Source organism: Heterodontus francisci, chromosome 1 (assembly GCF_036365525.1).
Source record: "Heterodontus francisci isolate sHetFra1 chromosome 1, sHetFra1.hap1, whole genome shotgun sequence".
Taxonomy (NCBI): domain Eukaryota; kingdom Metazoa; phylum Chordata; class Chondrichthyes; order Heterodontiformes; family Heterodontidae; genus Heterodontus; species Heterodontus francisci.
The window spans coordinates 137744670-137888848 of record NC_090371.1 but is presented as its reverse complement, the minus strand read 5'-3'; the positions used below and the strand labels follow the sequence as shown (position 1 = coordinate 137888848).

Below are 144179 nucleotides of genomic sequence, written 5' to 3'. Positions count from 1 at the left end.
TATAGTGAATACACAGCAAGGGGTCTGATCGGAAGGATTGGGGTCAGAGGGAAGTGAAGGGGAAGAAAGGCGTGAGGATGAACCCTGTCATATACATCACCCAGCAGCTCATTGCTCTTACACAAGTCCAGCAAGCATTTTTTTAGCTTATTTTCGAGCAAGGCTATCCAGTCATATTGAGTGGCAGGTCCAATGGATATGAATTTAGACCCGTCACTAACAATGGCATGCATTTTGTTATATGTAATGTATCCCAAAAATTTGAGCAACAGGTGAAGCTCGCTGTTTTAGGCTGCTACTATGCAATAGCAACACATGTGGCACTATCGGGAAGTGGGAGGGCTGAGAGCCACCTTACCCTTGCTGCAGACCCCAGTACACCCCCTCCCCTGCAACCCCCACCCCACAAAACCCCTCCCATTGAGGCTTACCTCTGGCCTGGGTCCAGGCTTTCAGATGCGTGCTCCACCAGCAGCAGCCGTCGCCTCTGTGGTGGCCCTGCTCAGTTAAAGAGTTGCCAGTCGGCAGGACTTCTGTCGTCGGGGTCCTTGATCCCTAGGAAGGCCCGCCACTGTCCACTTAAGTGCCTAATTGGCACTTGATCTGGTGGGCTTTCCCCAGAGGAGGCAAAGCAGAGTTCTCGCCAGTGCTTTTGCTGGTGCTCGAAACCCCCATCGCCAAGTCAAAATCCCTCCCATGGTCTTAAATAAATTGTATCCTTAAAATGCAGTTGTTCACGAGACATTGAAATAACGACCATATTATAGTGAAGTGCTGCAAGGACAAATAGAGAAGAGTACGGTGCATGGACAGATCTATAGGAAGTTACAGAAGCTCTGTAAAACCTGGGTAAAACCACATGGAGTTTTGGCCATCATACTTCTGAAAAAACACAAGCAGTGGAAAGGATTCAGAAAGAGCAACAAAGATATTCCCAGGTATTAGATTATTGAAATATAAAAAGATTAATAAATTTAAAAATATTTCTCATTTGAGAAAGTAAATCTTAATCTTCTATTTATCTCTGCACCGTAGCAAATAATGGAAATATGTCCCACTCTGCAGAAGTGGCATCCTTCCTTCTGATAGGCATAAATATTGTCCATCAGAAAAATACAGGAGCTGGTTGTTGAGAGAGCATACAATGTTGTTTGGCATTGTGAATATAGCATATGTGAAATAAACTCAGTTTCCCCAGCCAGTCAGTGTTGTTGTGCAACAATAATTTTCCAATAGAGATACAAATTTCTGTTGTCTGCCAATAAATTTCCAGTGTCTGACTGGCTCAGGTAGCAAAGCATCAGAATTTTAATTTGAAATTCAATTGCTTGGTTATAATAATTTGTACATTTTACAGTACTTAAATTCAAATTGTTTTGTTTGTCTAGTGATCAAATACTTTTAAATAATGGATCTCTTATTTTTTTCAAAGTCATATTTATACTGCAGTTTGTGTAAAATCTACCTTGTAATATTACTTCTACTTTGTTCCTTCATTTAAAGCATCTACTTATGCTGGGAGGCAATGTTCCCTCTCAGCTGCGCAAGCAGACTGGAATGTACTGTGCAGTGCAATAAACAGGTAGCCGGCAATGAAGGGAAATTTGAGGAAATATTGGTGGCAGGCATAGTTGGGTATGTGCTGTATATATGCCCATTTTAAAGTTATAAAAACAAGCATACTCTCATTTCTGTGGAGCTAGAAACATTGGCAAACTATTGTTCGTGCCTTAAAGAAATGCTGGTAGTGGTCGGGGGTAACAGAATGTCAGGTTTGACTTGGCAGGGAAAACGGTCTCAGAATGAACTGGAGTACAAACAGCCACCATGGAAATGGTTGGAAACAAACGTCAGCATAGTTGGGGAAGACTAAAGAATACCAACATGGATTGTGGTGGGACGGGAACAGGGACTGGCAGTAGGGGAAATGGAAAATCAGGTTGGATTGGGGAAAGAATATTGTGCTGACATTGACACGAGAGGGAAGAAAGCCCGCAAAGATTCTTGGGGAGAGACAGAGGGCAAGATTTTCCTTCCGAGGGCAGGAAACGGAAGTCAGGACTGCTTCCGTTGTTGCGGGGTGGGTAACAGTCACCGGCATCGATTTTCATGGGCACGCCCCCTCAATTGACCTGGAGACAGGTTTGAAGGCCAATTAGTGGCCATGGGGGCGGGAACACAGTTGGGGTTTTTCAACTGCGGGCCCGATTTAAAAATACCTTGCAATTGGAAGATCATAGAATGTCGCAGGAGAGGCAAAGGCCTGAAACCCAGGGCAGGGCAGCCCCTCGATTTGCAGATGAGGACCTGGAGGTCCTCTTCAAGGCTGTAAGGGAGAGGAGGGAGGTCCTCTTCCTGGAGGGCAGCAGGAAGATGCCACCCACCCAGACTCGAGTCATAGGGTCATGGAGTTATGACCTGGCGGCACTCGCAGCTACCACCAAGGTCTTCGGCCGCGCTCTCCCCGCTTCCCCCACCCCCACTCTCTGTACGTGTTACTCGATAACGTAATCTGCGCATGCGCCAACCAGCCCTGGCAATGTGGAACGCAGCGCATGCGCAGAGAGTCGGAGCCAACCTGCGCATGTGCGCAGATTGGTGCAGTCTGATGACGTCAGCTGCTGGCTGCGTTGTCGATAATCATTTTGTAGAGTTATTCAGTACAGAAACAGGCCCTTCGGCCCATCGTGTCTGTGGCGGCCATCAAGCACCTAACTATTCTAATCCCATTTTCCAGCACTTGGCCCATAGCCTTGTATGCTATGGCGTTTCAAGTGCTCATCTAAATACTTCTTAAATGTTGTGAGTGTTCCTGCCTTTACCACCTCTTCAGGCAGTGAGTTCCAGATTCCAACCACCCTCTGAGTGAAAAAAAATTTCTTCAAATCCCCTCTAAACCTCCTGCCCCTTACCTTAAATCAATGCCCCCTGGTTAGTGACCCCTCCGCTAAGGGAAAAAGTTTCTTCCTATCTAACCTATCAATGCCCCTCATAATCTTGTATACCTCAATCATGACTCCCCTCAGCCTTCTCTGCTCTAAGGAAAACAACCCTAGCCTTTTCAGTCTCTCTTCATAGCTGAAATGCTCCAGCCCAGGCAACATCCTGGTGAATCTCCTCTGTACCCTCTCCAGGGCAATCACATCCTTCCTATAGTGTGGTGCCCAGAACTGTACACAGTACTCCAGCTGTGGCCTAACTAGCGTTTTATACAGCTCCATCATAACCTCCCTGCTCTTATATTCTATGCCTCGGCTAATAAAGGCAAGTATCCCATATGCCTTCCTAACCACCTTTTCTACCTGTGCTGCTGCCTTCAGTGATCTATGGACAAGTACACCAAGGTCCCTCTGACCCTCTGTACTTCCAAGGGTCCTACAATCCATTGTATATTCCCTTGCCTTGTTAGTCCTCCCAAAATGCATCACCTCACACTTCTCAGGATTAAATTCCATTTGCCACTGCTCCGCCCATCTTCCCAGCCCATCTATATCGTCCTGTAAACTAAGGCTTTCCTCCTCACTATTTACGACACCACCAATTTTCGTGTAATCTGCGAATTTACTGATCATACCTCCGATATTCACGTCTAAATCATTAATGTACACTACAAACAGCAAGGATTCCAGCACCGATCCCTGTGGTACACCACTGGTCACAGGCTTCCAACTGCAAAAACAACCCTCTACCATCACCCTCTACCTCCTGCCACTAAGCCAATTTTGAATCCAATTTGCCAAATTGCCCTGGATCCCATGGGCTCTTACCTTCTTAACCAATCTCCCATGCGGGACCTTATCAAAAGCCTTACTGAAGTCCATGTAGATTACATCAACACATCTAGTCACTGCCTCAAATCATTCAATCAAGTTAGTTAGACACGATCTCCCCCTGACAAAGCCATGCTGACTATCCCTGATTAATCCCTGCCTTTCCAAGTGGAGATTAATCCTGTCCCTCAGAATTTTTTCCAATAATTTCCCCTACCACTGATGTTAGACTCACCGGCCTGTAATTACCTGGTTTATCCCTGCTACCCTTCTTGAATAATGGTACCACATTCGCTGTCCTCTAATCCTCTGGTACCTCTCCTGTGGCCAGAGAGGATTTGAAAATTTGTGTCAGAACCCCTGCTATCTCCTCCCTTGCCTCACATAACAGCCTGGGATACATCTCATCTGGGCCTGGAGATTTATCCACTTTTAAGCCTGCTCAAAAAGCTAATACTTCCTCCCTTTCAATGCTAATATGTTCAAGTATATCACAATCCTCCTCCCTGATCTCTACACTTACATCATCCTTCTCCATAGTGAACACAGATGAAAAGTAATCATTTAGAGCCTCACTTATGTCCTCCAGCTCCACACAAAGATTGCCACTGTGGTCCCTAATGGGCCCTGCTCTTTCCCTGGTTATTCTCTTGCCCTTAATATACTTATAAAGTGCCTTAGGATTGTCCTTTATCTTGCCTGCCAGTGTTTTTTCATGTCTCTTCTTCGCTCTCCTTATTGCTTTTTAAAGTACCCCCTACACTTTCTATATTCCTCTAGTGCCTCCGCTGTATTCAGCACTCTGAATTTGCCATAAGCCTCCTTTTTTTTCCTGATCCAATCCTCTATATCCCTTGACATCCAGGGTTCCCGGGACTGGTTGGGCCTACCCTTCACCTTAACATGTTGGCTCTGAACTCTCACTATTTCCTCTTTGAATGCCTCCCGTTGGTCTGGTGTAGACTTTCCTACAAGTAGCTGCTCCCAGTCCACTTTGGCCAGATCCTGTTTTATCATATTGAAATCGGCCTTCCCCCAATTCAGTAGCTTTATTTCTGGTCCCTCTTTGTCCTTTTCCATAACTACCTTAAATCTTACAGAGTTATGGTCACTATCTCCGAAATGCGCCCCCACTTACACTTCTACGACTTGTCCGGCTTCATTCCCTAGGATTAGGTCCAGTACTGCCTCTTCTCTTGTAGGACTTTCTATGTACTGGCTCAAAAAGCTCTCCTGTATGCATTTTAAGAATTCCGCCCCCTTTAAGCCTTTTGCACTAGGACTATCCCAGTTGATATTGGGGAAGTTGAAATCCCCTACTATTATTACCTTATTATGTTTACACCTCTCTGAGATTTGCCTACATATCTGCTCCTCTATCTCTCCCTGACTGTTTGGAGGCCTGCAGTACACTCCCAGCCAAGTGATTGCCCCCTTTTAGTTTTTAAGTTCCACCCATATGGCCTCATTTGGTGAACCTTCTGAGATATCATCCCTCCTTACTGCAGTAATTGACTCCTTGATCAACAGTGCAATGCCACCTCCTCTTTTACACCCTCCCCTGTCTTGCCTGTAGATTCTATACCCTGGAATATTGAGCTGCCAGTCCTGCCCCTCCCTCAACCATGTCTCTGTGATAGCAATAATATCATAATCCCATGTGCTAATCATCGCCCTCAATTCATCTGCCTTACTAGTAAGACTCCTTGCATTAAAATAGATGCAATCCAGCCTTGCATTTTTCACTTGTGCCTTAACAGGTGCCTCAACTAAGCATGCCTGAATGGAGATAATTGACACAAAGAACAAAGAACAGTACAGCACAGGAACAGGCCATTCGGCCCTCCAAGCCTGCGTCGATCTTGATGCCTGCCTAAACTAAAACCTTCTGCACTTCCTGGGACCGTATCCATCTATTCCCATCCTATTCATGTATTTGTCAAGATGCCTCTTAAACGTCGCTATCGTACCTGCTTCCACCACCTCCCCCGACAGCAAGTTCCAGGCACTCACCACCCTCTGTGTAAAGAACTTGCCTCGCACATCCCCTCTAAACTTTGCCCCTCGCACCTTAAACCTGTGCCCCCGAGTAATTGACTCTTCCACCCTGGGAAAAAGCTTCTGACTATCCACTCTGTCCATGCTGCTCATAACTTTGTAAACCTCTATCATGTTTTATAAAATTCTCATCCTTGTGTTTACATCCCTTCATGGCCTCATCCCTCTCTATTTCTGTAACCTCCTCCAGCACTACAACCCTCCGAGAACTCTGTGTTCCTCCTATTATGGCATCTTGCACATCCCTGATTTTAATCGCTCTACTAGTGGCGGCTGTGCCTTCAGCTGCCTAGTCCATAAGCTTTGTCAGCAGAAGGAGTACGGTGTGCAGAAACTGCATCCAGTGTAGGAAGAGGTTTACTGATCTGATATGCCCTGGCGAGTTGTGCAACCCCCAGCCCTCAGCACAGGCCTTTGGGTATTCACCCTTCAGCAGACACACCAACAGAGGGGACTGAGGCCATATGCTCCTCCTGAATGACTCCTCAGAACGACTCAGAGCCGTAGTGCTGCTGAGGACCTGTCAGCACAGTAACGTGCAGCTTCTAATGAATAGGAGAAGCTTGCATTGGACATATAGGCCAGCAATGTCTTATTTCGCTCTCTTTTGTCCTTGCAGGAGAAACAAGCTCATAATCCCACTCCTGGGGAGGACCCAGCTGGAAGGAGGGGCTCCCTACCTTCGTGTTATCACCGGCATGGAGGAGGGAGCCATGGACATCGTTAGGGTTGCAGAACATAGGAAGATAGGAACAGGAGTAGGCCATTCAGCCCTTCGAGCCTGTCCTGCCATTCAATGAGATCATGGCTGATCCGCAGCCTAACTCCATATACCTGCCTTTGGCTCATATCCCTTAATATCTTTGCTTAACAAAAATCTATTTATCTCAGATTTAAAATTAACAACTGTTCTAGCTTCAACTGCTGTTTGTGGGAGAGAGTTCCAAACCTCTACCACCCTTTGCGTGAAGAAGTGCTTCCTAACATCTGTCCTGAACGGTCTGGTCCTCATTTTTAGACTATGCCCCCTAGTTTTAGAATCTACAACCAGTAGAAATAGTTTATCTTTATCTAGCCTGTCTTTTACAGGAGGTTGGGTGAGCCGAAATGGGCATCCGTGGTAGAGATGGTGATTAGAGAGTGCAGTGCTTTCACAAAAGGGGTGCATTGCACTCCACCCATTCCGACAGCATATCAAAGACTGAAGAGCACAGGGAAGCCTCAGCATTGCAGAGGTTTCTGTTCTCCAATATAATAAAAGCAAAATATTGCGGATGCTGGAAATCTGAAATAAAAACAAGAAATGCTGGAACCACTCAGCAGGTCTGGCAGCATCTGTGGAAAGAGAAGCAGAGTTAACGTTTTGGGTCAGTGACCCTTCTTCGGAACTAGCAAATATTAGAAATGTCAAAGGTTATAAGCAAGTGAGGCGGGGCTGGGGCAAGAGATAACAGAGGAGAAGGTGTAGATTGGACAAGGCCACATAGCTGACCATAAGGTCATGGAGCAAAGGCAAACAATATGTTAATGGTGTGTTGAAAGACAAAGCATTAGTACAGTTTCTGTTCTCCAAGGCTTGTTCTCACAAGCTCTTTTTGTGTCTCCCACAGGTGCAGATGTCAGGGCAATGAGACCAATTCTCTCACCATCGCTGTGCCATGCACAGCAACATCAGCTCTGAAGAGGCACGCTCACACCTTACAAGTGCACCCTCTACCAGTGCAGATACTGTCACCTTGATGGGTCCTCATGCATGGTTAGATAGGTTGGCATGGGGTGATGAGCACGGCACTGGTGTGCAGGAGGAAATGCCAGAGGCAGAGGTAGCTGTGGGCAGTCTCCCTCAGTGGGTAGAGGACAGATACAGCCCTGCTCAGCTGGGCACAGATGCAGGACTTCAGCAGTCACAGGAAAGAAGGCTGTACCTAGACCTACAGCAACAGATGTGCTCCCACATTTTGGAGTTCCCTGAGGCCGTGTGCGGTCATGGGCTGAGAATGGAGGAGTCCATCCAGCTCATGTGCACTACCATGGCTCAGGGCTTTGAGTGCATGAGCTCCTCCATTGAGAGAATGTCCAACATCATGGAGAGCCATATGCAGCTGGAATGCATGCAGGAACTGTGCACTGATTTTCACAGGTTGCATTCCATACTATGCAGCCTTGACCAGTTAATGGCGCTGATGCTGTAGGAATGTCCGGAGGGAATGCCAGTTGCACCCCAGCTGGCACTCCCCACTGCCATCTGGCTGAGGCACTCACCAAGGAGGATGAGGCTGCCCCCCCCCCCGTTATAGGGCACCACCATCATCACCGGCCTCCTTGGGAGGGAGCATCTGTGCAGCAGGGCCCAGTGATGGAGGCTGACCCTGCAATGATGCAGGAGCAGCAGCCTCTGGAGGTGCCCCAAAAAATGGCCAAGCGCGGAGGCTACTAGGTCAGGCAGAGCATTGAGTGGGTCACTGGGGTGTCTTCCCCTGTGACTGTGCACTGTTTTCCTTTATGAATGCCATGTCAATATTGACACATGAAGTCAGATGTGTGAGCCTCCTTTATCTAATGGTGGGACAAGAAAAGCGGTATGAAGTGGTGAAGGTGAGCAAGGGTCCATCTGTGGTGATGGTGAAACCTCTGGGCAGATCTGCCTTTCTCATTGGCAGTAAGAGTTTACATGTTCCAGGCTGCGTCTTCAATGGAACTGTTAGCACAGGCATCTCAGTGTGAGTTCCAGACCTTGCAGTCCCTCCTGGGTCAGAGGGGCTGTCAAAATGAACCTGTATCAGATGATCCTTGATGTTAATGGTGTCCTAACAAGACCCTTGAGCTCTACGCCAGGCCTGGCCCTCCTTGTGCAGCCAGGGCCTCTCAGTGTTCAGCATCTTCCCCTTCCGCCTCCTCTTCCTCCTCCTCTTCCATGTCCAGCTCCTCTTCCTCTGAGGAGCTGTGTCCTTCCAGGGCCTCATCCTCTTCAATGTCCACACCTCTCCAGAGGGCCTTGTTATGGAGAGCGCAGAAGATCACAACAATGAGCAAGATCCTTGCAGAAGTGTATTGAAAGGCACCACCCGACCAGTCCAGGCACAAACCACATCTTCAGAAGCCTGATAGCCTGCTCAATGGTTTGGTTGCATTGCCTCTGTGCCTCTGCCTCAGGCTCTCGTAGAGGATTGACTAGCCATCTCTTCAAGGCATAATCCTTATCCCCTAGAATCTAGAATCCATCCACAGAGTTTGGGGGGGTGGATTGAAAAGCTGTGGCAGCCTGGACTGGTGGACGATGAAGAAGTCAAGGCAGCTGCCAGGAAATCGAGCACACACATGAAGGAAACTTGTGGTTGCAGACCAACTGAACATTGAAGGAGTGGAAGCCCTTCCATAGAGTCATTTATGGCACAGAAGGAGGCCATTCGGCCCATTAATTCCATGCCAATTCTCCACGGAGCTATCCAGTAAGTTCCACTCCCCTGCTCGATCCCCCTAGCCCTGCAAGTCTACTTCCCTTAAGTGGCCATCCAACTTCCTCTTGAAGTCATTGATTGTCTCCACTTCCACCATCCTCGTGGGCAGCAAGTACCAGATCATTACCGCCCGCTGCATAAAAAAGTTCTTCCTCGTATTTTCCCTGCTTCTCTTGCCCAAAACCTTCGAAATGTGTCCCCTAGTCTTTGTACCATTAGTTAATGGGAACAGTTTTTCCATGTCTAACTTATCTAAGCCTGTCATAATCTTGTACACTTGTAATAAATCTCCCATCAATCTCCTTTGTTCTAAGGAGAACAAACCCAGCTTTTCCAACCTAACCTTGTAACTAAAATCCCCCATCCCTGGAACCATTCTGGTAAATCTCCTCTGCACCCTCTCAAGGACACACACATCCTTGTTGAAGTGGCATGAGCAGAAGTGGATGCAATACTCTAGTTGGGACATAACCAGAGCTTTATAAACATTCAGCATAACTTCCCTCTTTTGTACTCAATGCTTTTTTAAAATGAAACCCAAGTTCCTATATGCCTTACTAACCATTCTCTCAATATGTCCTGCCACCTTCAAAGATCGATGCATATGCACCCCTCTGTTCCTGCACACTCTTTAGAACTGTGCCATTAAGTATATATTGTCTCTCGCTATTCCTTCTGCCAAAATGCATCATCTGTTCCTGTTGATGAATCTGACTGGCCGGTCACTGGATGCCTTGATGGCCACATGGGTGCAATCGATGATGCCCTGCACCTGGGTGAATCAGTGATGGAGGTGAAATCCACCGCCCTCTGAGCCTGTGAGGCGTTGTCTGGAATTAAATATACTGTCCGGCTTTGGCAAATAGGGCATGAGTGACCTGTCAGACGCAAAGGTGCGCAGCCATGTGCAAGATGCCACCAAGGTCCCCAGCTGATCCTTGGAAGGAGTCAGAAGGAAAGAAGTTCAAGACTGCAGTGACTTTGATGGCTACTGGCAGGGCCTGACAAGCAGTGCTGTGAGGTGTTAGGTCTTCAGCACCGAGGGCACAGATGTCTATGACCAAGTTGCCCTCTGCACCATTTGCCTTTACATGGGGCGAGCCTAATTCCCCGGGGGACCGTGACTGGCTTCTGTAGTATAAGGGTATGGAAGGGTTAATGTTGAAAAAGTGTAAACCCTGCCAGCAACTGTGGCGCCAAAAAAATGCACAGGCACGAACAGTGTCCTGCAAGCAAAGCAGAATGCTTCCACTGTAAGAAAATAGAGCCTTTTGGGAAAATTTGCCAAAGTAAAATCTCTACTCCCACAAGTTCAAAGGAAAAAGTCTTTAAGCATAGAATTATTAACGAAGTTGAACAATCTCCATCAGGAGGGAAATCAAAAAACTTCTTTGGTGAGATCAATGATTCTAATCAGGCATTTTGGTCTGCAGATATATATGTCAATGGACATATCACTAATTTTAAACTTGACACTGGAGCAAGTGTAGCAGTCTTATCAGACAAAAACATGGTTATCAATGCATAACTTGCAATCAACAGAAACTCAGTTACATGGCCTAGGAGGGGTTGAACTGAAAGTCAAGGGAAAGTAGATATTGGAAACACTGAAACAAAAACAAGAAATGCTGGATTCACTCAGCAGGTCTGGCAGCATCTGTGGAAAGAGAAGCAGAGTTAACGTTTCGGGTCAGTGACCCTTCTTCGGAACTGACAAATATTAGAAAAGTCACAGATTATAAACAAGTGAGGTGGGGGTTGGGCAAGAGATAACAAAGGAGAAGGTGCAGATTGGACCAGGCCACATAGCTGACCAAAAGGTCACGGAGCAAAGGCAAACAATATGTTAATGGTGTTTTGAAAGACACAAAGCATTAGTACAGATTAGGTGTGAATATACTGAATATAGAACATCAGCAAGTGCAAACCTGAAGAAAAACAACCTGAAAAAAACAGTGGGTAAGCAAACTGAACAAACTAAGATGAAATGAAATAAATGCAAAAAAAGATTGTAAAAAATGTAAAAAGGAATGCAAAAAAAGGAAGAAAAAATAACTAAAAATGACTAAAAATGAAAGTAAAGTGGGGGGCTGTCATGCTCTGAAATTATTGAACTCAATGTTCAGTCCGGCAGGCTGTAGTGTGCCTAATCGGTAGATGAGATGCTGTTCCTCGAGCTTGCGTTGATGTTCACTGGAACACTGCAGCAATCCCAGGACAGAGATGTGAGCATGAGAGCAGGGGGGAGTGTTGAAATGGCAAGCAACCGGAAGCTCAGGGTCCTGCTTGCGGACTGAGCGGAGATGTTCCGCAAAGCGGTCACCCAGTCTGCGCTTGGTCTCCCCAATGTAGAGGAGACCACACTGTGAGCAGCGAATACAGTATACTACATTGAAAGAAGTACAAGTAAATCGCTGCTTCACCTGAAAGGAGTGTTTGGGGCCTGGGATAGTGAGGAGAGAGGAGGTAAATGGGCAGGTATTACACCTCCTGCGATTGCAAGGGAAGGTGCCCTGGGACGGGGACGAGGTGGTGGGGGTAATGGAGGAGTGGACCAGGGTGTCGCGGAGGGAACGATCCCTTCGGAATGCTGACAGGGGAAGGGAGGGGAAGATGCGACTGGTAGTGGCATCACGCTGGAGGTGGCGAAAATGGCGGAGGATGATCCTTTGGATATGGAGGCTGGTGGGATGAAAAGTGAGGACAAGGGGAACCCTGTCACGGTTCTGGGAGGGAGGGGAAGGGGTGAGGGTAGAGGTGCGGGGAATGGGTCGGACACGGTTGAGGGCCCTGTCAACCACAGTGGGGGGAAATCCTCGGTTGAGGAAAAAGGAGGTCATATCAGAAGCACCGTCATGGAAGGTAGCATCATCAGAGCAGATGCGTCGGAGACGGAGAAACTGGGAGAATGGAATGGAGTCCTTACAGGAGGTAGGGTGTGAAGAAGTGTAGTCGAGGTAGCTGTGGGAGTCAGTGGGCTTATAATGGATATTGGTAGACAACCTATCCCCAGAGATGGAGACAGAGAAGTCGAGGAAGGGAAGGGAAGTGTCAGAGATGGACCATGTAAAGGTGAGAGAAGGGTGGAAATTGGAAGCAAAGTTGATAAAGTTTTCTAGTTCGGGGCGGGAGCAGGAAACGGCACCGATACAGTCATCAATGTACCGGAAAAAGAGTTGGGGGAGGGGACCTGAGTAGGACTGGAACAAAGAATGCTCGACATATCCCACAAAAAGACAGGCATAACTAGGACCCATGCGGGTACCCATAGCGACACCTTTTACTTGAAGGAAGTGCGTGGAGTTGAAGGAGAAGTTGTTCAATGTGAGAACAAGTTCAGCCAGGCGGAGGAGGGTGGTGGTGGATGGGGACTGGTTGGGCCTCTGTTCCAGGAAGAAGCGGAGAGCCCTCAAACCATCCTGGTGGGGGATGGAGGTGTAGAGCGATTGGACGTCCATAGTGAAGAGGAGGCGGTTGGGACCAGGAAACTGGAAATTGTCAAAATGACGTAGGGCGTCAGAAGAGTCACGGATGTAGGTGGGAAGAGACTGCACCAGCGGAGAAAAGATAGAGTCTAGATAGGAAGAAATAAGTTCAGTTGGGCAGGAGCAGGCTGACACAATGGGTCTGCCGGGACAGTCCCGTTTGTGGATTTTTGGGAAGGAGGTAGAAGCGGGCTGTCCGGGGTTGCGGGACTATGAGGTTGGAAGCTGTAGAGGGAAGATCTCCAGAGGAGATGAGGTCAGTGACAGTCCTTTGGACGGTGGCTTGATGTTCGGTGGTGGGGTCATGGTCCAGAGGGAGGTAGGAAGAGGTGTCTGTGAGTTGGCGTTGAGTTTCTGCAAGGTAGAGGTCGGTACGCCATACAACAACAGCACCACCCTTGTCTGCAGGTTTGATGACCATGTCGGGGTTAGACCTGAGAGAACGGAGTGCCTCAAGTTCAGAGGGGGACAGGTTAGAGTGAGTGAGGGGGGCAGAGAAATTGAGACGACCAATGTCTCGCCGACAGTTTTCAATCCCAGGCCCCAAACACTCCTTTCAGGTGAAGCAGCGATTTACTTGTACTTCTTTCAATGTAGTATACTGTATTCGCTGCTCACAGTGTGGTCTCCTCTACATTGGGGAGACCAAGCGCAGAATGGGTGACCGCTTTGCGGAACATCTCCGCTCAGTCCGCAAGCAGGACCCTGAGCTTCCGGTTGCTTGCCATTTCAACACTCCCCCCTGCTCTCATGCTCACATCTCTGTCCTGGGATTGCTGCAGTGTTTCAGTGAACATCAACGCAAGCTCGAGGAACAGCATCTCATCTACCGATTAGGCACACTACAGCCTGCCGGACTGAACATTGAGTTCAATAATTTCAGAGCATGACAGCCCCCCACTTTACTTTCATTTTTAGTCATTTTTAGTTATTTTTTCTTCCTTTTTTTTGCATTCCTTTTTACATTTTTTACAATCTTTTTTTGCATTTATTTCATTTCATCTTAGTTTGTTCAGTTTGCTTACCCACTGTTTTTTTCAGGTTGTTTTTCTTCAGGTTTGCACTTGCTGATGTTCTATATTCAGTATATTCACACCTAATCTGTACTAATGCTTTGTGTCTTTCAAAACACCATTAACATATTGTTTGCCTTTGCTCCGTGACCTTTTGGTCAGCTATGTGGCCTGGTCCAATCTGCACCTTCTCCTTTGTTATCTCTTGCCCAACCCCCACCTCACTTGTTTATAATCTGTGACTTTTCTAATATTTGTCAGTTCCGAAGAAGGGTCACTGACCCGAAACGTTAACTCTGCTTCTCTTTCCACAGATGCTGCCAGACCTGCTGAGTGAATCCAGCATTTCTTGTTTTTGTTTCAGATTTCCAGCATCCGCAGTATTTTGCTTTTATATTGGAAACACTGTATGTGCTAAGGAATTGGGAATTCTCTCTCTTAAGTGGAAGAGCTTGTATTATAAGAAAAGTGGAAGAAGTTAAGTAACGTGTTAGTGTCTAATTAGTTCTGTTAATGTATGTTAAATACCTAGTAGTTGAAGGTAACAGTTGTTGGGTGTTTATTAGTTAATTGTACTCAGATGTACATATAAAGAAGAGCCAGCCAGCACTGGCTGGGTGGTATTAGGAGTGGAGAAGTAAGCTCTATGGCAAGCAATAAACAGTCTCCATCAAAGCATCCTAGTCTCAGTGTCTTCTTCACAAACAGGCTTAGAAATTTCTCTAACATTGGTAGCAGAGAATGTTTGCCTGAAAGTGAAGATTGGAGATCAAGATTTGTTTTCAAACAGGAGATTAGAATTGGAGTTTTTTTTTTGAGAAGGCTTTAGTTGGAGTTGTTTTTGAAGAAAGATGACTGAAACCAGGTGTAAGGTATCGGGATATGATTTTCCATCGCTGTCTTGTGAAGCCGAACCTTATGATCAATGGAAGAATGAAGTTGATCTATGGACACGGGTTACGTCCGTACCAAAAAGGAAGCAAGAAATAAGAAGTTTCTCTAACAAGAATCCAGAAGTCACTTCCAGAAAGACTTCCCAAAATTATTTACTGGTCTATGAAGACTGAAGACCAAATATAGTATTATTTTGTGATAAGATGCTAAACCAGGATGTCTTTTCACACCTAGGAAGATACCACACCCACTAAAGAAGTAAGTCCAACATCAGTTAGAAGAGATGTCCAGGATGGGAGTCATTTCTCCTGTCACTGAACCTACAGAGTGGTGTTTGGGAATGGTTCCAGTTCCTAAACCTAACAGTAATCTTAGCATTTGTGTAGACTTAACTCAACTTAATAAAGCTGTGGCAAGAGAAGTTCATCTGATGTCCTCAGTGGATGAAAGCTTGGCAAAGTTATCCAAAAATACCGTCTTCACGAAGCTTGACGAGAATAGTGGCTTTTGACAAGTTCCATTGGATAAGAAGACAAGGTTATTAACAACCTTCGTTACTCTGGAAGATTTTGTTTTAATTGTCTACCATTCGGTATAACATCAGCACCAGAAATATTCCAAAGAACTATGTCGAACATTCTACAGGGCCTTAAAGAAATCATATGCCATATGGATGACATCTTAGTCCACAGTGAATCCAATGAAGAACAAGACCTTAGGGTTAGAGCAGTTTTGAATCGTCTACAAGACAAAGGTCTAACACTTAATAAGAAGTGTAAGTTTTTGAAAATGTCTATTCATTTTAAGGACACATTATCAGTAGCAACGGCATAATGGCAGGCCCACAAAAGATGAGAGTCACTAGTCAATTCCCACTTCATACTTCTGTCTAAGATCTTCAACAATTCCTTGGCATGGTCAATCAGTTGGCAAAATATTTATCCAATCTAGTCATAGTCATAAAGTCATAGAGTTATACAGCACAGAAACAGGCCCTTCGGCCCATCGTATTCGTGCCAGCCATCAAGCACAAATTTATTCTAATCCCATTTTCCAGCACTTGGCCCGTAGCCTTGTATGCTATGGTGTTTCAAGTGCTCATCTTAATACTTCTTAAAATTGTGAGGGTTCCTGCCACTACCACCCCTTCAGGCAGTGTGTTCCAGATTCCAACCACCCTCTGGGTGAAAAGATTTTTCCTCAAATCACCTCTAAACCTCCTGCCCCTAACCTTAAATCTATGCTCCATGGTTATTGACACCTCCGCTAAGGGAAAAAGTTTCTTCCTATCTACCCTATCTATGTCCCTCATAATTTTGTACATCTCAATCAGGTCCCCCCTCAGGTTTATTATGCAGCATGAGCATTGTATGACACTGAGAAGCAGTACACCACCATAGAGAAAGAAGCTCTCCCAATCACATGGGCTTATGAGAAGTTCTCATTACATTATCGGCTTAAAGGATGTCACAAAGACAAACAACAAACCTCTAGTTTCCTTACTTGATGAAAAGGAACTCGCTAGGATGCCTCCGTGAATCCAGAGATTCTGGTTGAGGCTAATGAAATTCACATACAAAACGGTATATGTATAGGGCAAGCAACATTATAGCAGATGCATTGTCCAGAGCTACTGTTGACCATCCTACATAACAGGATGTTAACTTTATTAATGAAATTGAGTCCTATTCTCAGTTCGCTGCATCACAATGGTGGGCAGGTTCAAAAAAGCTCCAAGAAATTCGTCAGGCTCAGATGCAAAATGAAGATTGCATCTATATCCGCCAATATTGCAAGCAAGGTTGGCTGCAGTAGCATCCCAGTGGTAAGAGGATGAAAATCTTCTTTGAACACAGAAGACACATTACTATTGTGGATGATTTGCTGGTATATGACGAGAGACTGGTGATTCCAGACTCACTCTGGGTAGACATCTTGGAGAAAACACACCAGGGTCATATGGGTATAACGAAATGTAGAGCATGAGCTCAGGTCTGTGTTGTATCCGGGAATATCGAAAGATATAGAAGAAATTATTTCAAATTGCCAGGTGTGCACAGTGCACAGACAGGATCAGAGGGAACCTTTTATCTCAACCCAATTCGCAACCAGACTGTGGGAACATCTGGTGATGGATCTTTTCATATTTAATGGAAAATCCTACCTGATTGTCATTGATTACTTTTCATGGTGGATCAAGGTCAAACATTTGTACACAACAGCAACTGAGACAGTCATTCGAAGGTTACATGAAATCTTTGCAACACATGGTATACCTGACCAGATACTGTCCAATAATGGACCACAATTTGCAAACGACTACTTCATGCACGTCGCAGAAAACTGTGGATTTTCCATCTTACAAGTTCCGCTCGATATCCACAATGTAACAGAGAAGCTGAGAGAGGAGTTAAAACTATCAAAGCACTGTTAAACAAAAATCAAGATTTTCAAACGGCACTCCTGAACTACAGAACTACTCCATTGCTGTGCAGATTAGCACCATCAGAACTGTTGATGGGAAAGAAGCTTAGAACACAACTTCCAATCCTACCCAAAAAGTTACTTCCAGAGTTACAAGAACAGGATTATCAGAGAGTTCAAGATAGAGAAAAGTCTTACTGAAAACAACAAGCCGATCATTATAATAGGAAATACCATACCAGGAACCTACCTAAGTTGACTGAAGGACAAAAGGTATGGGTACGAGACCAAAGCAGAGAAGGAGTAATCATCCAGAGAGTTGAGGATCAACAGCGATCTTATTTAGTGCATATTTTTTTTTTAGATTAGATTAGAGATACAGCACTGAAACAGGCCCTTCGGCCCACCGAGTCTGTGCCGAACATCAACCACCCATTTATACTAATCCTACACTAATCCCATATTCCTACCAAACATCCCCACCTGTCCCTATATTTCCCTACCACCCACCTATACTAGTGACAATTTATCATGGCCAATTTACCTATCAACCTGCAAGTCTTTTGGCTTGTGGGAGGAAACCGGAGCACCCGGAGAAAACCCACGCAGACACAGGGAGAACTTGCAAACTCCACACAGGCAGTACCCGGAATCGAACCCGGGTCCCTGGAGCTGTGAGGCTGCGGTGCTAACCACTGCGCCACTGTGCCGCCCTAATTTCAGAAGGTATTATGAGAACAAACAGAAGGAATCTTATCAAAGACGTCAATCAGTCATACATTTGGACAAACCAGATGTTGAACCAGAAATTCAGAAAGCCATCTGACAACCACACAATCAAGGAGAGTTGTGAAGACTCCTGACAGATTGAATCTGTGATGTCAGATACTTGGGGGGAGATGGGGTAGTATAAATAAATATAAGTGAATGAATAAATATAAATATGGATAAAGACTTGAGGGGAGATATAGTGTAAAGGTCTGAAAGGGTTAATATTGAGAAAGTGTAAAGAATACCTCCCACCATGATGATGTAAGAGATCACATGTGAGAGAGACTTGGAGGGAGATGCAATGTGGCTTCAGAGGAGTCACACAGACTGGTGTGAAGCTGTACATAGTTAAAATGTAATAAAGAGTTAATGTTCAAAGTACTGAGAACTCAGGAATCTCTCTCAGCTAGACTAAGTATATTAAGGTGGCAGCTGTTATGAAAGTGCTTCCATTTTTTGTTGAATTTTTTTGAGGCCTTATATTTAAATTGTGGAAATAATTCTTTTTTTGGAAGGTTGAAGATTTCATAGTTGCTGGACTCTTTTTTTAACTTCACTGAGGGGACACTTGCAATGTTGTGATTAAAACAACCTTTAAGGGAAGTTACATGTCTAAAGATAAATAAACAACAGAAAACTTGGTGACTTGGGGGAGATGTTTACAGAGAAGTGATAAGGCAAGATTTATGAGAGTCAGAAGTTGTTTTTCGCTTCTGAGATGTCTTGGAGTTGGGGTGTGAACTGTTTTGAAGACAGTTGAAGAACAACTTGCCAAGGAAAAAACACCCAGCCCATCTCTTTCTCTACCTCTTTGAAAGAAACCCTGCATATTCAGTGTGACAGCCGAAACCCCTGGTGCCACATTTTTCCTGGAAAGCCTACCAGATTAATTCTCGACATCTCCAGAATGAATTGCTCCAGAAAAGATCCCAGTGACCCGTCACCGTATACCTGGATGCCAGACCAAAAAGGGACAGCTGATATCCTTGCATATCCTTTTTTTGTTCAAGAATTAGCAAGTTTTTGGCCAAAGTATTACTTTTTTGTTGTTTTTTGTAACAGAGCACTACAGAGAAAATGTCTTTATTTTTCGGTTAATGTGTGTGTGTGTGTGTGTGTGTGTGTGTGTGTGAGCGTATGTGCAGCGTGCGTGTGTGTATGTGTGACAGAGAGAGAGGCTAAGGTTAAAAGGGAACTTTCATATTTCAATCTGTGTGTTAATGCTTTTCTTCATTGCTGGATAAGTCGTATTTTATAATAAACAAATAATTTTGTTGTTTATTAAAGAAACCTGGTTGGTATACTTTATCCTGGGATAAAGAATAGAGTATATGATTGACCATATCGGTAACTGGGTAAACATTTAAATATATGCTGTTACCTGTGAAGAAGTGGAACTAGAAAAGACAGTGCACTCCTTTCACCTCTGTCGTAATATATAATTGGGAGCACTGTGCGGGATAAACCAAAAGCTGACGACATACAATTGTAGGAACATAGGAGCAGGAGTAGGCCATTCAGCCCATCGAGCCTGCCCCACCATTCAATATGATCATGGCTGATCATCCACTTCAATGCTTTTTTCCCACACTATCCTCATATACCCTTATGTCATTTGTACTTAGAAATCTGTCAATCTCTGCTTTAAACATATGCAATGACTGAGCTTCCACAGCCCTCTGGGGTAGAGAATTCCAAAGATTCACAACCCTCTGAGTAAAGAAATTTCTCCTCATCTCTGTCCTAAGTGTCTTCCCCCTTATTTTGAAATTGTGTCCCCTGGTTCTAGACTTCCCAACCAGGGGAAACATCTTAGCTGCATCTACCCTGCCTATCCCTTTAAGTATTTTGTAGGTTTCAATGAGATTACCTCTCATTCTGCAAAACTCTAGAGAATACAGGCACAGTTCCCCCAATCTCTCTTCATAGGACAGTCCCGCCATCCCAGGAATAAGTCTGGTGAACCTTCGTTGCACCCCCTCTATGGCAATAATATCCTTCCTAAGGTAAGGGGACCAAAACTGCACAGAGTACTCCAAATACGGTCTTAGCAAGGTTCTGTACAATTGAAGCAAGACTTCACTACTCCCGTACTCAAATCCACTTGCAATAAATACCATTAGCCTTCCTAATTGCTTGCTGCACCTGCATGTTAGCTTTCAGTTACTTACTGATGAGGACACCCAGGTCCCTTTGTACAACTACACTTTCTAATCTCTTACCATTTAAGAAATACTCTGCACATTCTACCAAAGTGGATAACCTCACATTTTTCCACATTATATTCCATCTGCAACGTTCTTGCCCACTCACTAAGTCTGTCCAAATCCCCTTGAAACCACTTTGCATCTTCCTCACAACACACATTCCCACCTAGTTTTGTGTCATCCGCGAACTTGGAAATATTACATTTGGTCCTCACATCCAAATCATTGATATATATTGTGAACAGCTGGGGCCCAAGCACTGATCCCTGCAGTACCCCACTCATCACAGCCTGCCAACGCGAGAATGACCCGTTTATTCCTACTCTCTGCTTTCTGCCTGTTAACCAATCCTTAATCCATGACAGTATATTACCTCCTATCCCATTTTCTTTAATTTTGCTAACCAACCTCCTGTGGAGGACTTTATAAAAAGCCGTTTGAAAATCTAAGTATACCACGTCCCCTTTATCAATTCTGTTAGTAACATCCTCAAAAAACTCCAACAGGTTTGTAAAACATGATTTCCCATTCATAAATCCATGTTGATTATGCCCAATCAGATCATTATTATCCAAGTGTCCGTTTATCACATCCTTTAGAATAGATTCTAGCATTTTCCCAATGACTGATGTAAGGCTAACAGGTCTGTAATTCCCTGTTTTCTCTCTCCCTCCCTTCTTAAATAGTGAGGTAACATTTGTGACCCTCCAATCTGCAGGAACCACTCCAGAATCTATAGAATTTTGGAAAATGACCAATGCATCCACTATCTCCATAGCTACCTCTTTCAACACTCTGGGATGTAGACTATCAAGTCCTGGGGACTTATCAACCTTCAGCCCCATTAATTTCTTCAATACAGCCTTCTTACTAATACTAATTTCCTTCAATTCCTCATTCTCCCTAGTCCCTTGGATCTCGAATTCTGGGAGATTTCTTGTATCTTCCTCAGTAAAGACATTCACAAAGTAATCATTTAGCTTTTCTGCCATTTCTTTATTCCCCATTATAAATTCTCCTGACTCTGCCTCTAATGGACCCACATTTGTCTTAGCCAAACATTTCCTTTTTACGTACCTATAGAAGCTTTTACAGTCCGTTTTTATATTTTGTGCTAGCTTACATTCCTATTCGATTCTCCCTTTATCAGTTTCTTCGTCCTCCTTTGCTGTATTCTAAAATCCTCCCAATCCTCAGGTTTACTACTATTTCTGGCAACTTTCTAGGCATTTTCTTTTAATGTTATACAATCCTTAACTTCATTTGTTATCCATGGTTGACTGCCTTTACTTTTGGGGTTTTTGTGCCTTGAAGGAATGTATAGTAACTGTAAACTATGTAATAATTCTTTAAAGACTATCCATTGCCTATGTACTGTCATACCTTTTAATGTATTTTCCCAGTCCACCTCAGCCAATTTGCACCTTATACCTTCATAATTTCCTTCATTCAAATTTAACACCCTGGCTTCAGATTGAACTACCTCACTTTCAAACATAATGTAAAATTCTATCATATTATGGTCACTCATCCCTAAAGGTTCTTTTACAACAAGATTATTAATTAGCCCTTTCTCATTACATAATACTAGATGTAAAATAGCCTGTTCTCTAGTCGGTTTCTCAACATACTGCTCTAGAAAACCATCCCGAACACAATCCAGAAACTCGTCCTCATTAGTGCTCATTAGGTTTACCCAGTCTATATACAGATTTAAATCACCCATGATTACTGAATTACCCATGCCACATGCTTCTCTAATCTCCTGATTAATATCATGCCCCACACTACCATTACTGTTTGGTGGCCTATAAACAACTCCTACCAATGTTTGCTGACCCTTACTATTTCTTAGCTCCACCCAAACAGATTACACATTTTGATCTTCCGATCTAAATGCTGCCTTACTAATGTACTGATCCCATCCCTTATTATCAGTCTAACACCACCTCCTTTTCCTTTTTTGCTGTCCTTCCTAAATGTTGAATATCCTTGAATATTCAGTTCCCAGTCTTGGTCACCCTGTAGCCACGTTTCCATTATGGCAATTAGATCATACCCATTTACCTCTGTCCCTTTAGATCATCTACCTTGTTGTGAATGCTACATACATTCAGGTAGAGTGCCCTTAACCTTATCTTCTTGACATTCTGCATTCTAAGCCTAGTTGATGCTCACCTTTGTTTCGCCTGCCTTCTAATGTCACTTGCCACTTTTTTACCTCTTGTTACCAGCTCTACCTTCCAATTTGAGCCCACCATCAGGTTCCCATCCTCCTGACAAGCTAGTTTAAACCCTCCCCGATAGCACTAGCAATTCGCCCTGCGAGGATATTAGTTCTGGTCCTGTTAAGGTGTAGCCCATCCATCTTGTACAGGTCCCACCTGCCCCAGAATTGGTCCCAATGTCTCAAACATCTGATGCCCTCCCTCCTATACCAATTATCCAGCCATGTGTTCAATCGATCAATCCTCCACTTCCTATGTTCACGAGCACGTTGCACTGGGAGTAATCCTGAAGGTTAGATTAGATTAGATTAGCTTAGAGATACAGCACTGAAACAGGCCCTTCGGCCCACCAAGTCTGTGCCGACCATCAACCACCCATTTATACTAATCCTACACTAATCCCATATTCCTACCAAACATCCCCACCTGTTCCTATATTTCCCTACCACCTACCTATACTAGTGACAATTTATAATGGCCAATTTACCTATCAACCTGCAAGTCTTTTGGCTTGTGGGAGGAAACCGGAGCACCCGGAGAAAACCCACGCAGACACAGGGAGAACTTGCAAACTCCACACAGGCAGTGCCAGGAATCGAACCCGGGTCCCTGGAGCTGTGAGGCTGCGGTGCTAACCACTGCGCCACTGTGCGGCCCTGCTTTTTAATTTCCTTAACTCCCTAAAAGCTGCCTTCAGCACCTCATCCTTCTTCCTACCTATGTCATTGGTGCCAACGTGTAAGTGGGATAATAATAATTGAAAAGAGTAAAAGTAAATAAAAAGGTTTCTTGTGCAATAAAGTCTACACTACTGGAATATCTTTGTCAGTTGCTATGACCTTTCTGGGGAAGGAGGATATATCCTTGAGTGATTTGAGAAACTTAACTAAGGTTAAGCTAATAGCATTGGAAGCAAAACTGGGGTTAGAGTTAAAACCAGGGCTAAGAAAGCAGGCATAATTGAAGCAAAAGCACAACATTTGAAATTAGAAGAAGGAAAATGCAATCCAGATGATAATTCAGTTGAATTAGCTAAAATTCAGTTGCAGAAGAGGCAACTTGAACTTGACAAAGAAAAGGAAATGGAAATGAAATAACTTGAACTTGAGCAGGGAAAAGAATTGGAAAAACTTAAGCTTGAACAGGAAAGAGAATTGATAATGATAAACTTGAACTTGACAGAGAGAAAAGTGCAAAAGAGAGAGCATTTCAAAGAGAAAAAGAAGAAAGGGAATTCCAAGTTTAAAAGCTGGAACTAATTCAAAAGAGTGGCCTTGCCTCCAAGGAAAATTCTGGTGAGGAAAGATCTGACTCCAGCCCAGGACCCAGTGGAGAGCTGTTTAAATTTGTGCAAGCCCTCCCGCAGTTTGAGGAAAGGGATGTAGAGGCATTTTTCTTTTTTTTGAAAAGATAGCCAAACAGATGAAGTGGCCGAAGGAAAGCTGGACACTGTTTATGCAAAGCAGTTTGATGGGCAGAGCTCATGAAGTTTATGCCATGTTTTATGGGGAGGCTGCTGCAAATTATGAGGTGGCAAAAAAGGCTATTCTTGCTACTTATGAGTTGGTTCCTAAAACTTACCGGCAAAAATTCCGGAAACTCCGGAGACAGTCTGGGCAGACTTATATAGAATTTGAGAGGGTAAAGCAAATTAATTTTGATCGTTGGATGCAGGCACTGAGGGTAGAGGCCATGTATGAGGCCCTTTGGGAATTAATTGTCCTGGAAGAATTTAAAAATTTACCCCCTCCGTTAGTAAGAACACATGTAGAGAACCAGAAGGTTTTTACAGCCAGACAGGAAGCTGAAATCGCTGATGATTACAAGCTTGTTTACAAGCCCTTTGTCTTTCACCTCCACAAACCCAAGAAGGATAGAAGGTGGGCGGGGTGACAGGAAGACAAATAGCCGGGGACAAGAAGGGACAGTGGGGAATGCCCCGGGATCTCCTCCTCAGGCCAGAAAGGAAGATGCTGAGGGTGAAAGTGAGGTCCACAGGCCTAAGTGTTACCATTGCCACAAGGTGGGACACCTTCATGCAGAATGCTGGAAGTTGCAAGGTAAACCCACGGGACATATTGGGGTACGCAAGTCCAATGCAGAGAAAGGGGCCCTGACCAAGACTATGACAGATCAGGTTGTAGCTCTGACTGCAGCTGTAAGGCCAAGTACAAAAACCACTGTGAGTGCAGGGGACGTGAACAAGATACCTGAAGAGTTATAAAGAATTCTCGTCAAAAGGAAAAGTAACTCCTTATCTCTCAAGTGAGGCAGGTAAACCTATAGTTACACTTAGGGATATAGGAGCCACCCAAACTCTTATGCTGGGGAAAGGCATGACTTTTCCACCAGAGAGTGCAGTGAATGTCAAGGTTTTAGTGAATGATATTGACGTTTGTATCGGGTGCACCTAGAGTATGACCTAATGTCTGGAATAGTAACTGCAGGAGGTGTCCATAGTTTTCCTGTAGACGGAGTTGACCTACTCCTGGGGAATGACTTGGCCAGAGTGAAGGTAGTAACTTCTCAAGTAGTCACAGAAAAGACAAGTAAAGTTAGGTGTGGTGACCCGAGCAATGGCTAAACAAGTTCCATTGTCAGAGGTAAAATTGGCACACAGACAGATAGCTGAATATCTGAAACTTTCTTTGGGGATATGGATAATCCGAAGGAAATATTCAGTAAGTCTTCTCTGATCAAGGCTCAGCAAGCCGATCCAGAGTTAAATAAAGTGGCACAACCGGCTCTAGCTGAAGCTGAGGCAAAAGGAGTTCCGGAAGGCTATTATATTCAAAATGGGATTCTGATAAGGAAGTGGAGACCTCCTCATAGACCTGCAGCTGGTCGTTCACTAGATAGTGGTACGGGACATTTGGGGATCTGGAAGACCCAATCACGTATAAGTGGACATTTTTACTGGCCAGGTCTTTCCAAGATGTGGTGCAATTTTGTAAAACATGCCATACGTGCCAGATTGTGGGAAAACTGCAACCTGCCATAAAATCGGCACCTCTAATTCGCATACCTGTTTTTGTGGAACTATTTAGTAGGGTATTGGTAAACTGTATGGGACCTTTACCGAAAACAAAAGCGAGACACCAATATTTCCCGGCGGAGCAGCAGGAGAAGGTAGCGACTCTTCGGTGGGTGAGTGAAGGCATCAGGAGCTGTGTTTTAAAAGTAAGTACTTACTGTTTTACTTACTGTTTTCCTTGTCTTTGAGTTTCTTTTGGCGCCGGAGGAACCGGAAGCTGGTCGGCAGCGAGGACTCCTGGGTAGGTATTTTCCTTAAAGGTGCGGAGCTCCGTGGACTCGGCCTCATTTCCCGGCGGAGCAGCAGGAGAAGGTAGCGACTCTTCGGTGGGTGAGTGAAGGCATCAGGAGCTGTGTTTTAAAAGTAAGTACTTACTGTTTTACTTACTGTTTTCCTTGTCTTTGAGTTTCTTTTGGCGCCGGAGGAACCGGAAGCTGGTCGGCAGCGAGGACTCCTGGGTAGGTATTTTCCTTAAAGGTGCGGAGCTCCGTGGACTCGGCCTCATTTCCCGGCGGAGCAGCAGGAGAAGGTAGCGACTCTTCGGTGGGTGAGTGAAGGCATCAGGAGCTGTGTTTTAAAAGTAAGTACTTACTGTTTTACTTACTGTTTTCCTTGTCTTTGAGTTTCTTTTGGCGCCGGAGGAACCGGAAGCTGGTCGGCAGCGAGGACTCCTGGGTAGGTATTTTCCTTAAAGGTGCGGAGCTCCGTGGACTCGGCCTCATTTCCCGGCGGAGCAGCAGGAGAAGGTAGCGACTCTTCGGTGGGTGAGTGAAGGCATCAGGAGCTGTGTTTTAAAAGTAAGTACTTACTGTTTTACTTACTGTTTTCCTTGTCTTTGAGTTTCTTTTGGCGCCGGAGGAACCGGAAGCTGGTCGGCAGCGAGGACTCCTGGGTAGGTATTTTCCTTAAAGGTGCGGAGCTGAGTAAACCCGAGCCACTACACATGTAGTGTCTCCCACCCATCCTCCTCCTCTAACCTAATAATAAGACCCTTTTTACCCTCCTCCTCTAACCAAAAAGGACTGAGCAGGTAGGCTATTTACTGTTTTTGTTAATATCTATAGTTGTACTTAACTAAGGGGTAATTGAATAAAAGAAATGGCAGCCAGTGTAGTGTATTGCTCCTCCTGCAGAATGTTCGAGGTGAGGGAAACCTCCGGTGGCCCTGCCGACTTCACCTGCTGGAAGTGCATCCGTCTCCAGCTCCTATCAGACCGTGTTAGGGAATTGGAGCTGGAGCTGGATGAACTGAGGATCATTCGGGAAGCTGAGGGGTTGATAGATAGAAGCTACACGGAGGTCACTACTCCACAAATCAAAGGCAGCTGGGTAACAGTTAGAGGTGGGAAGAGGTCAGTGCAGGGATCTCCTGTGGTCGTTCCCCTCAACAACAAGTATACAGTTTTAGATACTGTTGGGGGGGACGGCCTATCGGGGGCAGGCTGCAGTGACCGGGCCTCTGGCACGGGGTCCTGCACTGTGGCTCAGAAGGGAAGGAGGGAGAATGGGAGAGCACTAGTCATCGGGGACTCGATGGTGAGGAGTACGGACAGGCGGTTCTGTGGGCGCAGGCGAGACGCACGGATGGTTTGTTGCCTCCCTGGTGCCAGGGTCCGTGATGTTTGTGATCGCGTCTTCAGGATCCTTAAAGGGGAGGGGGAGCAGCCAGAGGTCGTGGTGCACATTGGCACCAACGACGTAGGAAGGAAGGGTGGCACAGATGTTAGAAGTGAGTTTAGGGAGTTAGGCTGGAAGCTGAAAGCTCGGACGGACAGAGTTGTTATCTCTGGTTTGTTGCCGGCGCCACGTGATAGTGAGGCTAGGAATAGGGAGAGAGCACAGCTGAACACGTGGCTGCAGGAATGGTGTAGGAGGGAGGGCTTCCAGTTCTTGGATAATTGGACTGCATTCTGGGGAAGATGGGACCTGTTCAAACAGGACGGGCTGCATCTGAACCAGAGGGGCACCAATATCCTGGGAGGGAGGTTTGCTAGTACTGTTCGGGAGGGTTTAAACTAGTTTGGGAGGGGGATGGGAACCGGACTTGTAATCCAGGGACCAGTGGGTCCACTCAGAAAGACAAAGAGTGTAGTGAGGTATTGGGGAAGGTAGCACTGTCGCAGAGGACAGATGGGCACGGAGAAGGGTTAAAGTGCGTATACTTCAACGCAAGAAGCATCAGGAATAAGGTGAGTGAATTGAAGGCGTGGATGGGCACTTGGGACTACGATGTTGTGGCCATCACTGAAACGTGGATAGGTGAGGGGGAGGAATGGTTTTTGGAGGTACCTGGTTATAGATGTTTTCATAAGATTAGGAATGGTGGTAAAAGAGGTGGGGGGGTGGCATTGTTAGTTAGAAATAGTGTAACAACTGCTGAAAGAATTTTCGAGGAGGATCTGCCGACTGAGGCACTGTGGGTTGAGGTCAGGAACAGGAAAGGAGCAGTCACCTTGATGGGAGTTTTCTATAGGCCCCCCAATAGCAGCAGGGAGGTGGAAGAGCAGATTGGGAAACAGATTTTGGAAAGGAGCAGAAGTCACAGGGTAGTAATTATGGGGGATTTCAACTTCCCAAATATTGATTGGCAACTCTTTAGATCGAATAGTTTGGATGGGGTAGTGTTTGTGCAGTATGTCCAGGAAGCTTTTCTGACTCAGTATGTAGACTGCCCGACCAGAGGGGAGGCAATATTGGATTTGGTACTAGGTAATGAACCAGGGCAAGTGATAGAGCTGTTGGTGGGCGAGCACTTTGGAGATAGTGATCACAATTCTGTAGCATTCACTGTGGTAATGGAGAGGGATAGGTATGTGCAACAGGGCAAGGTTTACAATTGGGGGAAGGGTAGATATGATGCTGTCAGGCAGGAACTGAGGAGCATAAGTTGGGAGCATATGCTGGCAGGGAAGGGCACGGTCGAAATGTGGAACTTTTTCAAGGAGCAGATAGTAGGGGCCATTGATAAGCATGTCCCTGTCAGACAGGGAAGGGATGGTCATGTGAGGGAACCGTGGTTGACAAGAGAGGTTGAGAGTCTTGTTAGGAAGAAGAAGGATGCGTATATAAAGTTGAGGAAAAAGGGCACAGGCATAGCTCTGGAGGGATACAAGATGGCCAGGAAGGATCTGAAGAAAGGGATTAGGAGAGCTAAGAGAGGGCATGAAAAATGCTTGGCGGGTAGGATAAAAGAAAACCCCAAGGCCTTTTACGCGTATGTCAGAAATATGAGGATGACTAGGGGGACCGTAGGTCCGGTCAAGGACAATAGCGGGAGACTGTGTGTTGAGCCGGAAGAGATAAGTGAGGTTTTGAATGAGTACTTCTCTTCGGTATTTACGAATGAGAAGGGGTGTATTACTGAAGAGGACGGTGGGAAGCAGACTGGTAAGCTCGAGGAAGTGCTCGTTAGGAGGGAAGATGTGTTGGGGTTTTTGAATAACTTGAAGATAGACAAGTCTCCCGGGCCTGACGGGGTATATCCAAGGATGTTATGGGAAGCAAGGGATGAAATTGCAGAGCCGCTGGCAATGATCTTTTCATCTTCTCTGCTGACGGGGGTGGTACCAGGTGATTGGAGGGTGGCAAATGTTGTGCCCCTGTTCAAGAAAGGGAATAGGAACAACCCTGGGAATTACAGGCCAGTTAGTCTTACTTCGGTGGTAGGCAAGTTGATGGAAAAGGTGCTGAGGGATAGGATTTCTGAGCATCTGGAAAGACACTGCTTGATTCGGGACAGTCAGCACGGTTTTGTGAGGGGTAGGTCTTGCCTCACAAGCCTGATTGAATTCTTTGAGCAGGTGACCAAGCAAGTGGATGAGGGTAAACCAGTGGATGTGGTGTACATGGATTTTAGTAAGGCATTTGATAAGGTCCCCCATGGTAGACTTGTGGAGAAAGTCAGGAGGCATGGGATAGTGGGGAATGTGGCCAGTTGGATTAAGAATTGGCTAACTGATAGAAGGCAGAGAGTGGTCTTAGATGGTAAATACTCAGCCTGGAGCCCAGTTACCAGTGGCGTGCCGCAGGGATCAGTTCTGGGTCCTCTCCTGTTTGTGATTTTTATTAACGACTTGGATGAGGAAGTCGAAGGGTGGGTCAGTAAATTTGCAGATGATACAAAGGTTGGTGGAGTTGTGGATACCGAGGAGGGCTATTGTCGTCTGCAAAGGGACTTGGATAGGTTGCAGTGCTGGGCTGAAAAGTGGCAGATGGAGTTTAACCCTGAAAAGTGTGAGGTCGTCCATTTTGGAAGGACAAACACGAATGCAAAATACTGGGTTAACGGTAGGGTTCTTGGGCATGTGGAGGAGCAGAGAGACCTTGGGGTCTATGTGCATAGATCGTTGAAAGTTGCAACTCAAGTGGATAGGGCTGTGAAGAAGGCATATGGGGTGTTAGCGTTCATTAGCAGAGGGATTGAATTTAAGAGCCGTGAGGTGATGATGCAGCTGTACAGGACCTTGGTAAGGCCTCATTTGGAGTACTGTGTGCAGTTCTGGTCGCCTCATTTTAGGAAGGATGTGGAAGCCTTGGAGAGGGTGCAGAGGAGATTTACCAGGATGTTGCCTGGAATGGAGAATAAGTCTTACGAGGAAAGGCTGAACATTCTAGGCCTCTTCTCATTAGAACGGAGAAGGATAAGGGGTGACATGATAGAGGTTTATAAGATGATCAGGGGAATAGATAGGGTAGACAGTCAGAAACTTTTTCCCCGGGTGGAGCAAAGCGTTACAAGGGGTCATAAATTTAAGGTGAAGGGTGGGAGATATAAGGGGGATGTCAGGGGAAGGTTCTTTACCCAGAGAGTGGTCGAGGCATGGAATGCCTTGCCCGGGGAAGTTGTTGAGTCAGAAACTTTAGGGACTTTCAAAAGGCTTTTGGATAGGTATATGGATAAAGGAGAATGATGGGGTATAGATTAAATTGTCCTTGACAGAGGACAAAGGATCGGCACAACATTGTGGGCCGAAGGGCCTGTTCTGTGCTGTATGTTCTATGTTCTATGTTCTATGTTCTATATACTCACTGTTATGGATATAGCTACTTGGTTCCCAGAGACCATTCCCTTAAGAACAATTACTGCTAAGGTAGTGGTAGAGAAGTTAACCCAGTTCTTCACTAGATATGGATTACCGATTGAGATTCAGTCGGATCAAGGTTCCAATTTTATGTCTAAAATTTTCCAGGAAGTTATGAATAATTTGGGTATAACAGAGTTAAAGTCTTCAGCATACCACCCACAGACACAAGGGGCTTTAGAAAGGTATCAGACCCTCAAAACAATGATCAGGGCATACTGTCATGAATATCCCCATGATTGGGATAAAGGGCTAGAATTTCTTTTGTTTGCCACTCGGGATTCACCTAATGAGTCTACTGGTTTTACTCCTTTTGAATTAGTTTATGGACATGAGATGAGAGGTCCTCTAAAACTAATGGAAGAAAAGTTTTTAGAACAGAGGGATGAATCTTCTGCGCTAGAGTATGTATCTGTGTTCTGGGAGCGGCTCACAAGAGCCTGCAAAGTGGCTCAGGAACACCCGAAAGATTCCCAAACAACCATGAAGAAGTGAGCAGACAAGCATGCTAAGACCCAAATATTTCAACCAGGAGATGAGGTGTTAGTATTACTGCCTTTACAGAGTGAACCTCTGAAAGCATGTTTCAGTGGTCCATATAAAGTGGTCAACAGAACTGGTAAAGTAAATTATTTGATTGACACCCCAGATCACCGGAAAAAGAATCGGCTGTGTCATATCAATATGTTGAAACAATATCATCACCGGAAGGAGGATAAGCAAGCACAGGTCTGTCAGGTAATAGGGACAGTGAAGGATGAAAGTGATAGTGAGGATGAGGCAGAAGGAGGCCTGGACAATTTTCAAATTGAACCTCCTCCTATCCGATTAGCTAATATTGAATTGTTAGGGAGATTGAACACTATGCTTTCATATTTAGATGCAGAACAACAAGAAGACCTAACAAGGCTACTCACAGCATTTAAGAGTCTGTAGGGATAAGCCAGGATGTACAACCTTGGCCACACATGATGTGGATATAGGGGAATTCTTTCCTATAAAACAACATCCTTATCGCTTAAGTGCAGAGAAACAGGCCCAAGTAAAAGCAGAAGTCCAATACATGTTGGAAAACCAGCTAATTGAACCCAATCAAAGCAGCTGGAGTTCCCAGTGGTGTAAATGCCTAAACCTGACAGTTCAACTAGATTCTGCATAGACTACAGAAAGGTTAATGCAGTAACAAAGGCGGACTCTTGCCCAATTTCTCACTTGGAAGACCGTATTGAGAGAGTGGGCAGTGCAACATTTCTTACAAAAATAGATTTGTTAGAGGGATACTGGCAGGTTCCTTTCACACCCCAAGCTAAAAAAATATTGTTTTTTGTCACATCAGACAGTCTTTCCCAATGCCGAGTGATGCCATTTGGGCTGGAAAATGCCCCTGCCACTTTTCAGAGAGAAATGAACCAAGTGGTAGCCATGTTCCTAACTGTGTGGTTTACCTTGATGATGTGCTGGTATACAGTAATACTTGGAAAGATCACTTGGAACAACTAGAAGCTCTGTTTAGAAAATTACAATCAGCTGATTTAGTGATACACCTTGCCAAAAGTAAATTTGCAAAAGCGAGAGTAACCTGCCTTGGGCATATAGTCGGGCAAGGACAAGTATTGCCAGGAACAGCAAAAGTACAAGCATTGGTGGAGTTCCCTACCCCTAAGGCGAGAACCAATGAGGTTTTTGGGGATGTGTGGTTTCCACTGCAAGTTTGTCCCAAATTTTAGTACTACAGCTGCTCCACTGATGGAATTGCTTCAAAAAAAGAAAACCAAAGCAGTGTGGTCAGGGGAGTGCCAAACATTTTTTGAGAGCCTGAAAGCCATTTTGATTAATGATTAAAATTGGCTGCTCCGAATTTCACTAAGCCCTTCAAGGTAGCAATTGTTGCTCAGGACCTGGGAGTCAGTGCGGTCCTGTTACAAGATGATGAATCGAGCATAGAAAGGCCAGTGGGATACTTTTCCAAAAAGTTAAATCGACACCAAAAAAGATATTCAACAATGGAAAAAGAAACCCTGGGCTTATTACTAGCTCTTAAGCATTTTGAAGTCTATGTTTGCCATGACTACAGAAAAACACTGATATATACTGATCATAACCCCCGAGCATTTGTGGAAAAATTCAAAAACCAAATGCCAGACTATTTCGCTGGAGTTTACTATTGCAACCTTATTACTTAACGATTATCCACATTGCGGGCTAAAATAATGTAATTGCAGATGCTTTGTCTAGGATTTAACTTTGCTTTGAGTTCTCTGACTGCAAAGTTGGAACAAAGCAGAACTGTATTAGCTGTGCATAAATCATGAATGAGGATGAATGTGTAAATCTGTTTTAATATTTTTCATCTTTTTTTTCCATACTTTGTAATGAAATGCATGTAAAATGGTGTTTCATTCCTCCAAGGATGGAGGGGTTATGAAAGTGCTTCCATTTTTTGTTGAATATTTTTTGAGGACTTATATTTAAATTGTGGAATTTTTGGAAGGCTGAATATTTCATAGCTGCTGGACTCTGTTTTTTAAATGTTCACTGAGGGGACATTTGAGATGTTGCGATGAAAACAACCTTTACTGGAAGTCACATGTCATAAGATAAATAAACAACAGAAACCTTCGTAACTTGGGGGAGATGTCTACAGAGAAGTGACAAGGCAAGATTTATGAGAGTCAGAAGTTGTTTTTCGCTTCTGAGATGTTGTCTTAGAGTTGGGGTGTGAACTGTTTTGAAGACTGTTGAAGAACAACTTGCCAAGGAAAAAACACCCAGCCCATCTCTTTCTCTACCTCTTTGAAAGAAACCCTGCATATTCAGTGTGACAGCCGAAACCCCTGGTGCCACATTTCTCCTGGAAAGCCTACCAGATTAATTCTCGACATCTCCAGAATGATTTGCTCCAGAATAGATCCCAGTGACCTGTCTGTGTATGCCCGGATGCCAGACCAAAAAGGGACAGCTGATATCCTTGCATATCTTTTTTTTTCTTCAAGAATTAACAAATATTTGGCCAAAGTATTGTTTTTGTCCTTTTTTGTAACAGAGCTCTGAAGAGAAAATCTCTATTTTTCAGTTAACCGGTGTGTGTGTGTGTGTGTGTCTAAGGTTAAACGGGAACTTTCACAATTCAATCCGTGTATTCATGCTTTGCTTTGTTACTGGATAAGTCTTGTTTTATAATAAACTGATAATTTTGTTGTTCATCAAAGAAACCTGGTTGCTATATTTTATTCTGGGATAAAGAGTAGAGTATATGATTGACCGTATTGGTAACTGCGTAAACATTTAAATATATGTTGTGACCTGTGGAGAAGTGGAACTAGAAAAGACCACCTTGGTCGTCACACAGCGTACAAACCAAACATACAAGAGCTTCCGCTGTGTGCTCACTTCCATTCACCTGGTCTGCCCCAGACAGTGCGTGCAACCACGGCACCCCCATCAAAAACTGAACACTCTTTAATGAGCTCTCAATGAGCTCTTTAATAATGTTAATTGTTGCTGTTAATGGATTGGGCAGGATCTCAGGGTTGCCCTCCCTCTACTTAACTTAAGCAAGGAGTCAGGAGGGCTAAAAGGGGTCATGAAAAGTCATTGGCAAACAGGATTAAGGATAATCCCAAGGCTTTTTATACATATATAAAGAGCAAGAGGGTAACTAGGGAAAGGGTTGGCCCGCTCAAGGACAGAGAAGGGAATCTATGCGTGGAGCCAGAGGAAATGGGCGAGGTACTAAATGAGTAGTTTGCATCAGTATTCACCAAAGAGAAGGACTTGGTGGATGATGAGCCTAGGGAAGGGAGTGTAGATAGTCTCAGTCATCTCATTATCAAAAAGGAGGAGATGTTGGGTGTCTTGCAAAGCATTAAGGTAGATAAGTCCCCAGGGCCTGATGGGATCTACCCCAGAATACTAAGGGAGGCAAGGGAAGAAATTGCTGGGGCCTTGACAGAAATCTTTGCATCCTCATTGGCTACAGGTGAGGTCCCAAAGGACTGGAGAATAGCCAATGTTGTTCCTTTGTTTAAGAAGGGTAGCAAGGATAAACCAGGAAATTATAGGCCGGTGAGCCTTATGTCAGTGGTAGGGAAACTATTAGAGAGGATTCTTCGGGACAGGATTTACTCCCATTTGGAAACAAACAAACTTATTAGCGAGAGGCAGCATGGTTTTGTGAAGGGGAGGTCGTGTCTCACTAATTTGATTGAGTTTTTTGAGGAAGTGACAAAGATGATTGATGAAGGAAGGGCAGTGGATGTTATCTATATGGACTTCAGTAAAGCCTTTGACAAGGTCCCTCATGGCAGACTGGTACAAAAGGTGAAGTCACACGGGATCAGAGGTGAGCTGGCAAGATGGATACAGAACTGGCTCTGTCATAGAAGACAGAGGGTAGCAGTGGAAGGGTGCTTTTCTGAATGGAGGGATGTGACTAGTGGTGTTCCGCAGGGATCAGTGCTGGGACCTTTGCTCTTTGTAGTATATATAAATGATTTGGAGGAAAATGTAGCTGGTCTGATTAGTAAGTTTGTGGACGCCACAAAGGTTGGTGGAGTTGCGGATAGTGATGAGGATTGTCAGAGGATACAGCAGGATATAGATCGGTTGAAGACTTGGGCGGAGAAATGGCAGATGGAGTTTAATCCGGACAAATGTGAGGTAATGCATTTTGGAAGATCTAATGCAGGTGGGAAGTATACAGTAAATGGCAGAACCCTTAGGAGTATTGACAGGCAGAGATATCTGGGCGTACAGGTCCACAGGTCACTGAAAGTGGCAACGCAGGTGGATAAGGTAGTCAAGAAGGCATACGGCATGCTTGCCTTCATCGGTTGGGGCATAGAGTATAAAAATTGGTACGTCATGCTGCAGCTGTACAGAACTTTAGTTAGGCCACACTTAGAATATTGCGTGCAATTCTGGTCGCCACACTACCAGAAGGACATGGAGGCTTTGGAGAGGGTACAGAAGAGGTTTACCAGGATGTTGCCTGGTCTGGAGGGCATTAGCTATGAGGAGAGGTTGGATAAACTCGGATTGTTTTCACTGGAACGATGGAGGTGGAGAGGCGACATGATAGAGGTTTACAAAGTTATGAGCGGCATGGACAGAGTGGATAGTCAGAAGCTTTTTCCCAGGGTGGAAGAGTCAGTTACTAGGGGACATAGGTTTAAGGTGAGAGGGGCAAAGTTTAGAGGGGATGTGCGAGACACGTTCTTTACACAGAGGGTGGTGAGTGCCTGGAACTTGCTACAGGAGGAGGTGGTGGAAGCAGGTACGATAATGACGTTTAAGAGGCATCTTGACAATTACATGAATAGGATGGGAATAGAGGGATACGGTCCCCGGAAGTACAGAAGGTTTCAGTTTAGGCAGGCATCAAGATCGGCGCAGGCTTGGAGGGCCGAATGGCCTGTTCCTGTGCTGTACTGTTCTTTGTTCTTTGTACCCTGGTGAAATTACCTGCACTGAGTACGGCGTCGGGAATCCAGCATGCTGCCCGGCGCTGGTTATTTTCATCGCCTGCCTGCCTCTGTTCCTGCCCCTGGCAGAACCTGAAAATTCATCCCAGAGGCAGGAGCACCAGCGATGGCTAATAAATCAGAGTGGGTTAAGAGTGGCCCTAATTGGAGGCAGAAATAGCGGCGGTGGCTGATAAATCAGAATAGGGGAAGAGTGTTCCTTCCATGATGTTTTCCAAAAAATAAGCAAGGAGTGTGTCAGAAGACAGCAGGTAGGTGATTAGTTGGTGATTTTTAAGTTTTTTTCTCTCCCTAAGCTAGGGCAGTGGTTTAAACTAGAACCGGGAATCTGTTGAGTACTATATTAAATTTACAGCTTAGCTTAATAAAGTTTCAATTGGGGTAAGTACAACAGCAAGTGAATTAATAAGAGTATTAGCACAGAACAGATCTAGAGGCAAGAAATAAAATCAATAGTTCATGCAAGGTAATAACTAGATTTGGGGACTGGGTAGCTTTGATGGCTAGCATGTGGTTCGGAACAACGTCAACAGCGCGGGTTCAATTCCCATTCCGGTCTGAGGAAGGCAATGGGAAACCACCTCATACATTCTCTTCCTTAGTATGCTTGTCTCTCCTGGGTGGAGAAAAAGAGCAAAGGACCTGCCCTTGGACAGACCACCACCATGGCACTAACTAGGTTATAAAGGAGAGAATAGAGATTTTTTTTCTTTGATCATGGACGGGCAGCTAAGACCTGTTGTTTGCAATTCCTGGGCCATATGGGAACTTCTTGAGCTCGAGCTCAGGATTTCCGAGCTTGAGGGGCAGCTGGAGTCACTGTGGAGCATCAGGGATGCTGAGAGTTCCCTGTATCATACGCTCCAGGAGGTGGTCATGCCACAGGCAGTGAGTTCAGGACAGTAGATGGTGGGCACCTGGAAGATTGGAAGAGGCAGAAGGTGCAGGAGTCTTCAGTGTGTGTGCTACTCTCAAACCAGTACACAACTTAGGAGATTGCTGGAGTGATGACACCTTGAAGGAGTGCAGTCCAGACCATGGCACCACTGGGCAACAGACTGTATTGAAGGGAACAGCAAAGAGTAGAAATGCAGTTGTTACAGGAGATTCCATAGTTAGGGGGATAAACAGGACTTTCTGTAACCATCATTGTGAGTCCCTTATGGTGTGTTGCCTCCTAGGTGCCTGGATAATGGATATCATGTATGGTGTGTTGCCTCCTAGGTGCCTGGATAATGGACGTCATGGAGAGGGTGCAGAACATTTTTGAAGGGAAAGGGGAAGCCAGAAGTTGTGGTGCACATCGGTGCAAACAACATAGAGAGAGCAGGTATTGAGGTCCTACAGTCAAATTTTCAGGAGCTAGGGAGCAAGTTAAAAAGGACATGGAGGGTAATAAACTCTGGATTACTCCCAGTGTGACATGCTAGTGAGAATAGAAATAGAAAGATAGGGAAGATCGATGTGTGGCTTGAGACATGGTGCAGGAGGGAAGGTTTCAGATTCCTGGGACATTGGGACCAGTTCTGGGGCAGGAGGCACCTATACTAAAGGGATTGGTTGCACTTCAACAGGACTGGGAACAACGTGCTTGCATGGAGGATTACTAGTGTGATTGGGGAGAGTTTAAACTAAATTGGCAGGGGGATGGAGGTAGAAAAGAGGAATAAGGTGCATAAAGGAGTGAGAGTGTTGGATTGTACTAGAGAAGAAAATAGTGCTATATGAGATAGGAGCAGACTAAGAATGACTATGAGGAATACAAAGACAGGTTTACAATGCATGTATGTAAATACACAAGGTGTGGTGAATAAGTCTGGTGAGGTCCAAGCTGTGGAAATATGATGTAGTGGCAATAACAGAAACGTGGCTTAAAAATGGTGAGGACTGGGCACTTAATATTCAAAGGTACAAAGTATTCAGAAAAGATAGAGAAGGAACAAAAGGAAGTCAGGTGGCAGTACTGATTAGGGAAGATGTTGTAGTGTTGGAAAAGGAGGATGTCATTGAGGAGGAAAAGACAAAATCCATTTGGTTAGAATGGAGAAGCAAAAAGGGAAAATTATGCTACTCGGGGTATTCTATAGGCCTCCAAGTAGTGAGAGAGAGAGAGATGGAGGAGCAAATCTGCAGCAAAATCACAGAGATGTGCGAGAACAATAGAGTGATGATAATGGGGGAACTTTAATTACCCAAATATTGATTGGGGTAATGTTAGAATAAAAGGTAAGGAGGGGGAGGAATTTCTGAAATGTGTTCAGGAGAACTTCCTTGACCAGTATGTTCTCGGTCCAACTAAGAAGGAAGCATTGCTAGATCTGGTGCTGAGGAATGAGTGGGCCAAGTAGACCAAATGTCCCTGGGAGCAGCACTTGGGAAAGAGTAATTATTGTTTCATAGGTTTAGATTAGCAATGGAGAAGAGCAAGGAACAATCTAAAGTAGAACTTCTAAATTGGAAGAAGGCTAACTTCAATGGGATGAGAGGGGATCTAGCCAGAGTAAAATGGAACCAAAGATTGACAGGAATAATGCTAATGGAACAATGGGTGGTCTTTAAGGAGGGGATGTTTCAGGTACAAGCTAGGTACATTCCAACAAGGCCAAAAGCTATGGGAACCAAAGCCAGGGCTTCTTGGATGACAAAGGAGATAGAGAATATGATGAAACAAAAAAAAAATATTATGCATGTCAGGTATATTCTTCAAGCGAGAACCGAACCACAGTGGCAGCAGTGTGTACCATGTACAAGATGTACTGCAGCACCTCACCAAGGCTCCTTTGACAGCACCTTCTAAATCTGCGGCCTCTACCACCTAGAAGGACAACAAGGGCAGCAGATGCATGGGAACACCACCACGTGCAAGTTCCCCTCCAAGCCACACATCATCCTGACTTGGAACTATATCGCCGTTCATTGTCGTTGAATCAAAATCCTGGAACTCCCTTCCTAACAGCATTGTTGCTGTACCTACATCCCAAGGACTGCAGCAGTTCAAGAAGGCAGCTCACCACCACCTTCTCAAGGGCAATTAGAGATGGCCAATAAATGCTGGTCTAGCCAGTGACACCCATATCCCACGAACAAATAAAAAAAGTAGAATAAGTTGAAAGGGAAAGTGAAAAGAAAAATAAGACTGGCAAAGAGAGAATATGAGAATAGAATGGCTGTTAACATAAAAGGGAACCCAAAAATCTTTCAGCGGCATATTAAATAGTAGGTGGGTAGAAAGAGGTGGGGTGGGGCCTATTAGGGACAAAGACGGTAATATATACTTAGAGCCGCAGGGCAAGGCTAGAATACTTAATGAATACTTTTTATCCGTGTTAATAAAGGAAGAGGATGCTAACAAATTATCGGTAGAAGCGGAGATGGTAGAGGTAATGGATGGGGTGAAAATTGATAGGAAGGATGTACCGGAAAGGTTGGCTATGCTTAGAGTGGATAAGTCACCTAGACCGGATGATTTGCAACCCAGGTTGCTAAAACAATTGTGAGTGGAGATAGTGGAAGGGCTTGCCATAATCTTCCAACCTTCCCTAGATATGGGGGAGGTACCAGAGGATTGGAGAACCGCAAATGTAGAGCCCTTACTCAAGAAAGGGTATAAGGACATTCCTAGTAACTGCAGGCTGGCCAGTTTAACATCAGTGGTGGGTCAGGTTTTAGAAACAATAATCAGGAATAAAAACCAACAGCACTTGGAGAGGATTGAGTTAATTAAGAATAGCCAGCACGGATTGTTAAAGGCAGATTACGCTTGATTAATCCAATTGAAATTTTTGATGAAGTTACAGAGATAGTTGATGAAGGGAAAGGAATGGATGTTGTCCATATTTTAAGAAAGCAATTGACAAAGTACCACTTAATATAGACTAAATGGCATAGTTCTTAAGAGTGTACAGGGATAGAGGGACCTGAGAGTTCATGTGCAGAGTTCTTTGAATGTGGCAGGAGAGTAGTTAGCATAGCATATGAGATTTTGGGCTTCATAAATAGAGGTGTTGAGAACAAAAGCAGAGAGGTTATGCTGAACCTGTATAAAGCACTGATTAGGCCCCAACTAGAGTATTGCATCCAGTTCTGTCACCATACTTTTGGAAGGATGTGTGGGTCCTTGAGAGGGTGCAGAGGAATGGTTCCAGGGTGAGGGTGTGTAGCTACAAAGTTAGGCTGGAGAAGTTAGGGTTGTTCTTGTTGGGCTTAGTTGTATTTGTAATAGTAGCGTTGTAGGGCATTCTAGAGAAAGTCTTCGGCTCTGGTAAAGGTTAACTAACAACTCTTTATTATTTACAGTTACTATATACACTCTCCCCAAGACTCCTAAGCTAGCATCCTTCATGCTGCTGTGCTTTCTTCTTCTCCAGCCTATCTCATGTGACTGTTACATCATCGCTTGTAAAGTGGGAGGGAGTCTCTCACTGTCTTCGGTATTAACCCTTTACATCCTTATACTACATCTCCCCTCAAGTCTTTACCCATCATTTTTCTAAACATATATACATTTATGACTTCTCTATTACTCTCTGTCTCTCCAAGTCTCTGACTTTACAGATTCAGTCTCATCGGAGGTTTGAAAATTCTCCCCAATCTGGTTGCAATCTGTCTGGGAAGATCAGTAGTCTTTGTAGGAAGTCTAGGTTGCTGACTTGGATTTTTGTTTCTACAGGTTGTAGTATTCTGTTCAGTTTGGGTTTGTTCCTCTTCATCTGGATCTTGCAGATGGATTACTAGCTGTTGTTTTTGCCTAATAGGAATGATATTCCTCCGATTCCCTTGTATGTTCACATCATTCGTTTGTATAACGTATGATTGCTGATAGTCCTCGTGTTTATGGATTACTGTACCTTCTCGTTCCTGGTCACGTATCCAACTTTTTGACCATTGTTTAATTTGGGTAAGCTTAGTGCTTGAAATCTCCTATTGTAATTCCAGGTTTGTTTCCGTCTGTAGGAGGCTTTTCTTTCTCGAACTGTCTCATAGTCTTGAGTCTTCAATCCAGGCATTAATTGTTGAGGCAATACTGGAAACTGTATTCTTAACTTCATTCCCATTAGTAATTCTGCTGGTGATAATCTGCACAGCAGTGGCATTGAACGATAAACTAGGGGTGAGATAGGAAGATCTTCATTTTTCTTGAGGAAAGATTTTATGGTTCTCACACCTCGTTCTGCCTTGACATTGGACTATGGATATTTCAGTGAGCTCATCTGATGCTGAAAGCCCATCTTCATGGCAAACTGGGTAAAACATTCATTTGCAAACTGTGGCCTGTTATCTGATAATGTTTCATATGGAATCCCATGTGTCACGAAGATGTCCGTAAGGATTCTGCTAACTACCTCCACCTGGAAAAGTAGTTGATAATGATGATATATGACTTCCCACCAAACATGAAAAATCCATGCCGAGCATTTGCCAAGGTTTAGTTGAAAATTGGGTAGTCAACAGTGGTTTGCGCTGTTCTGGCCTCTGTAACATGCATGTCTGACAGTTGTTGATCATGGTCTCGATATCCTTACATATCCCACGCCACCATACTGAAGATTATGCCCTCGCTCTGCACTTGGTTATACCCAAATGGCCTTGTTGTAATCAATCTAAGATAGTGAATCTCATTGAAGTAGGAATAACAATTCTGTCATTGTAAACTAATAAGTCATCAGTTATGGTAAAGTATTTCCTATACTCATGGAATGTATTCATTGTTTTCCTTCCTGGGCTTTCTTGTGGCCACCCATGTGTACAATATTGTCTAATGCGAATGCACTCTTAGTTATTCTTCCCGGCTTGTCGTATTTCTCGCAACTTCTGTGTGCTTGCTGGCTAACTTTGTGCTGTGTATTGCGAGTATGACTCTGTCACATACAAAATTCACGTCTACCTGTGATGGATGATCTATGGTTACCCTCAATAGCACATGGGCTGACGATTGGAAGGAATTGTTTACCTTTGTTTGCTTGACTTTGGCTACCTTTTCAATCAACTGCAGTTCCAAGCATGCATTCCTGCTCAGTAAAGTAAATGCTTGATTGTGTAACACATATAGGGCTGAATCATCTGTGCTCGCAGCCAAGGTTGGTGGTGGGTGATAAAAACGGCGGCCCGCCTGCATCGGCCACATATCAGGGAGCCACTGCAATGTTCCATCCTCACCCCCCACTCCCCGATTATGTGGAGGGGCGGGCTCTCTGTCCCCAGCAATGGCATCGGCTGCCATTGAAAGGCTGTCAGCCTTACTGGCAGATTTAAATATTTAAAGTTAAAGCAAATTTAAAAAAAATTAAAATACATTTATTTAGCCCCTCTCCCACCCTGAATAACCATATAATTATTAAATGTTCCTTCCCCCCCAATATACCTTTACAATCTGATCTTCCCCAAACTGCATAAACGTTAACCTCCAACCCTTCCCACCATCCCCTACATTAATGATGTTAATTTGACCCCTTCCCCACCCCCCCCCCCCCCACAACTGCACTGATAAACTTACCTCCTACCCCCTCCCCACCAGTGTGGCACCTCGTTTCCCCAGACGGGAAAGGGAGCGGGAACTCAGGCAGCGATGTAAGTATGATTAATTCATTAATTTTAATTTATTTAAATATACAAATGGGGGTCCCATCGCCGATAGGCGGGGGCCCACCATGAGGCCTCACCGCTGCCGGCAATATTGGGCTGGGCCCTCCTGGCATATTTAGGCCTGCCTCGTCACGGACCCCAACGCCTAAGGGAGAACTAAATCCAGCCCATAAGGTCTCTACCAGTTGTCTTCCTTTATGCTAAAGAGTTGCTTGGAGTTTGCCTTTTACTCGCAGTTGTGTCCCGCCTGGGCCATGCAACTGTACATCTATCAGTTGCAGGTAATGTCTCTTAAGCCATGGCTCTTGGTCAGACAATACCATGATGCTAGCCCCTGTGTCAAGCTTAAAATTTGTGAGGTGTCCGTTCATGTAGATGTCTGCTGTCCAGAAATCTTGGACTGGATTACTGATTTCTCCCAAGAACTTTCCTGGTTCTTTCGCTTGTGGGTATTGCTGTACTTGATTCACTGCTTTGTACCTTTAAATGAAGAAAGTTTGCTGTGGCACACGTTCCCATACTATCGAGTTTTTCCACAATTAAAACATTCAGCTTTACTTGCTGGGCACTGTTCTTGTCTGTGCGTCTTTTTGGCTCCATAATGTTGGCAAGATTTTCCTATGTCATGTGCCTTCTCACCTGTATGTTCTTTTAGTTCCTCAAAGTGTTTGCCTGGCTTTGGCTTAACCAGTTGGATGGGCATTGGACTCCTTCTCATCCACGGCTTGTATTCAGCTCGTAGGATGTCCCTATTCTGTTTCCAAACTTCAGCCTGTCTTACAATTTGAATGGCCTTTTCCAGTGTAAGGTCTTGCTTGGATTGCAACAGGTCTGACAAGAATTCATCAGCTATGCCGGTGACTATCCTGCCTCTGATTAGTTCTGTCTTTAATTTGCCGTATTTGCAACCTTCTGCCAATCTATACAGGTCATTAATATAGGAGTCAAAGATTCGTCAATCATCTGCGCCCACCTATTAAAATTGGCTCTTTCCAAGATTTTATTGGTATATATATTAAAATATTTATCAAAGGCTTGGAGTACCTCTTTGAATTTATAGGTAGCCTCGTTGATTCCTTGTCAGACAATTACGTTGTCCGCAACCGCACTCAATATAAGAGGATGTTCATTTGTTCCACTTCAGATTTTATATGGAGTTGCAAAGTGATTCTAAACTTTAGGAACTGTTTTCTCCATTATAGCCTGTTTTGAATCTGATTGGGTCACTCTTGATTCTGGAAACTCTCAGCAATTCCCAATTTTTAGATTTTTTGGGCGTTCCCTTTCTTTAAGAAATTCTGCTTGTATTTCTTAGGCTTGGTTGCTTGAATGGAGGTGTCCCTGGTGTTTTCGAGAGTTCCCCGCTGTTTTAATAGGCTTTTTAGCGTTTTTCCCCTTTCTTTAATAAATTCACTTTGTTTTTTCAAGCTTGCTTGCCACTTGAGCCAGCTGTGTTTTTATGATAATCCGGCAGCTTTCATGGTTATTTCTTCTGGTCACATATTGGATGCAATTTTACAACTTGCCATGATTGGATTTGAACTCTCAACCTCTGAGTTATTAGTCTTCTGACATAACCAATACTGTACAGTACCCGATCTATAAGATTTCAAAATATTGGAAAATTCACCAAATAAAGTGGCAAAAATCAATTTCTTTGGAATGGGGTATCATGCCCCTAAGGGGAAATTTTCACCCATGATGTACAATAGACACACTTTTAAAATTAGTACTGCATTATAGGTTCTGTTCTTACGAAATATAAAATGACTGTGGTTAAAGCTATGCAAATTCCATGTTTTATATTACAACAACTTGTGTTATATAGTGTCTTTAACACAGTAAAATGACCCAAGGTGCTTCACAGCAGTGATATCAATTAAAATTTGAAACTGAGTCTCGTAAGGACAGATGACCAAATGCTTGATCAAAGAGGTAAATTTTAAGGAGCATCTAAAAGGAAGAGAGGTAATGGAGTGGAGAGGTTTAAGGAGGCAATTCCAGAGTTTAGGAACTAGGCAGCTGAAGTTTCAGTTGCCAATGGTGAAACAATGAAAATCAGTGGAGGCCAAAATTAGAGGAGCACAGAGATCTTGGAGGGTTGTAGGGCTGGAGGTGGTGACAGAGATAAGGAGAGGCGAGGCTATGCTGGGATTTGAACACAAGGATGAGAATTTTAAAACTGAGTCATAGTGAGCGCAAAGGTGAACATAACATGATGCCAGTTAGGATCAGGCCAACAGAGTTTTGGATGAGCTTACGTTTATGGGAAGGTATTGGAATAGTTGAGTCTAGAGGTAACAATGGCATGGCTGAGGGTTTCAGCAGCAGATGAGGTGAGGCAGGGGCAGAGATGTGTGATGTTATGAAAGTGGAAGTAGGCGATCTTGGTGTGATGGAAGGATATGGAGTTGGTAGCTCATCTCAAGGTCAAATAGGATGCCATGTTTGAAACATATTAAATATGTATGTTTTGCTTTCTTTTTTATGTACAAAAAGTAAATTCTTGTTTGTATCCAGTTTTGCAATGGTTTCTGTGCTTCTGGTATTTATTTTCTGGCTCATGCTACACCTCGATTTTAAAACTCACATCCTTGTTTTCAAATCCCCCCATGGCTTCATCCTTCCCAATCTCTGTAATCCTCTCCAGCCTCACCACTCTCCAAGATATCTGTGCCCATCTAATTCTGGCCTCTTGTATTGCCTGATTTTAATTGCTCCACCATTGGTGACTATGCCTTCAGCAGTCTAGGCCCAAAGCTCTGGAATTCCCTCCCCAAAGCCCTCCGACTCTCTACTTCTCTTTCTTCCTTTAAGACACTCTACTTTCACCAAGCTTTTGACTATTTGCTCCAATATCACCTTACGTGTCTAATTTTGCTTTATAATGGTTCTGTAAAGCACCTTGGGTCGTTTTATTACTTTAAAGGAACTATATTAATGTAAGTTGTTGGATCCATCTTGAGTATGTCTCAGAGGGGCAGCTGACTAGATAATATTAACTTCCCACCAAGGGCATACTCTGCCAGTTATGCCAAAGAGAAATGCAGCAATAAAAATGTGTCCTGTTGTCCTGACTATTTTGTGAGGATTGCAAAACAAAACATTCTTATTACTGTTTCAAAAGCAATATTACGATTAACAACAAGGTGACATCAATTGCTCCATAAAAATGTTCAGTTTATTTTTCAAGTTTAAATAAAATATTTCTTTTTGACTCAATTTTTCAAATGCCGTAACATCAATACACATTCCCATAATTACAAACTAGGGGCAGGAAAGTGGCATGTACTGTCATATTTCCTGCTACTTTTGAAATGACCATCAAGGTCCATTTTAAAATCAAAAAAAGAAAAGTTCAGATGTCAAGTGGATATTCAGGCTGATCGGTCAGGAGCATGGCCAAGATAGAAAAAGGTCAGTTTTACTGATCCAGCTCCACACAGTATACGTAATGGTTGCAAATACAATCCTACCGGAATGTATAGGTTGACATTTTACTCTCGATTTTAGGATCGATAAACACATAATTCTACACTTGGAGAATTTCTTCCACCAATTAAGTTGAGTGAACAATTCAGAACTAGCGACGAGGGGAGGTGGATCGATATCACTTTGAGCAGAGCGTCGTGATTAACAAATTAGATTCTTTTCATTGACACCCTTGAGACAGGAGCGAGGGTTGGGGTGCAAAGATGAACACAAGCAATGGCTACCGCCAGATGCACATGGCCTTCACGATACGTAACATATCTTCCTCACTGAGCCGCAATAAACTTGTCGGATATGAACAACATCAACAGGTCGTGGGAATAAGTGGGTGAGTATTATGACAGGTGGACTTGCAAGAGATGTCATTTGACACGGGTGAGGGGTGAAGCTTTGGCCCTGTCCAGGTGTACACCGGGCCTCAGTCTACTGGATGAAGATTAGAGCAGGCTTGCTCTGCTACTGCAGCATTTGCCAGTCAGCCAGTGAGTCGCGAGCCCGGCCCGAGCCGTCGCTCGCGCTTCTTGCGGGACCGATTTGCCTGACACAGAGCTGGAGTGCGCCTGCGCGGAAGCGCCGCCATTTTGGCCGTGCTGATAGTCTGATGTTGTAAGGAAGGCTGAGCCGAGGCCGAGCAGCGCGTCGCGAAATGGCCAATATCGCAGTGCAGCGAATTAAACGAGAGTTTAAGGAGGTCTTGAAGAGCGAAGAGGTGAGACCCGCTCCAACCCTCTCTTCCCTAATGCGCTTATGCCTTCCTTTCGTTGAGCGGCCGCCAAAGGGGAGACAGTAGGGAGTTCATGGTGATGGACACGGGACCGGGTGATGGACAGGCGCCAGAGGCGGTTTGGGAAAGTCCGGGGAGCGGTTGCGCGGCTCACTACAGGTCATTTAAAAAAAATATGCTTGAAACGTCAAATCTGCCGTTCAGCAGCGTCGTGGGGATGATTTATTTGGTGAAGCGGTTGAAATACCGGATTTCAGGACGTCCAAGCATTCGGGTTGTTGCTAGGGTTGTAGGCGTGTTATCTTCCACCACAGTACTGGGCATGGGGCTCTTAGGAGACACCTCCACATTGATTTCGTAAATGAGTATGTTTTGTGTGGTTGAGCTCGTGTTGAGTGGGATTGGGATATTTAATTCAGTTTTATTTATATCTTTCTGCTAATGTTCATGCTTGCACTTTCCTTTGTTTAGAATTGTAATAGTATCAGATGACATCGTCTGGTTGGGTGATATCGGGTTTCTATATTGACATTTGGTTATTTTGCTATGTTAACATGTTTTTGATTTCAGACTGTTACATTTCCCGCATCATATCTAGCTTCATTTTTAATAAAAATAAAGCACAGTAATGTAATTCAATGACAACATTAACCAAAACTGCAATATAAAGTTTTATGATAGTTATGAATTTGAATCTTTGCAGTAGATGTACTGAATTAGGGTAAAAACTTAGTTGCCTCTATATATTTAGGCTCCAACTAATTTATTTCTGAAAATAGTACTTCCTCATTTTAAGTAGTTGATAAAACATTGGCGTCTTTTGGAATACTAATACTAACAATATGCTGCATAGAGCCTTTTACATTTCTGATTTATACTCAACTTGTATTACCACTTTGTATTGCACATCACTACAAAAGTCTTCAAAAGAAAAAGATGAACTTCATTTATTTGCACTGTTACAACTTCAGGCTATCCCAAAGTGTTTCACAGCATAATTACTTTTGAAATGTGATTGTCAGTTGTGCTGAACAAGGTCCCACAAACAACACATGAAATGAATGGGTAGATGGTTGATCTGTGTTTTAATGACATTGAGTGAGGTAGCGATGTTGGGAGAACTACCTGATCTTCTATGAATGATACCTTTTATGTCCATCTGAACAGCCAGACAGGACTTCAGTTTAACATTTCATTTGAAAGATAACACCTGACAATGCAGCATCCCTCAGAACTGTGCTGAGTTTCAGTGCAGACTGTGTACCCATGCTGTGGGTGGTCCTGATACACTCAACTTTCAGAATCAAGAGTGATTAACCAAACTTATAGGCCTTCCCTCCAAAGAGTCTCAAATTTGAGTTTTGGGCAATGTGCACTTCAAGGATGCACAGTGCTGTCTGTGAAAATGTTCTGGGAGTACCCTTAATATAGGTGCACAGCGATGGCATTGCCTACATAAAAGCAAGCACTGCACTTAACAAAAGTCATTTATGGTATATCAAGTGCTTTGAGAAATTTCTCTAGGGGTGTGATGTGGAGGTTTTTCATTTGATCTGAATGGTAATTTGCACACTTAAATCAGATTATATGTATTATTGATAAAAGTAAACAAGTATCTACATCCATGTTTATTTTAAAAAAATGACAGTTATACTGCACAATGGGTTTTAGTCTCTTGTCATTTTTTTCTAAATACATTCCTTATGATATGATTGGGTCAGCTCTCATTTTCCAATAGGAAATCATTGCCAAAATTTTCGATTGTTTGAAAGTCAATAGAAAAGAAGGAAATGCTGTTTGAAAGTACTCCCTGGTATCTGTATTTTATTTAAAGTCTTAGTTTTCTTTCCAGAAATGTTTATCTACTCTTTATTATGGGTATGATGTATTTGCTGCTCAGGATTTAAGATGTTTAGCAGGAAAATGATTCACAAGTTCAATTTCACATTGCAAACTTATTTCTAACCTGTAACGTACTGACTTTTTAGCAGCTTTTTGGAAGTGACTATGATTGGATTTTTTTTCTAGCGTACTCTGCTTCCAACCCCCTTAAACATCAGTTCACCCAGAATTATTTTTTATTTATTATTATTCATTCATGGGATGTGGGCATCGCTGGCCAGGCCAGTATTTATTGCGCATCCCTAATTGCCCTTGAGAAGGTGGTGGTGAGCTGCCTTCTTGAACCACTGCAGTCCATGTGGGGTAGGTACACCCACAGTGCTGTTAGGAAGGGAGTTCCAGGATTTTGACAACAACAGTGAAGGAACAGCGATATAGTTCCAAGTCAGGATGGTGTGTGACTTGGAGGGGAACTTGCAGGTGGTGGTGTTCCCGTGCATTTGCTGCCCTTGTCCTTCTAGTTGGTAGAGGTTGTGGGTTTGGAAGGTGCTGTCTAAGGAGCCTTGGTGCGTTGCTGCAGTGCATCTTATAGATGGTACACACTGCTGCTACTGTGTCGGTGGTGGAGGGAGTGAATGTTTGTAGATGGGGTGCCAATCAAGCGGGTTGCCTTGTCCTGGATGGTGTCGAGCTTGAGTGTTGTTGGAGTTGCACCCATCCAGGCAAGTAGAGAGTATTCCATCACACTCCTGACTTGTGCCTTATAGATGGTGGACAGGCTTTGGGGAGTCAGGAGGTGAGTTACTCGCTGCAGGATTCCTAGCCTTTGACCTGCTCTTGTAGCCACGGTATTGATATGGCTACTCCAGTTCAGTTTCTGGTCAATGGTAGCCCCTAGGATGTTGATAGTGGGGGATTCAGCGATAGTAATGCCATTGAATGTCAAGGGGAGATGGTTAGATTCTCTCTTGTTGGAGATGGTCATTGCCCGGCACTTGTGTGGCACGAATGTTACTTGCCACTTATCAACCCAAGCCCGGATATTGTCCCAAGTCTTGCTGCATTTATACATGGACTGCTTCAGTATCTGAGGAGTCACGAAAGGTGCTGAACATTGTGCAATCATCAGTGAACATCCCCACTTCTGACCTTATGATTGAAGGAAGGTCATTGATGAAGCAGCTGAAGATGGTTGGGCCTAGGACACTACCCTGAGGAACTCCTGCAGTGATGTCCTGGAGCTGAGATGATTGACCTTTGCGCTAGGTATGACTCCAGCCAGCGGAGGGTTTTCTCCTGATTCCCATTGACTTTTTGCTTTTTGATAAGGGCAGTCACTCTCACCTCACCTCTTGAGTTCAACTCTTTTGTCCATGTTTGAACCAAGGCCATAATGAGGTCAGGAGCTGAGTGGTCCTGGCGGAACCCAAACTGAGCGTCAGTGAGCAGGTTATTGCTAAGCAAGTGCCGCTTGATGGTACTGTTGATGACACCTTCCATCACTTTACTGATTGAGAGTAAGCTGATGGGGCGGGAGTTGGCTGGGTTGGACTTGTGCTGCTTTTTGTGTACAGTACATACCTGGGCAATTTTCCACATTGCCGGGTAGATGCCAGTGTTGTAGCTGTACTGAAACAGCTTGGCTCGGGGTGCGGCAAGTTATGGAGCACAGGTCTTCAGTACTATTGTCAGGGCCCATAGCCTTTGCAGTATCCAGTGCCTTCAGTCATTTCTTGATATCACGCGGAGTGAATCAAATTGGCTGAAGTCTGGCATCTGTGATGCTGGGGACTTCAGGAGGAGGCCGAGACGGATCATCAACTCGGCACTTCTGGCTGAAGATTGTTGTAAATGCTTCAGCCTTATCTTTCGCACTGATGTGCTGGGCTCCCCCATCATTGAGGATGGGGATATTTGTGGAGCCACCTCCTCCAGTTAGTTGTTTAATTGTCCACCACCATTCACGGCTGGATGTGACAGGACTGCAGAGCTCAGATCTGATCCGTTGGTTATGGGATCGCTTAGCTCTGTCTATCGCATGCTGCTTATGCAGTTTGGCATGCAGATAGTCCTGTGTTGTAGCTTCACCAGGTTAACACCTCATTTTGAGGTATGCCTGGTGCTGCGCCTGGCATGCCCTCCTGCACTCTTCATTGAACCAGGGTTGGATTCCTGGCTTCGTGGTAATGGTAGAGTGGGGGATATGCCGGGCCATGAGGTTACAGATTGTGGTTAAGTACAATTCTGCTGCTGGCTTACATCACGTCATGGATGCCCAGTTTTGCATTGCTAGATCTGTTCGAAATCTATCCCGTTTAGCATGGTGATAGTGCCACACAACACGAAGGAGGGTATCCTCAGTGTGAAGGCGGAACTTTGTCTGCACAATGACTGTGCGGTGGTGACTCCTACCAATACTCTCATGGACAGATGCATCTGCGGCAGGCAGATTGGTGAGGGCGAGGTCAAGTATGGTTCCCTCACCACCTGCTGCAAATCCAGTCTAGCAGATATGTCCTTTAGGACTCGGCCAGCTCGGTCAGTAGTGGTGCTACCGAGCCACTCTTGGTGATGGACATTGAAGTCCCCCATCCAGAGTACATTCTGTGCCCTTGCCACCCTCAGTGCTTCCTCCAAGTGGTGTTCAACATGGAGGAGTACTGACTCATCAGCTGAGGGAGGGCAGTAGGTGGTAATCAGCAGGAGGTTTCTTTGTCCATGTTTGACCTGATGCCATGAGACTTCATGGGGTCCATAGTTGATGTTGAGAACTCTCAGGGCAACACCCTTCCTACTGTATACCACCGTGCCGCCACCTCTGCTGGTCTGTCCTGCCGGTGGGACAGGACATACCCGGGGATGGTGATGGCAGTGTCTGGGACATTGTTTGTCAGGTATGATTCCGTGAGTATGACCATATCAGGCTGTTGCTTGACTAGTCTGTTGGACAGCTCTCCTAACTTTGGCACAAGTCCCCAGATGTTAGTAAGGAGGTCTTTGCAGGGTCGACAGGGCTGGGTTTGCCGTTATCTTTTCTGGTGCCTAGATCGATGCCGGGTGGTCCGTCTGGTTTCATTCCTTTTTATTGACTTTGTAGCGGTTAGATACAACTGAGTGGCTTGCTAGGCCATTTCAGAGGGCATGCAAGAGTCAACCACATTGCTGTGGGTCTGGAGTCACATGTAGGCCAGACCAGGTAAGGACAGCAGATTTCCTTCCCTAAAGGGCATTAATGATCCAGATGGGTTTTTTCATGGTGATCATTAGACTAGCTTTTTCATTCCAGCTTTATTAATTGAATTCAAATTCCACCTTCTGCTGTGGTGGGATTTGAACCCATGTCCCCAGAGCAATAATATAAAAGCAAAATACTGCGGATGCTGGAAATCTGAAATAAAAACAAGAAATGCTGGAACCACTCAGCAGGTAGCATCTGTGGAAAGCTCAGTTCCGAAGAAGGGTCACTGACCTGAAACGTTAACTCTGCTTCTCTTTCCACAGATGCTGCCAGACCTGCTGAGTGGTTCCAGCATTTCTTGTTTTTATCCCCAGAGCAATACCCTGGGTCTCTGGGTTACTAGTCCAGTGACAATACCACCACGCCACCACCTCCCCTGTAGAATACTACAGACCATATTTTTGTTCATTTTCCCCATCCTTGCCAAGTGCTACTGGGTTGTCATGCCCCAGAGATGAATTCAAGAGTCTCATCCCTACCTTTAAAGCTTGCCTATCTTGTTTCTGTAATTTTCCCCCAGTTGTATGCACTATCCACTGCTTCAACGCCAGCTGACTCGTCCCTTAGCTCTTTGCCACCACCCTCTGGAACTCCTTCCTTCAGCATACAAACATGTGAACATACGAATTAGGAGCAGGAGTAGGCCATTCGGCCCTTAGAGCCTGTTTTGCCATTTGATAAGATGGTGGCTGATCTGATTGCGGCCTGAACTCTACTTTCCTGTCTACCTGCTATAACTTTTGACTTCCTTGTCAATCAAGAATCTAACTAACTCAGTCTTAAAAATATTCAATGACCCTGCCTCCACTGCTCTCTGGGGAAGAGAATCTCTCAGACTAACGACCCTCTGAGAGAAAAAAATTCTCATCTCCATTTTAAATAGGTGATACTTAATTTTTAAACTGTCCCCTAGTTCTAGTCTCTCCCATAAGGGGAAACATCCTCTCAGCATTCATCCTGTCAAGTCCCTTCAGGATTTAATATGTTTCAATGAGATCACCTCTCATTTTTCCAAGCTCCAATGGATACAGGCCCAACCTGTCCAACCATTCCTCATAAGATAACCCCTTTATCCCAGGAGTTAGTTAAGCGAACCTTCTCAACTACTAATGCAATTTATATCCTTTAAAGAAAGCAAAATTGTACACCGTACTCCAGATGTGGTCTCACCAACACCCTGTACAACTGTAGCAAAACTTCTACTTTTATATTTCATTCCCCTTGCAATAAAGGACAACATTCCATCTGTCGTCTTCATCACTTGCTGTACCTGCATACTAACTTTTTGTGAATGATATACCAGGACACCCAGATCCTTCTGTACCCCAGAGTTCTGCGATCTCTCTCCATTTAAATAATATACTGCTTTTCTATTCCTGCCAAAGTAAACAAATTCACATCATCACCTTCCCATCCCCCTCCATACTCTTTAAAGGGTGTTAAAGACCCTCCTCTTCAACTCTGATTTTGCCCCTCCTAACCCTTCTTTCCCTATCTCACTTCGAATCAGGGTCCACTATCATGTAAAGCACTGAGACCTTTTTGTGAGAAGAGCTATGCAAGTGTAAGTTTTGTGATGCATAAACTGTTTGAAGATAAAATTCGTAAAGGAAATTTATGTTGCAGTCTAATTTTTAGTTCTGAACTTAGAACTATTTAGTCATTTGGTAAATATTTTTGTATGGTAATTAAACTGTAGCTATTATATTGAATGCTAATTTTCTGTTCATATTGCTACCATGATTCTGAATTTGATACAGTTGGTGTTTTCAAATCTAGCCTCCTGCACAGAATTCTGATTAGTGTAATTTTGAAGTCCCAATTATTTTCAGGGTCTCAATTTATTTTTTCTCTTTTGAAGTTATTCTTACAAAAACTTGTTTTATTTTGGGTAGATTTCATTCAGAAATTGTTGCTGGTACTTAAGTATTTCTAGAATTCACGAGAAAAAAGAAAAACTCATCCCTTGCAAACTGAATTGATTTCTTTTTCAGCTTAGCTAAACTGAAAGCTCGCATTCAGTTTAAGGACAGAGTTTATCTATTTTTGTACAGTAATCAATATATAACTGCTTAAATATTTTTAAATCCTAACTATAGACACATAGAAAATAGGAGCAGGAGTAGGCCCTTCGAGCCTGCTCCGCCATTCCTTATGATCATGGCTGATCAACCAACTCAGTAACCCGTTCCCGCTTTCGCCCCATATACTTTGATCCCTTTAGACCCAAGAGCTATATCTAACTCCTTCTTGAAAACATACAATGTTTTGGCCTAAATTGCTTTCTGTGGTAGCGAATTCCACAGACTCACCACTCCAGGTGAAAAAATTTCTCCTCATCAGTCCTGAAAGGTTTACCCCGTATCCTTCGACTATAACCCCTGGTTGTGGACTCCCCCACCATCGGGAACATCCTTCCTGCATCTACCCTGTCAAGTCGTGTTAGAATTTTATAGGTTTCTATGAGATACCCCCTCACTCTTCTGAACTCCAGCGAATATAATCCTAACCGACTCAATCTCTCCTTATATGTCAGTCCCGCCATCCCAAGAATCAGTCTGGTAAACCTTCGCTGCAATCCCTCTATAGCAAGAATATCTTTTGTCAGATAAGGAGACCAAAACTGCACACAATATTCCAGGTGTGGCCTTACCAAGGCCCTATATAATTGCTGCAAGACCTCCCTGCTCCTGTACTCTAATCCTGTCGCTATGAAGGCCAACATACCATTTGCCTTTTTTACAGGCTGTTGGACCTGCCTGCTTGCCTTCAGTGACTGGTGTACGAGAACACCCAGGTCTCGCTGCATGTTCCCCTCTCTGTTTATAGTCGTTGAGCTAATCTGCCTTCCTGTTTTTGCTACTAAATAACCTCACATTTATCCACATTATACTACATCTGCTATGCATTAGCCCACTCACTCACCTTGTCCAAATCACCCTGAAGCCCCTCTGCATCCTCCTCACAACTCACCCTCCCACCCAGTTTTGTGTCATCTGCAAATTTGGAGATATTACATTTAGTTCCCTCATCTAAATCATTAATATATATTGTGAATAGCTAGGGTCCTAGCACCGATCCCTGCAGTACCCCACTAGTCACTGCCTGCCATTCGGAAAAGGACCCATTTATCCCTACTCTTTGTTTCCTGTCTGCCAACCAATTTTCTATCCATCGCAATACACTACCCCCAATCCCATGCGCTTTAATTTTACACGCTAATCTCTTATGTGGGATTTTGTCGAAAGCGTTTTGAAAGTCCAAATAAACCACATCCACTGGCTTCCCCCTCATCAACTCTACTAGTTACATCCTCGAATAATTCTAGTAGATTTGTCAAGCGTGATTTCCCTTTCATAAATCCATGCTGACTCTGCCCGATTCTACCATTGTTCTCTAAGTGCTCTGCTATAAAACCTTTGATAATGGACTCTAGAATTTTCCCCACTACCGACGTCAGGCTGACTGGTCTATAATTCCCTGTTTTCTCTCTACCTCCCTTTTTAAATAGTGAGGTTACATTAGCTACCCTCCAATCTGTAGAAACTGTTCCAGAGTCTATAGAATCTTGGAAGATGACCACCAATGCATCCACTGTTTCTAGGGCCACTTCCTTAAGTACTCTGGGATGTAGACCATCAGGCTCTGGGGATTTATCGGCCTTCAATCCCATCAATTTCCCCAACACCATTTCTCTACTAATACTGATTTCCTTCAGTTCCTCTCTCTCACTAAGCGCTGTGTTCCCCAACATTTCTGGTATGATATTTGTGTCCTCCTTTGTGAAGATAGAACCAAAGTATGCATTTATTTGGTTGCCCATTTCTTTGTTCCCCATAATAAATTCCCCTGTTTCTGACTGTAAGGGACCTACATTTGTCTTCAGTCTTTTTCTCTTCACATACCTATAGAAACTTTTACAGTCAGTTTTTATGTTCTTTGCAAGCTTGCTCCCGTACTCTCTTTTCCCCTTCTTAATTGATCCTTTGGTCCTCCTTTGCTGAATTCTAAACTGCTCCCAATCCTCAGGTCTGTTTTTTATGGCAGATTTATATGCATCTTTCTTGGATCTAATGCTATCTCTAATTTCCCTTGTAAGCCATGGTTTGGCTACCTTCCCCGTTTTTCTTTTGCGCCAGACAGGGTTAAACAATTGTTGCAGTTCATCCATGCGCTCTTTAAATGTTTGCCATTGCCTATCCACCGTTATCCCTTTAAGTAATGTTTCCCAATCCGTCATAGCCAACTTGCGCCTCATACCTTCGTAATTTCCTTTACTAAGATTCAGGACCGTCGTCTCAGAATCAACTACGTCACTCTCCATCTTGATGAAGAATTCTATCATATTATGGTCGCTCATACCCAAGGGGTCTCGCACCACTTGATTGTCAATTATTCCTCTTTCATTACACAATATTGGTGGAGGTTATATAATTGGTGCTGGACTTTAAGTTATGACTTAATTTTACATAATTTGCTATTGCCAGCTGATCTCCCTGGTGCTGCTTAAGGTGAGTGAAGCACGGTTGTGATCTTTAGTTCCTATCCTGACTTGTCTCTTTAAAATCTCTGTCAAGTAAACCCTTTTGGGAAGTGGTCTAATAAGCGCATCAGGTCAACTAGAGGCTAATTGATGTTGGAAGTTTCCATAAATTGGCAAGTGCTTGCCATCTCTTGGGAAGAGATGTAGTTATCTTCGAGGTCAGAATAATTAGAAAATGGCTGGTTTTCTTGTATACATTAAAAAAAAATGTGTTCAGTTGTAATTTGATATTTTCAACAAAATGTGTTAGATGAGCTCTCTACAAAATAAATTTGGAACAAAACTTAAACAAGAGCCCCATAATTTCATTATTATTCCCATTTGTTTTTTAAACTGCATTCATATACCATCTTCTGCATTACTGCTTTGCCTTGCAGCAACATAAAAGAAGGTGTGTAAAGAGGACCAGTGGCAGATGGAATTGATCTGCAGACCTGGTTGTCTAAACATCACGGTGCTTTCAAGCCCAAATTGTTGATCTTTGACCACAGAGCAAGTGAGGAAACATGTTTACGAATCCTAGATATTGTTGCCCCGCTGATTGCCTCCGCCTCCTGCTATAATGTTAAAAATAATTTAAAATGCCCCCGAAATTTACCTAGCTGTTTGTGACATCACAACGTACACACAACCAAATCAATTCCCATGAGCCCAGTTCAGTTTTCTGCATGGTTATGCAAATGACGTGAATCTGAGGTGAACTCGGTAGTTTGCTTCAGTTTATATTAATGTAGCATGAATGCGCTCTAAAACTAACCAATAGTCAAAAGCAGTCTACCTATTTCCTATAACCTTCCGTAAGGATTTTAATGGCTTCGTCAGTTGCTGGAAGATCAGATGTACCATGTTTTTCTATCCTCACTCTGGCTGGCTGTAGAGGTGTCAGCAGCCCAGTATATTCCCATGTGAAAGATGAGGTTATGACTTGACAGGTAGTAAACCTGGATGCATGAGGGCTAGCAGCTCAGCCAAGTGTGATCATATTCGTGCTTGATGTCCATTTTTGAGTATGGGTAACTGGATAATGATCAGAAGTTCCAAAATAGGCTAATTTTCTTTTTTTCTAAAAGAACACATGGCAGTATTTCTAAGAGCAGGGGATTTATCCCCGGTATCCTAGCCAATATTTATCCCTCAATATTACAAAAACAAATCTGTTCATTATTACATTGCTGTTGAGAGTTTGCGCACAAGTTGGCTGCTGCGCTTCCTACATTACAACAGTGTCTATACTTCAAAAGTACTTCATTGGCTGTAAAGTGCTTTGGGACATCCAATGGTTGTGAAAGGTGCTAGATAAATGCTGTTTTTCTTTTCCCCCTTTCTCTAGCCCAGTGATACCGACACCTCAGCTGAGATGAGCATATTTAGTATAGGTTATTGATTTTTGCCTTTGATATTTACCACCTGAACTATTGGGAGCCTAAAAGGGTCACTTTAACTTTGTAGATTCATTTGTTGGAATTACAAAGACAAGCCAGAGGAGAGGTGATGAAAATGTTAGGGAGAGTTACTTCATTAGAAACTATGAGCAAGGCCAGTGAATGTTTGTTTGATTTTCATTGAATTGTGGAATGCGATGCCCACTGCGTGGTTTAAAAAAAAACTCAGTCTAGTATATAAAACAAAATTTTATTTAATCAGTATTGTGAACTAGTGGACCTGATCGAGTAATGTCTGTTCTGAACAGACTGATGACATCAGCATTGATGGTTATGGTAGAATTCTTACCTGCCTTGTTTTAGGGTTATGTTTAAATCCAGGCCAAAGCATAGAATGCTGCCAATTTTGTCTTGATTTATGTAGTTTGAAGGTTTAAATTAAAATAGTGCTGAAGAAGCTAATTTAAAAATACAATGTTGAAACCATAATTGCTGAGGTATCTTGAGTTAGTCTTTACTAATCTTTATCTCTCTTGTCTGGCTCAGTGACTCCTCCAGCCTCTGACCTAGTACTGTCAATATTTTCCATTTAAACGACAAAAATCACAAAAGGTTATTAATCAAAATTAATTTTCTCTTTATAAAGAGGCCTTGATGGTAGAACTTGCGGTTTTCTGAACATGGCTAAAATATCTCTAAAGGTAATTTAGTCAAGGGATCTTTAACTTTGTAACTTTTTTACTGTTTATCTGTTAGTCATATTTTTGAAGCTAGATTTAATGTAATTCAGATCTCCACAGAATCTTTGGGCAGGATTAATCCAAAAGCAATGCGACTTCCAAGAACTTTTTTTTTAAACAGTTACTTTTTGGACATTTCAGTAAAAATACATGCTAAAATAGTGAAACTTTGTTTTAATGCTACCCACAAGTAAGTCTAAGAAACTTGCTGCAGTACTATGCAGTTGACTAGTTTCTGAAATCATATTGCATTTTATTCTGATTTATGTATATTTGCTATATTAGTATGATCTGTCTGCAGCTATATTTCTCTGACCAGTAGAATAACAATGTGAATAGTGAAGAAGAAAAAAATTCATACAATTGTTACTCTAGTGTTTTGGAACTTAACTTATCCTATTTTCTTTTTTTCGTTTTAAGACCAGCAAGAATCAAATAAAAGTAGAACTCGTAGATGAAAACTTTACAGAATTGAGGGGGGAGATTGCAGGGCCTCCTGACACACCATATGAAGGTAAGTACCAGTGATTTATTCTGTGAAATTTCAACTCTGAACACTAAATTAACTGAAATGTTTGTACATTATTCTCATCATAAGTAAAGGATACTAAAATTCTTCCCTAAAGGTTGGATTAAAAAGATAACTCTTCAGTGATTAATCTTTGTAGAGGAAAGACTTGTTAAATTATCGAAAATTAATTTTAAACTAGCTTATGCTGCAGCTTTTTGGGAAGACCTAGTAGTAGTTTGTGTGTTTGGAAAAATGGAGTTAAAGTAGAGAAGTCCTAAAGCCCAGATGGTACATGTCCTAGGATATTGAAGGATGTTTTGGGGCGGTGCTGGGGGGAAGCAGAAGCACATTGTTTTTTGGAAATCTTTGAAAATGTGCATTGCCCCAAAGGCTAGAGGATGGCAAATGTTGGATCCTTTATTAAGAAAGGGGAAAAGGATTGTATAGAATGGCGGAGAAGGCTTGAAGGGCCATATGGTCTACTCCTCCTATTTTTATGTAACCCGGCAAATCATAGGCCAATTAGTCTTATTTCCCTTGTGGGTGAGCGTCTGCGGTCCATAACACAAGGAAATTAGTACACACCCTGAAAGACATAGGTTAATCAGAAAATGTAAACATGGATTTGTTAACGGCAGGTTGTGCTTCAGTTGAATTTTTTTGAAGAAATCTTGTAGTGTACAGTAAAGTGGGTGTATATGTGATCAGTCGTAGCATATAATGTAGACTGACATATCTATGCAATCCTGAAGGATTTTTGATGCGACATTAAACCAAGGCACTATCTGCCCCCTCAGGTGTAGCTAAAAGATCCTCTGGCTCTATTCAAAGAAGAGCAAGAGGATTCTCCCAGTGTCCTGGCCAATATTTATTTCTCAACCAGCATGACTGAAAATAGATTAGGTCATTTATCTCATTAAATCATTTAGTTCATTCAGTCATGAAGAGAGGCTGGGGAAAAAAATAGGGCTTTTCCACTGAGAGTTTATTTCCACTGGTTGTTGAATAATAATGGGAAATGGTTTCAAGATCTTCACTAAAAGAATGAAAGTGGAAGCTAGATTTTTTTTTAAAAATAGTGTTCCATGTTGATTTCTATCACAAGTAATTAATTACACTGAAACTGCAGCATTATTTACAGGGGATCTTGTTAAGTATTTGAGAAGGAAGAACAAACTATGAATAAAGAGAAAGGAATAGGGACTAGAGTAGATAGCTCAGTTGAAGAGATGGCACAGGCATAATGGGTCGAATGGTTACTCCTTGCACTGTAAATTCTATGATTGCAGTTGATATATGTCCCTCTTGGAGAGGTATTGGGTTAATGGCACCAATGAGTTTGGGTTTGTCTTTGACTTTTAAGATAAATTCTAATATTTCTCCTCTTTCCCACCCTAATTAAATGGGCAAGCAAAGTGAGCATGCTGCTCACCTACTTTAAACATCCAAATACTTAATGAACACTTAGCATGGAGGGTTAAGTTCATTTTTAAAAATTGAAACTAGACAAAGCCCCATAGTCATATTAATTGATAGGAACAAGAGAAGGAAGGGCTCAGATTCCATCCACAGCATGTGCTTAGTTAGCTAATCTTACCTAGTGTGACACTGACCACAAGTACAGCACAGGGGAGCCAGGTTCCATTCCTGTCCTGTGCTGGGTTAGCTGATCTCACCTGGTGTGGTACTGAGCTGAACAGGATGGGCCAAGGCTCCTTCCCTGCCTTTAGGTATGTGAGTTCATCTCACTGGGATTGGTGCAGAGCCATACAAAGAACAGGAAAATTCGAGGCTTAATCCTCTGCTTGTGTTAAGTTAACTAATCTTACCAGGTGTAATACTGAAGCCCACAGTGCATGAATGGCCTGAATTCCATCACTGGCTTGTGTTGCGTTATCTGATTTCACCCGGTGCGTTACTGAGCCCCACACAGAGCAGGGTGGTCCCAGGATCTGTCATCGGCCTGTGCTGAATTAGCTGTTCTTACCAGGTGTGGCATTGAATCCCACAGAGTAGAGGAGGGGCCAGGTTCCATTCCCAGCCTCTGCAGAGCTAGATGGTCTTAGACGCTGTGGTAGAGAGCCCACAAAGGAGGAAAGGCTCCGGTTCCAACCCTGCCTGTGCTGAATGTGCTGGTCATGAAGCACACGGGATTAGTGGCAGCATGGATACGAAATTGGCTAAGAGACAAAGTAGAGAGTAGCGATGATCAGTTGTTTTCAGACTGGAGTGAAGTATACAGTGGTGCCCCTCGGGGTTGGTATATATCAATGACCCGGACTTGGGTTTATAGGGCATAATTTCAAAGTTTGAAAATGGAATAAACAGTGAGGAGGATAGTAACAGACTTCAGGAGGATCAAGACAGACTGGTGAAATGGGTTAGACACATGGATGAAATTTAATGCAGAGTAGTATGAAGTGATGCTTTTTGGTAAGAGCAATGAGGAGAGGCAATATAAATTTCATTGTATAAATTTAACGGGGGTGTAGGAACAGAACTTGGGGGGCTGTATGTGCATAAATCTTTGAAGGCGACAGGGAAAGTTGCAAAGGCTGATTTTTTTTAAATAAAAAGTATATGGCTTTATAAATAGTGGCATAGAATAGAAAAGCAAGGATGTTATGCTAAACCTTTATAAATTACTGCTTAGGCCCCAGCTGGAATATTGTGTTCACATCTGGGCGTGACAATTTAAGAAGGATATTAAGGCTTTGGAGAGAATGCAGAGGAAATTTACTAAAATGTTACCGTGGATGAGATTTCACCTCGTGGAAAGACTAAAGCAGCTGAGGTTGTTCTCAGAGTGGAGGAGGTTGAGAAGAGATCTGAAAGTGGTGTTCAAAATCCTGAATGGTTTTGATAGAATAAATAAGGAGAAGCTGTATCCATTGGCAGAATGGTCAGAACCAGCAGACACAGGTTCAAGGTAATTGTCAAAAGAATCAGAGGCAAGATGAGAAATTTTTTATGCAGAGAGTTATGATCTGGACTGGACTGCCTGAAAGGGTGGTGGAAGCAGATGCAATAACAAGAGAAAAGGGACTTGGGTAAATTCTTGAAGGAGAAAAATTTCCAGGGCAACGTGGAAAGGGCGGGAGTGGGGATAGCAGGGAGTAATGGGTCGAATTGGATAGCTGTTTCGAAGAGCCGGCACATGCATGATCATATGCATGGCATCCTTGTGCTGTATCTGGTAAAATGTAATCAGGTAACCACAAACCTGGGTTTTTAAACCATGTAGATTGTAGAAGGAAGGAGATTAGTGTAGTGAATTTGGAAGTTGTCTTTCCTTATCTATTTTCAAAATGTAAACTTGGAATTGCACTGCTTGAGATTTGCCAGTTTGATTGATCTATAAAGTAGACATTGTAGAGGTAAAATACTGCAGATAGTGGAAATCTGCATTAAAACAGAAAATGCTTGAAATACTCAGCAGGTCTGACAGCATCTGTAGAGAGTGCAGCAGAATTAACATTTCAGGTCCATGACCTTTCATTAGAATTGTATAGGAACTTTGTTTTAAGTGCTCGTTGGATATTACATGGCCATAGCATTTAACAAAGTATGTGGAACCTCCATGATGTGAAAACACTAGCTTATCTGCTTTCTCATTGTGTTAATCTTAAATGATAATTCAGATTTTTTTTTGCTGGGGAATGGTTCCATTGGTTTTTTTGGCTGAAGATCTGAATTGGGTAGTTATACTGGAAATTTGTGCCACCCACATACAATGTTTCAGTATAAAGGTATATTCAAAACTCTCATCCAAAGATTCTGTTTATCAAATTGTGTAAGGAATGCAGTGAGTGGTTAATCCCATTGTGGACGGATTAAAAAAAAATAGTGAACTCTTGGGTGTCTCATAGGAAGCTTGTTACATAAAAGCAGGCACATGGGCTTAGAAACGTGATTGATCGACAAATAATGTTGGAGTTTATGGATGTTGCTTGAATTGGAGAAAGTTTGGAAGTGGTCTACACCAGAGGTCAGTGTTGGTTAATTTATATCTAAATTCACCATTGTTTTAGTCTGTGTTGATTAGTCTGACAGCATGGCATTTTGTTCTTCCTTTTGAAAGAGCCAGGAGATTTTGGTGGCATCCCAGTGGATCTCCAGTTAGTGTGTAGTTATTAAACTCGAGAATGTTGCTCCAATTATGGAATTTGTAAGAGTACTGATTTTGGTTCATTTGGTGCGCAAGTCTAAATATAGAAACCACCCTTTTGCCAAGATCACAAGATGTTAGGTGGTGTGATTGATCTTTAGGGTAAATTTTAACTTTAACAAATGGAAGGGAAGTATTTAAAGGGAGTACAAGTCACAAATCAGGCCCTAACATTGTTGTTCACCGCCTCTTTTGACCCTTCTGCTTTTCTTTAAATTGTTAGACTGCTTGTCTGACATCCAGTACAGGATGAGCGGGAATTCCCTCTAATTAAATATTGGCAAGACTGAAGCAATTGTCTTTTACCCCCATCATAAATTCTGCTTTCTAGCCACTGATTTCCACCCCTCTCCCTGGCTGCTTGAGGCTCAACTGGACAGTTCGCAAAATTGTTGTCATATTTGACCCCGCGATAAGCTTCCAACCACGCATCTGTGCCATCACTAAGACATCCTATTTCCACACCTGACTCTGCCCTGCTTTGGCTCATCTGCTGCTGAAACCCTCATTTCCTATAAGGCTTCTGCCCCTGCCCTAGCCCTGAATTGGCATCTTTCTGTAGTTTCTCTCCTATCTCCCCTCATGCCCTCTCTGAGCTAATCTTATCCATGAGATCCGCCTCCTGTTCCCTCGATCCTATTCCCATTAAACTGCTGATTGCCCAACTTCCCCTCCTGGTCCCCATGTTGGCTGATATTGTTAACAGTTCTCTCATCAAGTGTTGTCCCTTTTTGCTTTTAAATCTGCCATCATCTCCCCTCTCCTCAAAAACAAAAGCTTAACCCCACTGCCCTTGCAAACTACTGTTCCATCTCCAACCTCCCTTTCCTCTCCAAAGTCCGTGAACATGTTGTCACCTTCCAAATCCGTTCCCATCTTTGCTATAACTCCATGTTTGAATTCCTTCAATCAGGTTTCTGCCCCTGCCATAGTACCGAAACAGCTCTTAATCAAAGTTACAATCATAATATGGTTACTGCACAGAAATGGCCATTTAGCCTGCCAATTCTGTGTTGATCTCCAAGAGCAACTCACCTAGTCTCACTTCCCTGCCTTTTCCCTGGAGCCCTGCAAATTTTTTCTCCAGATAATTATCCAATTCTCTTTTGAAGGCCTCGATTGAATCTGCCTCCACCGCACTCTCGGGCAGTGCATTCTAGATCCTAACCATTCGCTGCATTTAAATTAAAAAAAAAAGTGTTTTGGATATCCAGGTATACTACATCTGCTGGTTTCCATTTATCTACCCTATTAGTTACATCCTCAAAAAACTCTAATAAATTTGTCAAACACGATTTCCCTTTCATAAAACAATGTTGACTTTATCTGATCATACTATGATTTTCAATAAGACTTCCTTAAGATTCCAGCACTTTCCTAACGACTGATGTCAGGCTAACTGGCCTGTATTACCCTGTTTTCTCTCTCTCCTTGAATAGAGGTGTTATATTTGCTAACTTCCAATCTACTGGGACCATTCCAGAATCTAGGAAATTTTGGAAAATCATAACCAGCGCATCCGCTATCTCTGCAGCTATCTCTTTTAGAACCATCAGGTCCTGGAGGTTTATTAGATTCTAGTAACTCGAGCTTCTCCAGTACCTTTTCCTCTGCCGGTATTAATTACCTTAACTTCCTCATTTTTTTAGCCCCTCGGTCACCCTCTTTCTGGTATATAACTTGTGCCTTCTACTGTGAAGACAGCCACAAAATACTTGTTCAGTGTCTCTGCTATTTCCTTATTTTCCCCATGATATTTTTTCCTGTCTCTGCTTCTAAGGGACCAATGTTAACTTTAGATACTCTCTTCCTTTTTATATACTTGTAATATGTTTTTATATTCCTGGCTTGTTTACTCGCATTCACTTATAAACTTTTTGGTGGCCCTTTGCTGGTTTCTACAATACTCCAAATCCTCAGGCCTGCTACTGTTATTTGTAATGTTAAGACTCCTCTTTTAATCTAATACTACACTTAACCTCCTTAGTAAGCCACATTGGATCTTTCTTGCTGAGATTTTGTTTCTCGATGGAATATGTTGAAAATTTTGAATTGTTTCTTTAAATGTTTCCCACTGTGTGTTTACTGCCATAACCTTATAGTCAATTTACCCAATCAACAGTGGCGCAGTGGTTAGCACCGCAGCCTCACAGCTCCAGCGACCCGGGTTCAATTCTGGGTACTGCCTGTGCGGAGTTTGCAAGTTCTCCCTGTGACCGCGTGGGTTTTCACCGGGTGTTCCGGTTTCCTCCCACAGCCAAAGACTTGCAGGTTGATTGGTAAATTGGCCATTATAAATTGCCCCTAGTATAGGTAGGTGGTAGGGGAATTGAGGGAAGGTGGGGATGTGAGAGGGTAATGGGATTAATGTAGGATTAGTATAAATGGTCGTTGATGGTCGGCACAGACTCGGTGGGCCGAAGGGCCTGTTTCAGTGCTGTATCTCTAACTAAGTAAAAAATAGATAAATAAACATTAGCCAGCCCTTCCCTCATACCTATGTAATTGGCTTTGTTGAAGGCTAAGATTCTTGTTTGTGATTGGAGTATGTCGCTTGCATGCTTAATATGGAAGTCAAATGTATTATGATCACTATTTCCCTTTTACTATGAGATTACTAATTAAGCTTGCCACATTACACAATACTAGATCTAAAATAGCTTTATCCCCAGTTGGTTCCACAACGTATTGCTTTCATGACCGTTTCCTGGAATATTCCATAAACTCCTCTTCCAGACCACCTTTGCCAGGTTGATTGGTCCAGTCTGTGTGAAAATCAAAGTCACCTACAAATATTACATTGCCTTTGTTATATGTGCCAATAATTTCTTGTTTAATCTATCCAATGGTATAACTACTGTTAGGGGGCCTATAAACTATTCCCACCAGCGTTTTCTGACTTTTGCTATTCCTAATCTCCACCCATTCTGATTCTACTTCATGATATTCCAAGCCAAGATCCTTTCTCACTGATCACTTCCTGCGGCTTGGTATCATACTTTGTTTGTAACACTCCTGTGAAACACCTTGGAACGTTTTATTATGTTAAAGGTGTTGTGTAAATATAAGTTGTGGTAAATATAATTTAGTTTTATGCCTTTGTTACCTCTAGGCTTGACTATCCCAAATGTCTCCCACATTCTACCCTCTGTGAACTTGAGGTCATCCAAAACTCTGCCCATGTCCTTATTTGCACCAAGTCATGTTAATTCATCACCCCTGCACATGTTGACCTGCATTGGCCCCCAGTCAAGCAATGTCTTGATTTTAAAATTCACATCCTTAAAAGCTGTTTGAAGTTTTCATGGTGAGAGCGATAAAGTTGAGTAAGACAATATTGCGGTTTTTACACCATATAAATTTTCTCTGAAAAGAGCAGTTGTTTCTTTGAATCTATAATCTCCTCCAGCCCCACAAATCTTCAAGATACTAAATCTGGCCTCTTGAGCCCCCGATTTTTATTGCTCCACCATTGGTGGTTGGACCTTCAGCTACCTGGGCGCTAAGCTCTGAAATTCCCTCCTTGACCTATCACTCTCTGCCTCTTTTTCTTCTTTTAAGGCACTTCTTAAAACTCTTTGAGCAAGCCTTTGGCCATCACCCCTGTGCTTGCTGACCTATGTTGGTTCCTGGTTAAGCAATGCCTCTATTTTAAAATTCTCTCTCTTTCTCAAATCCCTCCATGGCGTCACCTTTCTCTTCAGTCTCCTCTAGTCCATAATCCCCTGAGATATCTGTGCTCCTCTAATTCTGGATTCTTGAGCATTTCGGGTTTTAATTGCTTCAGCTGCCTGGGCCCTAAGCTCTGGAATTCCCTCCCTAAACGTCTCCACCTTGCTTTCCTCCTTTTAACATACTCCTTCAAACCTACCTCTGACTAAGCTTTTGTCATCTGCCCTAATATCTCCACATGTGGCTCGATGTCATATTTTGTTTTATGATACCCCTGTGAAGTGCCCTGGGACATTTTATTATGTTTAAGGCGCTATATAGTTACAAGTTGTTGTAATTCTATGATGCCATTGCCTATCATTGGGTGGGTGAGGGATGTGCTTCTAAGCACTCTCATTGCTGCTTTTTAGGTAGCTACTAGGAGGGCTCAGAAAAGCTTTCTAATGACTCTTGTCCCATAGACAGTTGCCTGGCATCTCCCTATAGTAATATTTCAATCTGGCAATGCATTGGAGTGGGACATCAAACTTGTGTTCCATCTCTTGATGGGACTGTGACACCATACCGCCACCATGCTATTCTATTTCTCCTCTGGAGATGTTCAGCTCCCTGCCCCCTGATCGTCTGCTCTGATGATGTCACCTTCCACACCAGTGCTTCTGATATGTCTGCTATTTCCCTCCACATGGTTGTCCCAGCCCTCGACCGTATCTGTCCCATTTCTTGCAAGTGCTAGCACCCCTTCACCTCCCTCCCAGAACCACAATAGCATTCCCCTTGTCCTCACTGTTCACCCCACCAACCTCCACATTTAATAGATCATCCTCTGTCATTTTTACCACCACCAAACCCATCTTCCCCTCCCTTTACCTTTCAGCATGCTGAAGGGTATGTTCCCTATACGACACCCTGGTCAACTCTTGCATTACCCCCCAACACCTGCTCGTCTTCCCACGCAAGTGCAGTAGATACAACACTTGACCGTTCGCCATCTCTCTTCCCTCTGTCCGGTGTCCCACAATCCTTCCATGTGAGACAGCAATTAACGTACTTTTCATTTAGTATGCTGTATTCACTGCTCACGATGCAGTCTCCTTTGGAGAGATCAAACACATATTGGGTGATCACTTTGCTGAACACCTCTGTTCAGTACTCACACAAACCTGCGCTTCTGGTTGCCTGTTGTTTTAATTCTCTGCCTCCGACTTCAGCCCCCTACACTGTTCCAGCAAAGCTAAAGGTACTGCACCCCATCCTTTAATTAGGCACTTTACAACCTTCCGGCTCAATATTGAGTTCAACAATTTCAGATCATAACCACAACTCCCATTTTTTCAAACTGCCACTGCTAGTATTGATTTTGCTGCTCATTTAATCACTCCTGCCTTCCATTGTTCCCCTTTCTTTGTTCTTTCCTGTCCTCCCCCAGTTTCTCTGCCTCTGTCCTTGCTTAAAACCTGTTGCATCTGTAAAATTTTCCAGTTCTGAATGAGGGTCACCAGCCTGAAATGTTAATGATGTTTCTCCATAGATACTGCCTGGCTTGCTGTGTATTTCCAGCAATTTCTGTTTTTATATATATATAATATATATATTTTATTTGTTGGTCCCTGAAAATACACTGCTGCGCAAATTTATTTTCTCTCCTAGGTTACCTCCCCACCCCATCTGAAAAAAGTATATCTTTGTGATGGACATTCACTGCAGGGTAGTGGAAGCATGTATAGAAAATTTACTAACATGAATGTAGAAGGTGCTAGACATTTATTCCTTTTTGTCTTCTCAAATTTAGTAACGCTATGAGGTTGGCCTTATTGGCAACCTCATAAATAGGGCCTGAGCCATTTGCTCACCCTGCAAGCTTGATGCTGAAATAGGGCATCCTGCGCGACAATGGCTACCCTGATCAGATCATTTCTTGCTGTATATCGTGCAAACTTATGAATGGGCCCAAGGCCATCATTTTCGGACCTGAAAAGTGCCCAGTCTACCTCAGATTACCTTGGAAGGGTAATGTATTCAAAAGATTTGAGCAACAGTTAAGCTAGCTGTTTCATGTTGCTACTGTGCAGTAGCAACACATGCGGTGTTCGCCACGAACAGGATGCTGCCAAAAAGACATCTTGCCTATCACACAAATGAGTAATCTGATATATGAATTTCAATGCCAGTGTGATGCTAGGTGTATAGGCTGTACGTCCCAAAGACTGGCAGATTGTATCAAACAGCATGTCTCTTCTACTGTTTGCAACGGGCAAGATACAGGTCGTACCAAACCAGCCCGTGCTTACAAAACTCAAAACATAGTGTCCAACATTAGGATGTGATTCCACGATTGGACAACATGTGTTAAATAATCCTCTGTGCTAAGAATTACGCTGACAACCAATTTAGGATTGTCAGTAGGGCTCGCAGTGTGGCGCACTTGCACGTGCTGGAAGCTACATATATTAATGCATAGGGCCCTGTTTGCAGACAGAAAGAACATGTACGTGCATTGCGCCTGTTTTAGCTAAACAAAATAAGTGACAGCCATTCACTGGTTCATTGGTCAGGCATTGCCCTGAGGAATCAGACAAGCTGCCTGGTTTAAATTTCAAACAAGCTTGGCAGTTAACTGTCAGTCACCGTAAACTGGTGCGTTCTCCATGGCAACGCCTCTACCAATCAGAATTCACTTGCCAACCAATCAGCACACTTATACAGTCTAAGTTGTTGTTTTCCCTTACATTGGTTATTCTTGCGGATTGTCCTGATGAGTGCAAGACAAAAAGCTTCGACAACATGTCTCTATTTTCAGCAATTCTCAATTTAGTAATTAGTATATTGCCCTGATATCTGTAGCAGCCAGAATTTGCACTGCCTGCCAAAGGAACATAGAACGTGAATTGGCCATTCAGATCCATGAGCCTCTGCCATCAGTTAGATCATGGCTGATCTGTATCTTAACTCCATTTACCCACTTTGGTTCCATGTCCCTTAATAATCTTTCCTAACAGGACTTGAGTTCAAATCTCAAGCTTGGCTAGCATTTTGTTTTACCTTCATTTGGGGACATTTATTCTTGGTTGGCTGTACTATATTGAAGACAATGGCTTTCGACAAGTAGAACCTTAGAAAAAGTATGGCACAGAAGGAGGCCATTCAGCCCATCATGACCGTGCCGGCTGAAAAAACTAGCCACCCAATCTAATCTCACCTTCGAGAACCTGGTCCATAGCCTCGCAGGTTACAGCACTTCAGGTGCATGTCCAGGTACCTTTTAAATTAGTTCAGGGTTTCTGCCTCTACCACTGTTCCTGGCAGTGAATTCCAGACACCCACCCCCTCTGGGTGAAAAGGTTTTTCCTTACATTGGTTATTCTTGCGGAATGTCCTGATGGGTGCAAGACGAAAAGTCCCCTCTATTCCTTCTACCAATCACCTTATATCTGTGCTCCCTGGTAATTGACTTCTCTGCTAGAGGAAACGGGTCCTTCCTATCTACTCTATCTAGGCGCCTCATAATTTTGTACACCTCAATTAAGTCACCCCTCCGCCTCCTCTGTTCTAAGGAAAACAACCGTAGCCTATCCAATCTTTCCTCATAACTGCAACTTTCAAGCTCTGGCAACATTCTTGTAAAACTCCTCTGTACTCTTTCCAGAGCAATTATGTACTTCCTGTAATGTGGTGACCAGAAGTGTACGCAGTTCCCTAACTGTGGCCTAGCCAGCGTTTTATACAGTTCCAGCATAACATCCCTGAATTTGTATTCTATACCTCGGCCAATAAAGGAAAGCATTCCATATACCTTCTTCACCACTCTCTGTACCTGTCCTGCCACCTTCAGGACCTGTGGACATGCACTCCAAGGTCTCTCACTTCTTCCACCCCTCTCAATATCCTCCCCTTTATTGTGTAGTCCCTCGCTTTGTTTGCCCTCCCCAAATGCATTACCTCACACTTATCTGGATTGAATTCCATTTGCCACTTTTCTGCCCACTCAACCAAACCATTGATATCATTCTGGAGTCTACAGCTATCCTCTTCACTATCAACTACACTGCCAATTTTTGTGTCATCAGCAAATTTTCCGATCGTGCCTCCCACATTTAAGTCCAAATCATTAACATATATCACAAACAGCAAGGGACTTAACACTGAGCCCTGTGGAATGCCACTGGAAACCGCTTTCCATTCGCATAAACATCCGTTGACTACTGCCCTTTGTTTCCTGTCACTGAGCCAATGTTGGAACCAACCTGCCACATTTCCCTGTCTCCCATGGGCTTTCATTTTACTGACCAGTCTGCCATGTAGGATCTTGTCAAATGCCTTACTAAAATCCATGTAGACCACATCCACTGCACTACCCTCATCGATCCTCCTTGTTACTTACTCAAAAAACTCAAATCAAGTTAGTAAGACATGACCTTCCCTTAACAAATTCATGCTGACTATCCCTGATTAATCTGTGCCTTTCTAAGTGGCGATTTATCCTGTCTCAGAATTGATTCTAATATTCCATCTCTGGGTGGAGTAGCATCAAGATATTTTGAGAATAAACGACTGGGTGCACAAGCTCATGTGGGAAAGTTGTAGCTTTTAATTACAGTGATCGTTGTTTTATAATTGAGTTCCCAATTTTAATGCAAGAGCAAAATACTGTGGATGCTGGAACTCTAAAATAAAAACAGAAAGTGCCGGAATACTCATCAGGTCTGGCAGCATCTGCGTGGAGAGAAACAGAGTTAACGTTTCCAATGTTAACACTGTTTCTCTCTACACAGATGCTGCCAGATCTGATGAGTATTTCCAGCATCTCATCCCATTTTTAACAGCTGTTCTGAACCAACAGGAACTAAGGGATTTGAATGGTGAGTATCTACTGGACTACTCTCGCATGACCTGTTTTCCTTCCAGATGTGGGAATTGTGGCTTTGGGTTGTGAATGGGGTAGCGAGCAACACTAGCCAGAGGAAAGAAAGAAGGGGAATCCCTTAACAAAAACGTTTCATGATTCCACTGCACTTACAAACCTATTGTGTAAATACACCAGTTTATTTCGCAGGCTGCAATTTTCTGAGGCCCTCTACCATAGAGATTCAGATGTAGTGGAAGGCTTACCAGAAAATTGTGGGTGCCTTGCGTGGTGTTTTCCTCCCATTAATGTTAATAAGTAGAAAATCGTGGGCAAAGCACCTGCGATTTTCTGATAAGTTGTCTGCTGAATCCAAGGTGCTACTGGAATGTTCTGTCTACAAAGCTTTGTGTGCTGAAAGTGGAACAGTGAAGCTGCTGAATTGCTGTTCAGTGTCATGGGGAAGTTGAAGTAAAGATCACTGTCATGACAAATAGCTCTTCATGATGGCCATTATAAAACTGTAATAATTTTTGGTTATCTATTCAGCCTCGTGGGAAAATGCAGATGTAACTAGCCAAGAAATATTTACATTGGTAGCTAGGCTCTGTCTAGTATGTTTGCAATATTTTGTTAATTCAAAACTGCTTAGCGCAAAAACATTTACTTGAAATTAACAGAAGACTGAATTACACTTTCAGCTACATTATCATGATCAGTGTTCCTGCTGTACAGCTTCCAGGGATGGGGGTTGCACAATCAAGTTGTTTTGCTGTTTGGAAATTGCTGAAACTTCTGTCCTGTTGTTTGTGCTTAATCTGAACTAGTCAATTGGATGCTATCTTCCATCCATAAGGAACAAGCGCAAAAAGGCTTCTCATTCTGTGCAAGATTTCACCAGTAGCAGATATATTATTGTTCAAGAATGTATTCACTGCAGGTTGGGTAATTGCACATTCTAGTCAGGAAGTTCTTCACACAAAAGAGGAAATAAACTTCCAGGTAAAATAACCTGCTCATTTACACTCAGTTTGGGTTCCACCAGGGCCACTCAGCTCCTGACCTCATTACAACCTTTGTCCAAACAAGACATGAACTCCAGCGGTGAGGTGCGAGTGACTGCCCTTGACATCAAGGCAGCATTTGACCGAGTATGGCATCAAGGAGCCCTAGCAAAACTGGAGTCAGTGGAAATCAGGAAAAACTCTCTGCTGGTTGGAATCATACCTGGCACAAAGGAAGATGGTTGTGGTTGTTGGAGGACAATCATCTCAGTCCCAGGACATCACTGCAGGTGCTCCTCAGGGTAAAGTCCTGCTCCAGTCAGGAAAAAAAATGACCCGAACCCGAAAGTACCACATCGGACCTGAGCCCAACCAAGCCCGAGTCCCTCCATTTTATTTTTATCCTGCGTCCAACACGACCCGACCACTGGAATGTTTACTTTACCTGCCTTGTGATTCCGAATCTGCAGGAAGCTGCAGCATGAGCGTGATGACGTCATACAGACGCTCACTCGCTCATTGCACAGACTGTTTCCCTCCATGACGTCCCGGACTCACAGCTCAGGTAGGCTTTTCAACTTTTGACACTTACTAAACTCAACTTCCCAGCAGAGCAATACGTACCGTGTGTGTCTGACCCTGCCCAACCCAAGCCCTAAAACGGGACCCGGTAGAGCGACCTGACCCGACCCGACCTGAAACCGACACATGTCGTCATGTTCAGGTCGAGTAGCAGGCCTTTACCTCAGGGTAGTGTCCTAGGCCCAACCACCTTCAGCTGCTTCATCAATGGCCTTCCCTCCATCATAAGGTCAGAAATCAGAAGTGGGGATGTTCGCTGATGATGGCACAATGTTCACCATTCGCAACTCAGATGCTGCATCTGGTCACGGGCTGCTTCAGTAAGACCTGGACAACATCCAGGCTTGGGCTGATAAGTGGCAAGTAACATTGGCGCCACACAAGTGCCAGGCAATGACCATTTCAAACGAGAGAATCTAATAATCTCCCCTTGATGTTCAGTGGCATTATGATAGCTGAATCCCCCACTATCAACATCCCGGGGGTTACCTTTGACCGAACTGGAGCAGCCACATAAATATTGTGGCTACAAGAGCAGGTCACAGGCTGGGAATTCTGTGGCGGGTAACTCACCTCCTGACTTCCCAGTGCCTGTCCACCGTCTACAAGGCACAAGTCAGGAGTGTGATGGAATACTCTCCACTTGCCTGGATGGGTGCAGTTCCAACAATTCTCAAGAAGCTCGACACCATCCAGGGCAAAGCAGCCAGCTTGATTGGCACCCCATCCACCGCCTTCTACATTCATTCCCTCCACTACTGATGCACAGCGGCAGCAGTGTGTACCATCTATAAAATGCACTGCAGCAACTCACCATGGCTCCTTTGACAGCACCTTCCAAAGCTGTGACCTCTACCACCTACAAGGAGAATGGCATCAGATGCATGGGAATACCACCACCTGCAAGTTCCCCTCCAAGCCCCACACCATCCTGACCTAGAACTATTGCCATTCCTTCACTGTCGCTGTGTCAAAATCCTGGAACTCACTCCCTAACAGCACTGTGGGTGCACCTACACCCCAAGGACTGCAGTGGTTTAAGAAGACAGCTCACCACCACCTTCTCGAGGGCAATTAGGAATGGGCAATAAATGCTGGCCTATTCAGCGACGCCCACATCCCATGAACAAATAAAATAAAATGGAGATGAGAACCCAGAAATCATTGAAGAAAAAATGTTGCTGTAATGGGGGGATTGGGGGGGCGGGGGGGTGGGGGGCAGAGTTTTGGTGGACTGGGCCAAATGGCAATGAAAATAAATGAAATAAATCTGTTTTCTAGTTACTGACTCACCAACCAATGAAAATATATTTTCCCTGCTTAGCTTATACATCATAATTTTACATATCTGTATCAGGCCTCTTAAACAGGCCCTTCGGCCTACCGAGTCTGTGTTGACCATCAACCACCCATTTATACTAATCCTACATTAATCCCATATTCCCGGCCACATCCCCACCTTCCCTCAATTCTCCTACCACCTACCTACACTAGGGGCAATTTACAATGGCCAATTTACCGATCAACCTGCAAGTCTTTGGCTGTGGGAGGAAACCGGAGCACTCGGCGGAAACTCACGCGGTCACAGGGAGAACTTGCCAACTCCACACAGGCAGTACTCAGAACCGAACCCGGGTCGCTGGAACTGTGAGGCTGCGGTGCTAACCACTGTGCCGCCCACAAAACCTGGTTAGATGCCACTAAGTAGATGGCAATGCCTTAACCATTTGTGTGTTGTAACGCCACTAGGACCTCTTCCATCCTTATCAAGGGGAGTGCTAACCTTCTCTCCTTTCATACAACACAATAACATAGCATTCTATGCTCTTTAAAAGTTTTACTATTTAAAGTATATTTCCTCTAAGAACGCTCACGTTTCAGACATAGCTTTCCTTTTACAAATTAGTGCTGGTCGTCCTTAATTAACACGTCTTTCAAAGTGAATAATGATTTCAAAACTTGTTAGTGATGATGCATTGACTGGTCTATTGTCACTTAATTTATCCATTCCACTCTTCTTGAATATTGGCAACCCTTCAGTTCTCTCAGGTCAGTTTCCATATCCAAGGACCTTTTGGTGATTATGGTCAGAAACTCTATTTCCTCTGACCTCCCTGAATGTTCTAGGTTGCATGCCATTGGGGTACAATATATCTTTGAGCACCACCTCCTTATCTGTAGTTATCTTTAATTGCTCCACCTCCTACTCTTGTACCTTTTCAGTCTCAGAACCACACTCTTCAATGAACTGTGGCAAAGTATTTAGTTTCACTGCAATGACATTTCCCCCTCACTTAACCTATCCCTTTGTAGCCTCCTTATGTCCTTTTTACAGCTTACTTTCCTACAGATCTTTGTTTCAATAATATAGATTGTAAATAGCTGAGACCTCAGCCCAGGGCTGCTCCTTGTAGAACCCCACTATTAACAGCCTGCCAACCTGAAAATGACCTGTTTATTCCTGCTTTGTTTCTGTTTGTTAGCCAATCCTCAATCCGTGCTAATATATTGCCCTAATATGCGACATCTTATTGAATGCTTTTTGAAAATCCAAATACACTACATCCACTGGTTTTCCCCCTCAACCATGCTGCTAATTACAACAGATTTGTCAAACACAATTTCCCTTTCATATGTGGTGACTGCCCAATCAAATTACAGTTTTCTAAATGCCCTGTTATCACGTTCCTAATAGATTCTATCAATTTCCCTACTACTGATATCAGGATTTCCGGCCTGTAGTTTTCTGTTTTCTCTCTTTCTTTTCTTGAACAGTAGGGTTGCGTTTTCTAACTTCCAGCATGTGGGGACTGTTCTGAAATCTAAGGAATTCTGAAGATCAAAACCAATGCATCCAGTATCACTGTAGCCACCTGTTTTAGGACCCTAGGATGCAGGCCATCACATCCAGGGGATTTGTCAGCTTCTGGTCCCATAAATTTCTCCAGTCCTATTTCTCTACAAATGCTAATTTCTTAAAAGTTTCTTATTCTTGCCAGACCCTTGGTTTCCCATTATTTCTGGATTTTTTTTGTGTCTTCCACTGTGAAGACAGATACAAAGTATTTGTTCAATGTCTCTGCCATTTCCTTCTTTCCTATTATAATTTCTCCTGTCTGGCACTCTTAAGAACTACTCAGCTAGTCCCATTCCCCTGCCTTTTCCCCATTGCCCTGCAAAATTTTTCTCTCCAGATAATTGTCCAATTGCATCTTAATAGCCACGATTGAATCTGCCTCCACCACACTCTCAGGCATTGCATTCCAGATCCTAACCACTCGCATAAAAAAATGTTTTCCCTTATACTACCACTGCTTCTTCTGAAATCACCTAAAATCGGTGTCCTCAGATTCTCGACCCTCCCGCCAATGGGGAACAGTTTCTCCCTATCTACTCTGTCCAGAACCCTCATGATTTTAAATGCCTCTGTTGAATCTCTGCTCAGTCTTTCCTCTAAAGCGAAGAACTCCAACTTTGTCAATCTATCCTTGCTTTAGAAGGCTTTCATCCCTGGAACTATTCTCGTAAATCTTTTCTGCACCCTCTCCAATGCCTTCACATTCTTCCTAAAGTTAGGTGTGCAGAATTGGCCATAATACTCCAGATGAAACCGAACCAGTGTTACTAAGGTTCAGCATAACTTCCTTGCTTTTGTACTCTGTGCCTCTATTTATAAAGCCCAGAATCCCGGATGCCTTATTAACGGCTTTTTTGATCTGTCCTTCCACCTCCAACAATTTGTGCACATAGGTCCCTAGGCTCCTCTGCTCCTGAACCCTCTTTAGAATTGTATCCTTTTTTTATATTGTCTTTCCTCGATCTTCCAACCAAGCTGTACCACTTCACATTTCTCTGCATTAAATTTCATCTGCTACGTGTCTGCCCATTCTACCAGGCTGTCTATGGCCTCTTGAAGTCTATCGCTATTCTCTTCAAAGTTCGCAATATTGCCAAGCTTTGTGTCACTGCAAATTTTGAAACTGTGCCCGATACACCCAAGTCTAGGTCATTAACATATAGTAAGAAAAGCAGTGGTCCTAATAGTAACCCCTTGGGCACCGTACTATATAACTCCAGTTGGGAAAATCAACCGTTCACCACTACTCTCTCTCGTCACTCAGCCAACTTCCTATCCATGCTGCCACTGTCCCTTTTATTCCATGGGCGTCAACTTTGCTGACATGCCTGCTATGTGGCACTATCAAATTCCCTTTGTTGGCTGCCAGTCTCTTTTACTTTGTGTGCTTCTCATTACTTTTTCACGTCCCCTCTGAATTTTCTATATTCAGCCTGGTTCTCGCTGGTATTATCAACCTGGCATCTGTCATATGCACCCTTTTCTGCTTCATCTTACTCCCTATCTCTTTCGTAATCTAGGGAGCTCTGGCTTTGTTTGCCCTACTTTTCCCTCTTGTGGGAATGTACCTCAACTGTACTCGAACTATTTCCACTTTACATAAGAATTCAGAAATAGGAGCAGGAGCAGACCATACGGCCTGTCGAGCTGCTCCGCCATTCAATACGGTCATGGCTCATCTTCCACTTCAACTCCACTTCCCTGCCAATTTGGTGCCGTCTATGTGAATATTAAAGTCCCCACAATTTTTTTATTCATTCGTGGGATGTGGGTGTTGCTGGCAAGGTCAGCATTTATTGTCCATCAAAGAACAAAGAACAGTACAGCACAGGAACAGGCCATTCGGCCCTCCAAGCTTGCGCTGATCTTGATGCCTTCCGAAACTAACACCTTCTGCACTTCCGGGGCCCATATCCCTGTATTCCCTTCCTCTTCATATATTTGTCAAGATGTCTCTTAAACGTCGCTATCGTATCTGCTTCCACCACCTCCCCTGGCAGCAAGTTCCAGGCACTCACCACTCTCTGTGTAAAAAAAACTTGCCTCGCACATCCCCTCTAAACTTTGCCCCTCGCACCTTAAACCTATGTCCCCTAGTAACTGACTCTTCCACCCTGGGAAAAAGCTTCTGACTATCCACTCTGTCCATGACGCTCATCACTTTGTAAACCTCTATCATGTCGCCCCTCCACCTCCGTCGTTCCAGTGAAAACAATCCGAGTTTTTCCAACCTCTCCTCATAGCTAATGCCCTCCAGACCAGGCAACATCCTGGTAAACCTCCTTTGTACCCTCTCCAAAGCCTCCACGTCCTTCTGGTAGTGTGGCGACCAGAATTGCACGCAATATTCTAAGTGTGGCCTAACTAAGGTTCTGTACAGCTGCAACATGACTTGCCAATTTTTATACTCCATGCCACGACCGATGAAGGCAAGCATGCCGAATGCCTTCTTGACTACCTTATCCACCTGCCTTGCCACTTTCAGTGACCTGTGGACCTGTACGCCCAGATCTCTCTGCCTGTCAATACTCCTAAGGGTTCTGCCATTTACTGTATACTTCGCACCTGCATTAGACCTTCCAAAATGCATTACCTCACATTTGTCCGGATTAAACTCCATCTGCCATTTCTCCACCCAAGTCTCCAACCGATCTGTATCCTACTGTATCCTCTGACAATCCTCATCATTATCCGCAACTCCACCAACCTTTGTGTCGTCCGCAAACTTACTAATCAGACCAGCTACATTTTCCTCCAAATCATTTATATATACTACAAAGAGCAAAGGTCCCAGCACTGATCCCTGCGGAACACCACTAGTCACATCCCTCCATTCAGAAAAACACCCATCCACTGTTGCCCTCTGTCTTCTGTGACCGAGCCAGTTCTGTATCCATCTTCTGTATCCTAATTGCCTTGAACTGAGTGGCATGCTAGGCCATTTCAGAGGGCATTTAAGAGTCAACCACATAGCTGTGGGTCTGGAGTCACATGTAGGCCTGACCAGGTGAGGATGGCAGATGTCCTTCTCAAAAGGACATTATTACATTGCTTTTGGTACCAGCTCCAATAATTTCTTGCTTGATGCTCTGTTCAATGATGCAACTACTGTTAGGGGGCCTGTAAACTACTTCCACCAGTGTTTTCTGACCCTTTCTATTCCTAATCTCCACCCATTCTGGTTCTACTTCCTGATCTTTCGAGCCAAGATCCTTTCTCACTACTGTCCATATGTCATTTTTTTTATCAGGGCTACTGCTCCTGCTTTTGTTGTATATTGTATGTTGTATGACCTGGATTATTTATTTCCTGACCTTAGTCACCTTGTAATCATGTATTTAATGGCAATTAGATCTAAACACGTCTCTATATTTGTGCCACTAGTTCATCTAACTTATTGCGGATGCTTCAAATAAAAAGCCTTAAATTATTTTTTGCTACTCTTTGCATGGACCTTATTCGCTGATGCACTATTACCGCTAAACTCTCTGTCCCGCTCTCTGTCCCGCTCTCTGTCCCGCTCTCTGTCCCGCTCTCTGTCCCGCTCTCTGTCCCGCTCTCTGTCCCGCTCTCTGTCCCGCTCTCAGTCCCGCTCTCTGTCCCGCTCTCTGTCCCGCTCTCTGTCCCGCTCTCCTTGTCTTTACTCACATTGCTACACTTCTCTATTGTCCCGATTTTTGTCTTTTGATTTCTAAATCTAATTTCATCAGAACCCTCCTCCCCCCCCCCCCTCTCCGTTAGTTTAAAGCCATATAACCTCTTTAAAGATGGCCCATTGTTCAATTATAGTTTTGCTTGCCAGTCTTTGATTCCATTTACCTGAGCCAGATCTGTTCTCACCCCATTGAAGTCCCTCATTTTAATTGTTTTTGCACCTCTCTAATGTCCTTGCAGATTTGTTCTTCTATATCTTTCCCACTAAAGGCCTGCTTAGGTCAAAAAAAAAACTCGACCCGAATCCGACAGAACCACATCGGGCCCGAGTCCCTCCAATTTTTCCCGAACCCGACCTGACCACTGGAATGTTCACTTTACCTACCTTGCGATTCTGAATCTGCAGGAAGCTGCAGCACGAGCGTGATGACGTCATAGAGACGCTCACTGTGCAGACTCAGAGTTTCTCTCCTTGACGTCCCAGACTCCTAGCTCAGATAGGCTTTTCAACTTTTGACACTTACTAAACTCAACTTCTCAACAGAGCAAAACGTAATACTTACTGAGTGTGTCCGACCCAGACCCTGCCCGACCCGAGACCGAAAGCCGCACCCAGAAGAGCGACCCGTCGTAGCAGGCCTTCATTTCCCACTAGTTGGAGGCCTGTAGAATACACCCAGGAGTGTAATGGTAGCTATATTGCTTCTTAGCTCTAACCAAATACATTCTATCCTTGATCCCTCGAGAGCATCCTCGGTCTCCAGCACTGTAACACTATCCTTAATCAACACTGAAACTCCTTTCTTTCTTTTCTTTCTTCCTTCTTCCTTTCCTTCTTTCTTTCTTTCCTTCCTTCCTCCTTTCCTTCTTTTCCCTTCTTTTCCCTTCTTTTCCCTTCTTTTCCCTTCTTTTCCCTTCTTTTCCCTTCTTTTCCCTTCTTTTCCCTTCTTTTCCCTTCTTTTCCTTTCTTTTCCTTTCCTTTCCTTTCCTTTCCTTTCTTTTCCCTTTCCTTTCCTTTCTTTTCCCTTTCCTTTCCTTTCTTTTCCCTTTCCTTTCCTTTCCTTTCCTTTCTTCGTTCCTCATATCCAGGAATATTTAGTAACTAGTCCTGCCATTTTTTGAGCCAGGTCTCCATTATTGCCACAACATCATATGCCCAAGTGCTACCTGCACCTGCAGCTCACGAACCTTGCTTACCATACTTGAGTTTACTGTGTTTGTATGTGAATGCACTAATTTAGACCTTACTGCATTCCCTGAACCTACCAAATACCTTACTATTTATTACTCCAGTGTTACTTGTCACTGCCAATTCTTTGTCAGATAACTATGATGTCATCACACATGTGCTGCAGCTTCGTGGATCTTCCCAGTCGGAAGGTAAGTCAAGGGATGCACGGGTCGGGCTCGGGTCTGCTGTGGATTGGTTGGGTTCTTTCTCCCGACCTCAGCAAACCTTTACTAGGAGCTGTAGAGGAACAAAGGGATTTAGGGGGTATATGTACACAAATCACTACAAACTTCTGTACAGCTAAGAAAAAATTCAAAAGGGCTAATGGAATTTTGACCTCTATTGCAAGTGGGTTATAATACAAAAGTGAGGAAGTGATGCTTGTACAGAGCCCTGGTCTGACTGCATCTGGTGTACTGCCAATAGTTTTGGCACTGAACTTCAGGGAAGTTATATTGTCCTTGGAGGGCTACAGGTTCAGCAGAATGATGGGGATTAAAGGGTTAAATTGAGGACAGGTTGTATTCCCTGAGTATAGATCCTTGAGTGATCTAATTCAGGTGTTTAAAGTAAAGGGGTTTGATTGGATAGGTACACAAAGTATTTCCGCTGATGGAGGAAATCCAGAACAAGGGGGCATAATCTTAAAATTAGAGCTAGGCCATTTAAGAGTGAAAGTACAAAACACTTTTTCACAAATAAGGGTAATGGAAATATTTCCACAAAAGGCTATGGATGCTGGATCAGTTGCAATTTTCAAAATTGGATCTATAGATTTTTGTTAGGTAAGGGTATTCAGGGGTATGGAGCAAGTGAGTTGAGGAACAGACCAGTCTTGATCTAATAGAATGGCTCATTCCTGTATCATGGGACATAGAACTACTGCAGTATCTGCATATTCTACAACGGTTAGGAAATTACATATATGAGCATGTATATATTTCAAGTTAGTAAAATATTAGGAGAGCACTTGAATGAAGATTCAACATACATAAATGTCCTCTCTAACATAATTTTGTTTCTTTTTTCTATGATTTCTCTATGTAATGTGGCTTTCAGAACTGAGCGAATGAGGTGGAGACCTGCTTCCAGCTTCCATCCTTGCAGCTCTTTATCCAGCCATAATCCATTTCTATGAGTGGCCTGGAAAAGCTTTCTTAGAGAAGTCTTCTGTTTGAAGGTGATTTGCCTGGTTTACACTACTTCTAGGTTTCCAGAAAGCTAAGATTAAGAAATGGGCCGTCTGGGAAATCAACAGATAAATCTATGTCTTGGCGTGCTTCCATTAACACAATATTGGAGCTATTGTGTTTGTCAGTGTGTGCTAGTCATAGTCATTTAGAGCACACAAGGTCGTCATTCGGCCCATCAAGTCCATGCTGGCTTTCCGCAAAGCTATACAGTCAGTCCCATTCCTCCTGTTGATCCCCATAGCCCTGCAAGTTAATTTCTTTCAAGTGGCCATCCAATTTCCTTTTGAGGTCATTGTCTCTGCTTCCACCACCCTTGTGGCCAGAGAGTTCCAGGTCATTACCATCCGCTGCAAAAAAAAAAATTCTTCCTCATATTCCCCTGCATCTTGTGCCCAAAACCTTCATTCTGTGTCCACTAGTCCTTGCACCTTTAATGGGACTAGTTTTTCCTTGTCTCTTATCTAAGCCTGTCATAATCTTGTATGCTTCTATTAAATCTCCGTTCAATCTCCTTTGTTCCAAGGATCACAGCCCCAGCTTTTCCAACCTAACCTTGTACTAAAATCCCCCATCCCTGGAACCATTCTGGTAAATCTCCTCTGCACCCTCTCAAGGACGTTCACAGCCTTCTTGAAGTGCCGTGAGCAGAACTGAATGCAATACTCTAGTTTGGGCCTAACTAAAGCTTTATAAAGGTTTAGCATAACTTCCCTGCTTTTGTAATCAATGCCTCTATTTACGAAGCCCAAGATCCCATATGCTTTGCTAACCAGTCTCTCGATATATCCATTCTCTCAATGTCTCCTGCCACCTTCAAAGATTGATGCACATGCACCCCCAGGCCTCTCTGTTCCTGCACACTCTTTAGAACTGTGCCATTAAGTAAATATTCCCCCTCCATATTCCTTCTGCCAAAATACATCACCTCACACTTGTCAGTATTAAGCTTCATCTGCCACCTGTTGCAGGTGGCTCATATCAACCTCACTCTTTGCCACACCTCCAAGTTTGGTATCATCGCCACATTTTGTGATTTTACTCTGTATTCCAAAATCCAAGTCGTTTATATCTAGCAAAAAAAGCAGTGGTCCCACCACTGTCCACCACCTCCAGCCTGAAAAACAACCATTTACTACAACTTGCTGTTTTCTGTCCTCAAGCCAATTCTGTATCCAATTGGTCACTGACTCTCCTATTCCATGAGCCTCAATTTTGTTAATTGAATACTTTCTTAAAATCCATAAGAACAACATCCACTGCATTCTGTTCATCAGCCTTCTCTGTACTTCTTCAAAAAATGCAATTTGATTAATCAAGCATGATCTGCCTTTTAAAAATCAGTGCTGGCTATCCTTAATTAACTCCAACCTCTCCAAGTGTCTGATTTTTTTTTTTCTCCCTGATTATTTTATTTATTTTTATTTTATTTAGAGATACAGCACTGAAACAGGCCCTTTGGCCCACTGAGTCTGTGCCAACCATCAACCACCCATTTATACTAATCCTACACTAATCCCATATTCCTACCACATCCCCGATATTCTCCTACCACCTACCTGTACTAGGGGCAATTTATAATGGCCAATTTACCTATCAACCTGCAAGTCTTTTGGTGGTGGGAGGAAACTGGAGCATCTGGCGAAAACCCACGCAGACACAGGGAGAACTTGCAAACTCCACACAGGCAGTACCCAGAATTGAACCCGGGTCGCTGGAGCTGTGAGGCTGCGGTGCTAGCCACTGTGCCGCCCTAAATCCTTACGCGCCACTAATGTTAAACTAACTGGTCTGTGTTGCTAGGACTGTCCTTAGACCCTTTCTTGAATAAGGGTGTCACATTTGCCACTCTCCAATCTTCTGATACCTCCACCGTATCCAGGGAAGATTGAAAGATAATGACAAGCCCTTTCGCTATCTACACCAGCACTTCCTTTAGCAATCTGGGATGCAAGCCACCCGGATCAGGTGACATCTACCCTCCGCATAGCCAGCCTTTTTAGTACCTTCCAATCAAGTTTTACCCTATCCGTTGTCTCTACTCCTATTCTACTGATTATTTTGTCAGATTCCACTTCCTTAGTGAACACTGATGCAAAGTACTCATTATTAGCCACGCCCTGGGCCTGTAAGCATATATCGCCCTCGTTGTCCTAATAGGCCCCACACCACCTCTTATTACCCGCTTACTATTTACATGCCGGTAAAAGATTTTTAGGTTCCCTTTTATGGTGACTGCCATTCTATTCTCATTCTCTCTTTGCCAGTATTATTTTCCTCTTCACCTCCCCCCTCAACTTATTGTATATGGCCTGGTTCTCACTTGAAGAATTCACTTGGCATGCATCATACACCCTCTTTTTTTGTTTCATCATATTCTCTCGCTCCCTTGTCGTCCAAGGAGCCCTTACCTTTCACTCTTCTTGGAGTGTGCCTAGCCTGTACCTGAAGCATCTCTTCCGTAAAGATAACCCATTGTTCCGATACAACTCTTCCTCTCAGTCTTTGGCTCCTTTCTACCCTGGATGGATCCCTTTTCATCGCGTTGAAACTGGCTCTCTTCCAATCTAGATGTTCTACCTTATTTCGTTCCTTGCTCTTCTGCATTTCTAGTCTAAACCTTATGATATGATTATCACTTTTACCCAAGTGCTCCTCGACAGACATTTGGTTCACTTGGCCCGCCTCATTTTCCAGCACCAGATCCAGCAATGCTTCCTTTCTAGTTGGGCTGAGAACATGCTGATCAAGGAAGTTTTTCTGAACGGATTTCAGAAATTCCTCCCCCTCCTTATCCTTTACTCTATATTAAAAAAAAATTATCCCAATCGATATTTGGGTAAAGTCCCCTGATACCGCTCGATAGTTCCTGCACATATGTGATTTCCCTGCAGATTTGCTCCTCTGCCCCTCCCTCAGTATTTGGAGGCCTATAGAATATCCCTAGTAATGTGATCATACCCTTTTTACTTCCCAATTCTAACGAAATGGATTTTGTCCTTGACCCTCAAGGACATCCTCCCTTTCCAGCGCTGCAATGTCTTGCCTAATTGCTACTGCCACCCCACCTCCCATTTTTCCTTCTCTATCTTTTCTGAACAATTTGTATCCTTATACATTTAGTACCTAGTCCTTGCCATTTTAAAGCCATGTTTCCATTATTGCCACTACATCATATTCCCATGCTGCTATTTGTGCTTGAAGCTCACCAACCTTATTCACCATACTTTGTGCGTTTACACACATGCATTATAATCCTGTCTTTGAATTCCTCCGTAATTCTTCTCAGTCCACTCCCACTTAATACGGAGCCACTCCTTTCTCTAATACTGTGTAACATTCTCGCGTTATGCATGTTTTCCTGTTTTTTTTTATGTGTATATGCTGGATGTCAAGGGATATAGAAGATTGGATCAGGGAAAAAAAAAAGGAGGCTTACGGTAGATCCCAAGTGCTGAAAACAGCGGCGGCACTCAAGGAGTATAGAAAGTATAGGGTGACACTTAAAAAAAGTAATTAGGAGAGCAAAGAGGGGACATGAAAAAACGCTGGCAGGCAAGATAAAGGAAAATCCTAAGGAGTTTTATAAGTATATTAAGGGTAAGAGGATAACCAGGGAAAGAGTAGGGCCCATTAGGGACCAACGTGGCAATCTTTGTGTGGAGCTGGAGGACATAGGTGAGGTTTTAAATGATTACTTTATATCTGTGTTCACTATGGAGAAGGATGATGTAGGTGTAGAGATCAGGGAGGGGGATTGTGATATACTTGAACATACTGGCATTGAAATGGAGGAAGTATTAACTGTTTTAGCGGGTTTAGATTAGATTAGATCAGAGATACAGCACTGAAACAGGCCCTTCGGCCCACCGAGTCTGTGCCGAACATCAGCCACTCATTTATACTAATCCTACACTAATTCCATATTCCTACCAAACATCCCCACCTGTTCCTATATTTCCTTACCACCTACCTATACTAGTGACAATTTATAATGGCCAATTTACCTATCAACCTGCAAGTCTTTTGGCTTTTAAAAGTGGATAAATCCTCAGGCCCAGATGAGATGTATCCCAGGCTGTTATGTGAGGCAAGGGAGGAGATAGGGCCTTTGTCACAAATTTTCAAATCCTCTCTGGCCACAGGGGAGGTACCAGTGGACTGGAGGACAGCAAATATGGTACCATTATTCAAGAAGGCTAGTAGGGATAAACAGGTAATTACAGGCTGGTGAGTCTAACATCAGTGGTTGGGAAACTATTGGCAAAAATTCTGAGGGACAGGATTAATCGCCACTTGGAGAGGCAGAGATTAATCAGGGATAGTCAGCATGGCTTTGTCGGGCAGATCGTGTCTAACTAACTTGATTGAATTTTTCGAGGAGGTGACTAGCGATGTTGATGAGGGTAAAGCAGCAGATGTAGTGTACATGGATTTCAGTAATGCTTTTGATAAGGTCCCGCATGGGAGATTGGTTAAGAAGGTAAGAGCCCATGGGATCCGGGGCAATTTGGCAAATTGGCTTAGTGGCAGGAGGCAGAAGGTAATGGTTGAGGGCTGTTTTTGCGATTGGAAGCCTGTGACCAGTGGTGTACAACAGGGATTGGTGCTGGGACCCTAGCTGTTTGTAGTGTACATTGATGATTTAGACATGAATATAGGAGGTATGATCAGTATGTTTGCAGATGACACGAAAATTGGTGGTGTTGTAAATAGTAAGGAGGAAATCCTTAGATTACAGGACGATATAGATGGGCTAGTAAGATGGGCAGAGCAGTGGCAAATGGAATTTAATCCTGAGAAGTGTGAGTTAATGCATTTTGGGAGGACTAACAAGGTAAGGGAATATACAATGGATGGTAGGACCATAGGAAGTACAGAGGGACCTTGGTGTACTTGTCCATAGATCACAGAAGGTAGCAGCACAGGTAGATAAGATGGTTAGGAAGGCATATGGGATACTTGCCTTTATTAGCCGAGGCATAGAATATAAGAGCAGGGAGGTTATGTTGGAGCTATATAAAACTCTAGTTAGGCCACAGCTGGAGTACTGTGTACAGTTCTGGTCACCACACTATAGGAAGGATGTGATTGCACTGGAGAGGGTGCAGAGGAGATTCACCAGGATGTTGCCTGGGCTGGAGCATTTCAGCTATGAAGAGAGACTGAAAAGGCGAGGGTTGTTTTCCTTGGAGCAGAGAAGGCTGAAGGGGGACCTGATTGAGGTGTACAAGATTAAGAGGGGCATTGATAGGTTAGATAGGAAGAAACTTTTTCCCTTAACGGAGGGGTCAAGAACCAGGGGGCATAGATTTAGGGTAAGGGGCAGGAGTTTTAGGGGGGATTTGAAGAAAAAAGTTTTCACCCAGAAGGTGGTTGGAATCTGGAACGTACTGCCTGGAGAGGTGGTGGAGGCAGGAACCCTCAACATTTAACAAGTATTTAGATGAGCACTTGAAATGCAGTAGCATGCAAGGCTACGGGCCAGGTGCAGGAATATGGGATTAGAATAGTTGGGTGCTGGATGTCTGGCACAGACATGATGGGCCGAAGGGCCTGTTTCTGTGCTGTATAATTCTGTGACTCTATGACTTTAAGATGTCATCACTACCAGCAGTCTCCAAAGCTGAGTACTGGTTTGAGTGTGGCACACACCCTGAAGACACCTGCACTTTCTGCCTGTTACTATTCTTCCAGATAGCCACCCACCTACTATCCTGAACTCCCACTGCCTGTTGGGTGACCCTATCCTGGAACGTATGATCCAGGAAACTCTCCCGGTCCCTGATGCTCGGCAGTGATTCCAGCTACCCCTCAAAGCTTGGAAATCCTGACCTCAAGCTGAAGCCGCTGGAGACACTTCCTACACACGTCGCCCAGGACACATGAAGTGTCTTGAAGTTCTGTTATGGTATCAGGAATTGCAAGCACCAGGTTGCCGCTGCCCATCAATGATCTTTTTAAAAAAAAAACTCTTTCCTTTTTAACCAATCTAATTAGTACCCTGTTTAAACTATCAATTTTAATTAATACCCCTAGTCCTGCTCTGTGCTTATAATCTTACTACAGCACTTACTGTTAACACTGCCCCGATTTGAATATTTTAAATTTCCCAGCTCCTAATTTGAACCAATATCCTCCTAGCTGGTCGCCCTTGTTACTTTCGCATTCTGCTGCAGCTCTTTTAAAAGCAGTGAATTGAATATAGACAAAGAAAAAACCCCTATGAAATTACCTTAGCTGTTCAGCAAGTCTAAATTCTGATGCAGTTTACTAATCACTTTTTTTTTTTAAAAAGAAAGTGAAAGAAAGCCAGAGTTCTGACTTGCAACATGAACAGCAATCAAACTTTAAATCTAACTGGTGTTCACTTAAAAACATTTGGAGTTTGTAGGCTAAAGGTACATAGCTTCATTTTAGCAACAGAATAATAGGCTGGTATGGTGCTCTATTCATTTCTGGAACAGCATATTATCTGACTTGCCATTAGCAAAGCTCCAGGAAACTTGCTAGTGACATTTTAACTGTATACTAGTGTATGTTTTGAATCTGTCACAACTTTTTTTCCTGTTATATTCTGGCATTATCCCTTTTTGATTGGCTTATGAAAAAATTTAATTCTGAGTACTCCATTTTTTTTAACAAAAAGCTTGCTTCACTATTCCTGGGTAGAAGACGTCAGGCACATTCTGACTTGGATTTAGGCAAAATCAAAGCTGCTTTGTGCTAATGCTAATCATCAGTATAAATTGAGGTCTAAAATGACTGTAAAGCAAGGGTGATACTGTCTCTTCCAAGGAATCTTTTTCCACATCATTCAGGTATCCGGTCAGGTGCTGATACTGGCTTCACTTGCATTAAAAGTGTCAGTGCAAAGAAAAAAAAATGCTTCATTGATGCTGTAGTTGCAGTGTAAATGCACCCTGAAACACTTTGTTTTTAAGTTCTTTCACCAGAGTGGTGCACATTTTCACTTCCAAGCACTTGTATAAAAACACCATTAAAGCAGCACTTTTGAATAAGGAAATTTTTTAATGTGAAAAATCTATATTTGATATTTCATACTTGTGTAACTTTATTTGTTAAAGTAGCTTGTGTTTTACCTACCATTATGTCTGAAAATGTTTATATTCCTGCCTATGGAGAGGTTTCTTACAGATCTACTTCTAAACATGTCTTCTCCTTCAGTGCTGCCAGATCAAAGGATTCTCCTTCTCCTATCCCAAATGATAAACCCTAGGATCCCCACTGCAGTGAACCAAATCTCTAGATCAGCTCTGTAGTGCTTACAAGTCTTGTGTTGAGGGTTCCCTTTTTATGTTGCTGACTCCTACTGCAGTGCTGCAAAGCTCGAGGAATCACACTCCAAAAGCTGCTTATGTCAAATAAATACCTTCAACTAAGTATTGCTGAAAATTGAGACACGTTGTCAAAGATTCAACAATATGTCTCTCTTTTTAGCAATACTCAAGTTCTGTACCTCTAACTAAGTTTATCTTGCCTACTAATTTGCTATTTATACTCTGCTTTAAAAAAAATTTGAGATAAAAACGAAGTACATTGGTAAAGGAATATATTGATTTATAACTGTATGGGAGAATGGACGGAATTGCGAAATTAGTGAATCACTGATTTCAGAAAAATCCAGAATACCATATAATAGCACGGAAGTCTGTGGCCTTAATAATGTGCAGACATGGTATAAGAACTTCATGAATGTTTGTTGTACCAAGTCTTGTTCTCCCATTACCCTGTGCTTGCTGACTTATATTGGCCTTCAGTCCAGCAATGCCTCAAATGTAAAATTCTTAACCTTGTGTTCAAATCCCTCCATGGCCTTGCCCCCCCCACCCCAGTACTGAAATCTAGAACCTGCCAAGAACTCCCCTTTTGACCAATTACCAATCCTTCACCCAAACTGTGGCAGCCATACCTTCAGTTACCTTGGTCCCAAGCTCTAGAACTTCCTCCTTAAACTTCTCTGCCTCTCTGCCCTCCTCTGACATGTTCCTTGAAACCTACCTCTTTGGCCAAGATTTTGGTCAAGTGTCTTAAGCTAATGAGCTATGTGATCCCACAACCAACGGATCAAAATAAAACTGAGATCCTGCAACATTCAGTCATGAATGGTAGTGGGCAATTAAATAACTAATCAGAGGAGGAGGCTCCATGATCATTCTAATCCACAATGATGGTGGAGCCCAGCATGTGAATTCAAAAGACAAGGCTGAAGCGATCGCAATCATCTTCAGCCAGAAGTGCCGAATTGGTGATCCGTTTCTGCCTCCTCCTGAGGTCCCCACCATCACAGAAGTCAGTCTTCAGTCAACTCGATTCATTTCACATGATATCAACAAACGGTTAAGTACATTGGATGCTGCAAGGGCTATGTGTACTAACAAGAACATTAGAACGTAAGAACTAGGAGCAGGAGTAGGCAATTCAGCCCCTCGAACCTGTTCCGCCATTCAATATGATCATGGCTGATCTCATTTCGGCCTTAACTCCACTTTCCTGCCCGTTCTCCATAGCCCTTCAACCATTACTAATTAAAAATATAAGAATATAACAACATCCCAGCTGTAGTGGTACCTCTAGCCAAGCTGTTCTGGTACAGCTACAACATTGGCATGTTCATGCCTAGGTGGAAAATTGCCTGTGGATGTCATGTTCACAAAAGGCAGGATAAATTCAATCTGATAAATTACTGCCCAATCAGTCTATTCTCAATCATCAGTAAAGTGGTGGAAGGTGTTGTCGACAATACTTATCAAGTAGCACTTCCCAATAATTTACGTACTGATGCTCAGTTTGGGTTCCATTAGGAACACTCAGCTCCAGATCTCATTACAGCCTTGGTCCAAAATGGATAAAAGAGCTGAATCCTAGAGGTCAGGTGAAAGTGACTGCCCTTGTCATCAAAGCAACTTTGACCGTGTGGCATCAAGGAGCCCAAGTAAAATTGAAGTCTGTGGGATTCGGGCGGGAGAAATTCTCCATTGGCTGGAGTCATACCGAACACGAAGATGATTATGGTTGTTGGAGGCCAGACATCTCAGCCCTCGGACAATGCTGCAGGAGTTCCTAAAGTCAGTGTCCTAGGCCCAACCACTTTCAGCTGCTTCATAATGACATTCCCTCCATCATGAGGTCAGATGTAGGTATGTTCAGTGATGATTGCACAGTGTTCCCCTTCATTCATAACTCTTTAGATAATGAGCAGTCCATGCCCATATGCAACATGACCTGGGCAATGTTCAGACTTAGGCTGATAAGTGGCAAGTAACATTTGCGCCACACAATGACCATCTCTGAGGGTCTAACCAGGTCTTAACAGCACTGTAGGTATACCTACTCCAAATGGACTGCAACGGTTCAAGAAGGCAGCTCACCACCGCCACCTCAAGGGCAATTAGGGATGGGCTATAAATGCTGGCCTAGCCAGCGACGCCCACATCCCATGAATGAATAAAATAAAACACCTGCCCATGACATACATGGGATTACCATCAACATCCTGAAGCTAACCATTGATCAGAAACTTAACTGGACCCACCATATAAATACTGTGGCTACAAGAGAGGGTTAGAGGTTGGATATTCTGTGGTGAGTAACTTACCTTCTGACTTGCCAAAGCCTTTCAAGTCAAGAGTGTGATGGAATACTCTCCACTTGCCTGGATGTGTGCTGTTAAGTTTGATGCCATCCAGGACAAAGCCCACTTGATTAGCACTCCCTCACAATCAGCACTCTATGTCTGCGGTGTGCATAATTTGCAAGGTTGACTGCAGCAACTCACCAAGGCTTCTTCAACAACGTGTCTCAAAACTGTGACCTACTGTGTAGAAGGACAAGGCAGCCAGAGCATGGGAGCACCACCACTCGCAAGTTCCCCTCCAAGCCAGTCACCATCCTGACTTGGAAATATATTGCTGTTGCTTCATCATCATTGGTCAAAGTCCTGGAACACGCTCCCTAACAGCACTGTGGGTGCACTGCTTCAAGAAGGTGGCTCACCTCCTCGAAGGAAGTTAGGGATGAGTAGTAAATGCTATGACACCAACATCCCCTGAAAGATTATATTGACGTATACTTACTTATGCAACTTGGTATCAAATTTTGTTCTTGTGAAGCACCTTGGGATGTTTTTGCTATGTTAAAACTGCTATATAAATGCACGTTGTTTCTGTATTCTGTGACTCTTAAGCAATGCTATAGAGAATACACTAATACAAATAATATAGAAAAAGGTGATTACTGTCCTGCAAAACAAGATAGAATTAAGCTCAAAGTTCTTTTGTGGCAGCATATAGTATTGCCTGATTTCATAAGTTAGTCGATTTGTAATACATTGATGTGATGTTTTATGGAAAAAAATATGTTTACTGGGGAGATAGTCGCTTTTCGTAATGTCCCAATAACTAGTGATGCCAGTCTTCATAAAATAATCCATCAACCGTATGATTAGTGGCACTGGAAGCAATGTGTATAAGTAAAGTCAATAACATTAACTCAGACTGTTTTATTGACCAAATTACATCCTGAAAGTTAAATTAATATTGGAAATGGGACTAAAGTTATTTCAGCATGAATTTTGTGTATTGCTATAGCCTTTTTATTAACATTTATAAAATAAGTACAGAAGTAGATCCTGCTGCTGCTGGTTAATTGCTGAAAGGATAATTGCCATGTTATATTGTCATATGCAGTTTAAAAAAACACAGGGATGAAGAAGTTAATGTATTAAAACTTATTACACCCTTATGGTATTACTAGACTATGTAGTGGATAGGTGTGGATCACAATCATAGTCACTTGAGACCATGTTGGTAATGAGTTGCAGTCCTCATGAATATTAATTTCTTGCTTGTTTCAAATACATATCTCCAGAATAGGTAGTAGATGTGTGAAATCTGCAATATTAAATGTAATAACACCGTAAAGCAATTCAAATCATATTAACAATCATGTGGCTGTGATGCTGCTATTAGGTTACCCAAAAATGATTGGTTATTTGAAGGAAGGCATTTTGAAAGCTGAGTGGCCATTTTTTTAAAACCTGCTTTTCTTAGATTTCTGTTATCTTGTTCATAGAATAAATGTATTGTATAAAATTCATAGAATTCTATGGTCACGCTGGGCCAGTAGTGTTTCAAATTTGGAAGAATTGCAGTTTAAATTTGACATTGTTGCAAATGTAAAAACCTGTACTAATTCCAGTATCTATTTAATTGTAATGTATGTTTCAAATACAAATTGAAAATGGTACGCTTAAATGACGTTCTAATGTGTCTGCTTTGTATTTACGCAGGAGGGCGGTATCAACTAGAAATTAAAATTCCAGAAACATACCCATTTAATCCTCCAAAGGTGAGACATGTCTGTATACATGTGTTTCTGGATAAAATATTGGGCAATAACTGCTAAATTTCTTCCTTGCTCACGCTCTTTCTCTCGTGCGCTCGTGCTCTCTTTTTCAGTATTTCTAAAATCGCTATTATAAATGAGCATATGACCCTCATTTGCTGTGTAGCTTGCTGCTTGGCGTCAGCCTTGGCTCAGTGGTAGCATTCTCCCCTCGAGTCAAAAGATCGTGGATTAAAGTCCCATGTTAGAGTCATAGAGTTTTACAGCACAGAAACAGGCCCAATGCGCCTGCGCCAACCGTCCAAACTAATCCCATTTCCCTGCACTTGGCCTGTAACCTTGTATGCTATGGCGTTTCAAGTGCTCATCTAAATACTTCTGAATGTCTTGAGTGTTCATGCCTCTACCAGCCCTTCAGGCAGTGTGTTCCAGATTCCAACCACCCTCTGGGTGAAAAAACTTTTCCTCGACTCCCCTCTAAACCTCCTTCCCCTTACCTTAAATCTATTCCCCCTAGTTATTGACCTCTCCGCTAAGGGAAAAGGTTTCTTCCTATCTACCCTATCAATGCCCCTCATTATTTTGTATACCTCAATCAGGTCCCCCCTCAACCTTCTCTGCTCCAAGGAAAACAACCCTCGTCTATCCAGTCTCTCTTCATAACTGAAGTGCTCCAGCCCAAGCAACATCCTGGTGAATCTCCTCTGCACCCTCTCCATTGCAATCACATCCTTCCTATAGTGTGGTGACCAGAACTGTACTGGCCTAACCAGCGTTTTATACAGCTCCATCATAACCTCCCTGCTCTTCTATTCTATGCCTTTGCTAATAAAGGCAAGTATCCCCTATGCCTTCCTAACCACCTTACCTACCTGTGCTGCTGCCTTCAGTGATCTACGGACAAGCACCCCAAGGTCCCTCTGACCCTCTGTACTTCCTAGGGTCCTACCATTCATCGTGTATTCCATTGCCATGTTAGACCTTCCAAAGTGCATCACCTCACACTTCTCAGGATTAAACTTCATTTGCCACTGCTCCGCAGTGTTGAGACTGAACATATGATCTGGGCTGACACTTGCGTGCATTGCTGAAGGGTGTTGGATTTTTGATGGGTGCTGTCTTTCAGATGAGATGGTAAACCAGGTACTAACCCTGTCTGACCTGTCAGGTGAATGTTAAAGGTCCGTGCCACTATTTGAAGATGAGCTGGGGCGTTCTCCCTGTGTCCTGGCCAATCCCTTAACCATACCAACATCGCTAAACCTGATTCTGGTCATTTATTTCATTGCTGTTTGAGGGTTCGGAGTGTCTCCTGACAACGCAGGACATGCGCAGAGCGATCGGCGACATCAGTGCATCCGAACATTTGCCAGCATGAATCTGCGCCAGCGTCGCCGCCTCCATTCCCCCCAATAGTACCCCGCTTCAGCTGCTCGCTCCCCACCGCCTCCCCTCGGCCGCTCGCTTCCTGTCTCGGCCGCTTCGGATGCTCGCTCACCGCTTACCCCCACCTCAGCCGATTGCTCCCTGCCGCACGGAGAAGCAGTTGGGAGTGGGGAGCAAGTGGCTGAGGGTGGAGCGAGCGGCCGAAGGGTGCCTGAGTGACAGGGAAGCAGTAAGGCCTGAAGAAAGCGAGTGGGAGTGGAAGCAAGGAGTGAGCAGCTGAAGTGGCAAGGCAGTGAGCGTGCAGCTGAGGCGGAGAGCAAGTGACCAAAGCGGCGAGGCGGGGTGTGTGCAGCTGAGGGGAGGCAGCAGCAAGCAGACGGGCGTGGGAGGGAGCGATGAGAAGCAGCCATGGCAGGAGTGAGTGAGGTACTGTTGAGGGTGGACGGAGGCGGTGATCGCTGCCATTGAGGGGGATTGTGTTTAATGCGTTTTTTGTGACAAATTGAGCAGCGCCATCTTTATTACTGGCAGCTGCCTGAGACATCGCAGTGACATTTCAGTCGGAGGCTGCATTTGCACATGTGCCAGTATTGCGCCCCCTAGTGGTTGTGTTGTCAGCAAACGCAGCCTTGTAGGTTCTTGCAGTGTGCAAATTGACTGTCGCTTTTCTTATCTTACAACAGTGACTACACTTCCAGAATACTTGATTGATTGTAAAGTGTTTTTCAACACCATGGTCATGAAAGGCATTATGTGAATACAAGTCATTCTATTTTTCTTCCTGAGTGCATTTCAGCTTTTTGTTACTGGAGTAGCACAATTTTGTTTCATCAAGCTTTTTAGCATGCTTCTGTTTTGTTCTGTATTCACTTTATTACTGCCCTTTATTTCAGTGGCAAGGTTTTTTTGCAATGCAGCATGCCTTTAATGTAAACCATATTGAGGAATTTGATGTTTCAATTTACAGGGGTTTTGTATGAAAAATTGTACAGGTGCATTTATTTTTTTTTAAAAAGTGTGGTAATTGTCTTAGGGATAGAAGTTCAGTCTGCTCCTTCTGCTCGCTTGATCTTATTCCCACTAAACTGCTGATTGCCCAACTTCCTTTCCTGATCTACATGTTAGCCGATATTGCTAACTATTCTGTCTCTTCAGGTGTTGTCCCTCTCCTTTAAATCTGTTGTCATCACCCCCCCCCTCCCCCCACCACCCCTCAAAAACCAACCCTTGACCTCCCCGTCCTTGCAAACTACCATCCCATTTCCAATCTCCCTTTCCTCTCCAGAGTCCTTGTACATGTTGTCACCTAGAGGCCTGCTACCTGACCCAAACCCGACGGGACCCGATGTGTCGGGGTCAGGTTGGGCCCAGCTTCAGGGTACGACTTTCGGGCTCTGGTCCAGTCGGGCCGAGTCCAGGTCAAGTCCGGTCGGGCCAGACACACACGGTAAGTGCTCTGCTGGTAAGTATTGAAATAAAAAAACTTACCTGAGCTGGGAGTCCGGGACGAAACTGAGTCTGTGCAGTGAGTGAGTGACGTCACTATGATGTCATTGCGCGTGCGCTGCAGCTTCGTGGAGCTTCCCAGTCAGAAGGTAAGTAAGGGGATGGTCGGGTCAGGCTCGGGTCCACTGTGGTTCGTTCGGGTCAGGTTCTTTTTTCCCGACCTGAGCAGGCCTCTATTGTCACCTCCATAATCTGTTCCCATCTTCCCGAAACTCCATGTTTGAATCTCTCCAATCAGGTTTCCCCCCTCAGCCACAGTACCAAAACAGCTCTTGTTAAATGATATCCTATACGACTGTGACAAAGGTAAACTTCCCCTCCTTGTCCTCATTGACCTGTCTGCAGCCTTTGACACGGTTGACCACACCATCCTCCTCCAACGCCTCTCCACTGTTGTCCAGCTGGGTGAGGCAGCTCTCACCTGGTTCCATTCTTGTCTATCTAATCATAGCCAGAGAATTACTTACAATGGCTTTCAAGTACTTTTATCATTTCTGCTGGGATACCATCACATCCTTCTGCTTTTTCTGGTTTCAGTTCTTTTATAGCACTAAGTATTTCTCACTCCAGAAGATCAGGTCTTAAATCATTCTAGGAAATGTCGTCGTCTTTCTCTGGTTTTAGTTCTGTTGGCTTGCCATCGTTGTCATACAGGTTTTCAATGTCCTCTTTCCATCTGTTTGTTACTTCCTCCAGTTTTATAAGCAGTGTGCTATCTCTACTATCAGTTTCTCTTTGCACTTGCTTACCTCCTTCCTCCAATCAATTCCTTTATTTTCTCGGTGTCTTTTTTTTTTGTAGTTCTTCCAATTCTCTGCATTGGTCTTCCCACCAACGCACACTTTCCTTGTCAGCCCCTCCTCTCAGCTCATTGTTTAGTTTTCTATAAACTTGTTGACCTTCATTAGTGTTTTTGTTCTTCCACTTTCTTCTCTTGCTCATTTATTTCATTTGTTTTGAGACGCATAGCATTCTAATTCTCTTCCCTTTAACCATACCAGTGTTTTCCTTAGCACTTTCTAAGATACATACGAACATACGAATTAGGAACAGGAGGAATAGGCTACTTGGCCTCTCGAGCCTGCTCCGCCATTCAATAAGGTCTAGCTGTTCTGATTGTAATCTCAACTCCACATTGCCGTCTACTCCAATAACCTTTCACCCGCCTGCTTATCAAGAATCTGTCTACCTTTGCCTTAAAAATATTCAAAGACTCTGCTTCTGTCACCTTTTAAGGAAGAGAGTTCCAAAGTCTCACGACCCCCTCAGAGAAAGGAATTTCTCCTCATCTCTGTCTTAAATGGCCAACCCCTTATTTTTAAACAGTGATCCCTAGTTCTAGATTCTCCCACAAGGGGAAACATCCTTTCCACATCCACCCTGTCAAGACCCCTCAGGATCTTTTATGTTTCCCATCAAATCGCCTCCTACTCTTCTAAACTCCAGTGGATACAAGCCTAGCCTGTCCAACCTTTCCTTATAAGACAACCCACCTATTCCAGGTATTAATCTAGTAAACCTTCTCTGAACTGCTTCCAACGCATTTACATCCTTAACGATGGTGCTTTGCAATCTATCCCTTGGCAATTGCTTTCTGAACTGTTAACCGCTAACTTTTTCTCTACTGTTTCATGAAATTTGATCCCCTCCAGAGCCATGATAAAAGAAGCACTAGGTGAAGTATAGAAAGGTGTCAAAGTAGGAGGTCAATTGGTGAATTGAGAGATTTGCAGATGACCAGGCCCTAGTGGCTAACACAATAGAAGATTTACAGATACTAATGGATAGAATTAATGAAGTGATGAAAGCTTACGAATGAAAATGAATGTAAAAAGATGAATGTTAAGATTGGAAGAAATAATGGTGGGAAAGCAGAGATCAAGATAAATGATCAACAGCTGGAACGGGTATCACAATTTATGTACCAGGGAAGCATCTTGTCAGAAGATGTTATTGCATAAAGAAGTCAGAGTTAGAACAGCAATGGCAAAGAATGCATTCTCCAAACATGAGGAATTGCTCAGTGTAGGAATGAGTAGAGATCTTAAGAAAAAATTGATCAAGACTATGATTTGAAGTGTTTTTTTTTTGGCGTGTGTTGATGGGACACTGTAAAGGGGGATTTACTCCGTATCTTACCCATCCTGTGGCTGCCCTGGGGATGTTTGATGGGATAGTATACAGGAAGCTCTACTCTCTATCTAACCCTTGTTGTACAAGACTAAAATATGGACCTTGAGAAAAGCAGATATTCAAAGGCTAAAAAGTTGTGAAATGTGGTTCTCGAGAAGGATGGAGCAGGTCACTTGGAGAGAACACGAGCAATGAAGAAGTTCTCAGGAAGGTGGAGGAGGATAGATCGTTGGTGAATATCAAGAAAAGGTAACAAGATTGGATTGGCCATATTCTAAGGCATGAGAACTTGCTGAAGGAGGTGATTGAAGAAAGATTGGAGGGATGTAGACCAAGAGGGAAAAAGAGAATGATGATAGACAACTTGAAATTGAAAGTGGGAGGCTCCTATGAACAACTCACGAGGAAAGTGTAAGACTGGTGTGGAGAAGTGAGAAGAGGACCTGTCCTTGGGCAGATCACTGTAACATAATATGCCTTCACCCCTTCCTATCTCTCCCAGCCCCACAGTCCTCTGAGATATCAGTGCTCCTCTAATTCTGGCCTCTTGAGCATCCCTGATTTTAATCTCTCTACCATTGGTGGTTGTGCTTTTAGTTGCCGAGGCCGTAAGCTCTGGAATACCGTCCCTACACCCCTCTATACCTCACTTTCTTCCTTTTAAGACACTCCTTAAAACCTACCTCTTTGACTAAGCATTTGGTCATCTGACCTAATATTTCCTTGTGTGGCTTGGTGTCCTATTTTGTTTTATAATGCTCCTGTGAAGTGCCTTGCGGTGTTTTATTATGTTAAAAAGCACTATATGGTTATAAATTGTTGTTGCACTGCAGGAAGATGCACCTGTATGTTGTAAACAGTTAGAAACCTTTCCACGTATCCTTTGCAAGTGTTGTACCATGTAGGTATTATTCTCTGCAGTACCTGTAGTGAAACATAGAACCAATGAGGCCCAGGATTAGAGGTGTGTTATATAATTGGATCTGCATACTTTATCTTGGGTTACTTAAGCTAAACTTTTATGTCCCCAATTACTGTGATTCTCTATTGCTTGCCTCCTTTATTCTTTTCAAGGCCTTCAATATGGTATTTGGTGACTGCACAGGAATGACCCATGATAAGTGGGTGCAATATAGTTTGTTAAGTTTGAATTTGCGTGAGGATTTATTTGCTGACTCGTCATGCTGAATGATCTCCTGCTTCATTGCCCTTTTTTGTGTGAGTATATGTCGAAATAGGCATACATTGTATACTTCCAAAATTCCCTGTTTTCTCTAGCTTTCTAATTTATTTTAGATTATTTCTCATATCCCTTTGTTCTGATAAATCAACTTGTGATCCTCAAGGCTAGCAATTTTGGGTAGGGAAACGTTATTGCATATGTTGAGGTTAACCAGAATGGTATGCATTTGCAAGTTCAGGATTCCCCACTTCCCTGTCAGCTGGTATTTTGTTTGGATTTGTGAAAGAGGTATATCTTCCTATTAGCTTTTTGGTCAACTGTGAGGTGCGCGTCAGGGTTTTGCCATGGCAAATATGCAATCCATATCTATAGCTGATTAGGAGATGCCGCAGTGGTTCTGGAAGGGACAGCTGCTGTCATGTCTTGACAAGGTGGATGTGGAAAGGATGTTTCCTCTTGTGGGTGAGTCCAGAACAAGGGGCACTGTTATAAAATTAGGGGTCACCTTTTTAGGACAGAGATGAGGAGAAATTTTTTTCTGAGGGTTGTGCGACTTTGGAACTCTGCCTCAGAAGGTGGTGGAGGTGGGCTCATTGAATATTTTTAAGGCGGAGATAGATTGATTCCCTTGTCCAACAAGAATCTAAGATTTTTGGGGGTAGATGGGAGTGTGGAATTCGAAACACAAGCAGATCAGCCATGATCTTAAATGACGGAGCAGGCTCGATGGGCCGAATGACCTACTTCTGCCCCTAATTTGTACATATGTTTGTACGTTATCGAGTTGGTGAAACCTTTTAGTTTAATAAAATGCATTTAGCAGCCTTAAAATGTCCTGTTTGGCTTAAGCAAAGTAGGGTGGCGAGTAGAATTATGTAATCTGTTGAGTTGACTATTGTAGCATTCATTTGTAACCAGTGAAAGTAAATTCTGTATCAGTGAGTGAAGTACAGCTTTTTGGTTGAGTTGTAATTTTTTTTTAATGCTTGTTATGCAAACACTGTTTTATTTTGGAAAATCATTCTTTTCACCAGTGTGAAATCTAACAACCATGTTAGAAATATTGGGCTGATTTTCCTAGCCCCTGTGGTGATGGAGTTAGTGGGAGGGGGAGTAGTATTGGGACAACACATTCCCGTCGTTGGGGAACTTTGAGGGTCGGGCTGGTAACAGAATTGGCTGCCTGCTGCACAGAGGCAGGCAGCTAATTAGGGTGGTTAAGGCTCTAATTAGGAGTGATTTTCTGGTGTTGACGGAACTTTCCCACCAGCAGAGCGGCACCCTGCTGTGTGTGGAGACTGCCAACTCATTGGAGGCAACCTTGCAGCAGGCCACGGAGCCATCGGAGCCAGAGGCTCCATGCCCTAATGATGGGACCGTCGATGAAAAACTACAATTGCGGCCGTGTCTGTTCCTGCAGAGGGGTTTCCCCTCTATCCCGATTTTCCTACTGGCTTTGGCAGTCTTCATTTTCTGTATTCTGTGCAGTCCAGCGAGAGTGCCTCCACGTTGAGGTTCCCTCACATCCGCGACCTGCCTCAGCAGCACCCTTTTTGCCCAGTGGAGCTGGACGGCGAGCGTGGAGGCAGCTAGTTAGGAGGCCGCTTCCCAGAAGATTGAGACCCTGATCTCGCTGCTGACAAATGCAGACTCTGGGCCTCCATTTGGTCCTGACATCAGGGTCCTGAAGCTTACAGGAAAATCCAGCCCATCATCTTTGCATGTAGAATGAGTTTATTATCACCCCAAGTGCCAATTACAAACCAGGGTTTTTTGGTAACACAAAAGCCTAAGAACAGTTGCTACATCACTAATTTTTTAACTAGAGTACCAGAGGCAATTTGAGTCATCTGGTGTAGTTTGTAGAAATTTATAAAGTACTCTATTATAGTTAACTATGTGAATTAACCTGTGGGTAACAAGAGTTGTCACCCACTCTCGACAAATATTTGAGATTCAAGACCTTCATATACTTGTGAATGTTCGATAATCAGAAAACTTGGCATAAAGATTGTTTAATAATTACTTAACATACTGTTGGGATAATTGCAAGCACTGTAGGTATTGACCTCTTTCCCCACAATGCAGAAAGTTGATATTGTAGGGGAAGGTAGTATAGTGGTAATGGTACTGGACCAGTAATCCAGGGACATTGTGTTCAAATCCCACCATGGCAGCTAGGAGAATTTAAATTCAATTAATTAATTAAATCTGTATTGAAATGCTAGTATCATTAATAATGAACAAGAAACTTCCAGACTATCGTAAACACCCATCTGATTCACTAATATCCTACAGGGGAGGAAATCTGTTGCTCTTACCCAGTCTGACCTGCACATGACTCCAGACCCACAACAATGTGGTTGACTCTTAACTGCTCTCTGAAATGACCTAGTACATCACTCAGTTTCATCACCATTTAGGGATTGGCAATAAATGCTCACACCCCAAGAACGAGTTAAAAAACAAAACCTAGAATCTTGCTAGGTTAATAATTCTTCAGTTGTGTTCAAAAAAAATATTTTGCATTTTTCTATGATGCCATAGGAATTGGCTTTTGTTTTACAATTTTCTATTAAACATTAATAAGAATGATTCTATCTTTTCAGGTTCGGTTTATTACAAAAATTTGGCATCCAAATATTAGTTCAGTAACAGGAGCCATTTGTTTGGATATTCTGAAAGATCAATGGTAAGTTTGATTGCCTTTGTTCTTGTATTGCATACAATCTCTGACCTTTCTAAATTATTAGGTAGTAGTCTGTATTGCGTTTGTGGCTTTTTGATGCATGCTTTATGGCACTGTATTTTTAGTTTTAAAATCTGTAATGAACTACATGATTTTTCCAAATTGAATCAATCGTTTTGTATGATTTGACTACAGATGAACAGTATGTAGGATCCAATTATATCACTGTAAAATTCTGCCCCATATGATACATTCATATAAAATAAGAAAATACTCTGACTTTCACTGTGTAGGCATTGAGGATTGCCCTTCATAAAATCATAGCACAGAAGGAGGCTGTTGGGCCCATCATCTCTGTGCCAACTCTCTTGACAGAGCTTGTCCCACCGCCTGCTTTTACCCCATAGCCCCTAAAAGTTACTATTCTTCTTCCTCCATCGCCTTTTATGTAGTACATTCGAGATCATCATAACTGCTGCGTTTTATTTTGAAAAACTTTCTCTGTATTTGCCCCCTGGATTTTTTGCTATTTATCTTAAATCTGTGTCAGTGGAAACAGTTTCTCCTTACCTACTCTACCAAAACCTTTCATAATCAAATCTCTCCTTCTCATTTCTCCTCTAAGGAGAACAATCTCAGCTTCTCTAGACTCGCATCCCTTATTCCTGGTACCATTCTAGTAAATCTCCTCTGTACCTTTTTCAAGGCTTTGACAACCAAATGGCTTTGCATTGCTATTTTTATTGTCTCCTCTTCTGGCAATGAAAAGTCTCTGAATCAACAGTAACTACAGTCCTTTATGTAATGTTGCTGCAATAAAGCAGTAACTTTTATTGCACTGTTGCACTGTAGCCATTGCTTTACTACTGTAGAACAAATATTTGTATAGAATGTTCTCTGGACCAATTTTGCTGCCCTGGTATTTTCTCTTCTATTGTGATGTTTATGCTGATGTATAAACTCCTAGAAGTAGTTGGCTTACCTATTCTGACTGATCAGAATTTGTTCTATGCTGCATTTGTATCCCAGCTACCAATCTAAAACCATTGGTTGCAGTATGTAGTATCCAGTTCACATGGCCTGGGTGGAACTCTGATGCCCAGAAGGGAGCTCTTCTGTTGTACCATTGCATGCATGCATAGAGTTCCTCTCCCTAGTAATTACAATTTTTAAGTGTTTCCAGGAACTTCTGTCTGTCTTGTCTAAACTTTTAAATTAATTGAAGGTAAGTTTAGAAAATGTCCAAGAGATTCATAGAGCACACTGAGCACTTAAAAAAAACTGGCTTGGCACTACACAGAAGTTGCATTCCATGGAGTTTCAAATATAAGCAATGTGAGACTACCCCTTCACAGCACCTCTTTTCACAGTTTAGGTTCGTCTGCATCACAACTCCACATTTATATTGCAATTTAACATGGGTGTGAACCATTTTGCAGCAATGTCAAATATGCTTCTGTAGTTGACTGAGTTTCACAATCTCTTCCTTTTGTTATGCTGATCACTTTTAATGTTATCGTATAGTTAAAAGTCTCAAAGCTTTTATGATTTGCTAACCAAGTTTTTGTACCAATATACACATATGAAGTGTTTTAAATTGGAGAAATAACTGAAGCTATTGTGAAATGTACTTTACAGAAATGAAGTAACTTTAGGGTTATGGTAGTATTATGGAGTAATCAATAGTGTATTTTTTTATTTTCCTAAGTATTTAATATCAGCTTTCTCACTTCAACTGTTCAAAATATAGCATATGAATTATCTCTGAATACCTCAGTAATGGTGAAAAGTAGCAATTATATAGAAATCATGAAAAGGAACATTACATAGTTCCTGTAGGAACTTTTTTTTCCTCCCGTGTACATCCATTTAGTAGGTAGTTCCCTTAAATTTGCTGTTCATGAGAATCCGAATTTCTCTCTTTATCGAATCTGCAATTTTTTTGTGCCTTCCATCATCGCTGAAGGAGGATTATGAAGGGTAGGAAGAAAGAGATAAATTAATGCTTTGTAAAATCTACGCCTTCAGATGTTTTCTTGTTGACTTTGAGCTGGTGTACTCCAGCCAAATGCAGGTGCCCTGGGTTCATTTGGTCTGGTTGATTTTAACTTTAGGATTAAATTATATAATTCTCTCTGCTGCAGTCAGAGGGGGTGAAAAGAAATTCTATCTGTAATCCCTGTTCTTGATGTATTCCCCATAATCATTGATCACTTGTCTGTTCTGTGTTCATCAGAAAGAACTCTCATCTTTTAATCTAAGTGTTTTCTACCTGGCGGCCCTTTTCCCCTTTAGTCAAATTTTTTTTCTGACGCCACAGTTATTTCTTTTCCCACACCTCCCCACCCAACCACCTTCTCTCCGATGTTGCAATTTGGTATCTTCGGTCCTTTGGATCTTGCTGCCTTGATCCACATGTTGGATAACTATCCATTCTGTAGCTTACTAGTAGGACACAGTTGTACCCCTGAATTTCACGCTGTTTCCCCCCCCCCCCCCCCCTAAAGTTTACACTTCAAACTGTAGGTATTTAATACTCCTGACTACCTTTTGAAATTGAATATTATGGACTGGGAGGAGGATAGTGATAGACTTCAAGAAGACATAACAGACTTGTGGAATGGGCGGACACATGCAGAAATTAATGCAGACAAGTGTTTTGGTAGGAAGAACGAGGAAAGGCAATATAAAATAAAGGTACAATTCTAAACGGGGTGCAGGAGCAGAGGGGGGAGTATGTGCACAAATCATTAAGGGTGGCAGAGTAGGTTGTGAAAGTGACTAATATGCATACGGGATCCTGGGCTTTATAAATAGAGGCATAGAGTACAAAAACAAAGAAGTTATGGCGAACCTTTATAAAACACTGGTTTGACCTGAACTGGAATATTGTGTCCAATTCCGGGCACTACATTTTAGGAAGGATGTGAGGGCATTGGAGAGAGCGTAGAAAAGATTTACAAAAATGGTTCCAGGGATGAGGGACTTCTGTTACAAGGATAGATTGGAGAAGCATCTGGGATTAACATCTTTGAAAGTTGTTAAATCACCAGGGCCGGATGAACTGTACCCCAGGCTGTTAAAAGAAGCAAGAGAGGAAATAGCAGAAGGTTTGAACATCTTTTTCCAGTCCTCACTGGATACAGGTGTAGTGCCGGAGGACTAGAGAACTACTAACGCCGTACTTCTGTTCAAAAAGGGAGCGAAGGATAGACCGAATAATTACAGGCCAGTCAGTCTAACCTCAGTAGTGGGCAAATTATTGGAATCTATTCTGAAAACTGTCACTTGGAAAGGTACAGGTTAATCAAGGGTAGTCAGCATGGATTTGTTAAGGGAAGATCTTGTTTGACCAACTTGATCGAATTTTTTGAAGAAATAACAAGGAAGATAGATGAGGGTAGTGCAGTTGATGTGGTCTACATGGACTTTAGCAAGGCATTTGACAAGATCCCACATGGCAGACTGGTTTAAAAAAAAAAAGTAAATCTTATGGGATCCAGGGAAATGCAGAATGGTGGATACAAAATTGGCTCAGTGGCAGGAAACAAAGTGTAATTGACAGGTGTTTTAGCGACTGGAGAGCTGTTTCCAGTGCCGTTCCGCAGGACTCCGTACTGGGTTTCCTGCTTTTTGTGGTATAAACGATTTAGACGTAAATGTAGGGGGCATGATCAAGAAGTTTGCAGACGACACAAAGATTGGCCCTGTGGTAGATAGCGAGGAGGACAGCTGTAGGAAGATATTGATGGTCTGATCAGATGGGCAGAAAAGTGGCAAATGGAATTCAACCTGGAGAAGTGTGAGTTGATGCATTTGGGGAGGTCAAACAAGGCAAAGGAATACTGAAGTGTAGAGGAAGAGAGGGACCTTGGAGTGAATGTCCACAAATCCCTGAAGGTAGCAGGAAAGGTTGATAAGGTGGTTAAGAAGGCATATGGATTTCGTTCCTTTATTAGCCGAAGTATAGAATATAAGAACAGCGAGGTTATGCTGGAACTGTATAACACATTGGTTAGGCCACAACATGAGTACTGTGTGCAGTTCTCATTACAGAAAGGATGTAATTGCACTAGAGAGGGTACAGAGGAGATTTGCGAGGATGTTGCCAGGACTGGAAAAATGCAGCTATGAGGAAAGATTGGACAGGCTGGTGCTGTTCTCCCTGGACCAGAGAAGGCTGAGGGGAGATCTGATTGAAATGTACAAAATTGTGAGCGGCCTGATAGTGAGGTGAAGGGCCTATTCACCTTAGCAGAGAGGTCAGTAACGAGGGGGCATTGATTTAAAGTGATTGGTAGAAGGATTAGAGGGGAGATGAGGAAAAACCTTTTCACCCAGAGGGTGATGGGGGCCTGGAACTCACTGCCTGAAAGGGTGGTTGAGGCAGAAACCCTCAACTCATTCAAAAGGAGTCTGGATATTCACCTCAAGTGCTGTAATCTGCAGGACTACGGACCAAATGCTGGAAGGTTGGATTAGAATAGATGGATAATTTTTTGGCCGACAAAGACACGATGGGCCAAGTGGCCTCTTTCTGTGCCTTAAACTTTCTATGATTCTAAGCTCGGGCTGTTAGAGAAGAGAAAGTTTAGAGGAGATTTGGTAGAGGTGTTTAAAATCATGAAGTCTCTAGACAGAGAAGATGGGGAGAAACTGTTCCTATTGGTGGAAGGGTTGTGAACCAGAGGACACTGATCTAAAGTGAGTGGCTAGAGAACCAGAAGCAGCATGAGGTAGAACTTTTTTATACAGTGAGTGGTTCCGATTTGGAATGCACTGACTGAATCTACCTTCAGCACACTCAATTGTGGCTTTCAAAAGGGAATTGGATAATTATCTGAAGAGAAGATTTCTAGGACTACGGGGGAAAAGGTGGGGGAGTGGAATTAGATGAGCTGCTCTGAGATGGCATGGACAAGATGGGCTGAATGGCTTCCTTGTGTGCTGTAACCATTCAATGAATCAGTTCTATTGTACGTTTTATTGACTACATCCTGTCTCAAATTAACATGTTGTTATGCTGATGGGATAGATCTCTATCTCAACCAGTTCTTATATGAAATGAATATGGGCTGTCCCAAATCTGTTCCTTGTGGGCATGGGGCCTACAGCATATGACGACCCACAGTTTGGTACATATCAACCCGAAGATTGTAACCATACTCCAGTAACAACATCAGGGAACGTAGAAAATGAAAATAATGTGTTGGTGCAGGAGTCCAAGTTGTGGTTCACAGACCTGGTTAAATACGCTAAAGATTTTGCATTAAGCATGTACTTTTTGATCTGGGTGACTTACATTGTAAAGTAAATATATGAATTCTTCCATTTTAGACTATTCCGAAAGGTTTTTAGGGCAACTTTTTTCATTCATTTATAAGATGAGCGTCACTGGCAAGGCCAGCATTTATTGCCCATCCATAATTGCCCTTGAGAAGGTGGTGGTGAGCTGCTACCTTGAACTGCTGCGGTCCATATGGTGAAGGTACTCCCACAGTGTTGTTAAGGCAGGAGTTTGAGGATTTTGATCCAGCAATGATGAAGGAATGATATAATTCCAAGCCTGTATGGTGTGTGACTTGGAAGAGAGCTTGCAAGTGGTGGTGTTCCCATGCACCTGCTGCTTTTGTCCTTCTAGCTGGTAGAGGTTGTGGGCTTTTGGGTGTTGTTGAAGAAGCCTTGTCAAATTGCTGCCATGCATCTTGTAGATGGTAGATACTGCTTCCATGGAGTGCCAATGATTGAAGGAATGAATGCTTAAGGTGGTGGATGGGGTGCCGATCAAGCAGACTGCTTTGTTCTGGATGGCGTTGAGCTTCTTGTGTTGTTGGAGCTGCACTCATCCAGGCAAGTTGAGAGTATTTCATCACACTCCGACTTGTGCCTTGTAGATGGTGGAAAGGCTCTGGGGAGTCAGTGGTGAGTCACTCACTGCAGAATTCCCAGCCTCTGACCTGCTCTTGTAGCCACAGTAATTATGTGACTGTCCTAGTTAAGTTTCTGGTCAGTGGTGACTCTCAGGATCTTGATGGGAGATTCAGTGATGGTAATACCTTTGAATGTCAAGCAGAGGCGGTTAGACTTTCTCTTGTGTTATGAAAGTGCCTCTTTTGTTAAATATATTTTTTGAGGATTCATTTTTGAAAGATTGAAGAAATGTTAACCTTTGGGGTTTTCAAAAGGGGGCGGGGGGCACGTAAAGGCCACTTGACAAAACAGTCCCTGGAAATGTTTTTTAAACAGGGCCACAGAGAGGTCATGTGAGGGAAAACGAGCCTTTCTGGGAAACCACTTGACTTCCAGCTCAATAAACAACAGAGAACTTTGGACACTTGGAGAAATTGTTTACAAAGAAGTATCAGGTCAAGATTGATGGAGGGCAAAAGGTTGACCTCCTGTTATCACTTTTGCTTTTGAATTGTTTCAAGTTGGGGTTGAACTGTATACAAAAGGGAGGGAACTTCCAAGGAGAGGAGAGAAGACCACAACCCAGCTCAGCTTTCCAGCACCCCTGTAAAAGACCGTAAGCCCACTGTCAACTCATCTCGTCTCCTGTCTTTGAAGAAAAGCCTGCTAAATTAATTCTCAACGCTGCCTGAAAAGAACTGTACTAAAAGATCCCAGTGACCCCTCTACGTGTACTCGGAGACTAGACTGTATGCCAGTTTTGGAACACAACATAGCTCATCTGTTTCTTCAAGAATGAGCGAATATTCAGCCCAAGTGGTTTTTCTGTCTGTAATAGAGCTCTAAAAACAAAAATCCCTTTATTTTTCTGGTTAACTGTGTGTATGTGTGTGCGTGCGCGGGGCTAAGGTAAAAAGGGAACTTTTATATTTCGATCTGTGTGCTTATGCTTTGCTTCGTTACTGGTTAAGACTTGTTTTATAATCTGATAATTCTGTTTATTAAAGAAACCTGGTTGGTGTGTTTTATTCAGGGATAAAAATAGAGCCTATGATTGACTGGTGAAAAAATCTAAATATATGTTGTGACCTTTGGAGAAGTGGAACTAGAATAAACAGTGCACTCCTCCTGCCTTGGTCGTAACACTTGTTGGATATGAACACGTCCTGGCACTTGAGTGACAAGTACCATTCACACCACACAACAGCCCAAGCCTGAATGATGTTCAGATTTTGCTGCATGCGGGTCCGAACTGCTTCATTATCTGAGGAGTTGCGAATGGAACTGAATGCTGTACAATCATCATTGACCATCCCCACTTCTGAGCTATGATGGAGGGAAGGTTATTGATGAAGTGGCTGAAGATGGTTGAGGTCCTGAGTAACTTCTGTTAGCAGTGTCTTGGGGTTGAGATGATTGGCCTGTAAAAACCAAAATCATTTTTCTTTGTGCCAGCCAGTGAAGAATGGGAGTCAGGGAGGAACATTGACTTCACTTTTACTAGGGCTCCTTGATGCCACACTCAGTCACATACTGCCTTGATGTCAAACACAGTCACTCTCACCTCACTTCTGGCATTCCGTTCCTTTGTCCTTTAGTGGACCAGAGCTGAGTTGTCCTGGCAAAATTCAAACTGCATTGGTGAACAGGGTATTGGCAAGTAAGGACCGCTTTATAGCACTCTTGATGACACATTCCATCACTTTTGTTAATGATTGAGAGAGACTCCAGGAGTGGTAATTGGCCAGCTTGGATTTGTTCTGTTTTTTGTGGACAGGACATACCTGGACAATTTTCCACTCTGATGGGTAGGTGCCAGTTTTGTAGCTGTGATGGAACAGTTTGGCTCGAGAGGTGACTAGTTCTAGAATACAGGACTTCACTACAGTTGGGATGTTGTCAGGTCACAGCTTTTCCTGTGTTCAGCCATGATGTTGCGGACCTCACCAGGAAGCTAGATGGATCATCCACTTGGCGCTTCTGGCTGAACATGATTACAAATGTTTCAGCTTTGTCTTTTGCACTCACCTGCTGGGCTCTGCCATCATTGAGGATATCAATGGAGTCCCCTTCTCCCGTTAGTTGTTTAATTGTCCACTACCATTCATGATTGGAGGTGACATGACTGCAGAGCTTTGATCTGATCTGTTGGTTGTGCCCTGTTTAGCATGTATGTACCTTCAACAGGTTGGTCCCTCATTTTTAGGTATGCCTGGTGCTGCTCCTGGCATGCTGTCCTACATTCTTCCTTGAACCAGTGTTGGTTCCCTGCTTTGATGGTAATGGTGGATTGAGGGATGTACTGGGCCATGAGGTTACAGATTGTGGTGGAATACAATTGTGCTGCTGCTGATGGCCCACAGCACCTCATGGATGCCCAGTTTTGAGCTACTAGATCTCTTCTGAATCTATCCCTTTTAGCACAGTGGTAGTGCCACACTAAATGATGGAAGATGTTCTCTGTGTGAAGATTGGACTTACCACCACAAGGACTGTGTGCTGGTCACTCCAACCAAAACTGTCATGGACAAGTGCATTTGCAACAAATAGATTGAGGATGTAGTCAAGTAAGTTTTTCCCTCTTGTTGGTTCTCTCACCGCCTGTCAAAAGTCCAGTCTGGCAGCTATGTCCTTCAGGTCTCTGCAAGCTCAGTCAGTGGTGGTGCTACTGAGCCACTTTTGGCAATGGACATTGAAGTCCTCCACCCAGAGTACATTCTGTGCCCTTGTTACCCTCCGTGCTGCTTCCAGGTGATGTTCAACATGGAGGAGAGATGCATCAGCTGAGGGAGGTGGTCATCAGCTGGAGATTTCCTTGCCCAGGTTTGACTTAATGCTTTGAGACTTCATAGGGTGTGGAGCCAATGTTGAGGACTCCCAGGACCACTCACTCCTGACTGTATACTTCTGGTGGGTCTGTTTTGCTGGTGGAACAGGACGTAACTAGGGATGGTGATGGAGGAGTCTGCGATATTGGTTGAAAGGTATGATTCTGTATGACTGTGTCAGACTGTTTCTTGATTAGTCTGTGAGACAGCTCTCCCAACATTTTGGCATAAGTTCCAAGATGTTTGTGAGGAGGCCTTTGCAGGGTTGACTGGGCTGGGTATGCTTTTTGTGCTGTTGGAATCTGGTGCCTAGGTCGATGCCGTTTGGTTCCTCCAGTTTTATTCCTGTTGTAGTTTCCATAGCTGTTTTGATACAATTGAGTGGCTTGCTAGGCCACTTCAGAGGGCAGTTAAGAGTCAACCACATGGTTATGGATCTGTAATCACATATATTGTGTAGATTATTAGTAAATGAATTAATTCATTGTCCAAAATCTAAAGGAAGGAGCTAGAATTTGTTTGCAGATACATGCCCCTTATGACCCAAGAAAAATACTGCCAGTGTGTCTGCCAGCTAATGTGATATTTTCTCTTCAGTTGCTATGTTTCATTTTCTACTCTTGGCAAGTTTCATCCATCCCTGTTCCTATTGCAGCTGTTAGCTCCCTTTTTTCACACCCGCCTTGCGCCCCCCCCCCTCCCCCACCCCCGTTATAGAATGGACCCCTGGATAATTTTCCCCTTTAATTTGTGAAGTGTACCTTCTGCAGCTAAAGTAGTGGAGACTGAGGATTGAACTTGGGAAGTTCTTGGTCTGCATTGCTGAGATATTCGCTGGATAAACCTGCAGCCACTGGAGAAGCCAATTTTTTATCTTAATTAAGTGAAGGACAAAGTGTTTTTAATCAGATGTTTTCAGGCCTGTTGCTGTTCAGAATTAGAACAATTTGTAATAGTTAAGATTGGGTGCTGTCCCTTAAGAGCCCATCTTCATAGGCTTTCTTTTTAAAAAGAACTGTCCCACATGGGGTTAAGTGCTGAATATATGTGCACAGTGAGCTGACTGTAGTCATTGCTGTAGATGCTGTGAATCAGTCAGTTGTACTTTGATAATGATGGTTGGGGAGGGTGTAGGGGTAGAGGAAGAAGAGGAGAGAATGACACATCTGCCAGAGATGTGGAGAACTTGAGATATATGGAATTGGAACTCTGATATCAGGGCTGTGTATACTGCTTTTCACTCATTATTTGGCTGTACTGCAACTGACCAGTGGTATTGAACCTTGTCCTGTGTGATAGTTCAGAGATGGTTTCAGTTGGTATTTAATTATAAGGGGATTCTATTCCTTTCCTCCCATTTCCTTTAGTTGTTATGCAGCCTAAAGTTTCTTTTTATGTGGTGCATAATGTTTCTAAAAATAATTTTCTGCTGAATTTTGTCTCATCTGAAGGTGCTGAGCAAAACTAAAACCATCCTGTTAGTTTGTCATCTTTATCTTCTGACCAGTACTCTGTGTACAAGTGAGGAATTTTAAGAGTTTGCAAAAGGAAGATTAGATTAGATTAGAGATACAGCACTGAAACAGGCCCCTTTGGCCCACCCTGTCTGTGCCGAACATCAACCACCCATTTTATACTAATCCTACACTAATCCCATATTCCTACCAAACATCCCCACCTATCCCTATATTTCCCTACCACCTACCTATACTAGTGACAATTTATAATGGCCAATTTACCTATCAACCTGCAAGTCTTTTGGCTTGTGGGAGGAAACCGGAGCACCCGGAGAAAACCCACGCAGACACAGGGAGAACTTGCAAACTCCACACAGACAGTACCCAGAATCGAACCCGGGTCCCTGGAGCTGTGAAGCTGCAGTGCTAACCACTGCGCCACTGTGCCGCCCTATGAAATGGAGGCTTTTTGTAGCATTTTTATTTGGTCCTTTTTGGATTTTGCTTTGAACTGAGTGGCTATTAACTAAATGGTAATTAAATTGTATCCAAAATTTGTACAAAGTTGCTTACTGACTTAGAGCTTTTATGTAGCCATATTCCTTTTTAACCCACTGGTAGACTTAATTTAATAAAGTTAGCTGAGAATTGTACACCATTTAATGGTGTTAGATGGGGACAGTACTGGATATATCAGAAGTTACTATAGTTTAGACTGACTGGAATTCTCTTTTTATTTAAATGTTTTTTTTACCAAATTCTGACCTGAATTTTTTTAATTTCAAGTTACTTTGGTTTCTACATGGAGGAACAGGAAACAAATGTTTGGTAACAGAGTTCAGATACTCTCAAAGATGAATGGCACCTAGTATGAAATTTTATAACCAGTCATGCAAACAAAAGTTTACATTTTTTCCATGTGGCCACCAGTGTCTCAGCAACAACCTTGATTCATTGTCTGAATAGCATTGTTTATTCTCCTTCCTAGGTCACATTAGAGTGCCGTATCCTGACCACTGTTGGTAAGGGATCTGTTCCCAGGCCTCTGCCTTTGGTACTCTATAATCCTCCACTAGGAAGGGGCCTGACAGCACTTCTATCTAATGCTTTCTTGCTTTTCACAATTTAAAAAATTGGGAGTGAATTGTATCTATTGAACATGAACTTCTGGAGTTTTGTACTGTGTTCAGTGACTGACTTTGCTCAATTCTATTTTTAGGGCTGCTGCTATGACTCTAAGGACAGTTTTATTATCGTTACAAGCCTTACTGGCAGCAGCTGAACCAGATGACCCACAGGATGCAGTAGTGGCACAACAGGTTAGCAATGGCTTGGCAGCTGTTAGAACAATGCAGAAAGTGTGCGTTCTTGGATTTTTTTTTTAATGACCATAAACTGATTAACTCCCATTATGGGTTATCAGAACAACTGGGAATCTTCCTGTCCTGTACTGCTCAGTTTCACATCGCAGGGGATTCTTGCCCAGGAATCATCTGCCACAGTAACAAGTTTTACAAAAAATTAGAGATCACTTCTTACAAAAGTAATGCTGAAATATAATTCAATCTGCGTAGGACAAATCCTGCAATTGTTCAAACTGCCATTCAGCTGTACTGATATACAATTGTTAACTTCATATGAGGCACTGGGTTGTATTTAGCTCATTTTAAGTAGTTCTGATGTTTAAATGGATATTAGTGTTTCAGCTTAAAAAAAAGTTTAATTTACCTCACCAAAGTGACCATATTTTCATAATTGTCTTGAATGAGGTTTAATAAAAAAAACAAATTAGGCTGTCGGGATGCAGAAAGAAAAAAACGAGAGAGAAAAATTCCAAGGGGAGGACCCACCATCCGTGGGTAACTTAAAAAAAAAAAAGTTGAAATAGTATCAAACTTAAAAAGCATATAATTGCGCAAAGATGGGTGGCAAGTCAGAAGATTGGACAGAATATAAAAAAACAACAAAGAATGACTAAAAGATTAATAAGGAGATGAAAATTAGAGTATGAGAGAAAGCTGGCTAGAAATGTAAAAACAGATAACAAGAGTTTCTATAAATATTTAAAAAAAAAAAGTTAGTGAGCGTTGGTCCTTTAGAAAGTGAGTCTGGGGAATTAATTAATGGAAAATAAAGAGATGGCAGATGAATTTAACAGATATTTTGCATCAGTCTTCACTATAGAGGATACAAGTAACATCCCAGAAACAGCTGTAAATCAGGAAATGGAAGGGAAGTGGTACTGAGCAAATTGTTGCAACTGCAGGCTGACAAATCTCTGGGTCCTGATGGACTTCATCCTAGGGTCTTAAAGGAAGCGGCTAATGAGATAGTTGATGCGTTGATTTTGATTTTGCAAAATTCCCTCAATTCGGGGAAGGTTTAATTTTAGATTGAAAAATAGTCAATGTAACTCCTTTATTCAATAAGGGAAGGAAACAGAAAGCAGGAAACTACAGGCCAGTTAGCTTAACATCTGTCTTGGGGAAAATGTTAGAAGCTATTATTAAAGACGTTATAGCAGGGCACTTCAAAAAATTTAAGGTAGTCAGGCAAAGTCAGCATGGTTTTGTGAAAGGGAAATCATGTTTAACCAATTTATTGAAGTCCTTTGAAGAAGTAACTGTGGATAAAGGGGAACAGGTGGATGTACTGTACTTAGATTTCCAGAAGGCATTTGATAAGGTGCCACATCGAAGGTTATTATAGAAAATAAAAGCTCATGGTGTAGGGGGTAACAGGTTGGACAAGCTAGGCTTGTATCCACTGGAGTTTAGAAGAGTAAGAGATGACTCCGTTGAAACATATAAGTTCCTGAGGGATCTTGACCAGGGTGGATGTGGAAAGGATGTTTCCTCTTGTGGGTGAATCTCGAGCTAGGGGTCACTGTTTAAAAATCAGGGGTCGCTCATTTAAGACCGAGATGAGGAGAAATCAGAGCCTTTGTTTTTAAGGCAGAGGTAGATAGATTCTTGATAAGCAAGGGGCGGTGAAAGATTATTGGGGTTAGATGGGATTGTGGAGTTGAGGTTACAATCAGATCAGCCATGATCTTGTTGAATGGCGGAGCAGGCTTGAAGGGTCAAGTGGCCTACTCCTGCTCCTAATTCGTGTGTTTGTATGTCGAAGAGAAACATTACGGTACCAGTAATTTATTGGTTTAGATTTTTACTTAAATGGTGAATAAAGTTATGATCTAGGTTAAAGTCTATATTGATTCTTAAAGCAGTTTCTTTATCTTGCACGAGTCATGAATTTGTTTGTTTGCCAGTGTAAACTTTTAACTGATTTTTGTAATAAAATGGACACTGGTGATTGTTTATAAAAGGAATAACATGCAGCTTGCAGAACTTGTTTTAAATAATTATTACATTTGTTCATTGTAGTATCTCTGATTCTTGGATAAGCATGCCATGTGAAGAGACACTGAGCTGTATAGACCAGAAAAATCCCTGATCTAGTTGAGATAAGCAAACAGCATAGGGCAGTAGTCTGGCTGTTGCAATTGACCTTGTTTTTCAGGTTAAGGAGGGGTGGGGGCGAAATTGACCAGCAATTATTCCTGAGAAGAATCCAATCACTCTCATTCTGAAAACTGTGGATCAGAGGACAGAATCAGGCAAAGTTTTGTTTCTCGTTCTTCCTCTCCTTCCTACCATCAGCTCTCCCCCACGCACCTAATCATACACTGATACGGAAAATAGCCAATTCAGGTTACCAAAGGGCCATTGCAATGTGAATACTGAACATGTTTTGTCTTTGGTAGAAGATAGTAAGAGCCAAATTGATGTGAAGTTCCTTATATGGGTCATTGTACAATATACCATGTAAAAAGTAAAAGATTCCTAGGATAACAATATTGCAGATGCATTACTTTATAGAAGTGAATACCAAATGGCAAAGAAGAAAGAACTTGCATTTATCTGGCGCCTCTCACGACCTTAGGGCATCCCAAAGCACTTTACAACCAATGAAGTACTTGTCAAGTTTGGTTATTGTTATGATGTAGGAAACGCAGCAGCCAATTTACCATAGCAAGATCCCACAAATGTCAGTGTGATAAATGACCAGATCTTCTGTTTCATTGCTGTTGGTTGAGGGATAAATATTGGCCAGGACACCAGCGAGAACTCCCCTGCTTTTATTTGTCATAGTGCCATTGGTTTTTTTTACACCCAGCAAAACTGAAGTCAATGGGATTCAAGGGAAAACCTCTCTGCTGATTGGAGTCATACCTAGCACAAAGGAAGATGGTTGTGGTTGTTGGAGGTCAATCATCTCAGCTCCAGGACATCACTGCAGGAGTTCCTCAGGGTAGTGTCCTAGGCCCAACCATCTTGAGCTGCTTCATCAATGACCTTCCTTCAATCATAAGGTCAGAAGTGGGGATGTTCGCTGCTGATTGCACAATGTTCAGCACCATTCGCGACGACTCAGATACTGTTGCAGTCCGTGTAGAAATGCAGCAAGACCTGGACAATATCCAGGCTTGGGCTGAAACGTGGCAAGTGACATTCGTGCCACACAAGTGCCAGGCAATGACCATCTCCAACAAGAGAGAATCTGACCATTTCCCCATGACATTCAATGGCATTACCTTGGCTAAATCCCCCACTATCAACATCCATGGGGTTACCATTGACCAGAAACTCAACTGGAGTAGCCATATAAATACCGTATCTACAAGAGCAGGTCAGAGGCTAGGAATCCTGTGGTGAGTAACTCACCACCTGACTCCCCAAAGCCTGTCCACCGTCTACAAGGCACAAGTCAGGAGTGTGCTGGAATACTCTCCACTTGCCTGGATGGGTTCAACTCCAACAACACTCAAGAAGCTCGACACCATCCAGGACAAAGCAGCCCGCTTAATTGGCACCCCATTCACAAACATTCATTCCCTCCACCACCGACGCACAGTGGCAGCAGTGTGTACCATCTACAAGATGCACTGCAGCAACACACCAAGGCTCCTTAGACTGCACCTTCCAAACCCGCGACCTTTACCAACTAGAAGGACAAGGGCAGCAAATGCATGGGAACACCGCCACTTGCAAGTTCCCCTCCAAGTTGCACACCCTCCTGACTTGGAACTATATCGCCGTTCCTTCACTGTCGCTGGGTCAAAATCCTGGAACTCCCTAACAGCACTGTGGGTGTCCGTACCTCCCATGGACTGCAGCGGTTCAAGAAGGTAGCTCACCACCACCTTCTCAAGGGCATTTAGGGAAGGGCAATAAATGCTAGCCTAGCCAGCGACGCTCACATCCCATGAATGAATGAAAAAAAAGATGGAGCCTTAGTTTAATGTCTGGGCCAAAGGATGGCTAACTATCTGTCATAAATTTGGAAGCTATATGAAGTCATGTCCAGTCTTTAACCCTCAAATTTTTTTTTAAATTTTTGCCATATTTCATTTTTTAAACCTATTTGATCCAGAGTGGAGTTTTGATTTAATTAGATTATAGAGAGGGAGGAGGGTTGCTAACCCTCCAGGAATTTATAATTAATGATGAGATTGAATACTAGGGTTGTTGGGTATTGAGTCTGCAGTTACTTGAATGTTACTTTGTAGTTAACAGAAATTGTGTAATCGTCGTTTGGTAGTACAGGACTTGAGTATTGCTGAAAATAGAGACATGTTGTCGAAGCTGTTTGTCTTGCACTGGTAGAGGCTTTTCCATGGAGAATGCACTAGTTTTTTTTTGTAATCAGTAGGGCTCCCAGTGTGGCGCATTTGCATGTACTGGAAGTTACATATATTAATACACAGGGCCCTGTTCTTTGCAGACAGAACATGTACACACACTGTGCCTGTTTCAGCTAAACAAAATAAGTGACAGCCATTCGCTAGTTCATTCCTCAGGGCAATGCCTTGACCAATCACAGTCAAGCTGTCTGGTTTAAATTACAAACAAAGCTTGACAGTCACCATAAACTGGTGCATTCTCCATGGCAACGCCACTAACAATCAGAATTCACTTGCCAACCAATCAGCACTCTCTTCTCATAAAATATGAAGTTGTTGCTTTCCCTTACATTTGGTATTCTTATGAATTGTCTTGCGTGCAAGACGAAAAGCTTGGACAACATGTCCCTATTTTCAGCAATACTCAAATTGTGTAATTGTTCCTTTGATATCAATTCTACTCATAAAAGTTTATCCTGATTTGATCCCTTTTGTTTTTTGCACTCACCCACTTTGTCTCAAAAACTGACGCCATATTTTCGGGAGCTGAGGGGATGGGTGTCTGGCCCCAGATTTCTGCCAAGGCCACTTTCTTGATCTTCAATTTTATTAATCTTTGTACAAACGTTTTAAGTATATTTATACCATTGAAATATGAGCAGGTTGAATTTTTTAATTCATTAATTCCAGTTCAGAATTCTTTTTTAAAATATTAAATTCATCATGGCAAGTTAATGTAATTGCTTATAGCCTCTATTTGAGAAGTGTACTTATGGATTATTTTCTTTCTGCAGTACAAGCAAAACCCAGAGATGTTTAAACAGACAGCCCGACTCTGGGCGCACGTGTATGCTGGAGCGCCAATGCCTAGCCCTGAGTACACTAGAAAAGTAGACAAACTGTGTGCTATGGGCTTTGATAAAGTGAGTATTGAAAGTAATTTTACCTAGCACATGTAGTAAGCGTTTGCTTATAAACAGTTTTGTACTTCCAACTTGCATTTTAACAATCATTATGTTCTAGTTTCTGCATTTTTGTCGTATGCTTGCTATGTATGGCTCCTCATTGTGTTGAAATGCCTCAAATTGCGAGATAGTGAATTGCACTTGAAATGCAATAAGTATTATAGGCAAAGTTTCAGCCGTGCTGTATCACTGGTGACCCACAAAAACAGCAATGAAATAAACAATCACTTGATCTGTATTTTTTGGTTTTGGTATCTGTTCGAAGAGGAATATTGGTCAAGACAGTGGGAAAAATCCTTGGCTGCTTTAAATAGAACCAATATCCATCTGAATAAATGGTACAAGTAGAAGCAAACTCAGTTTAACGTCCCATCCAAATGTATGGACAGGCTTTGAAAATCTAATTTTATGTGAGCAAAGGCTATTGAATCTGTTGGGCAAATATATAGATTACATGTTCCTGCCATAGGAAGGGGGCATATTGAAAGCCAAATTTAAAAAAAAAAAAGCTTCAACTACCTGGTTCTTTGATTAGAACCTTCTGAGTCCCGGGAAGGCAGGGGTTCAGTAGGGATAGAAGAATATGAATATTTCTTCCTTTTATCTAAAGAGGTGATAAATTTCTCTGACCATTTTCTGAAAATATCCAATTTGATGTCTTTTTCTGTTAGAAGGAGTGAAATTCGCATGGCCCTGCTGTTAGTGATGTTTAAAATTTGTGTATATATCTTATTTGTTTGAATAGTTAATAATGCTAGTATTGTTGATACTGAGAGTCTGATGCACTGTACTGCGTGGCATCTCGTGGTGTTCAATTATGGTCGACGATGCTATTCTCTCTGTTGTCCTGCTCTGTAGGACTGTCCTTACCTGGTTCCATTTCACCAATTTGAGTGTCATCACTGCAACTCTAGCAACGGCTACTCTTCCTTCACCTGCACTGTTCCCCTCTAGAGTTGCCTGAAGATCTATCATCAGCCTTGTCCCTTAATTTACATGCTACCTCTTGGCAACATTATAAATAGTCATGAGGTCAGCTTTCACTTGCATATTGATGATACTTAGCAGTACCTCTTCTCGCAACCCTTACTATCTCGTGCTGTCAGTCTGCCTATCCAGCAGAAAAGTCCTGAATGAATCACAGCTTGCTCCTATTCAGCATTGGGAAGTACAGAAACTACCTTTATTGGGCCTTTCCATCGACTCCATCTCTATCCCTGGCTGCTAATCTCAGATTGAACCAGATAATTCACAGTCTAGGTATCTTGCTTGTCCTGAACTGAATTTCAAAGCCATATTGTAACCATCACTAATTCTGCTTGCTTCTACCTCTTCAACCTTTCCCACCTCCACTTAAACTCTCTCCATGCCCCCTCTTCTCTTTTACCCCCCCCCAGTGAAATTTTGATGAATGCCTCTCAATTCCAGACTCCGCTATTCTAACACTCTCTCGTCCTTCCATAACTCTAGATTGTTTAAAACTCTGCCACAGGTATCCTGTCCTACACATGCATCACCCTTGTCCTCACTATTTAATACTTGTTTCCATTCCTGCAACACACTAAATCCAAAATCCTTGTCTGTGTTCCTCCCTAGCTTTTCTCCACCCTCACTTTGCAATTTCCTCCAGCTTTTAATCCTCTCTGGAACACAATTCTTCTCACTCTCTCTAATCGTCTGTCTATCTATACCCTTTCCCCATGGTAGTGGGAGACCCTTTAGCTGTCTTATTTTTTGGAATTTCCTCCCTCCCTCTGCACTTTTTCCTCCACTTCAAATCCTATTTCTTTGACCTAGTCTACCATTAATCCCTTCTAATTGTTCCTGCTTTGGTGTCCATTTTCATTACGCCTACTTAGAATCATAGAATGATACAGCGCAGGAGGTGGCAGTTTGGCCCATTGTGCCTCTGCAGGCTCTTTGGTAGAGCTGTTCAGTTAGTTCCCTGCTGTTTTCCCAAAGCCCTGTAAATTTTTACCCTTTGACTATTTATTTAATTCTCTTTCTTGCATGTTACTGTTGAATCTGCCTCCACCGCTGTTTCATATGGTGCATTCCAGATCATCATCATGCGCTGTGTTTAAAAAAAAAGTTTCCTCATGTTGCTTCTGGTTCTTTTGCTGATCACCTTAAATCTTAGTCCTCTGGTTACTGACCCTTCTGCCACTGGAAATAATTTCTCCTTATTTACTCTATCAAGACACTTCAAGATTTGGAACACCTCTATCAAATCTTCCCTTAACCTTCTCTGCACTAAGGAGAACAACTCCAACTTCTTTCCAGTCTCTCCACATAACTGAAGTCCCTCATCCTGGTACCATTCTAGTAAATCTCCTCTGCACCCTCTCCAGGACCTTCATGAAATGTGATGCCCAGAGTTGGCCATAATACTCCAGTGTTTCATAAAGGTGTCGTATGACTACCTTGCTTTTGTACACTCTTCCTCTTAATAAAACAAAGGATTCCATATGCATTTTTAACAGCCTTCTCAATTTGTCCTCCAAGTTCAAAGATTTATGTACATCCACTCCAGGTTTCTCTGTTCCTGCACCCCCTTTAAAATTGTGCCATTTAGTTTATATTCCCTTTCCTCATGCTTCCTACCAAAAGGTACTTCACACTAGTCTGCATTAAATTTTATCTGTGCCTGCTCATTTCACCAGTCGATGTCATGTGAAATTTGTTACTGTACTGCTCATTGTTTATTACATTCCTGAGTTTTGTATCATCTACAATCCTTGAAATTATGCCCAGTATACCCAAATCCAAGTGATTATCAAAAAGCGGTCCTAATACCAACCACTGGGGAACACTACCGTATACCTCTCTCCAGTCTGGAAAACAATCGTTCAACACTACTCTTCTCCCTTAACCAATTTTGTATCCATGATGCCACTGTCCCTTTAATCCCATGGGGTTTAAGCTTTCTGATAAGTCTGTCGTGTGGTACTTTGCCAAATGCATTTTGAAAGTCCGCATAAATAACATCAGTTGTACTATCCTCACCAGCCCTCTCCATTACTTACTCCATCAATATGGTCGACCATGATTTGCCTTTAACATTCATGCAGACTTTCATTTGTTAGCCTATACTTTTCCAAATACCAATTAGTTTTGTCCCAGAATATTGTCTCTAAAAGTTTTCCCACAACCGATGGTGTTTTGATTGGCATGTCATTAGGTTTATCCTTCCCCCCCCCCCTTTTTAAAACAGGTGTAACATTTTCAATTCTCCAGTCCTTTGGCACCACCCCCATATCCAAGGAGAATTGGAAGATTATGACCAGAGCCTCCGCAATTTCTGCTCTTTCCTCCGTAACCTAGGATGCATCTCATTCGGACAAGTTGACTTCTCAACTTTGAGGAATGCTAACCTTTTAAGCACCTCTTGTTTATCTACTTTTATCCTGAAGAAAAATTTACTTCTCATCCATTCCATATCCACCTGTTCTTTGAGGTTAAAGTTCCAAGTCTTTGGATTGAGTCTTGAACCCATTCTGAATTCTGAAATACCATTGGATATTTCTTTTTTGTTTTTAATGTCATTTGTATGCTGCTTCTATCCATCAAGAGCACTTTAGGGAATTGACTGTAAAGACAAAGTGCAGGAATGTTGATACAGAAAAGAAGGTACAGATAGAAAGGCGCAGATTCAGGCCACAAAGAACAAAGACTGAAATTATAAGGATGGAAAGCCTAAAAATCTGTACACAAAGTTTGAATACTGCCTCTAATGGATAAAAACAAAAGACAGAAAGAAAGCCTGCATCCTTCATCTGTTTCATGTTGTAGTGTCAGCTTATTAATCATCTTTAGATTGTTTTCCGTCAGTTGTATTTGGTGTGCTCTTGGAAGAGGTTGTCTCTAGGCTGGGGTGCATTGTGTGGGGAAGAGAAATTTTTTTAAATGCCTTTTTTCTACAACACTTAAAGCATCTAAAGATGAGATGAGCTCTGCCAAATCTGTTGAGTGTTCTGACCTAATCAGATACTTCTAGAGCAACAATACGTAAAATTGCTCTCTAGGCATTAGAAGTTGGTCCTTGTGCCCAACTTAGTCAGGTGAGCATTGTTCACAAATCCCAAAGAAATTCTCCTTTTGTTGGTTGGAGGAGCGATTTTATAGGAATATAAATGAGATTGTATTTAGTAGTGTATTTTGGACGATAAACTTTTGTCAAACCCTGCTTTACATTGCAGCAAAGTGCTGAAAATTATGGTGATCAGTTTGGTTTGACTTATTGGTGACAAACCAAGAATATTAAAGCAGAAGGTAGAAACAGTGGTGTTTGTGGTTCTTGGTTATGCTACAGTATAAAGTAATAAAGAGAAGATGGTGTATTCTCTGAACTTTAGTTCTGCAGTTTATCTTAAAATGTATTTGGTGTTCACCATGTCTTTGTAAATAGCTAGTTTCCACAGACTTGTTGGGAATAATGATATGGCATGAACAACACTTTGTTACAAAGTCTAGACAACATATTTGCACCTCATAGAAAATGAAAATGCATTTGTGCTGTAACTGTCTAGATACACTGTCATAGGTATACAAGATAACTTTTTTTTTTGTTTTGCTCTGAATTGGCTTGTATTTCCTAAGTATACCTCCCATAGCGTACTACTAATTTGCTATTTCTTCTTCATTGGTGAATGAATGCATATTGCTTCTGTTTTCTTAGGCAGAAGTTTGAAAACTGCTAGAGGGTTCCCAGATGTGAAAAATGGCTTTGTCAGCATTTAACTGTTCAAGGAGTCTTGAAACTTTGCTACCTAAAAAAGCCTTAACATGCCAAATGAGCTACAATTTTTGGTAACAATTTTGATATTTATAGTTTTAACAGTTTTCTGAAGTGAAATACTTCAGAAATGAGAGTGGCATTTAAAGGTATGTGCAGCCACTAGCAAAAATATTGAATATTGTTGGCCTCCCAAAGGTATAGCCAAGAGCTGCAACTGACATTTATTAATAACATGGTGAGGCTACGCCTACAGGGAATTGGAGGAGTTGCATTATAAGAATTTATATAGCACTTAAAGAAAGAATCAGTGAAGGATAAGTAATGTAGATAGAACTAAATAATACTGAGCAGGTTAATAAAGCCATAAAAAGTCAAACCAAGCACTAGGGTTTATTTCTAAAGAATCAGAATTTTAACAATCAAGAAGTTATGCTAAACTTGTATCAAACCTTGGTTAAACAACACTTGAACTACCGCATTCAATTCAATTCTGGTCGCAACATTATCAAAAGAAAGCCACTGGAGAGGGTGCAAAAATGATTTGCAAGGAAGATACTAGAAATATGAGAGTATGCTTATCAGGAAAGGATAAACTGGTTTGGTCTCTTTTCTCTTGGCAATAGAAGGCTCAGGACTGACCTAATGGAGGTCTTGAAAATATTGGAAGTTTTTGATAGAGTGGACAGTTTTTTAATTCGTTTATTGAATGTGGGCATCACTGGCAAGGCCAGCTGTTATTGTCCATTCCAAGTTGCCCTTAAGGTGGTGTGAGCTGCTGCCTTGAACTGCTGCAGTCCATGTGGTGTAGGTACACCCATAGTGCTGCTCAGTAGGGAGTTCCAGGATTTTGACCAGTGACGATGAAAGAACAGTGATGCGTACTTGGAGGGGAAGTTGCAAATGGTAGTGTTCCCATGCACCTGCTGCTGCAGTCCTTCTAGGCCAGGGATCTGCAACCTTTTCTTGAACCTGAAGAGCCTTTTTCAAAAACAAATTGCCTGAAATAAAAACTAGTGGGAGCTGCAAAATGCAAATTCAACATTTCTGAACCAAATACACAGCAATTTGCCAAATGTCTCTGGTAGGATGCATAATTTGCTTATATTAATAAATAAAATACATGTGTTGAATGTATGCATCAATAGGGAAAAAACAAAATTAAAGTAGACCTATTATCGAGTTTTTGATTTTTTTTAAACTATAATTTTTTCAGTAAGGTCATCTTTAAAACACACTTCAACTTAAGATGCATAGAATTAAGACCATTTTTTCTGCTATTCTCATTATATAAAAAAAAGCTTCCAGTAGCACATTCAGAATAATTTATCATCTCAGCTATATTTGAAACAATAATGGTCGTAACCACAAAAGTTGTTCCTAGAATCAAAGGCATTATGTATAACCATGGTGTAGCTATACCACTTGAACAGGTTTATTTATTTGTTAAAATAATTATTTGAAACTGTAAACTGTAGCATAATGATTAGCCTTTTATCCCCACAATATAAACATGGCTTTTCCTTTTCTTAATTTTTTTTAGGCTTATTTCATGTTAATGCAGTCTAACTGGAAAAAATTGGGAGCTGCAAATGAGATGTTAAAGAAAAGGTAGCAGACCCCTTTTCTAGGCAGTAGCAGTCATGGGTTTAGAAGGTGCTATTGGAGAAACCTTGGCGAGTTGCTGCAGTGTATCTTAGTACATACTGCAGACATTGTACGCCGGTAGTAGAGGGAGTTAATGTTTAAGGTGGTGGATGGGGTGCTTTGTCCTGGATGGTGTCGAGCTTCTTGAGTGGTGTTGGAGCTGCACTCATCCAGACAAATGGGGAGTATTCCATCACACTTCTGACTTGTGCCTTGTAGATTTAGATTAGATTAGAGATACAGCACTGAAACAGGCCCCTTTGGCCCACCGAGTCTGTGCCGAACATCAACCACCCATTTATACTAATCCTACACTAATCCCATATTCCTACCAAACATCCCCACCTGTCCCTATATTTCCCTACCACCTACCTATACTAGTGACAATTTATAATGGCCAATTTACCTATCAACCTGCAAGTCTTTTGACTTGTGGGAGGAAACCGGAGCACCCGGAGAAAACCCACGCAGACACAGGGAGAACTTGCAAACTCCACACAGGCAGTACCCGGAATCGAACCCGGGTCCCTGGAGCTGTGAGGCTGCGGTGGTGGACAGACTTTGAGGATTCAGGAGGTGAGTTACTCGCCACAGAATTCCCAGCCTCTGACCTGCTCTTGTAGCCACTGTATTTATGTAGCTGGTTCTGTTAAGTTTCTAGTCAGTGGTGACCCCCAGGATGTTGGTGGGGGATTCTGTGATGACAATGCAGTTGAATGTCATGGGAGGTGGTTAGACACTTGCTGTCTTGGAGATGGCTTGGTGCTTGTGTGATGTGAATATTACTTGCCACTTATCAGCCCAAGTTTGACTGTTGTCCAGGTCTTGCTGCATGGAGACATAGATTGCTTCATTATCTGACCAGTTGCAAATGGAACTGAATACTGTAATTATCAGCGAATATTTCCACTTCTGACCTTTTGATTGAGGGAAGGTCATTGATGAAGCAGCTGAAGATGGTTAGGCCTAGGACACTGCCCTGAGAAGAGTATTTCCACTTGTGGGGAAATGCAAAACTAGAGGCCATAAATATAGGATAATCAGCTGTAGTTGATGCCTATAGATGGACTTAAGGGGAAGCTAGATATGCATAGATATACACTGATACTAAGATGAGGAAGGATGGGAGAGGCTTAAGTGGAGCATAAATGATGGCATGGGCTGAATGGCCTGTTTTTGTGCTGTATAATTTATGTAATTCCATGATACAAGGTTGGGAAATTACTAATTGTTAACTACTGCAGCGCAGGCTGACTGGTTGGACATGGGTTGTTGGGCAGATAAGAGGACCATGGAAAATGCAGTTGTGCTAATTATGGATGAAATCCAAGGTTGAATGGACACATCAGAGATAAAAAGAGTGAGGGTTGAAAGTATAAGAAAACTTACTCTAAGTCAGAAATAGTTTCTTCTTTCAACATCTGAGCTGCTGGAGCAGAGACTTGTTAGATTTGATGCTTAGCAATCCAGCAGAGTTGTAGATTCGTGAATACCTGTTGTAAAAATTTGCACATGAATTAATTCTGCGGCAATGCATTTTGATTATACTCTGAATTAAGGTAGGCTCGATGCCGTGGGAGTAGAGGGACTTGTGGGGTACAGGTTAATAATGATAAAGGCACCACCTCAGATTGATGAAGCTGTTAAAAAAAAACCCTAATAATTTTGAGTTTTATCTTGGAATAGGATGTCAAGCCAAGAGGTAATGATCTTATACAAAACCTTATGACCTCGACTACTGTACAGTATGGGTCCACGCTAGCTTCAATTGTTTTCTAAGGGAGACTGAGAAGGAACTTAATATGGAAATTAAGACCATTCCAGTAGTTTGACAGGACATGGGAGGAAATGAAAAGTCTTTTCTGGAATGTTCATTTGGGCTAGATTTTTTTTTAACCCAGCAACAATGGGTGCAAAATCTAGCATAATATCCATAAATTAGAACCATTCCTGTTAATTTTTTTAAATGTTGTACATATATATTAACCCCTGGATTGTTGACTGGTGGTGAATATTCCAGACTCCTGGCCAACATTTTAAGGCATTCTTGCTGTAACGTGTTACGAGGCGGCAAACCCTGTCTTATAGTAACAAAGTGACCGGAGAAAGTTTACTAATGAAATAACCCTACGCCACTGAAATGTACAGAGACAGTAAAATTTTGAATACAAATAAATGTTAAACATCATCGCCAAGCTTTTGCTTTTTTCTTCTTCCATTCTTTCTTTCTCACCTATTTATTGACTTCACTTTTACTTGTTTCTTTCTAATCTAATGTACCTATGTAAGCTATTTTAAAATTAACTTTCAACATCATTCACTCACTTTCTTCCTCCTCCTGGCTCTCACTGCCCAGTGCGAAAGTGGGATATAAGTAATTGGCTAAAAACCAGCTTCAGAGGCTTTTTTCTGCAGCCAGTTGGATGCCTTAAGACTAACACATTCTAGTCATCGATGTGACTAGGTTGATTATATTAACCTGTAAAATAGGCAGATGGTGCCTATTTTCCAAATGAGGTGCTGATAATCATACTATTTGTTTTCAAATAATGTTATGTAGCATAATGTGAGTTCACCTATTTGCTTTGCTAGCTCTGATATCCATTCGAGTCTTTGATCTTGCTGTATTGGGCACAAACTGATGTGGAGTTGACCCATTTACATAGCACACACTCAACAGGGTTGCTCCAGTGCAGCCTGGAATATATGCAGAGAGGTACTGTCATTCACCTTTGCATTCAAAAGTATTCTGAACATTATGGGAAGTGGCAGATGTGTCTCTCTGAAAAGGTTGATCGGAGTAAAATTGTAGTTTAGTTTTTGGGTAAAAATACTATGTAACAGTGCAATTTTTCTGCTGTTTATACCCTCAAATGCACCCATTTAGGTGTTTCTAATCATTTTTAAAACCAATTATTTTCTCACATGGCTATTTGTTTTGAGCTCTGTGTGTTAACATTTCTCTGTTCTAACTTGAAGGGGGAGGGTGAACAGCCAGACGTTGTGGTACACATCGGTACCAATGACAAAGGCAGGAAGAGTGACGCGGTCCTGCAGGGGGAGTTTCGGGAGTTAGGTAGAAAGTTAAAAGACAGGACCTCTAGGGTTGTAATCTCGGGATTACTCCCTGTGCCACGTGCCAATGAGGCTAGAAATAGGAAGATAGTGCAGCGAAACACGTGGCTGAACAGCTGGTGTAAAAGGGAGGGTTTCAGATATCTGGACCATTGGGATCTCTTCAGGGACAGATGGCATCTAAACTGGAGGGGCACAAATATCCTGGCTGCGAGGTTTACTAGTGTCACTCAGGAGGGTTTAAACTAGTGTGGCAGTGGGGTGGGAACCAGAGCAGTAGGACAGCAAGTGAAATAAATGAGGGGGAACTAGTAAATAAGGCCAGTAAGACTAAGAGGAAGAGCAGGCAGGGAGATGTTGCGGAGCACAACAGGACTGTTGGTCTGAAGTGCATTTGTTTCAATGCGAGAAGTATAACAGGTAAGGCAGATGAACTTAGAGCTTGGATTAGTACTTGGAACTATGATGTTGTTGCTGTTACAGAGACTTGGTTGAGGGAAGGACAGGATTGGCAGCTAAATGTTCCAGGATTTAGAAGCTTCAGGCGGGATAGAGGGGGATGTAAAAGGGGTGGGGGAGTTGCATTACTTGTTAAGGAGAATATCACAGCTGTACTGCGGGAGGACACGTCGGAGGGGTCGTGCAGCGAGGCAATATGGGTGGAGCTCAGGAATAGGAAGGGTGCAGTCACGATGTTGGGGGTTTTCTACAGGCCTCCCAACAGCCAGCGCAAGGTAGAGGAGCAGATATGTAGACAGATTTTGGAAAGATGTAAAGGTAACAGGGTTGTAGTGGTGGGTGATTTTAACTTCCCCTATATTGACTGGGACTCACTTCGTGCTAGGGGCTTGGATGGGGCAGAATTTGTAAGGAGCATCCAGGAGGGCTTCTTGAAACAATATGTAGATAGTCCAACTAGGGAAGGGGCCGTACTGGACCTGGTATTGGGCATTGAGCCCGGCCAGGTGGTCGAAGTTTCAGTAGGGGAGCATTTCGGGAACAGTGACCATAATTCCATAAGTTTTAAGGTACTTGTGGATAAGGATAAGAGTAGTCCTCGGGTGAAGGTGCTAAATTGGGGGAAGGCTAATTATAACAATATTAGGCAGGAACTGAAGAATGTAGATTGGGGGCTGCTGTTTGAGGATAAATCAACATCTGACGTGGGAGTCTTTCAAATGTCAGTTTATTAGAATCCAGGACCAGCATGTTGCTGTGAGGAAGAAGGATAAGTTTGGCAAGTTTCGGGAACCTTGGATAACGCGGGATATTGTGAGCCTAGTCAAAAAGAAAAAGGAAGCATTTGTAAGGGCTGGAAGGCTAGGAACAGACTAATCCCTTGAGGAATATAAAGACAGTAGAAAGGAACTTAAGCAAGGAGTCGGGAGGGCTAAAAGGGGTCATGAAAAGTCATTGGCAAACAGGATTAAGGATAATCCCAAGGCTTTTTATACATATATAAAGAGCAAGAGGGTAACTAGGGAAAGGGTTGGCCCGCTCAAGGACAGAGAAGGGAATCTATGTGTGGAGCCAGAGGAAATGGGCGAGGTACTAAATGAGTACTTTGCATCAGTATTCACCAAAGAGAAGGACTTGGTGGATGATGAGCCTAGGGAAGGGAGTGCAGATAGTCTCAGTCATCTCATTATCAAAAAGGAGGAGGTGTTGGGTGTCTTGCAAAGCATTAAGGTAGATAAGTCCCCAGGGCCTGATGGGATCTACCCCCAGAATACTAAGGGAGGCAAGGGAAGAAATTGCTGGGGCCTTGACAGAAATCTTTGCATCCTCATTGGCTACAGGTGAAGTCCCAGAGGACTGGAGAATAGCCAATGTTGTTCCTTTGTTTAAGAAGGGTAGCAAGGATAATCCAGGAAATTATAGGCCGGTGAGCCTTACGTCAGTGGTAGGGAAATTATTAGAGAGGATTCTTCGGGACAGGATTTACTCCCATTTGGAAACAAAGGAACTTATTAGCGAGAGGCAGCACGGTTTTGTGAAGGGGAGGTCGTGTCTCACTAATTTGATTGAGTTTTTTGAGGAAGTGACGAAGATGATTGATGAAGGAAGGGCAGTGGATGTTATCTTTATGGACTTCAGTAAAGCCTTTGACAAGGTCCCTCATGGCAGACTGGTACAAAAGGTGAAGTCACACGGGATCAGAGGTGAGCTGGCAAGATGGATACAGAACTGGCTCTGTCATAGAAGACAGAGGATAGCAGTGGAAGGGTGCTTTTCTGAATGGAGGGATGTGACTAGTGGTGTTGCGTAGGGATCAGTGCTGGGTCCTTTGCTCTTTGTAGTATATATAAATGATTTGGAGGAAAATGTAGCTGGTCTGATTGATTAGTAAGTTTGCGGACGACACAAAGGTTGGTGGAGTTGCGGATTGTCAGAGGATACAGCAGGATATAGATCGGTTGGAGACTTGGGCGGAGAAATGGCAGATGGAGTTTAATCCGGACAAATGTGAGGTAATGCATTTTGGAAGGTAATGCAGGTGGGAAGTATACAGTAAATGGCAGAACCCTTAGGAGTATTGACAGGCACAGAGATCTGGGCGTACAGGTCCACAGGTCACTGAAAGTGGCAACGCAGGTGGATAAGGTAGTCAAGAAGGCATACGGCATGCCTGCCTTCATCGGTCGGGGCATAGAGTATAAAAATTGGTAAGTCATGCTGCAGCTGTACAGAACTTTAGTTAGGCCACACTTAGAATATTGCGTGCAATTCTGGTCGCCACACTACCAGAAGGACGTGGAAGCTTTGGAGAGGGTACAGAAGAGGTTTACCAGGATGTTGCCTGGTCTGGAGGGCATTAGCTATGAGGAGAGGTTGGATAAAATCTGATTGTTTTCACTGGAACGATGGAGGTGGAGGGGCGACATGATAGAGGTTTACAAAGTTATGAGCGGCGTGGATAGTCAAGCTTTTTCCCAGGGTGGAAGAGTCAGTTACTAGGGGACATAGGTTTAAGGTGAGAGGGGCAAAGTTTAGAGGGGATGTGCGAGGCAAGTTCTTTACACAGAGGGTGGTGAGTGCCTGGAACTTGCTGCCGGGGGAGTTGGTGGAAGCAGGTACGATGATGACGTTTAAGAGGCATCTTGACAAATACATGAATAGGATGGGAATAGAGGGATATGGTCCCCGGAAGTACAGAAGGTTTCAGTTTAGGCAGGCATCAAGATTGGCGCAGGCTTGGAGGGCCGAATGGCCTGTTCCTGTGCTGTACTGTTCTTTGTTCTTTGCACCAAATGCCGTTCACCCATCACCCCTGTGCTCAGGGACAGTTGCTGCCAGTCGAGCAGCGCCTCACTTTAAAAATTGTCGTATTTTCAGATTTCGCCGTGGCCTTGCCCCTGTCTTGTCTCTGTAATCTCCTCCAGCGCCACAGCCCTCTCAGATATCTGTGCTTCTCCTCTTAAACATCCCTGATTTTAATAGCTCCACCATCGTGGCCATGAATTCCCTCCCTACACCTCTCCGCTTCTCTATCTCCTCCTTTAAGACACTGCTTAAAACCGTACCTCTTTGACCAAGCTTTTGGTCATCTGCCCTGATATCTCCTTATGTGGCTCGGTGTCATATTTTGTTTTATAATGCCCTGTGAAGTGCCTTGGGATGTTTTATTAGGTAAAAGGTGCTGTATAAATATCAGTTGTTCTTGTGCATGATGATTAAAAAGGAATCTGCTCCAAAGATTCTGCTAATACTGTGCTAATGGACCACCAGGCTTTATATGAGCTCTGCCTGAATTAACATTGCCTGATTTAACTTTCGGGAGAAGAAACAAAAGAAAGTGCCTAAGGCCGTAGCAGTGATTCTGCGTGTGAAGGGACAGTCCATATTTGATATAATGGGTAATGAGCCAGGTTTAGCTGGCAGCCTAATGATCCATGAACATTCATCTAATAGCAATCATAAAATGATGGCGTTCAAACTTGTGTTTGACAGGGTGAAAAGCAAAACAGCTACTAAGATTCTAGATTTAGATCAGGCTGCCTTGAATGGGATAAGACAGACTGTCCACAGTAGACTGGGCAAATCTGTTAATGGCTGAAACAACGGAAGGTCAGTGGAGGTGATCAAAAATAATTTACCATGTTTCAGAGCCTATTTATACCACAGCTGAGGAGATGGTGGAGTAGAGAGCCACATATCCAAGTAAGAGCTATGAATAGATTAAGTGAGTGGACAAAACAGTGGCAATGGATTTCATTATAGACAGGTTTGAGGCCATCCAACTTTGGACTTCGAAAGTAATCTGATCTACCCTTTTTAAACAGCTAATAACTATATAAACAGTTGAGGTCAAAAGAGACTTAGTGGTCCATGTACGTAATCATTAAAGTGTCATAAACAGGTACAAAAAAAATTAAATGGCTAATGGAATGCTTCATCGGACGGGGTATTGAGTACAAGGGTTGGCAGGTCATGTTACAGTTGTATAAGACTTTGGTTTGGCCACATTTGGAATACTGCGTACAGTTCTTGTCGCCACATTACCAAAAGGATGTAGATGCTTTGGAGAGGGTGCAGAGGAGGTTCACCAGGATGTTGCCTGGTATGGAGGGGGCTAGCTATGAAGAGAGGTTGAGTAGATTAGGATTATTTTCATTAGAAAGACGGAGGTTGAGGGGGGACCTGATTGAGGTGTACAAAATCATGAGAGGTATAGACAGGGTGGATAGCAAGAATCTTTTTCCCCAGAGTGGGGGATTCAATTACTAGGGGTCACGAGTTCAAAGTGAGATGGGAAAAGTTTAGGGGGGGGATATGCGTGGAAAGTTCTTTACGCAGAGGGTGGTGGGTGTCTGGAACGCGTTGCCAGCGGAGGTGGTAGACGCGGGCACGATGGCGTCTTTTAAGATGTATCTAGACAGATACATGAATGGGCAGGAAGCAAAGAGATACAGACCCTTAGAAAATAGGCGAAATGTTTAGATAGAGGATCTGGATCGGCGCAGGCTTGGAGGGCCGAAGGGCCTGTTCCTGTGCTGTAATTTTCTTTGTTCTTTGACCTTTATATCTAGAGGACTAGAATACAAGGGGTAGAAGTCATGCTTCAGCTATACAAAGCTCTTTTTAGAGGACACCTGGAGTACTGTGACCAGTTTTGGGCACCACACTTTAGGAAGGATCAATTGGCCTTGGAGGAAGTGTAGCGTAGATTTGCTAGATGATACCTGGAGTCCAAGGGCTAAATTATTTAGAAGATTAAGGGGTAATTTGATTGAAGTTTTCAAGGTAATAAGGGGAATTGATGGGATCGATAAAGGGAAATTATTTTCGCTAGCCGAGGCGTCTAGCATTAGGGGACATAGCCTTAAAAATTAGAACCAGGAGAAAGGTTAGGAAACACTTATTTACATGCAAAGGGTGGTAGAAATTTGAAACTGTCCTGCAAAACAGCAGTTGATGCTGGGTCAATTGTTAATTTTAAATCTGAGATTGATAGATTTCTCTTAACCAGGAGTATTAAGGGATATGGGGTAAAGGATATGAAGTTCGGCCACAGATGATTTCGTTGAACGGTGGGGCAGGCAGGAGGGGCTAATGGGGCTAGTCCTGTTCCTTGGTTCTTGATATGTCAGAGTTGCACTACCTGACTGCCCATAAAATGGCTTCCATTTATACTTTTTTATAAATCTTTGACTCCATTTGATGATGTAATAAGCTTTGAGGAATTGTGCAGCAAGTGAGATATTACTATTAACAGTGTATGTATTGTGACATTTTGTGGTATTCAGATTGACATAATCCAGAAGTGGTCTCATTGTAATTTCTTAGAGAAGCATGATAAGGCATATAGCATGGAGTTATGCTACTGTAGTACATCTGATTTCTTACTGTTCATGAAAACATATACTGCAGGGAAAAATTTCAGGTCATGGTGGTTTAAAAGTTTGCATGGCTCAGTTTAAATTAACAGACTAAATTTAACTAGGCTGTATATGTAAAGCTTAGTTATGGACTATGTACGAATTTTATGCAATATTGTTTGACTTCGTACATCTATTATTCCATGGTCTGCACTTGGCCAATCAGTCATTTGTGGTAGACCTATTACAGATGTAATTATTGCTCATTTAGAATTACAAAATGTAATCTTGCTGCTTTCTACTGCAGATTTAAACTTATTGTATTTTTTCTACAGAATGCAGTAATAGTGGCCTTGTCTTCACAATCCTGGGACGTGGAGTGTGCAACAGAACGACTGCTCAGTAACTGAGGAATTTGGGATTGCTCCTGTAGCCCAGATGCCCTTTCATTGACAAACACTTCTGCCCTTTGTTCTTTCTGGGTTCTGCATAGATTCCATTTTAAACATCACTGTAATATGTGATCGCTATAAACGAGACTGGATTCGATGCTCTGTAAATAAAGCTCTCAAAAGATCTGTGTAAATTAAAACAAAGGGGAAACGTGAAATACTTTTTAATTTTTTTTCCTACTCTGCATTGTAAGGATCCTGAGTTTGAGTTGCATTCATTCCTGAAGATGACACACACACCTGCTTTAGTACAGTTTAACAAGGTGACCAAGGCTTTCAATTGCATCAGTTTGTTTTTGATAAAAAAAACGTGTAATGTGGCCTGCATCTTAGAAAATGGTTGTTTTCTATTTTTTGAATGTGTCATGGCTGTTATGTAGCCATTACTTGGGTAATACCTCTGATCAGAGTTTCTATTTAGTTTGCTATTTAGTGAGAGGCTGCTTCACTCTTTAACTCGTGCATTAATGCCACGATTAATGTGACGACGTTTTCGAATGTTAAGTTTTCATGGGTATCAAATTAAAGGTTGAAGCGTATACCTGATCATGAGTAGATTACTTGATTATCCTCCCATGATTACATTGTTCTACAAAAGGTTTTGCTATGACACAATCAAAAAGAGTTTGACAGGCTAGGTTTTCTTAAATGGTTGTAGCTGTTAAGTAATGCGATCACTATTTTGAATTACTTAACAGGTGCTTAAGTATTCACTCCCTACTTGTGATTTACAATTTCTATAATCTACTCTGGAGGCTGTGGTGGCTCTTCTCTTGCTGTATATAATTTAAAGTTCACGTAGAAATAGAGGTGTTATTGATCAGATTGTCTGCACTCTGTCCAGAATCTCTGAAAATTCAAATAATGGGATATTTCCTGTATATACAGCCAAGCTTTCTATTCGTATTAAAATGGTATTTCATCCTAAAGGTTTTCACTAACGTTGGGGTCATTTAATATAATAGTTGATTTCTCAAAGTTTGAGACATGTATTAATTTTGCCATTGCTGAATTGAACAGTGATTTTTTTAAATTTGTGATGACAGACTAATGGCTGATCATTGGCTGATAAAATGTGCCCTTTTGACAAGTATAATATGCATATTTGTTAAAAACCATGTTTTCTGAAATTTCATAATTGTGAAGTTTTTAAAGGTCTATTTGTCTATATCTTCAGAAGGGTTTGGTCTTTTGATGAGTGCTTGTTGGATAATAGAACAGGGGTTAATGTAGCTTTATATATTTAGAAAATGCCTATGTTTTTATTTAACTGAGATACAGTTCACCTTTTTAAAGCTCTGTCACCATGGAACTGTGATTTAAGCACTTTCAGATTTCAGTCCTTAGACTCTGAATTTGTGCTAAGGAAAGGCTTTTCAGCCCTTCAGTCTTGTTTCATGTAATAGGCTGGTGCATTGTGACTTATTTAAATTTATTCTCTGGAACTGCAACTCCATCTGTTTTTTTAAAAAAAAACTTTTATTACATTTAAATGGCAACCCTTATACTGTCCTACAAATTCTCACCCTTGTCCAAAGTCCCATATGCAGTTCTTAAGCTGTAATAGACTGCTAAAGCATTCATGTAAGCAACCTGTGGTAATCGTTGTTTTCTCTCCTTGAAGAGCAACGCCTCGGCAATCTTTACTCTTTCTCAGCTTTGCTTATGAACTTGCACTGCAGGAAAAGCACCTATGAACCAATATCCCTGACGGGGAATTAGTTGGTTTTCTTACTTTATTTCCTTAATACATTTTCAATGAAATTTGTTCATTGCTGGTGTATAGTTCTGTAGGTGGTAGTTGCTGTTTGACCCTTCTTAATGGCCATTTTCCATCAAGACCAGGAGGAAGAGGGCATCATAGTTGGTCAAGGGCCTCTGGGTCGTAAACATGAGTAGGAATCATTGTTGGTTGTGTCCTCCTTTCAGACTGGAAAGCTGAGGCCAATTTTAATGTGACAGTGCAATTAGCTGACTCATCATAGACCACACATCAAATATACTTAACTGACAACTAAAGCAGATGTCTTATTTACTCGCTGAGCTATTGACTGGATGACCAGAGTTAAAGAAAATGTGTGTCATTCTGTATAGAAATGAGAAATTTCACCAACCTGGGCACGTTAGTCACAGCTCCTCTCTAGCTTTCCTTCCATAAATGTAGTTGCTATTAAACTTTTTCTAGAAAGGGCCTTTCAGATCTTTTGGTAGTTGCAAGATGATCTAGGCATCTTGTAAAAAGTTTTTTTTTAACCTTTGCCGTATTCTCACATTAAATCAGTATTGTAGTATAAAATATAGAATAGACTTCCTTTTTGTTAATAGTTTTAGTGGACTTGGAAGTAGCAGCCTTCTGCTAGTCCTTGCCCCATCTCCAGTTTATGGCTATTTTGTATTAAAACATTGGGTTTCAAACATTGTGTATGGTACTCCTGCAAATATTAACACACTTCTGTGGATCCCTATAGATATTGACACATCTCTGAGGACCCCTATCCTGTTATGGCAGGAAAATGTGCATTAGTATTCATAGGAACAGAAGTAAGCCACTCGGTCCCTTGCCTGTGTGCTGTAATTCAGTTCGATCATCTGCATCTTAATTTACCTGTCTTGGTTCCATATCCCATGCTACCCTTGCCTAATAAAAATCTAACACGCAGTTTTGAAATTTTCAATTAATATAGCCTCAATGGCTTTTTGGGGAGAGAATTCTGGATTTCCACTACACTTTGCATAGCGAAGTGTTTCCTTAGATCTGCTGTGAATAGTCCAGATTTAATTTGAGTTTTTCCCGATCCATCAAAAATTACAATCATAAACACCCCAATTATATCAACCCTTAAGCTTCTATGCTCAAGGGAATACAAGTCTTGCATAGATTTGTGATGGATAGGTAATGCCTGACAAACCTGATATTTTTTTATGAAGAGGTGACTTGAATAGTGGGTAGCGGAATGTCTAAGGCTGTAATTTATATGGATTTTGAGAAAGTATTTGGTAACAGAGCCTGTTGGCTAAACATGAAACTCTTGGAATGGAGGGCAAATCATTGACCTAGTTAGGAAATTGGCAGAAGATGGCGAGTAGGGATAAGGGGCAGGTCCTCAAATTGGTTGTATGTGTCTAGTGCTGTCCCTCAAGGATCTGTGTTGGGTCCTAAGATATTCACGTATTAATAACTTGGATGATTTAGAACGCCCCATATCGAAGTTGGCCGATGACCGAAAGATGGCATTTTGGGGGGCGGGGGTGTTGAGGGTGGCACGAAACACTTCACTGCCAAAGGAAGATGGGTTGTGGTTGTTGGAGGCCAATCATCTCAGCCACTGGACATCGCTGCAGAAGTTCCACGGCAGTGTCCTCGGCCCAACCAGCTTCAGCTGCTTCATCAATGATTCTCCCTCCATCATAAGGTCAGAAGTGGGGATGTTCGCTAATGATTGTAGTGTTTAGTACCATTCATGACTGTTCAGGTACTGAAGCAACAAAACCTGGACAATATTCAGGCTTGGGCTGACAAGTGGCAAGTAACATTTGCACCACAACAGTACCAGGCAACGACTATCTCTAACAAGAGAGAATTTAACCATCTGCCCTTGACATTCAACAACATTGCCATTGCTGAATTCCCTACTATGAATAGCCTGGGGGTTACTATTGACCAGAAACTGAACTGCAGCAGCCACATACATACTGTGGCTCCAAGAGCAATTCAGAGGCTGGGAATTCTGTGGCGAATAACCCACCTTCTAACTCCCCAATTTCCGCCATCTACAAAACACATCAGGAGTGTGATAGAATACTCTCCACATGCCTGGATAAGTGCAGCTCCAACAACATTTAGGAAGCTCAACACCATCTAGGACAAAACAGTCCCCTTAAATGTTTACTCCCTTCACAACTGACACACAGTGGTAGTAGTGTGTACCATATACAAGAGACACTGCAGTAACTCATCATGCTGCCTTCAACAGCACCTTGCAAACCCAAGACCGCCTACCTAGAAGGATAAGGGCAGCAGATACATAGGAACATCACCATCTGCAAGTTCCTCTCCAAACTACAAACTAACCTGACTTGGAAATATATCACTGTTCCATCATGGTCGCTGGATCAAAATGCTGGAACACTGCACCAGCACGGTGGATGTACCTACACCCCAAGGACTGCAGCAGTTCAAGGCGGCGGCTCACCATCACCTTCTCATGGGCAACAAATGTGACACCCACATCCCGTGAAATGAAAAAAAAATTTTGTATTCCTTGAAATTTAGAGGAAGTGGGGTGATTTGATGTGAGGGCAGGTTAAAGGAAGTCTGGGAGGAATCCCTGATGAAAACCCCTACTGTCCGGTCAGACAAACCTAAAAAATATGAAAAGTTAGACCCATCCTCCTACGTAAATGCAGTCTCTAGAAGCACCCCACTAGATGTGCTAACAGCATTTACAGGAACCTGCAGAGACAATGAAAGAGCTCTAGGGGGCAAAGAAACCATGGGGATGATGCCCCACCTAGTCAAGTGCCACAGCCAAGTCTGTACAAATACCTACAGGTAGGAGTGTCCCAGAGAACAAAGGGACGATTAACAAAGAATCCTCACCCACAGTCAGAGGAAAAGGTAACCACCCACTACTAACTCCTGAGAAAAAAGGGGAAATTAAAGCAGCACTGGCACCCAGAAAAGACCATTTTAATATGCTTTAAGATTGGTGAATGAATGGAAACGAATGAGAGAAATGCATGGTTTTTCTTCCTGTATCATATTTCTCTCAAATGCTGTAATGAAATGCGCCATTTTTTTCAAATTGCATTTCATTCCCCTGGGTGTGGAGGAGTCAGGCAAGCCCCCCACCTGCCAAGACTGAGGCACACATTATTTCGCCACATGAACATTAAAACTTAAAATTATGGCTGAGAAGAAGAGGGCCTATCACAAGGAATTGCCAACCCCCTGACTGGAAAGATATTTGCATGCCAGCAGACAGTGTTGGAACAAAGGACCCAATCCTTGCTTTGCCAATACACAGAAGTGGTCAGGCTAGTTTAGGCACATGACTAACTGGCTGTTTGAATTTGAACTTGCTGAGAAAGAAACTCAAAGCTGTTCGTTCTTGGACTGGAAAAGACTTCTCTCCTGTCTGCGTTCATCTCGTTCTCACCAGCTTCGGAAACCATTGAAGACACGTAAACTCAAAGAGAGAAAAGTCTCCCACATGAACAAGGTTTAAGGAGAATACGAGGCCCCAACGAAAAATAAGAGTTATCTACAATAAAAGACAGTACGGTGAGCTGGAATCACAGGAACAGTAACAAGAAACCCCCTTCAGAGATTGCCTCAAAGCTCTCTACATTATTTCCCTTCTGCTCTTTCCTGTCCCTATTTGCATGTGTGTATTGCGTGTGAATGCTAGCATGGGCATGTTGTGTATCCGTAGGCGTTAACCGAATTAGAGTTTAAGTTTAAATAAATGTCACTTTTCTTCCTTAAACTAAAAAAACCTGGTGTCCTCATTTCTTTGCCTTATAATTGGAAAGTGGTAAACAAGGATTCACCAAGGGGGGAGCTCAAAACACAAGTGTGTTTAAAAATCAAACCTTGTTACAATAAGACCAGGTGAAGGCAGTAAAAGACGCCTCGACACCTTTCTCACCTGGTCGTAACAACCTACACATGTGGACTTTCGGGGAGGTTAGAGGTTGCTCAGTTTTCTGTTGCTCAGTATAGAGATGAACTCAAACACTTCTGGAAAACATGTTGGCACCGTGCAGGGGCCAGCTTATTTTTTGATATTAAGAAGTGGTCAGTTTTCTTTCTATGTGCTTTCCTTACTATATATAAGTGAAGACTTTTCAGATATGTAACAATCCTTTGGGCAATTTTGTTTAATTTTGATGTTAAGGGCAGGTTTACCAACTGCCAGTTAATTAAATAAGTTTCATCTTCATTATTTAAATTTCAGCTGCCATTTTCCTCCCCACATTTTCAGATTTTTATGCAGACAAGCCGTGGAATGGGTACATGTTACAATTGACAGCTGCTGTTTTTCTTTAACTGCATTTTCAAATTGGTACTAAATGCAAACCATCCTGTGTGTAATGTATAGGTAGTATAAAAATATTAATCAGATTGTTCACTGATAGTTAACCCTCAATCCTTTCTGTGATACTTTGACCTGATGTCAGGATTTATGTGCAGACCTCTATTTTGCATGAAACTGCAAGGGGCTGCTGATTTTATTTTTGGCAGTGATATTATCCGATTATCTCCATCTATTTCCCATTTACCATCATGTTTTAATGTACCCTAATTTTTATGTAACTAGACCTATGTAACTAGAGCTCTGAGCGTCCATTCATGTGAACATTTTGCCTGTCATTCCAGGCCTGAGCCCCTTAAACTATTTACACTTTTGCTCTTTCCCTTTAACTTTTCTTTTTACTCCTCCAAAATTCTCTTCATGTCCTGCCTCCTTTCAATTCTCCACTCTCAGGTACCCTGCCCTCCCAATTTCTTACCCAACCCTACAGTACTCCCACTGTCCCAGGCTTGACTCCCTACTAGATAAGTCTACAGTTTCCCCCTCTCTTGGCATCCTCTGACGGGCTCATCAAGGGATTTGGCCCTGGCTCATTGTGAGCAGCAACCTCAATTGCCCATCCCACTGCCTTGTCAACCTTCCCGCGTACAGTGCCCACGAGGAGCTAATCTTGCCAATCTTCTTGTCCAACTCACCCCTTCCACTGACCCTGTGGACTCTGCCAATGGATTAACTCTCACCACTCCTCTACACATTGTTTTATTCGTTTCATGGGATGTGGGCGTCCCTGACCAAGCCAGCATTTATTGCCCATCCATAATTGCCCATGAAAAAGTGGTGGTGAGCTGCTTTCTTGAACCGCTGCAGTCCATGTGCAGTAGGTACACCCACAGTGCTATTAGGAAGGGAGTTCCAGGATTTTGACCCAGCGACAGTGAAGGAACGGCGATATAGTTCCAAGTCAGAATGGTGTGTGGTTTGGAGGGGAACTTGCAGATGGTGGTGTTCTCGTGCATCTGCTGCCCTTGTCCTTCTAGGTGGTAGAGGTTGCGGGTTTGGAAGGTGCTGCCTGAGTAGCCTTGGTGCGTTGCTGCAGTGCTTCTTGTAGATGGAATACACTGCTGCCACTGTGTGTTGGTGGTGGAGAGAGTGAATGTTTGTAGATGGGGTGCCAATCAAGTGGGCTGCATTGTCCTGGATGGTGTCAAGCTTCTTGAATGCTGTTAGCATCCATCTAGGCAAGTGAAGAGTATTCCATCACACTCCTGACTTGTGCCTTGTAGATGGTGGACAGGCTTTGGGGAGTCAGGTGGTGAGTTAATTGCTGTAGGATTCCTAGCCTCTGACCTGCTCGTGTAGCCATGGTATTTATATGGCAACTCTAGTTCAGTTTCTGGTCATTGGTAACCCCCAGGATATTGATAGGGGATTCAGTGATCATAATGCCATTGAATGTCATGGGGAGATGGTTGGATTCTCTTATTGGAGGTGGTCATTGCCTGGCACTTGTGTGGCACGAATGTTACTTGCCACTTATCAGCCCAAGCCTGAATATTGTCCAGGTTTTGTTGCATTTGTACACTGATTGCTTCAGTATCTGAGGAGTCACGAATGGTGCTGAACATTGTGCAATCATCAGTGAACATCCCCATTTCTGACCTTATGATTGAAGGAAGGTCATTGATGAAGCAGCTGATGATGGTTGGGCCTAGGACACTACCCTGAGGAACTCCTGCAGTGATGTCCTGGAGTGAGATGTTTGACCTCCAACAGCCACAACCATCTTCCTTTGAGCTAGGTACGATTCCAACCAGTGGAGAGTTTTCCCCCTGGTTCACATAGACTCCAGTTTTGCCAGGGCTCCTTGATGCCGTACTCGGTCAAATGCTGCCTTGCTGTCAACGGCAGTCATTCTCATCTCACCTCTTGAGTTCCGCTCTTTTGTCCATGTTTAAACCAAGGCTGTAATGAGTTCAGGAGCTGAGTGGCCCTGGTGGAACCCAAACTGAGCGTCACTGAGCAGGTTATTGCTAAGCAAGTGCTGCTTGTTCGCACTGTCAATGACACCTTCCATTACGTTACTGATGATTGAGAGTAGACTGCTGGGGCGGTAATTGGCCAGGTTGGATTTGTCCTGCTTTTTGCGCACAGGACATACCTGGGCAATTTTCCACATTGCTGGGTAGATGCCAGTGTTGTAGCTGTACTGGAACAGCTTGGCTAGGGGCGCAGCAAGTTCTGAAGCAAAGGTCTTCAGTACTATTGTTAGAATGTTGTCAGGGCCCATAGCCTTTGCAGTATCCAGTGCCTTCAGTCATTTCTTGATATCACGCGGGGTGAATCAAATTGGCTGAAGACCGGCATCTGTGATGCTGGGGACTTCAGGAGGAGGCTGAGATGGATCATCAACTTGGCACTTCTGGCTGAAGATTGTTGCAAATGCTTCGGCCTTGTCTTTTGCACTGATGTGCTGGGCTCCCCCATCATTGAGGATGGGGGTGTTTATGGAGTCACCTCCTCTAGTTAGTTGTTTAATTGCCCACCACCATTCACGACTGGATGTGGCAGGACTGCAGAGCTTAGATCTGATCCGTTGGTTGTGTGATTGCTTAGCTGTCGATTGCATGCTGCCTACGCAGTTTGGCATGCAAATAGTCCTGGGTTGAAGCTTCATCAGGTTGACACCTCATTTTGAGGTATGCCTGATGCAGCTCTTGGCATGCCCTCCTGCACTTTTCATTGAACCAGGGTTGATCAAACGGCTTGATGGTAATGGTAGAGTGGGGAATATGCCGGGCCATGAGGTTGCAGGTTGTGGTTTAATACAATTCTGTGGCTGATGGTCCACAGCGCCTCATGGATGCCCAGTTTTGCATTGCTAGGTCTGCTCGAAATCAATCCCATTTAGCACAGTGATAGTGCCACCCAACACGATGAATGGTATCCTCAAAGTGAAGACGGGACTTCGTCTCCACAAGGACTGTGGGGTGGGCACTCCTACCAATACGGTCATGACAGATGCATCTGCGGCAGGCAGTTTGGTGAGGATGAGGTCAAGTATGTTTTGCCCTCTTGTTGGTTCCCTCACCACCTGCCACAGACCCAGTCTAGGAGCTATGCCCTTCAGGACTCGGCCAGCTCG

General features: G+C 42.9%; 1 protein-coding gene and 1 non-coding gene across 5 annotated transcripts; one reads left to right on the top strand and one right to left on the bottom strand.

Moving 5' to 3' along the window:
• Positions 1–46533: 46533 nt before the first annotated feature.
• ube2kb (ubiquitin-conjugating enzyme E2Kb (UBC1 homolog, yeast)) lies at positions 46534–135928 on the top strand. 4 transcript variants are annotated; one of them, XM_068036561.1, is made up of 9 exons: positions 46593–46689; positions 58356–58410; positions 58870–58963; positions 93473–93531; positions 96200–96361; positions 102346–102428; positions 113840–113939; positions 119101–119229; positions 134883–135928. In XM_068036561.1, the coding sequence occupies exons 2-9, from the start codon at positions 58390–58392 to the stop codon at positions 134955–134957; spliced, it is 723 nt and encodes a 240-aa protein (XP_067892662.1). In that variant the 5' UTR covers positions 46593–46689; positions 58356–58389; the 3' UTR covers positions 134958–135928. The 4 variants fall into 4 exon arrangements, with proteins under 4 accessions (XP_067892652.1, XP_067892672.1, XP_067892662.1 ...); XM_068036551.1 differs by lacking the exon at positions 58356–58410 and having other exon boundaries at positions 46534–46689; XM_068036571.1 differs by lacking the exons at positions 58356–58410; positions 96200–96361 and having other exon boundaries at positions 46538–46689.
• LOC137377725 (U6atac minor spliceosomal RNA) lies at positions 74909–75034 on the bottom strand. Its single transcript, XR_010976473.1, has one exon. It is a non-coding gene; the product is annotated as a U6atac minor spliceosomal RNA (small nuclear RNA).
• Positions 135929–144179: the final 8251 nt, after the last annotated feature.

Coding starts and splice junctions, on each gene's coding strand:
- ube2kb (XM_068036551.1), top strand. CDS start 46,627: ATGGCCAATATCGCAGTGCAGCGAATTAAACGAGAGTTTAAGGAGGTC. Junction 46,690..58,869: donor AGGTCTTGAAGAGCGAAGAG/GTGAGACCCGCT, acceptor TTTCGTTTTAAG/ACCAGCAAGAATCAAATAAA. Junction 58,964..93,472: donor TCCTGACACACCATATGAAG/GTAAGTACCAGT, acceptor GTATTTACGCAG/GAGGGCGGTATCAACTAGAA.